At 43.6% G+C, this 144,179-nt stretch overlaps 1 protein-coding gene across 3 annotated transcripts; it reads right to left on the bottom strand.

Annotated features, from left to right (window-relative positions):
• Positions 1–25,160: 25,160 nt before the first annotated feature.
• Fam171a1 (family with sequence similarity 171 member A1) lies at positions 25,161–139,239 on the bottom strand. Of its 3 annotated transcripts, none has more exons than XM_040755475.1 (8): positions 139,201–139,239; positions 76,203–76,430; positions 69,059–69,151; positions 57,080–57,238; positions 52,265–52,441; positions 32,218–32,334; positions 28,987–29,101; positions 25,161–28,082 (listed from the first exon to the last, which is right to left on the bottom strand). In XM_040755475.1, the coding sequence occupies exons 3-8, from the start codon at positions 69,099–69,101 to the stop codon at positions 26,393–26,395; spliced, it is 2,301 nt and encodes a 766-aa protein (XP_040611409.1). In that variant the 5' UTR covers positions 69,102–69,151; positions 76,203–76,430; positions 139,201–139,239; the 3' UTR covers positions 25,161–26,392. The 3 variants fall into 3 exon arrangements, with proteins under 3 accessions (XP_040611409.1, XP_040611408.1, XP_040611410.1); XM_040755474.1 differs by lacking the exon at positions 139,201–139,239 and adding an exon at positions 134,981–135,211; XM_040755476.1 differs by lacking the exons at positions 28,987–29,101; positions 139,201–139,239 and adding an exon at positions 134,981–135,226 and having other exon boundaries at positions 27,932–28,082.
• Between the last annotated feature and the right edge of the window lie 4,940 nt (positions 139,240–144,179).

Below are 144,179 nucleotides of genomic sequence, written 5' to 3'. Positions count from 1 at the left end.
TCTCAGCCTTGACCAGGGCTGAAAAACATAATTGAGTTTTTGCTGAGTATGCGTATCCTTGATGCTCTGTACCACTGACTTTTGAACATTAGCCAAGTAAATATAATTAGTTTCGGAGTTTCTTGTCTCTTCAGTTCTTTCAAGCAAGTCACCCAACAAATGTCTGCACTTGGTCAAAGGGTATACAAGGCTTAAAGTGAGTATGTAGGGGGCTACTCAAGGAGCTGGCACCATTGGTAGAAGCCTGGACAGAAAAAGTAAAAGAGACAACAGAGTGCTATTGCTTGTGACATCAGCCTGTGGACACCATCTGTTGTGGCCCAAGTGTGAAATGTCCCCCACAGGCTCATGTATTTGAACAGTTGGTCCTCAGCTGGTGGCACATTTTGGGGGAGATTGTGGAACATTTTGGACATTTGAACTACCCAGTAATTACAGGGCTGTAAAGTTGGTACTTATGGTTCAAGCTCTGGTATGGCCTGACCTCTCTGCTTTTGATCCTCTGAGATATCAGCAAGCTATTCTGTAAGCTCTTGTCACCACCGAGGACAGGGTATTATCTCTGCCCTCCATTCTATGAGCCAAAATGAATGTTTCTTCCCTTAAGCTGTTTGTTGTCAAATATTTGGTCAGTTACAGCAACATGAAAAGCCACCATCACACCATCTTTTGCTGGGAGAGTCACACCTACCTGGCTGTGCCTTCTGTCTCAGTACAGTGGCCTACAACCTAATAATGTTTAACTGTAAAATATTCCCCCACAAGACTGTGTGTTTAAATGCTTGGTTTCCAGATGGTGGCACTCTTTTGTAAGGTTCTAGAAACTTTCAGAGGGGAAGGCTAGATGGAGGAAGTGAGTTACTGAAGACGTCCTTTTGAAGGCCTAATCTCCTAGGCCTGCCTTCTTTCTGCTTCCTGTCCACCACGTATTCCCACATTCATGATGTTCTGCCTAAGTAATGACACCAAGTGACCATGGACTGATCCTTCTGAAACCCCGAGCAAAATAAATCTTCTCTTTCAAACTGTTCACTGCATTATTGTGGTCACAGCTGTGTGAAAGTAATTAATAGTCTGGGCTCATTTCTCTTAGTGCTTATTATGTTCGTTTCAAGGATCTTGTAACTCCCTCTTGCTGTATGGTTGTTTTGTTTTTAAAGATTTATCTGTTGAGGCACTGCTTAAAGTTTCAAGGTACTAGGGGTAACTGGTGTGTGTGTGTGTGTTTGGAATCATTTAGACATTCTCTAATACATCCAATGTAAATGAGTCTAGTGAAGTGTGATTTAATAGCAACCTTTAGAAAATTAAAAATCTATTGAGTACACTAACAAAACAAAAAAGTATTAATCATGAATGAAAGATGGGGATATGAATCAGTTTGGCAGAGTGCTTTGATAGCATGCAGGAGCCCTCAATTTAATCCCCAGCACTGCACAAACTGGATATGGTGCACATGCTTGCCATTCCAGCACTTGGGAGACAGAGACAGGAGAATCAGGAGTTTAAGCTTATCTTTGGTACATACTGAGTTCTGGGTTAGCCTGAGATACCTAAGACTCTATGTCCATAGCCTTGGTCATCCCAGAAAAGATTTTTATGGAGAGAAAGATACAATAATGCTAAAGACTTTCTTAAACCAGGGCCTGTCTCTCCGTTGCTCTTTTGTTCTTATGGGAGGTGAAGTATGGCCATGCTGGATCTCAAGATGTCATTGGAATGGACAAGATGGTGGTTACAGAGTTCCCACTGATGCCTCAGCCCTAATACACAGCTCTATTCCCAGCCCATGTCCTTCAGAAAACCCAGCTGGCCCTTCTACTCTAAGGCTGTCACAACAGAAATGGCTTGTCTTGTATCATCCTATTCATTTTCACATATGAATATAATCTGTAGAGGGAAGTTTCTGTCCCACCTGGTCCCACAGCCTTTTAGTCCCAAATAAACACAAAGAGGCTTATACTAATTATAAGCTGTTTGGTTGTTGGGTAAGGCTTCTTATTGGCTAGCTCTCTCTTAATTATTAACCCATTTCTATTCATCTGTGTATCTCCACATGGTATTGGCTTACTGGAGAATGCCCAGGCAACCTATCTTCCCAGTAGCTACATGACATCTCTCCCGTGACTCACTCTCTGAGTTCCTTTTCCCAGAATTCTCTTAGTCTGGTAGCCATGCCTATACTTCCTGCCTGGCTACATCCTGCCTGTTCATTGGTTGAAACGGCTTTATTCATCAACCAATAAGAGAAGCATATATTCATAGCATACAGAAGGGCCTCCCCCATCAATAATCTTTATTTATATTAGATGTCAGTACATTTCTATGTATATCTGTTGATCAGTACAATCCACAGAACACCCTTTTTCCCCCTCTTCCTCTTTTTCTTCTGTATTCTTCCTCCTCTTCTTCCTCATCCTTTCTCTTGTTGACACAGGGTCTCTATTTCCCAGGCTTGCTCCAAACTCTTAGGCTTAACTTATTTCTTCTGCCTTTGCTTACCAAGTAGCTAGGACCACAGGGACATGCTACCACAATTTAGCCAGAATGTTTAAAGTTTTCTAACTGAACCCCGAGGATCAGCATGGCCATAGTAATATACCATGTGAAAAGGTCCAGGGTCCAGGTAAACTGTTTAATCTTTCATGCTTCTAACAGGGGAAGACCATCACAGGTGGGACTGAAAACTATGCATTACCCTTGTCGCTGTGGTTGCCAGCGGTGGTGATTAGCGAGGACAGAACCTGCCTTATTCAGTTGTGTTCCTGTGACTTAGTGCTTATCACATAGTTGTACTTTTAAAAAAATGACAGTGAAACAGCAAATGATATGGAAAGAATTAAAGTAGCATGCACTATTATTAGGTGATTTATCCTCTCCCGTTTCAGCCTTCAAAAATCTGGTATGAATAAGAGGACTCATTAGAAAAACTGGAAAGAGAAAAACACATGAATTAACTCTTACTTAACAGAAAAGTATTGCTTAACAAAATTTACCCACCTTCTCCGATAAAGAGGCAAACAGGGAATAGTTAATGCAAATTCAAATTAAAAATAGCAATGGATAATTTATTCATGGATATTTTTCAGCCATGGATTTTCCCAAATAGCTTCAGTGTTGAGTGCTTTAGATAGACGATGCCAGAGATTCCATATGTAGGACAAAAAGCACAGAGGAGGAAAAATAACAGGGAGATCATGCTTCTTCTGATGCATTATCTTTGAAGGTCTCAAAATAGTTCTTTTTAGGGTACTATATCCATTTTGAAAAGACTCAACTTGGGGTAGGCAGAGCTCCATCAGCAGATGTAGGTCACCCAACACCCTTCTAGCCTTTCTTAAAGCCTGTAAATGAGCCTGGCCCAGGTGACCTTGGAGGGGCTTTCAGTTGTGTTCTGTGACAGTATCAACAGTATCAGACCTATGTCTAGACCAGTGGTTCTCAACCTTTCTAATACTGCAACCCCTTAATACAATTCCCCATGTTGTGGTGACTCCCCCACCATAAAATTAGTTTCACAGCTATTTTATAACTGTAATTATGCTACTATGAATTGTAATGTAAATATCTGACATGCAGATGGTTTTAGGTAACCCTTGGGGAAGGGTTGTTTATTTGAACCACAATGGGATTGCGACCTACAGGTTGAGAAAAAATGGTCTAGAAGCAGAGACTGTCTTTCGGAATGATTTTCTTCTGTTCTGATTACAGCTTTAAAAAAATAATTTAACATTTAAAAAATCGTGTGTGTGTGTGTGTGTGTGTGTGTGTGTGTGTGTTTGAAATATGGTTTTACTATGTAGCCTAGGTTGGTCTCAAACTCATGATTTTACTATCTCTGCTTCCAGAATATTATAACTTCAGATGTGTGCTGCCTCACTGGAATTGGGCATACCCCCAAGAGAGGCAACTGAAATTCACTTTTGGAAATCACTAAATGGCTGTTTCAAGAGAACTTGCTTTGCTTAATTCTTACCTTAAGAAATGAGGTGACATGCTATGACTGTTCTGGAAGATGGTGAGCAGACCCAGCCCCTTCATCTCTTTTCTCCCGCTGCATGTCAAGTCCACACTGGCCCTACTTCAGGAGCGTGGCTGTCATTATCCACCCTCCATTCCACACTCATGCTTTGTGGACTCTCTCTCTCTCTCTCTCTCTCTCTCTCTCTCTCTCTCTCTCTCTCTCTCCCTCCTCTCTCTTCCCCTCTCCCTCCTTCCCTCCCTTCCTCCCTCCCTCCCCCCATATATATCTCAAAACAAAATAACAACAAAAAACAAAACCTTAATTGAACACATACCTAAAACCAAGATCATTTTGTCACTGTGTAGGAAAATGGTTTTCAAGTGTTATTTTAAAAATGAAAATATTTTTGAGACATTAATTGCACACAATTCTGATAATATAAAACAATAAAGATTGGCAGCAGTTGGGGGACAGACACAGAAAAACTGAAAGTTCAAAGTCAGCCTGGACTATGCAGAGACATGCTGTCTCTAAAAAAACAGATACGCTGGCAAGTTTCTCTAGTGGGTAAAGCACCCGTGGAATAAGCCTAGTGATGTAAGCTCTATGCTCACAACACACATAGAGGTGGTAAGAGAGAACTGACTCCATGTGTGCTGGGGCAGGTAACCCTCACATGACACATAATATGCAATAGATGAAATAAAATTTAAAATGCACAGTAGGTCCAGAAACATGACTTGATGGGTAAAGGCATCTCCAACTAAGTCTTACAGCCTGAGTTCGATGTAGCCCCAAATGGTGGAAGAAGAGAAACTCCCACAAGTTGCCCCAAGCTTCATAACAAGCATATTTGAGAGGCACATGGGTGCACTCACACCCCCACGCACTCACGCACTCACGCACTCACTCACACTCACACAGACACACACACACACACACACACACACACTCAAAATAAAGAAACAAGATTTAATAGATAAATGAGATCGGGAGAAAGCTGGCTTTCTTGACTTCCCTCCTCAGGGAACTCAGGGGCACTTCAGAATAATTTAAAAATTGATTGCTCTAGGAATGGGAGAGAGAGGAATTATGGGAGATAGAAACATCAAGAGAAACTGCCTGCCTTCCCTTAGGTATTAAAATGAGAGGTAAAGGGAAACAAGCCAACTTAGACCTGCTCCTAAGACAGCTTTGCTCTTAGTGCTTTCATTTTCCCACTCATAATTACAGACCATAGGATCTGGGGCAAGTGCAGAAAGAAAACAAAAGAGAAGACAAAGGACAAGAAAGAGGAATAGGAAGCCAGAGGATGAGTCATGGAGAACAGTCTATTTCCCAGAACTACATCCAAGTGAAAGACGGATGTAGAGGGTATGCCCAGTGTCATAGGGTGCAGAGAACCAATTCTCCTCCAAAACACCAGACATACTGGCATTTTCACCCAGAACCAGAGAGCACCCTAGTGCCTTTAATGTGGACTTTATTGATAACCCATTTCTATTCAACTATGTATTTCCAAGAGGCTGTGGTTTACCTACAATGCTCCAGCATGTTACTCCTTTGGCGGCTACATGGTGTCTCCCTCTGGTGACTGCAACCTGCCTTTCCTCTTCCTCGAATTTTCCTAGTCTGATATCCCTGCCTATACTTCCTACCTGGCTACTGACCAATCAGCATTTATTCATCAGTCAACAGGAGAAACATATATTCACAGCATGCAGAAGGACATCCTCTATCAGTGTTTAATCTGTGTGTGATGTGTGTTTATGGGTATTTATGCATGCGTGTGTGAGGGTGTACAGATGTTCACATATGTGTGCACACAGGTGTTCATGTGTGTGTGTACCTGTGTGTATGTGTGTATAGGGATGTTCATGCATGCATGTGTGTGTATGGTAGCCAGAAGCAGGTGTCAGTTGCAGGTTGTTGACATTTTTGGTCATAGAAAATGACAAATGTTCAGTCCTGTGAACAACCAAATTTTCTGCTTTTTAATTTATTTTGCATTAAGCCTTTTTCTTCTTCCTCTGTGGAACAGCCTTAATGGAGAACATGAAGTGTGAGGGCCAGCTGTGGTCTGTGTCCCTTCCTCTTGTGTCTACAAGTTTTGGCCCCTTTGCCTAGAGACTGATAGTGGTAGTCAGTGCAGTGAGTGGATGGAACTCGAGTTCAGAGCCCAGCACTGAAAAGTCCCTCCTCCCCGATTAGAAGTGAGCTCTGAGCTGTAGGAGCAGTTCCCAGACACTGCCTTTATAAATCTTGCACAATGACATATACCACCATCAAATTCCAGGGAAGCTTTGCCCTTTTCTGATCAATTTAAAGGATTCTTCTTAGATGAAGTCCTCTGTAAAGAAGGGGAAAGTGGGGTTGGGAAGATGACTCAGTGGTTAATTATGCTTGCCATGAAAGGATAGGGACCTGAGTTCAAGTCCCCAGAGTCCACATAAAAAACCAGACCTATTGTGTAGTATTTGTTATCCCATCCCTACTACAGGGAGGTGAGAAGTGGAGACAGGACAATCCCTGAGTCTCACAAGTCAGCTAGTCTGTGGTATCAGTGGAAAGACAATAAAGAGGTCATGTCTCAGGTGAGACAGACACCCAGAGCTCCTCTGACCTCCAATGCTTGCTGCAATACTCATGTCTACATTCACACATGCTAATATGCACACATACAAAACACCCTGTACATGTACACACAAATGAAAAAAGGAGAGAAGGAAAGCAGGTGTACTGGCTGGTTTTGTGTGTCAACTTGACACAAGCTAGAGTCATTAGAGAAGAAGGAGCCTCAGCTGAGGAAATGCCTCCATGAGATCCAGCTTTAAGACATTTTCTCAATTGTGACCAACGGGAGAGGGCCCAGCCTATGGTGGGTGGTGAATTCCCTGGACTGCTGGTCCTGGGTTCTAGAAGAAAGCAGGCTGAACAAGCTCTGGGAAGTAAGCAGCACCCTCCACGGGCTCTGATCAGCTCCTGCCTCCAGGATCCTGCCCTGTTGTGTGGGGGATATATACCTCTAATAGGTAAACGAAGGAGGATCAGAAATTCATACATCAATCTCGGGCACATGTGACGTGAGAAAGGGAAGGGGGGAGAGAGAGCCGATGCTTGTAGTTAAATCTGCACTTGATGGCGCTCCTCATTGTCTTTGCTGCTGCAATGTGACCTCTTCCATGCGGAGGTAGCACTGTCCCACTCTGAAGTGCTCCCCATCACTGCTGTTTTCTTTCACCTCAGGCTCAGTCTCAAAGGTACCTGCTCTGAGTATCATGTGGAATCTTGACAGTGGGCTGTGAGAGAGAAAAGAAAGGACAGACACATGTAGAGGAAAGCTGTGGTTGGGTGGAGGGCACCTGCCACCACCTGCAACCTGAAACCTCTGTGTATTTATTAGTTTACAGCACGTGGGAAGGCTAGCTGGTCTCTGCAGGAGGTCTCTGTGGGCAACTAGTCTGTAAACATCCTGAGGAGGAGGGAGCTGCAGTTGCTTTTTTGTTTGTTTGTTTTTTTCAAGACTGGGTTTCTCGGTGTGACCCTGGCCTTCCTGGAACTCACTCCTTAGACCAGTCTGGCCTAGAATTTACAGAGGTCTGCCTGCTTCTGCCTCCCAAACGCTGGGATTAGATTAAAGGCGAGCACCCCCAAGAGCTGGTTCAGTTGCTATTCTTTGCATGTATCATTTACTCATACTGGGAACTTCTCAGGAAAGTCTTGCCATCCTTGAGCCTCACTCACCTCAGACTGTAACCCCGGTAGCCCAACCAAGGCTGATAGACCTCCTTTGTGTGGGAAGGAGCTAGCCCACTCTTGTATCTCAGCAGCTTTACTTGAGAGATGGTTCCAGCACCTCCCTGAGAGGCAAAAGTTCAAGCAGTGCTAGCTGGTTACAAGCGCCAGTATGAGGCTCCACACCCAGTACCGAGGGGATGGGAATAGAAGTTTACTGACAGAATGTTCTATTCATACCCGTTTTATACAACTCAAAAACTTCATATTGTGACTTACAATACTTGGGCCCCCTGTGGAAAAATCACCCTGCCGTCATCTTGCTCATCAACGTGCTAAGAGTGTGAATAATAACGTATGTTTGATGATGTGACTCTCTCCATCTTGAAACCATCCTGGTGACTGTGTTAAAGGAAGCAGATAAGAGAATAGTGGTATCTGTGAGTAATTTTTCAGGATGTGGTGACTTCATACACTAGAAATTTCTGGAATCCTGAATTCCCCAGGCAGGTCACTGCTCCCAGGTCTCAGGACAGAAGTATAAGGAAAGAAATTAGCTTTTTTTTCCTAATTAGCTCAAAGGTTTTCTCAATGAGGCCAAGAAGAGAAAACAATGTTACTATGCTGTTAAAAACTGAGCAATTCTGCTTTACAAAGTTGATGCTGTCATCACACAGCTTATGTCCCCAAGGATAGGTTTTTTTTTTTTTTCGAGACAGGGTTTCTCTGTATTGTTTTGGAGATTGTCCTGGAACTCACTCTGTAGACCAGGCTGGCCTCGAACTCACAGAGATCCGCTTGCCTCTGCCTCCCGAGTGCTGGGATCAAAGGCGTGCGCCACCAACGCCCGGTCCCAAGGATAGTTTTTATATAAAATTAATTCAGTTAGAATAATTAGCATTCGGATGGAAAACTCAAGATGTTCTGTGAGGATTGGTTCAGCTCTACAACTTTAAGCTAGAGTTTCAGTTATAAGAAATAGTTAAAGAATCCCACTTGAGCATTTGCTGCAGAGTCCTTCTAACCAGGAATATTGATGGCAACCTCACCCTGCCCTTGGTTCCAATTGCCTCCTCCCTATTTTTCTCAGAAAAATCTCTGACTTGGTTTCATGGATGAGATCCAAGGCTCCATTGTCCTTGGAAACAGCCGAGCTTCCAGTCACTAGGTGCCACCACAGCCCTATCTATGTATTTAGATTGTCCTCAGACCATATGGGGTCAGGTCTCTGCAGAGAAGATAACCATCCCTACAACAGAGAGCTGTGGTTGACATTCCCAAGCCAGAGGAGTTGGTTATATGTTTATATCCTGTTCTTTCGGCTCATATTATTCCTGGAGAATAAAGCCTCTTATGAACCTGGCCATGGATAAGGTGTTCGAGGCCACATTTGGCTTTTAATATAGGGGTTGAGGATTTGACCCTAGGTTCTTATGATTCTGTAGCAAGTTCTCTTACACACTGAGCCATATGTTCATCCAAATAAAGTTAGTTTTCTATGAACCCAGGCATGTCTAACCCAAAGCATGAGGCTACATGTTACAGATATAGCTCAATGCAAAATCATCCACTTACTTAGACATTGAGTCTCTCTCTCTCTCTCTCTCTCTCTCTCTCTCTCTCTCTCTGTGTGTGTGTGTGTGGGGGGAGGGAAGGAGAGAGAGATTTCAGGATTCTGGAGTATTAACTTTGAAAATGACTGTGTTGTTCTACAGTGTCAAGAGGCTGGACCTGGCCTGAAACAGGAATAAATCCCTGCTTTTCTTCCAGTGTTTCCCTTTCCTGGCGAAAAGGTGCCAGATGAGAGTCAAGAAGATCAGTCCAGTTGTGGGAGATCATCTTCTTCCCTGATCAATGAGCCTTTGCTCTTTTAGAGACCCTGGAACAGGGGTCTTTGAGTCCTTGATTGCAACTCTCTTCCAAGATTGTTGTGTTCTGGCTGTACACTCTGTTCTGTGTGAGAAACTTAATCCCCTCCCCCATGAGTCCAAGGGAAAAGCCTTTGCAATTGCTTGTAGTTGGGCCTAGAACAATCAGTCACACAGAGGTTTTTAAGCAAGAGCAGGACTTTGGTTCCTGGGCTTTGTTGGTTAGCAGAATGTTTTATTTCTGGGCTGTATAGTTAAGTACTAGTGTTAAATGAACTTGCATGAGCTGTGTATGGGGTGTTATTAGGAAACAACCGGGATATTTTACTGAATAGAAGGAATGAGATAGATAATAAAATTATTGGGATGAGGGCATAGAACCAGGGTCCTGAACACTGCAAGCACCTTCCTTTTGGCTCTTCCTGGAGTACATAGACTCAAACTTCTTTACTGTGATCTACCTGGCTTAGGCAAAATGAAGACTTCCTTGGAAATTTAATGAAAGCAGTGAGACTATTAATTTCATAGTTTCCTATAGTATAGTGCTACCACTAAGATGAACAATCCCCATTCTAGTTTTGGGGAAGTTAGTGTCGGAGAACAACCCTGATTGGCCCCACTTTGACAAGAGTGGCATATTAACTCTGCTTTTTTTAAAACTGGGTATAACCTATAGGAATAATGCCTGAGCAAGGAATAGGAAAATGTCTCTTTAAGCAGAGAAGAAATTTTATTTGGTATTTTAAGAATTTAAGCAGAGAGTGATTATTGAGAGAATTTAATGAGTATTGTTTCATTTGCCAATCATCTTGTTTTATTATTTAAGGACAGGTCAGTAACTTAGTGTTTTAAATTGCTTCATAAATTCATTTGTCAGATAGTAAGTTTTAAAAAATTATTATATATTGCATGTAATATATATTATGTAATAATAACTACTACTATTATCATCATTATTATTATTGAGACAAGGTCTCATGTATCCCAAGACTGGCCTCAAGTCACTTAAACTTGGGATCCTCTTGTCTTCATGTGCCAAGTGCTGGGATTCCAGGCATGAACCACCATGCGCAGTTTATGTGATACTAAGGATCGAATTCAGGCCTTTCTGCATGCTAGGCAAGCAATCTACCAACTGTACTACATCCCCAGCCCTCAGCTAGTATTTCCAATGAGTTCTTGAGTACACTGTCTTATTTGTGTCCCCTCTTTACTTTTCATTTGTACATTTATTCTTGAGGGCCCTCTACTAAGCAACTCTTAGGGTCCAAAATGAATGAAAGAAGTGGTTTCTACACCTGGATTTCCCACTTCAGTGTGCTAAAAATTTGGATGACTAGCCCAGATTATTCTTTAAACAAATATTTCTGGAAGTTTCTGCCTATTTACTAATTTTCCAATCACCAGACTTCCACAGCTGATTCATTTAACTCAACAGAAAGGTTAACTTTAAAACAATGAGAAGATCTGGAGCCCATGCCCCGCACTGGGTATACGGACCTTCAGTCTCCTATTGGTGTTTTCGGTGATACTCATGTTCCTCTGGGCTCAGTCTGGTTCTTCTAAAGTACTCTTGAGCTTTATTTAATATCATAATTTTTGAGAATAAAGCGAGCAAACACTAACCACCTCCACCAGCAGCACCGTGTTATATTACTTCAAGGGACACACTAGACAATAACCACAGTTTAGGTATGTTCTACATGAAAACCAATGCTCATATAATGGTATATTCTAGTAGCTCATCATGATATCCTTGGATTTTTATTTCTTCATGAACTAATTACAACAGTGATTCAGAGGAGCTAGCTGCTCTCTGAGATGAAGATGCAGCATTGTCATGGTCTGTCTAGTATGCACAAGGCTGTGAGTTTTCTCTCTAGTGATGGAAAGAAACCTCAAACTGAGCATGACAAATGAAAGCCCCAAATAAGCTCACAGCATTCTCTAACCCAGAGCCACATATGGGTGTTGCCCTCTCTGAAGTTTCATTTCCAGCTTGCTTTCACTTTTCAGTGAAGACAAAAATTGGCAAATTTCTCCTCAAGAGAGACCTTGTATTTGAATTTCTCTCACTTTGGCCTCCTGGAGGGAAAACATGTTGCTGATTGCTGGCGTACATTGAGCCAATGAGCTTTTCAAAGTCACAATTTCATGTCTGGCACAACCATTCCTCTGCAGTTGTCTGCAAACTCACCCAGGAGGAGTAGATGCCAGGAAATAATCAAGTTGAGGACCGAAATCAATAAGGTAGAAATCAGGGAAACAATACCCAAGCCACACTAAGACACAACTAAGAAAGAGAACTTCAGACCAATATCCCTCATGAACATTGATGCAAAAATATTCAATAAAATACCGGCAAATTGGATCCAAGAACACATCAGAAAACGCATCCACCATGACCAAGTAGGATGCAGGCATGGTTCAACAAATGAAAATCCATCAATGTAATCCACCATATAAACAAGCTGAGAAACAAAAATCATATGATCACCTCACTGGATGCTGAAAAAGCCTTTGACAAAATCCAATGTCCTTCATGATAAAGGTCTTGGAGAGATCCAGGATAACAGGAACTTACCTTAACATAATAAAAGCTGTATACAGCAAACCAACAGGCAACATCAAACTAAATGGACAGAAACTCAATGTGATTCCTCTAAAGTAAGGAACAAGGCAAGGATGTCCACTCTCTCCATACCTCTTCAATATTGTACTTGAAGTTCTAGCTAGAGCAATACGAAAACCAAAGGAGATCAAGGGGATACAAATTAGAAAGGAAGAGGTCAAACTTTCACTATATGCAGATGATATGATTGGTTACATAAGTGACCCAAAAAACTCTACCAGGGAACTTCTACAGCTGATAAATACCTTCAGCAAAGTGTCAGGATACAAGATCAACTCAAGAAAATCAGTAGCCCTACTATATACAAATGATAAAAGGGCTGAGAAAGAAATCAGAGAAACATTGCCCTTTTCAATAGCCACAAACAACATAAAATACCTGGGGGTAATGCTAACCAAACAAGTGAAAGACATGTATCACAAGAACTTTGAGTCTTTAAAGAAAGAAATTAAAGAAGATACCAGAAAATGGAAAGATCTCCCATGCTCTTGGATAGGTAGGATCAATGTAGTAAAAATGGCAATCTTACTGAAAGCAATATACAGATTTAACGCAATCCCCATCAAAATCCCAGCACAATTCTTCACAGACCTTGAAAGAACAATTCTCGACTTTATATGGCAAAACAAAAGACCCAGGATAGCAAAACAACCCTGTTCAACAAAGCAACATCTGGAGGTATCACCATCCCTGACTTCAAGCTTTATTACAGAGTTATAGTCCTGAAAACAGCTTGGTATTGGCACAAAAATAGACAGATAGACCAATGGAATATAATTGAACACCCCAAAATTAACCCATACATGTATGAACACCTGATCTTTGACAAAGAAGCTAAAACTATACAATGGAAAAAGAAAGCATCTTCAACAAATGGTGCTGGCATAACTGGAGGCTGACATGTAGAAGACTGCAGATAGATTTATGTCTATAGCCATGCACAAAACCGAAATCTAAATGGATCAAAGATCTCAACATAAATCCAGCCACACTGAACCTGTTAGAAGAGAAAGTGGGAGGTACTCTTGAATGAATTGGTACAGGAGACCACTTCCTGAACCTAGCACCAGTAGCACAGACAGTGAGATCAACAATTAATAAATGGGACCTCCTGAAACTGAGAAGCTTCTGTAAGGCAAAGGATACAGTCAGCAAGACAAAAAGGCAACCCACAGATTGGGAAAAGATATTCACTAACCCCACATCTGACAGAGGGCTGATCTCCAAAATTTACAAAGAATTCAAGAAGCAAGCCTCCAAAACACCAAAGGATCCAATTAAAAATCGAGGTACAGAACTAAATAGAGAATTCTCAGTAGAGGAGTCTAAAAAGGCTGAGAGACACTTGAGAAAGTGCTCAACATCCCTAGCTATCTGGAAAATGCAAATCAAAACAACTCTGAGATACTATCTTACTCCTGTCAGAATGGCTAAAATCAAAAACTCCAATGACAGTTTATGCTGGAAAGGATGTGGAGAAAGGGGAACACTCCTTCACTGCTGGTGGGAGTGCCGACTTGTACAGTCACTTTGGAAATCAGTATGGAGATTCCTTAGGAAGACCACAAGACCCAACAATTCCACTCTTAGGCATATACCCCAAAGATGCACAAGGATGTCTGTTCCACTATATTCATAGCAACATTATTTGTAATAGCCAGAACCTGGAAGCAACCTAGATGCCCCTCAACTGAAGAGTGGATAGAGAAAATGTGGTATATTTACATATTGCACAATGGAGTACTATTCAGCTGAAAAAAAACAATGGAATCTTGAAATTTGCAGGCAAATGGATGACACTAGAAGAAACCATCCTGAGTGAGGTAACCCAGTCACAAAAAGAGACTCACTCATATATGGATTTTAGACATGAATCAGAGGAGTGCCAACATACAATCCCACTGCCAGAGAGTCTAGGAAACAGAACTTTCATCCAGCAACTGATGGAAGCAGAGGGAGACACCCACAGCTAAACACTGATCTGAACTCCTGGATCCAGGGACAGAAAGGGAGAACTGATGAGCAAAGGAGTTAAGACTGGGCTGGTTTAACCCACAGAAACAGCTGACCTGAACAAGGGGGAGCTCTTGGACCCCAGATTGATGGCTGTGTGGAAAATATGGGACTGACCCAGACCCCCTGAATGTGGGTGTTAGTGAGGAGGCCTAGGTAATCTATGGGGCCTTGGGTAGTATTTATCCCTGGCATACAAATAGTCTTTGAGTGCCCATTCCACAGTGAATTATGCTCTCTCAGCCTGGACTCGTGGGAGGGCCTAGGCCCTGCCCTAGATGAAATGACAGACTCTGGAGATCCACCATAGAGGGCCTCACCCTCCCTGGGTATCAGAGTGGAGATTGAGTGAGGGACTGGGGGCCCTGGTGGGGAGGGATGGGGAGAAGGGAGAGAGAGGGAGCTGGGATTGACATGAGAAACAATCTTGTTTCTAACTGAAATTAAAAAAAAATTTAAAAAAGCTTTCGAGACACTTATTTCTACAATTTGCCTTTTAATATGTTCTGACTGTGGTGGGACATGGGGTTACTGAAACCACAGAGCGCGAATCATCAGAAAGAGGAAGTCTACTGTAAATACCTTAAAAAATGTAAAGGGTTAAATTTAAATTTAAAAATAAATAAATAAATAAATGTACGGGGGCTGGGGAGAGATATGGCTCTTGGTAAGAGAGCCTGCAGCCCTTGGAGAGGACAGAAGTTCATTTTTTTAAAATTTTTATTTTCCAGTTTAAATTTAGATAAGAAACAAGGTTGCTTCACAAGTCAGTTCCAGGTCCCTCTCCCGTTCCCTCCCTTCCTCCCGTGCCCTCCCCCCCCCCGTTATCCCCTCATTTCTCCAGGGAGGGTGAGGCCCTCCATGGGGGTGTGCATAGTGTGTCAGAAGTTCATTTTTGAGAAGGTTCCATGTGGCGCTGAGAACAAAGTATATTCTTTTTTAGGTGGATGAAATGTTCTATAGATGTCTGTTAATCCCAATTGGGTCATGACTTCTATTAGTTCCTTTGCTTCTTTGTTAAGTTTCTGTCTGGTAGTCCTGTCTAGTAGTGAGAGTGGGGTGTTGAAGTCTCCCACTATAAGTGTGTGGGGCTTTATATGTGATTTGAGTTTTAGTAATGTTTCTTTTATGAACATGGATGTCATATTTGCGGCATAGGTGTTCAGAATTGAAACTTCGTCTTGGTGGATTTTTCCTGTGATGAGTATGAAATGACCTCCTTCATCTTTTTTGATTGACTTCATTTTAAAATCTAATTTGTTAGATATTAGGATTGCTACTCCCACTTGTTTCTTGGGTCCATTTGATTGGAAAATCTTTTCCCATCCCTTAACTCCGAGGTAATGTCTGTCTTTGAGGCTGAGGTGTGTTTCTTGTATGGAGCAGAAGGATGGGTTCTGTCTTCGAATCCATTCTGTTAGCCTGTGTCTTTTTATGGGCAAGTTAAGACCATTAATATTGAGGGATAGTAATGTCCATTTGAAAAACCTCAATACACCTCCCCCCCTTTTTGAGACTCAGAAGGTCGCCTCAGTGGAAAATTCACCAAGGTCCCTTCCTTTAGGCAGGGAACAAGGTCTGATTAGAAAGAACATCTGGTCCAGAGTGCTAACCAAGGAAACCAGCAGGCTGTAGAGATAAGTGTAAATCTGACCTTGTGGTTTCTCCAGGGAGGATGAGTTATGCCCGCGCTTCTGACTATCCCCTATTGCTTGCCCAGATCTGCACCTGCAGTAGCTCCACTCCTTACAATACCCCTATTACTTTGCTTGCCAGAAGTATATATATAAAAAGAAAACAGTCCTAAAATGCAGGGCGTTCAGTTAGCCAAGCTGCTGAATCGCCCAGAGACACCTGTGTAAAAAAAATAAACCTCTTGCGGTTTGCATCCTACTGTCTGGTTATTGAGCTCAGGACGTCACTGTGGTATTCAGCCTGAAGCCTGATTACTTCAGGTCTTTCACATTGATTGCTCATTCTTGTTTGTATTGGAATGGTTTTTGTTGGTGCAATTGAATGTGGATTTTCACCCCTTTTTTCTTTTGGCTGTCAGTAAAGTGGGATTATCTATTGCCTGTGTTTTTCTGATTGTAGTTAACTTCCTTGGGTTGGAGTTTTCCTTCCAGAACTTTCTGTAGGGCTCGGCTAGTGGATATGTATTGTTTAAATCTGGTTTTGTCATGGAATATCTTGTTATCTTCATCTATAGTGATTGAAAGCTTTGCTGGGTATAGCAGTCTGGGATGGCATCTGTAGTCTCTTAGTGTTGGTAGAATATTTATCCAGGACCTTCTGGCTTTCAGGGTTTCCTTGGAGAAGTCAGGCATGATCATGAAAGGTTTGCCTTTGTATGTTACTTGGCCTTTTTCCTTTGCCGCTCTTAATATTCTTCCTTTAATCTGTATGTTTTGGGTTTTTACTATTATGTGTCGAGGGGATTTCCTTTTGTGATCAACTCTATTTGGTGTTCTGTAGACTTCTTGTGCTTTCATTGGCATGTCTTTCTTTAGGTTGGGAAAGTTTTCTTCTGTGACTTTGTTGAATATGTTTTCTGCCCTTTTGAGGTGGTTTTCTTCACTTTCTTCTATACCTATTATTCTTAGGCCTTAACACAGTGTCCCAAATTTCCTGGATATATTGTGTTAGGGATCTGTTGGACTTAAGATTTTCTTTGGTTGATGAATCTATTTCCCCTAGTGTATCTTCAACACCTGAGATTCTCTCCTCCATCTCTTGTATTCTGTTGGTTATGCTTGCACCTGTAATACCTGACCATTTGCCCAGATTTTCTATTTCCAGCATTTCTTCAGACTGTGTTTTTTATTGTCTCTGTTTCAGCTTTCAACCCTTGCACTGTTTGAATTGTTTCTTGCCATTTTTGCTTTGTGTCTTCCTCTTTTTCTTGCATTTGTTGGATTTTTTGGTATGTCTTTTCTTCCATTTCTTGCATTTTTTGTTTTGTTTTTTCTTCCATTTCTTTAAGGGTTTTTCTCATATCCTCTTTGAGGGTCTCTATCATTTTCATGAAGTTGTGTTTAAGGTCTTTCTCATCTGCTTCATCTGCAACGGGCTGTTCAGGTTTTGTGGGTGTGGAGCCTCTATTCTCTGGTGGTGTCATATTGATTTTTCTGTTGCTGGGTGTGTTTTTATATTGTCTCCTTCCCATCATTTCTTCCTGTGGGTGCAGAAGGAGTCTCTCTTCCTCTCCTGGTGGGTATGTGACCACAGTTCCTTTCCAGTGGGTGGCTTTCCTCTTGCATGGTAGGAGGCCATCTTGTATCAGGACCTTGGCAATCTCTGGGTAGGCTTGACCCTTGCCTGTTCTGTGGGTGGAGAATGGGATTTGGACCCTGGCAGTCTCTGGGCGGACTGGCTCCTGCTGGGATGGGAGCTGCAGTATCCTGACCTCAGCTAGTTGCATACAGATCATCGGAAGGCGGGCTGTAAACAGGCCCAGGCCTATCTAACACCATGGGTGGAGAAAGGTACTATGGTGCTGCCAGTCTCTGGGCAGGCTGAATCCCGTCGGGATGGGATCGGCCTTGTGCAGTCCCCAGGTCTCTGGTGGTTCTGCTCAGGCTACCGGAAGGCAGGCTGGAGATAGTCCCATGCTTACCTTGCCTGTCCCATGGGTGGAGAATGGGACTTGTAAGCTGGTAGTCTCTGGGAGGGTAAAAGTTTTAGATTATGTTTTATGGAGTTGTACAGTGACATTTTATGCCACCACACTCCTTGTTGCTCAGGGTATGAATCATTCCTTTTGCCCACCATATCTAAACTTTGTATGTTGCCCACTCATTATTGACTTACAAACTGTCTGTTTTTTCAGATTGAATGGATGTAGTTTAGGATAGACTTCCATTTTAGTTTTTATTGTTAGTGATTGCTATTAATCTCCTACTGTGCATAATTTAAATAAAAAATCAAGATTTATCATAGGGATGCATGTCCCATATGGAAGAAAACATTGCATATATAGATTTCAGTGCCATCCATGTTTTTAGGCAGTTGTTGGGAGTCTTGGCATGTATCCCTATGAGTATGGGGGGGTCATGCTTTGCATCTGAGGCATCTGAGGAGGCAGTACCTTCATTGATCCCCTTGCCTAACCTCAAATACCTGGCAAAATACTACTTCCACAACTGAAGCTTGTAGAAAGCTGCAAGATGAGGAAGATATGCTATTGTGGTTTTTTAATACTATTTTTAATGCTACTTACTACTTATACAAGAACATGAAGCATTGGGTATAACAGAGAAGCATCACTATGTCTCTCTGCAGAATGCTGACACAACTACAGGACACAGAATAAGAGGAATAGCATCCAATACTTGTGCATTAGTTTATAGTTTACAAGGTAACTTAATGTTCATTGTTATACCTTAATTTAACCCATTAGTGGTCTGGGGGAGAGCAGATATCTCCTTCCACTTTTTGATGTTTGCCATCGCCTGTCTGATCATCTGAGGAAATATGGCACCCAGATCTTCCGACTCCAAGGCCAGAGTCCTTCCTACCTTCTAGACATGACTGGTCAGCATGGCTCATGAGACTAGTTACTGGGTGTTGACTGCATGTAGAACATATCCAGGCGACACATGTGAAAGAGCAAGAGATGGGCAGGTAGCCAGCAAAGATGGCTGCACACTGGGCCAGGTGTCAGGAGATGGGGCCTGGTGCTCAGGTGCCCACTCGCTGCCTGCATTTCACCTTTTAGTTATTCCCAGATAAGATCATCATCAACCTTTTATGTTCCAAATTGGTATGCTCTTCAGTCCCTGTTTATCGTGTCTGTAGACAAATGATTTTACAAGAATGGTCAGTCACTTTGTAGGCACCAGAATACCAACATCCAATGAGTCATAATGGCTGTGAAGGACAGAAGCCATTTGGCTAGGTATTTTGGTGTGTGTCTATATTCACAGCCTTAAAAATAGTTTCAAGGAGTTTTCTCACCAAAGACACTCAGCTGGGTGTTTCACCATCTGTCAGCAATTGACCTTCTCAATGAGCTTCTCCCATTCCATGGACCATAATAACCTACGTGCCTGTTCCAACAGTTTTCCATGATGTCAAAGCTTGTTATAAAAATCCCCAAAACCTGGGGCTGGGAATATAGCTCAGTCAGTAAAAAGCCTACCGCATCAACACGAGGATCTGAGTTAGGATTCTTTGCACACATGAAAAGTTGTGTGTAGTAGGGAATCCCTGTAACCCCAGTGCTGGGAGACAGAGACAGGGATCTTCCTGATCCCTGGACAGCCAGTCTAGCCAAATCCATGAGCTTCAGGTTCAGTGAGAGACACTGCTTCAATAAAACTAAAATTAAAATAAAACAAAGACAGAAAGAGATCAAGGAAGGCACCCAGCATTGGCCTCTGGTTTCCATGTGCATGTGCAGGTATATATCACACATCCGCATTAGCAAGTCTATGTGCAACACACACACACACACACACACACACACACACACACACACACACACACACGAGAGAGAGAGAGAGAGAGAGAGAGAGAGAGAGAGAGAGAGAGAGAGAGAGAGAGAGAGAGAGAGAGAGAGAGAGGTTTGAGAAATGGTGGATTTTGATCTTTAACCTCACGTATTGCTTTTCTTTGTGTAGTAGTTGAACTAGCCCGGAAGATAAAAAGCTCGATGAGGTGTTGTATCCCAAGAGGACATGTCTTTACAGATGTGGAGGAAGACCCATCTTGAATATGGGTGGCACCATACCTTAGGCTGGGTCTCATTTCTTTGACAGCTTTGCTAGTGTTTCTTTGTGCTAATTTTTACTGATTGGGTCTCTGTCACTCAAGTGATGTTGTCTAAGGTACACTCTTTCATGGTATCCCCCCACATCCTGTGGTAGTACCTGTGTCAAGAGAGGATACCAGGTTTTCTTCAGTGTCCAGTGCTCACTTTGGACCCCAAGTTACTGCTGAATCATGGCGATTTGACTTTACCTACATTTTCCTATTTTAAAGGTTTCTATCTGAAACTTCAAAAGGTTGAAATAAAAAGTTATGTGTGTGCATGTACGTATGCATACATGCACTTGTATAGACTCAGGGGTGTGTGCAGCTGTGTGTGCATGTAGCGACCTGAGGTCAACCTTGGGTGTCATTCCAAGACACTGTTTATCTTGCTTTTGTAAAGTAAGGTCTCATATCCTGGAGCGTGTTGAGTAGGCTAGGACAATTGGTCAGCAAGACTCAGGGATCTGCCTGTCTGTGCCCTCTCTAGAACTAGGATTCCAAGTATGTGCTACCATGTCTGGCTTGTTACATAGGTTCTGGGGATCAGACTCAGGTTGATCAAAACTGTACAGAAAACATGTTACTGACTTAAGTCATCTTCTAGTCACTAAAGTAATAAAAACCTTAATGAAATACATGTTTATGTGGGTAAAGCACTTCAGAGAAAAACACCAGCAGTGGTCATCTCCACGTGGTAGCTTTTGGTCACTGAATTTTTCCTTCTATTTATTCTTTTAATTTTTAAAAGAATGATAAATGTGGTCAACGTATAACCAAAACATGTATCTTTTTGATATTAATGGAAAGATCTTGGAAAAGTGGAATAGTTCATAGTTTAATTCACATTGTTGTATGAACATTGATTTCTTTATTTTTTGTATATAGTAATATGTGTATATACATGTTCATGTGTGTATATTTATGTACATGGTATGCACATCTGTGGAGACCAGAGGTCAACTCTAGGTATATTCTACTCTCATCACTTTTCTTATTTTATGTGTATTAAGTGTTTGCCTTCAGTATGTAAGTGTACCATGTGTATGCTGGTACACAGTAACATACATCTGCAATTATAGCACTCCCTCAGGGGGAGATCGGAGACAGAGATAGGAAAAAATACCCTGGAGCTTGCAGGCTTGGAATACGTACATAGTAGCAGAAACAAGACAGATCCTACTCCAACAATGTAGAAGGTAAAAACTGACTCCTGAAAATTTCCTTTGACCTCCACGCATCTGCACAAACACACATTATGTGTACACATACAAGTTAAGTAAACAAGTAAAAATAAACCAGAAAGCAAGAGGCCATGTGGAGGGGCAGGGATACTTTTGTTATTTATTGCTTTCTGTTCCCAGCAGTGAGTTAAGAGACACTTAAGATTTCATGGACTTTGCAGGTCAGTGGTCAGACACTTACTGAAAATGGATGTTGCAAGCTTATAGTTCAAACATATTAAAATAAACATCTTCAAACTTAAAACTCATTCCCAATTGTTTCCTACAGTCGATTCATACTGTCCACAGAAGTTATAGTCTGTGAAGTTCTACTAACATGAGTTAGTACAAACCAGTGCTCCTGGAGGAATAAGAGCTAGCTCACTGCAAGCCTCCTGGTTACAATTCTGTTAGTGGATCAATCACACAACCTTGTTTTGTGTGTTTCTGTTTAAGGACACCTTATTATCTATTGTCTTCCTTCCTTCCTTCTTTCCTTCCTTCCTTCCTTCCTTCCTTCCTTCCTTCCTTCCTTCCTTCCTTCCTCTTTTCTTTCTTTTTCTTGAGTCAAGCTCCCACTTAGGCCCCATTAAACTTTACTTGTAGCAGATGACCTTGAACTTCTGATCCTCTTGCTTCTACCTCTTGAATGCTGGGATTAACTTGGTGCATCACCACACTCAGTTTATTCAGTGCTGGGGGTTGAGTTTAGGGCCCTATGTATGTTAGGTAAGCACAACCAACTGTACTATACCTCCAGCACTGACTCTATATATCATCAGTATAACTCAGACCTAAGCAAAACCTTTTGCAAAGCACACCACAGCCTTCTCAACAGGACTTCAGCATGCTATTTGTGATAGCGAAACTGCTGTCACAGATACAGACAGTAAAGGTGGCAGTGCCATGGTATGTGGAAGAACGCTTCTTTAGAGTGTGAGAGCTAATGCAAGAAGACAGGGCATTGACTTGTTACTTGGTTGGAAACATGTGGCTTCACAACTCAAGATTTTGTACTCAACATGCCCATGAATGATCTAACGTAGATGGTGAAGCTGGGTGTGGTTATAGTTACCTGTTCACCCAGTACTTAAGAGCATGGATAGGAAGAGGGAAAGTTCTGGACAAGTCTGAGGCCATCGTGGGACCCTATCTAAAAAAAAACAGAAAAATGCAGTGAGGGCTGGCAAGATGACTTGTGGGGTGTATACCACTAAGCCTGAAGACCAAACTTTAATTCTTGGCACCCACATGGTAAAAGAAGACAATCTATTGACCCCTGTAAGTTGTCTTTAGATCTTCATGGGCATACTGTGGTATGCACACCCCACCCAATAAATAAATACATGCAATGAAAAACTTGAAACTGCAGTGACTATTACCTTGGAGTCTGCAGATAAAAATTTGGAAAGGAGGCAGATTTGCAAATCTCTGATCCTTGAACAATGTGGATTAGCTATTTTGCTATTGCCTATGCTTCACTCGGTGTTTAGTGGGCAAATGATGTAACACAGACAGTAAGTATCTATTCCAAACTTGTGGGTACTGAGGTATCTCACTAGTTGCCTGAAATTGGCCACAGTGGGAGTTTTATACCACAGGAACAGAAAGAGACTACCCAAAGTTGATTTCTTTGCTAAGATGAGCGATGGAGAACATGATTTTCTTTCAGAGTAACTTCACAATGCTGTAATGTCTGGGTCCATCATGTGATGGACAGCATTCAGATTCTAAAACTGGTTCAGCAAAGATGTCACTCCATGACTTCGATGAAGAGATGCATTGGCCTTCAATTGCATCTTAATCATGAACTCAAGAAAATAACAATGCTCATGCCAGATTGCCCATGTCAATGACATGAGTTGGCTAAGAGGTTATCCTAATCGCTAAGGGCAGATTAGACAGTCAGAGAATTTATAATAGAGTAGTCTGTATTTTATTATTAAGAACATTTATAACTTAAATTATTTCCTAGAGAGCTATCTGTATAAGCAATACAACTTCTCTCAGTTGAGCAAATTTTATTTATTTTGCCACCAAGCCTCCATTCAGTTAGTTAGGTGTAAAACAAAGAGGAATAATCTTCCCCCAAATTTCAAACCGACCTTATTTATTGTCCCTAATACTTTTGTTTCCAGGCAGGACCTTCATGTCTTTCCCCATTCCCCACCTTACCTGGAAGACATAACTAGGGCTGTTTCCCACCTTCCCACAACCCACCCCAAGAGCCTTGCTCTTTCCCCGGGAGATGAGAACTGACCACTAGGTGGCATGAGCAAGGTACCTTTCGTGGCTCTGGTTGTCTGGAAACTGATGTGAAATACTGTGACATATTTCACAACCATGGCCCGCACCAGGCTAGAGGGAAAGTAAATGAATTGTTTGGAGACTGCAGTCATGGTGCTGTGTTCAGTGTGGCCGTCGTCAGTGCTGGCATTCTGAGATAAAAATGTACTACTGTCTGGACCTCACTGTGGACAACTCTAGCAGGAATTGAAGGTCTCTTTGGCAGAAGCAGTTCCCCTTTGGCAAACCCAGGTGTGCTGTGCCAACTGCTAGCTGCTCAATACTTGCCACGTCTGGATCGCCACTCACTGAAACATGGTCACCAAAGAAGGAAGACTCAGGAGAGCAGGCCTCAGCACCCCGCATCTTCCTGTCAGTTCTCCATAACCAGAGTGAACAGTAGTATGCCCCATGCTTTCCCCTGGTTATGCGTATGTTATATGCTTTTACAGGTTACGTGTATATTACATGCCTCCCCTAGGTTATTTGGATGTTATACACTTTCCACAGTTTACATGTTTTAAGCAAGGCTCTTCAGGAAACTGACACACCACGTATGTAATTGTGTTGGCAGCAACCAGAGCTGCAAAGGTTGGTAGCCGGGGGACTGTGTGGCATTCAGGAAACTGACACACCACGTATGTAATTGTGTTGGCAGCAACCACAGAGCTGCAAAGGTTGGTAGCCGGGGGACTGTGTGGCATTCAGGAAACTGACACACCACGTATGTAATTGTGTTGGCAGCAACCAGAGCTGCAAAGGCTGGTATCCGGGAGACTGTGTGGCATTCTCCCTCCCATTCCCACAGCTTATGTCTGGCTTTGGGTGTTCCTCACAGGTACCTTTTTCTGTCTAGGGATTGGCAAAGGAGTCTTCCCTGGCATCTTAGCAAAGTCAGCGAGGACTCACCTGCCACCTATGGGTGACAGTGTTTACTGCAGGAGCCCTGTCTGCCTCACCTCACTGGTTAAGCGACTGTCTCTCATTCATTTAGCTGTCTGCTGTTTTCTCCTTTTCAAGTAAAATGTTTAAAAAAAATCTGAGGATTAAGACAATGAAAAATCAGCTCCATCAGCTTTATACATATGTGGGATTTACAAATGAAGATTTGGTATGAAAGCTGTCTGACAGTCTTAATTTATTTCTACCAGTTTTTCTCATGTTCTGACATCTCCATTAACAACTCTCTTTGAGATAGGGCTGGCCTTGAACTTCATATGTATCTGAGGATGAACCTGAATGGCTGCCTCTACCTCTCCCACACAGTGTGCTGGTATTATAGGTCTGCACTACCCCACTTGCTTTTATGTGGCACTTGTATGGAACCTAGGACTTCACTTGTGCCAGGCCGCACTTTACCAACCAAGCTCATCCTCAGCCCTCTATTAATAATTCTGATGAACAGCATCATATATCTGTTGGGATGTCTTTGGTTATTCTAACAAAACTTCCTGAAACTGTTGCAAGACAAATTGATCTTCAGCATAAAAAAAGGCGGTTTCCCGTAGTATGCAGATATCTCTCCTTAAATGAAACATTACCAGGGTGTTAGCACTTGTTCTTGGGTGACAAAGGTGGAATTTTTAACCATAGTACAAATTCCTGGGTGTTTATGCACTTATCCGCAACCCCCAAATTGACAATTTCCCAACAGACAATGGCTCGGAATGAATCAGAAAGAATATAGATTTTTTTTCCATCTTCCAAGTTTATTTTGAGTTTTCATTTTGGGACAACCAAGCAGCTCTTAAAGGAGAATGCACAGAAGAGCCATCCTGGCACTTTTGGATAGTACATTAGAGTGTTCTTGAATAGTCACATTCAATCCCCTTGCTCAGCCCATACTCTCATCTTTGGTGAGCAGGATGGGCACACAGGATTCCAGAGTTAATACATAACCCTATATACAAACAGCCAGTGGAACCAGAATGGTGGCTAGTGGCCAAAGGGATGGAATAGGAAAGGGCATCTCTACAGTGTCCTCTAGTCTATCTTAGCTAAACGGAACCCACATTACACGTGATAACTAGAGAGTATACTGCGTTGAAATGAGGATGCTGAGCACGAATGGCACTTGGCAGCATGCAGTTTAAAGAAACAGGGCATCATTTAGTAACTTTATATAAAATCCATCCAGGCAGTTCAATTAAAAGGGTTAAGAAAATCATAAAATGGAGGACTGTCTGTTGTCACTGTAAAAAAGGCACTTGGAGTTAATGGGACCAGAATTCAAGGACTCTTAGCTGATAAAAATTTCAGTACAATTTCATTAAAAGGCTTAGATGATAAGAAACGACACCCAGGAGTTCCTGAAGGGAGACACTGAAACCAACCACAGAGAAGCAGAACAGATTAAAACAAGGAAATAAAGATTTTTTACAACGGAATTGAATCATATTTTAAAGAAAAACGCACCCCTCCCGAAAAAAGAGAGAGAAGCCTAACCAAAGCAAAGTCTAGGCAAAGTAAGGGCAACAACGAAACAGCAATGCATAGCTTTTCTCTGAGATAATGCTGACTCTGGGAGACTACGCGCCGCCCAGTTTCCCAGTACGAGCTTCACATAGCATTATCATGATAAAATGGAGGATTCAAACAATGCAAAAAGAGTTTCATCTGTTTCCAGAATCTGAGGGAGGACTGAGGTGATCCTTGGAGCACAGCAATACCACATGTGGCTTGTCAGCATCCCTACTGGGACAAGTCAGGTCATGGGATGACGTATAGGCTTCCCAGCCACCTCCCTGAAGGGGCAGCATGTGTGAGTCATCCCTAATTTCTTTCTGCCACTGACACAGTCATGTCAATGCATCTATATTCATGGTTTTCATTCTTCAGCTTCTCCACACATAGGTATGCACTTCCATAAGAAAGGATATTTGGCAATTTTATATTCCACATTTAGGGACTCACTGAGGGCTCATTTAATGTTAAAGGCCATCAGGGGTCTCTCCTCTCGTTTTTGCCAGGGGCTTTTCTTGTCTTCTCCTTGGTCGTCGTCATCATCTTCATCTTCATCTTCATCATTGGCAGACCTTCTCTGGTTGGGACTGGCTAATGGCTCCAGGGGAACGTCTGAAGTTCGTTTGGTTGTCTCCTCCTGCAGGCTGGGAAGCTGTCCCCCACTCCTCCGCCCTGACCCTTCCAACAGGCACCGCAGAGCACTGTCCTCGGGAGTGCAGACCGTGGTCCCGCACTCGCTGCTGCTCTGGTCCATGTCATCCAGGTACACGAGTTGTGTGTATGCAGTGCTGTCGTGAGCTCTGGTTTCTTTTTGCTGGTGCTCCTGTACGGGTGGGCGGCTCTGCTGGAGACACAAAGGGTCTCCCCTTCCCTTCCGGGCGGATTTTGGTTCATTCATGTCCACACCAGAGTCCAAACTGGCATCATTGCTCCCATTCCTCCCGGCTCTTTGGAGATCAATGTATGAATGTCTAACATGAGCATTGGACCTTCCATCTAGGGAGACAAACCAAGCCCGAGGGTGTGGCAGTGGCTTCCCACCCCCAAGTTCCATCAGCGCCTTTTCAGTCAGGAGCTGCACCTCGCTGTTCATTTGAGCCAAAGCGGCATCATTGAGGGACGCTGGGATGGACAGAGACTCTGACAAAGATGCATTCTGAGAGCCCCATTCCCGTGCACCTGCGTCCTGCAGGTGCTGCTGAGAGACGGCCTGGGAAGACAAGGGTTGGCCTTGCATCTGAGAGGAGGGGTGTGGGAAGATTCCCACATGGGGGTTGGACAGCTCAGCCTGGAGCCTTCCTATTTCCAGCTGCTGGTCAGCAGGGACTACCAGAGGCTGGCTCACATAGGAATGGTCCCCTGGAAGTTTCATATAATGAGCTGGGATGACCAAGGCAGGCAACACTTTCCTATAAATGCTGTCATTTACTTGGTCCACGGAACTACAGCAGATCAACTGGCCTGGCCTTGGGAAAGAAGTCGGTCTCTCCAGGTGATCAACAGATCGAGACATCATACATTCAGTGGGTCTGCGGTCCAGCAGTTGCTCTTTTTCAGGGGATGAAGGTGCGGGGTACATGTGTTCCTGAATGGTGAGTTTGCTTCCTGCCGATGGCAGGCCTTCTTGATCTTGGTTTTCAAATAAAGGCTGGGAGAGTATAGCATTGTAACTACCCCTGTAGTCATCATTGCCAGGGGGCTCGCAGCCTTCTCTTTCCATAGATTTTCTTGCCTTTAAGGGAAAAATCTCCACCGACTTATGGTAGTCTTTCCCCAGCGTTCCACTTGGTGTCAGATTATCAAAGGATGTTTGGCTTTTATCCTCTTCTTTGTGGGACAGCAGCTCCTCCCGGGAGCTGAATTCCTGTGAGGTACTATAGGAGAGCTTCAGCATGGGTGTGTGCAGGTCCCCCTCCCCACTGGGGGACATCATTTCTAAGTGCACCCCACCCATCAGTTCCTTTGTCCCTGGGGCTTCTGGGCGGCTATGGCTGGAGACAGAAAGAGGCCCAGGATAGTCTGATGCTCTACGAGAGAACAGCAAGTTGATGTGAGACATGGATGTTGACTGATCCCTCTTGGAGCTCTCCAGGGCTGGGGGGAGTTGCAGTTTCCTGTGATGTTGACGGGGTTTCAAGCACTTCCTCCTGTAAGCAAACAGGCGACACAAGGGCAGAAATGAGAGACTCGCAAAGTTTCAGGTAAAATCCCAAGTCAATTTCCACGAGGAAAAACAAAACAATTTACAAGCACCCAGAAGCCTCCTCACTCCACACTTACATTCTTATTTTAACCCAGAGCAGAAAAATCTAGGGATTGAAGGCTCATGATTTTTAAAAGAAGCCATGTTATCTATCCAGTGGGGAACACCTAGGAGTCAACAGTACACATTTGTTCTAATGGAACAGATACTGCATCAAAATAAGAATACTTTTGCTTTGATCTTGAGAGTTTCATCTCTTAGTGAGTGTTGAGGACTGTTATGAATGAATTGTGTAACACCTGTCAAGCTCTTTTCTTTTTCGGTGTGTGTGTGTGTGTGTGTGTGTGTGTGTGTGATATGCACAGTACACACATGTGTGGATGGAGGAGGATACTGAGTGTTCTCTGCCACTGGCCACCTTATTCTAGGATCTCTCAATGAATCTGGAGTGAGGCTGGCAGCCAGCAAGCCTTCCAGTCTTAGTCCCTTGCTGCACTAGAAATGCAGACCAGTGTGAGTGTGACTATACTCATCTTTTTACCTGGGTGTTGGGGATCTGAACTCAGGCCCTTATGCTTACACAGAAAGAGCTCTTATTCACTGAGGCATCTCCCCAACCCCTAAGCTCTTGTAACTCCCTAACATTATCTAAACATAGCCTAAACATTAACATTATTACATGACCCATAGGCTCATTTGCAACTTAGATTACATGTTTGAGTTCTAGGTGATCTTTCCTGAGAAAAACTAACATGGTTTAGGGGGAAGAAGAAAAGAAGAAAAAAAGACCAGTTGCATGAGAAATTCTACATTAAACAAATATATTGCCAAAAATGGTAAAACTTTACCTGCAATAATATAAAAGTAGACACAGCAAAACCAAAAGAATGAAAGCCATTCCTCCTAAAATGGCCAAAAGAAACACCGTGTGATACGTGGTAATGTCCTGTGTCACAACGGGACCTAGAAGGTCAGAAAATCTCATTTTAGAACTTTGAATTCCTTCAAATAAGAATAGGGGTAATAAGTTAGACTGTAATGACTTTTCTTTAAAAACTCTTCCTGCCCGAGGGTCAGAGCAGTGGCCAGTCAGAAACACCCCTTGGAGGATGAGCTTGCGGTACCCTCACTCCTGTCCGTGGTGATCACCAGCACTTCAGTAGCTGGTAGTCCCTGCTGCTGAAGTATGAAATTCTCTTGTTTCAAGGTGTTTCCCCACTTAGTGGAGAAGAGCCTCTCTCAGCAGCATGCTCAGCATTCTAAATATACGATCTTTTAATAAAATAAAATGAATGCAGGATTAACCATCGAGTAGATTCTCACTTAAGAGATGAACCAAGTATCTGGGGATTTTGCAAGGTAGGAAAAAGTGGTAATGATTTTATTCTCACTTTTCCTGGGTAATTACTACTATACAGAACACTTTTTGCCTGAAAAATAACTTTAAATATGTAAGTTTGACTAAAATGGTTTCCTATTTAAAATGGTTATCCACATTACCTTTTTTTGTATTTATTTATTTTAACAACGATAAGCTTGTATGGCCATAGACCTCTCTACCACTTAAAAATAAGACTGCTAGAGATATACAAAACAAACATCTTTTAATTTCCATTGTAGAGAATCCCAAGGGGTGTGTTTAAATTATGCTCTTGATGTTCAAGGGCAATGTGAATCTGTCTCATAACGTTAAGAGTCACATACATCTGGCTTACATGTGAAGTCACAACAAATTGGCAACAAACCCTCTAAATGACAATACTTAGGCACTTTTTTCTTGTCCAGTTTTCTGCAGGGTACAGAAGAAGGGATACTTATAAACAAGCAGCCATTTGCTTTATTAAGAATTTAGTTTTAATGTTCAAGGACAGATGTTTAGAAATATTTTTTAAGGAGACAGATTCTCATTCCCTTCCTTTCTCCCCTGATCCCCATCTCTCTCCTTTTCCAGGGTTTCATGATCAGCCCCGGCTGGCCTTGAACTTTCAGCGAACCTTCTGCCTCTGCCATGTTGGTGCCTGTATGACAGGAGCTTACACAGGCACTCCTGGCTCAAATCTTTCTAAGAGCTAAATGAACCCATAGAAGCTAACCAGGGTTTGGCATCAGTGACAGTTCCTGAGTCCAGAAGAGAATGAAGTCCTCTATCAGACACACCTGCTTAGTGGGGTGAGCGTGATGACCTCACACTGCCTTAACTGTTCACAGGACACTTTCATACAAAGCGATGTTCAAAGACGTTGGATTTGATCCATGGCAAAGGAAAAAAAAGAAGAGAGAGAAGGTGTGTGTGTGTGTGTGTGTGTGTGTGTGTGTGTGTGTGTGTGTGTCGGGGTGCGGGGGGAGACTTTGTGCACATAAAAACATTCTCAAGGAACTAAACTTTGGTTTGTTAAGCACTGAGAATGTAGTTATTTTAGCCTTTGCCAAAAGAAATCTTCATAAAACCCACAGCTAGTCTTCAGCTCCTGCTTAAGTAGAGAATGAAAGAAGAAAACCCTAGTTGTTTTTTCTTGGTTTAGGGCTCAGAGAGGCACAGCATCACTGCATTGTGTTTTATTAAAAGTGATGGTGGTAAGTTACCCACGTACCCATCCTGGGCTTGGGCTGGGGTTGCTTTTCACAGTTGTGAGCCTCTTCTTTCACAGCACGGAAACTCCTGGGGGACTTGTGTTAATCAGCCCTTGCTTTACTCTTTATATAAGTATACATTCATATTAATATTAATCTGCTGCATGGTGGGAAAATTGACAGCCACAGTTGTTTGAAATCCATCTTTAAAAAAAGTTCACTTCAATATCTGGACTTTGTGGCTGTTACTCTGGTACCTAAGGCATTTCTTCTACTTCTCTCTCTTGGTCTACCGTTTGATACTTCAAATTAGGGAATGGGGTGTTTCTGTGCAGGCTCATGCTGGCATGCTGTGAGTACAATTACTTCTGAGGAAAGCACTCAAAAGACTGTATATTTTCTCAGATGGGAATGTGGTATCCACATGAAAGGCTTTCCCACACCTGTTTAGGAACACCTCTATCCTTTTAGTTACTTGGGGAGTCTGAAGTATAAATCCTAGTGGTTCAACATTAATTCGACTGCTAAAATATTTTGAGTTTTTATTTGGGAATGCATTGAAGGTGAATTTGTATGAGGTACCATTTTAATCATAGCTTGTTTTTTTTTTTTTTTTTTTTGGTTTTTCGAGTCAGGGTTTCTCTGTATTGTTTTCGAGGCTGTAGGTCCAGCCTGGCCTGGAACTCACAGAGATCCGCCTGCCTCTGCCTCCCGAGTGCTGGGATTAAAGGCGTGCGCCACCACCGCCCGGCCATAGCTTGTTTTTAACATACCTCAATCCCCTATCTAGAGCTGCATGAGTTTTAATATGCATTAAAAACAACACAAAACAAAAACCAGTTGCACTCTGAGCATAAACATTGCTGAAGAAAGTGGATTTTCCCAAGATGGCAGTCCAAGTGTCATGACTTTTAAAGGCAGTGATGGGAACTATCTCTAGAAAGACTTCTCATGAGAAGCACATTACTCTGGAATACCATTGGGATTATGTAAAACACACACACACACACACACACACACACACACACACACACACGTCCTAAATAGTAGTCAACCTACATATCCTAAGTGAAGATCATTCTTGAACACTGGGCAAATGGCTTGTATTTAAGTTGTTCAGAAATGGAAACTAGACATCTTGCCTCAAGAAGCCCCCAGTAGTGGCTTTTTGCTGAGTGCTTGGCCCTCAGGCTTATACATACACAGGCCACAGCTGTTTCAGGAACCAGGGAGGAGGCTGTAGCCTGTACACTTTCATTTAAGGATTCCCTATGGCAGCTGTCAGAGCAAAATGGAATTGGAGACTGGGCCATTTCCATGTGTTATGCCTGACTTCCATGGGAAAGTTCCAGCCACCATGCCCCACCCCTCAAAATAGCCTTTCTTTACCATTTGATGTTTTAAAAAATATGATGTGAACTGCCCACTGAAGTCATTTTTAATGAATACTGAGCCCAGACCCCCAAAGAAACCCACTTGGATCACCACCACTGTTGGCTTTGTATTACCTGGGATGGAAGGAGACATGGCTGCCACCCAGTACCCCAACTGGGGAGCAATGTATGTCCAGGTGAGCTGGCTGCCTTCCTGGTGCACGAGGCCTAGACCGCTCTTTAGCCACGTTCCTGTAGGATTGGAAAAGAACTTCAGCAGGGCACATGGGACACTCCTATTGCAGGCATAAATGTTTATAAAAGTCACTTTAAATGCCATATTCACAACTTGCTGGATTGCCTAGATCAGTGGTTCTCAACCTGTGGGTCACGGCCCACACAGGAATTGCATACCAGATGTTTACATTACGATTCATAAAAGTAGAAAGAGTATAGTTATGAAGTTGGAACAACATGATTTTACGGCTGGAGGTTACCACAACCTGAGGAAGTGAGTTAAAGGGTCACAGCATTAGGAAGGTTGAGAACCACTGTCCTAGATAGCCACATTATCATCTGAAGATTGTATACAACTTTCCATAAAAAGTCTTTGCAACTCTCCTTCAGGGAAAGGTAAACAGTTTTGGGCTTTATTTGTCTTATCAACTAAATGAGTTTCATCCACTTTATCAAACACCCCTCTTTCCAAACACAGAAAAATCTCAGCAGAAGCTGTTGGAGGTCAGAAATATCACAGAGCAATGATAACAGTGTGCTAGAGGTTGGTAGAGACGGGAAAAGGGGAACCCAGAGCCGTTTATAGTATTTACATTCAAGCAAATAACACATTTCTTATCCTCAGCTAGGGTTACTTTTCAATTATTTAGAAAAGATTTATTTAGTCTCTTATCTGTGTTGGCAGTAGTGCCAGGGGTGCTAGGTAATTACCACCTAGCCACACCCCCAGCCTTAAATTTAAAAATATCAATTCATCAATGTCATATTCTGAGTAAGTTTGGTGTAGGCAACAATTAAAAAAAAAAGCTTCCATTAAGGAAAATCTGCTATGTACCAGCTCACTATAGTACATATGTCATATTCATTATCTGTAATTCTTACAACAACTCCGTACCATATAATTTCCTTTCCTTTTTTGGAGATAGGGAGATTGAGGACTGGTGGATTTTAAACATTTCACAAGGCCTGGGTGCTGTGAGCATGGCACAGAGGGATCTGAGTCTGGTTGATTCCAAGGCTGGGGCTGCGGGGGTTGGTGGTGCACACCTTTAATCTCAGCACTAGGGAGGCAGAGGTAGGCGGATCTCTGAGTTCAAGACCAGCCTGCTCTACCGAGTGTGTTTCAGGACAGGCTCTAAAACAATACAGAGAAACCCTGTCTCGAAAAACCAAGGCTGGGGCTGTTTCTTCTGTGTGTCATGTAACATTCCCATAGACCTTCCCAGAGACTGATGACATTTGCTCCTTCCTACATCTTGCACGACAAGGCTCACCAATGGCAATGAACTAGTTCCCGGTCATTGGACTGTTTCCTAGCCCAAATGGCAGCAGTGCTCATCAGCAGCAGGAACCTTGTACTGAGACCCTTGATGGCCACTATAGGCAGAAGACATGAGGGAGGCAGCCAACTAAGCCCTCACAAAACTGGTGCAACCTTTCCTGAACCAGTACGGGCTGTGGACACAGGGATCCTTCCCAGCCCTCTCTACTGCTACAATCATGGACCACCTGAAACCAGCACGTGTACAGTCCTGGAGTACTGTAGGCCTTACTGAATCAAGTGTGACAAATATCTTACCCTATGCTCCTGATTCCAGGTTCACATGTTGCTAAGGCAAAAGTAGATTTTCATACTAAAGGAAGAAACAAAACAAAGCAACACTTGGGCTGCTTCTAGGCACTATTAGTTGCTATGGCAACACTCAAATGGAGTGGGTGGAAAGGTGCCTGGTGATGTTTCCCACCCCACACCCCCTTTTCCTCTGCACTGCAGCAACACAAGGTAGGAAAGCAGGGGAAGCCAGGCAGGCGTAGCAAGAGCTCTGCATTAGTGACTTTCAAATGCAACAGGCTAGATCATGGCGGCAGATGATTTTTGGTTCAAGTTAGAGAACAATATAAGCCAAAAGGTTTCCAAAAAACACGTGAGACCATAGATGACCAGTTGAGACTCATTTCCTGAATCATGTCAGCTCAGAGATCACTTGGCACCAGAGAAAACCAGCGGTTCTACAGGGCTCCTAGGGAAACAGAAACAGAAGATACTGAACACGGTCAAGAGAAGAGTTGCTATGCTGGGTGTGGGGACACCAGACCTTGAGCAGAGACCCACTTCCCCTTTGGCCTGGGAATAGGCAGCTGTAAGACAATGTTTACTAAAAACATGTTTACTAAAACCAATACAATGCCCGGGGCAATAAGTTCCTGGAAAAGGCCTGCCCACAGAAACTGCCCTGACCTCGACCTTGTCCAAAGACTAACCGCACCTTCAGACCCACCCACATCCACCTCTGGTGTCAGAGCAGAACCAGCCAGGGGAGAGGAGAGAACAGAAGCTTCACTGGAGGGAGCCTTTCTTAGGAAGTTTTCTTGAACCTTTTGGGGCCTGCTTAAAGTTTTCTTTACATTGTTGAACGAGTCTCTGTGTTGTCAATCCCCGACACCCTCTGCACGTTCTCGGACACAGGCTGCGTGGCAGATGCGACACTGGGCAAGAAAGTTTCCCCGGAAGAAGAGAATGGATCATTTTCAGCTGCTTCCATCACCCCCTCATCCTCTCCTCCTGCCATGACTCACATACCTTACCCACTCCCACATAGTGCTCCCCCACCAGCACAGCAGGCAGCATCTTTGGATTAGCCAGGATGCAGCCATGCATTCTTTGGTTTGCAGCTTCCCCAGATTAGATGTCTGAGTCATTGCTCTTCAAATGGGGTGGTTACTAAATAGGATCCAGCAGATAAGAGCTGGAAGCTGAATCCTAACTCCTGTTCATTCATAAACAAACCACCAACTCTGCCTAAGTTGCCTTTTACAATACAAGAAAATTAACTGAAACAGACTTGAAGAATTCTTCCAAGTTCCATATGAGGCAAGCCAAGCGGGTGGATGTATTATCAACACCCCATACCCACATACACTGCCTAGCTCACTGATCCCTGTTCCCACCGTGCTGGTGCCAGTGGAACACAGAAAGGCCACCTGCTAAAGATATCATAAGTGCTTTGGAGGAATGACAAGGGAATAGTGTCACCTGGGGTGGTGGGGCAGGACTTGTCAGTATGGATAACAGATAGGGAGGGAGCCAGGAGAGAGAAGACGACACCTACCAAAGGGAACAGCACACAGAAGCTTGAAACATTGGACCAAGGACTGGGCAGACAGGTTCTGGGTGAATAGGAGGTAGCCGATGGGCTAAGGCTGGGAAGAAGCTTTACATTTGCTTGCATAGACCCTGAAATAAATACCATCAACAACGGGAAGCTATGGGAATCTGTAAATAAAGGCTAACTATGGTCCCACGACCTCTGCCTAGCTAATGACCGACTGCTATTGTATTCTAGCCTCATAGGGTTTTCTTCTGTTCTAAAAGATGCAATTCTGAGTTTGGGGAGAACTCTTACATCTGCATATTCCACATCTCCTCATTCCTAGGAAGAGCTAACTGTATCATAATTTTCCTAAAACACATGTTGTTTTAAGTTTGATCTCCAATAGATTACAACTTCTGAGAATGCTGAAGTGTGTATTTTATACATTTTTGTCTTCTGCTAAGTACCTGCAAATATCTACAAAGTAAGAACTCATTTCACATTGAGTGGAACCTAGAGGCACGATCCAAAAAATAGCATCAGTATCTTTCTGAGAAAGGCTGGGTGTGGTTGACAGGAAAGTTATCCTAGTAGGAGTGTGACTAAAACGGTATGCTCCCCTTCCAAATGAAAGGGAATGGAGCCAGCCAGGGAAGAGTCATTAACTTTGGCATAGTTTTTTATAAAATGCACACAAAAGTGTGACGCTGTTGTGGGATTTAATCATGCTGTTACTAGCAAGAGCATTTTCCAAGATTTCTGTGTTTTTTTTTTTTTTTTGGCGGGGGAGGAAGGCTAAGGAAACACACGAATTAATGAACTGTGTGCTGGAAACATATGTTTCTCATTGCTGAGACCCTGCTGCTGAGGCAGGATGATCAGGATTTCCCACCTGGGCAGCAGCAGGAAGAGGGTTTCACACCTGTTCACTGGTGCACAGAAGTGGTTACTGTGCTTAAGATGGGGCGTAAGACTTGGATTCTTTACAGGTGAAACTAATGGCAGCGCAGACAAAGCTCCTAAAAGGACCCTGTGTCGAAGGACGTTATGAGATAGCCAGGTGCTATGAGCAGGGTGCTTAAGAGGTTACTTTCATGTGCACACATGTGGACACCAGCCCTCAGACAGCGCAAGGCAGGAGCCAGGTTTTCCTGCTTTATGGGTGGAATGAAGATCCAGCTGTCACTTGGTCAGGCCACCTTTTGGGTGGCTCTGGGTACCGCTGAACATTGTCTCTGAAAGGGCTGTCCTGATGAAGATTCTCACCTTTGGGATCCAATCACAGCACAGCCCCCAATGTACAACACTGCCTGACCTCTTTGGGGCCCACTTCATCTGGTCTGTCTTCTATCTCCCGCCCACCTGTTGCTGCTCAGTCTCTTCCCATGGCTTCCTGGGCAGTTGAGACGACTGCTGGTATAGACAGAGATCGTAGATAGGCAGTACCTACGCTTCCTAGTGCATTGCCAGCCCCAGTCAGGGTGGCTTTAATGTGCAAAACCACACAGGCGCAGCTGCACCAACCTGGTTGCCAAGTGGGGACCTCAGGAGTTGTCAGGGTGACATGTGCCTCTGTTCTGACAGGAGCCTGTGGTTGGTACTGCTTGTGAGTGAAGGTCATGTGATCCCTCTGCCAGCATCAAGGAAAGAAATGTTTAAAGACTGGAATTTCCAGCTAATCAATTTTCAAATGGTTTCTCTGTATTGTTTTGGAGGCTGTCGGTTCAGCCCGGCCTCGAACTCACAGAGATCTGCCTGCCTCTGCCTCCCGAGTGCTGGGATTAAAGGCGTGTGCCACCACCGCCCGGCTTCTTTTGAACACTTTCTAATGGAATCTTGAGTAAAAGTGAACACACACAACAGGCAAAGGTAAGCTGTTCACAGGAATGGAAGAAAAGTCTCCCTCCCATGGGGCCATTCTTCTGTACCTGCCAACATTTGAAAAGAAGGTTTGACAAAAACACCAAAAAGTCTATGTAATTTTGATCCAGACACATATTTTTTCTTGATGACTTGAGCTAACGGTCATGGCCAGTGCCCTTAGGAACACAGAATTGAGGATTCTGGAGGTGACTGCTCTTATGGTAAATAGTTCTTCTACTGCCCACATGTTCACTGTCTCTTTCCTATATGCTATGTTCTTGTTATCAAGTTCTGCTCCTATACCACTGCCATGCCTAATTTGCCATGTTTGGCACTCTGTTACCATCCACGTATCAAATGGTGTCTAGAATAGTGTACTCAGGCAGTGTAAGGATAGGAGGTCGATCCAATTATCAAACAGTGGTACTCTGAATCCAAAATTTGGTGAACTTTTTCTGTATGATTTATCCTTAAGATATTTTCAAGAATGGGTGATGTGTTGGAAGAGTTCCTTCACCTTTTGGAAGTGACTTTGTTATGCACTTATCTGGCAAGGTTCACTGTGTGCGAAGCACTATGGGCTCTTCACATGGGAGCTGCATTTAACTGTAATGATTATTACATATAGTAACCATCACATAGGACACCTGTGCTTATCTGTAAGATGGGATGGGGTCCCTAGCAACCACCGGTGTGTCACTTTCCTGCTTGGTTACCATGCAACAACAAAATAAACTTTTATGTACAACTTACAAGGAAAAGTGAGTTCAAACATTGAACAAGAGCCTCCCCAAAGGCGAAAGGACTCTAAAATATGAAAAAGGTTAACTCAAAATGCTAAATTTATCATAGTAGCAGCACTCACCATTTCTACAGTTGCAATATTGAAATAGAAAAGGCAGGCTTTGAATAGGTCAGCTACCTTTTCTGCAATGATTTTTCCTATGAAACAAGGTTAAGAGCAAACATTCTCAGCCAGGCGTTGGTGGCGCACACCTTTAATCCCAGCACTCGGGAGGCAGAGGCAGGCAGATCTCTGTAAGTTTGAGGCCAGCCTGGTCTACAGAGTGAGTTCCAGGACAGCCTCCAAAACAATAAATACAGAGAAACCCTATCTCGAAAAACAAAAACAAAAACAAACAAACAAACAAAAAAAAGAGCAAACGTTCTCTGTTAATTACATAGCAAAATATTTCTTTTTTCTTTCTTTCTGAGACAGGGTTTCTCTGTGTAGCTCTGGAGGTTCTGGAACTCACTGTGTAGACCAGGCTGGCCTCTAACTCACAGAGATCCATCTGCCTCTGCCTCCAAGTGCTGGACTTTAAGGCGTGCACCACCACTGCCTAGCAGCAAATTATTTATCTTTTTTTTTTAATAAATCAGAAGAGCAGAAGTTGTATGTGGCTGTTTGGATCCCCTCCAGCTTTGAACAAGCAGATTTCAGGACTGGTCTCAACGAGAAGAAAATGAAGCACAACTGACAGTAGCCAAGGACCTTATGTTTGAAGCAGGAAATGAGAGACAGACTGAATACAAGACAGAAACAAGCCTGCAGTCACTCAGGACACAATTTTAATATTTTATGGTAGTTTTTGAGGAAGAGACCAACTTTTTAACGTTTTTAGTTTTGTATGTGTGCATATGTGCATGTGTTTGGCCGTGTGTGCCACGGCGCATGTGTGGGGTTAGCAGATAATGTCTGGGAGTCAGATCTTGTCTTTCACCTTGTTGAAGCAGGTTCTCTCATTTCTGCTGCTGTGCTTCCTACACCAGGTTCGCTGGTCTCGGGAGCTTCTGGCAGATTCTCCTGGCTGCGCCCCCACCTTGTCTTAGAAATTCTAGGATCACAGATGTGTACCCCCATATCTAGCTTTTTATGTGGGTTTTGGAGGTTGAACCCAAGTCATCAGATTTGCAGGGCAAGTGTTTTAACCTGGCTTAGCCAAATCCCGGGCCTCTGAGACTTTTAAAGCTAAATTAAAATATTTATTTTATTTAGTTACTTAGTTTATTTTTGTGCTGGAGATCCAGCCAAGGCTGGTCAGGGGTTTGGATTACATGTATGTGCCACTGTGTCTGGCTAATCTTAAACATTAATTGAATCTAAGCAACTGCTTGTTTTCCCCTTTAAGGGTTTAATGATTTAAGAAATAAGTTTTGGGAAAGGAACCATAACGGGCAACTTCAAGGATTTTAAAAGGCTTAAAGAACTAGTCAGAAGTACCCAATACATGGTCTTGCTGACAAAAGACAGTAAGAATCTTCCATTTACAACAGGTACACAAAGACTTCAAGAATGTGGACCATTAAAGTATGAAATTAATTAGCCCTACTAGAGAAATTTTGTTTTTTATCCACTAATTTCAGTTCCCACCTAGCAGTTAGCAAATCCCACCACTACAGCCACAAAGGTGTGAATGGGATTAGGAGATAGGATTGCAGTCCTCAGCATTAGAAACATGGCTCTGAATGAAGGACCATGTATACTGTGGTTCAGTAGGTCTGGAGGAAAGGCCAACAGGGCTGTTTCAACAAGCTCCTGGGCGATGTCAGGCCACTCACCCGTGGACTGCATTTCCAGTTGCAAAGCATTCAGATATGTAGGCCTTGATAGGGTTGGAGGACTTTCTAAAAAAAACTGCCGATGCTATTTCCTACAATGTGTCCACTGCTCAAAGCGCCTTTGGAGGTGTTTTTTTTTATGAGCTGTTCAGGAAGTAATTCAGCCCTTGGCAGACGGTACCAGGGGTTGATAGGGTCAAATGAGTGTAGAAAGCATGTTGTTGCATGATGGCTGCTGTGTGTAAGGTCAAAATGGCTCAAAATCAAGACCCTGGGTTCCACCACTGCATCTTATCCTGCTCTGCCCCACAAAACATTCCCAGAGAAGGCTCCCAGGTGTCCTTAGGGTATCAGCTCAACCGTCTCCCCTCCATAGACTCTGACCACACCCTGCTTAACTGTCTTGTGGTCCTGACTTTATTCAAACCCATGGCTCTACTACCTCACTTAAGAATAAAAGCCTTGTCAGAGGAGCATTTCCTGAGCTATTTTTGCTTCGTTGCTTTAGGTTTGATCCCAAGCACCCACATGGTGGCTCACTACCATCTTTTACTCCAGTCACAGGGGATCTGATACGCTCTTCTGGCCTTCATGGGCACTGTGTGGTGGACAGACATACATTTAGGCAAAACACCCACACTATAAGGAAAAACTTAAAAAAAAAGCTAGACAAATAAATGAATTTCTCAAATACATTCTTATCACATGTTTTTATTTATATGTATATGTATGTGTCTGTGAGTATATAAACTGTGTGTGAGGGTGTCCATGGAGGCCAGAAGGAGTCATATTTCCTGGAGGTGGACTTATAGTGGTTGTGAATCACCTGAGTTGGTACTGGAAACCAAACTTAGGTCATCTGGGAGAGCAGCAGGTACTCATAACCACTGAACCCTCTCTCTAGTTTTTACATTTATTTTGTGTGTGCATGAATATGCCATGGCACTCCCGTGGAGGTCAAAGGGCAACTTGTTGGAGTCAGTCCTTTCACCTTGTGGGCCTGGGGATTAAGCTCCAGCCACCACTCACCATGTGGGTCCGGGGATTAAGCTCCAGCCATCCAGTTGGTGGCGGGTGCATTTCCCCACTGAACCACCTCACCAGCTCTTGTTCAGTTTGTAAAACCGGAAATCCGGGTTTAGAATTCCGTGGCAAGTCTGCTTTTGTTTTTGTTTTTTAAAAAAATATTGGCAGAGAATTCGAAGACAACAAACAGAGATTCCCAAAGTGACAGATGGGCTGAACAAAGCAGGAGCGGGAGAGGCTTTTGCTTTGCGCCTCCAGGTAACTTCATACCCAGTGAAGGGTCCTCGCATGCGCAGAGATCCATATGCCAGGAAAGGAAGGTTGAGTCTGCACCCCCTCTTCTCCACACCCACGACTGGACACTGTGTGCACTGAGCACTCCCTGGACTAAGCTCCAGCTGATAGGGAAGATGGTATCCCTACCTCAGGTTTGGTCTGAAAATGATGAAAGACACTGGCTTATAGAAATACCTGCCTTATTAGTGGATATACCCAGCTAAAAATGGCTACATTAAATTTTGGTTGGGGCCGGTTGTGGTGGTGCATGCTGGTAGGATTTGCTGAAGGACACAGAGGCAGGAGGATCATAAGTTCGAGGCCCTGGGCTACACATTTTAGTGGGGGCGGTTGTGGCTCACACATTTAATGCCAGCACTCGGGAGGCAGAGGCAGGTGGCTCTTTGTGAATTCCAGACCAGCTTGGTTTACAAGAGTGTGTCCCAGGACAGCCTCCAAAGCAACAGAGAAACCCTGTCTTCAAAAAAATTAATTTTTTTTGGTTGGGCCCAAGTTTTTTCAGTTGTGGCCTTACATTTTCTTTCTCATCAACTATGTCCAACTTCATAGTGCGTATCTGAAATGTGTGGGCTGTGGTGGGTGATCACATCTGTGTGGCGCTTGTGGGAGCCAGCAGGGGTACTTCTGCCAGAACTTCCAATGCAACGCCGTCTGGATGTGCCCATCTCGTTCTGTGTGCTTGTGTGCCTATGCATGTGCACACACGTGACGTTAGAGGGGTCCAAGGGAGAGGCTGAAAGAACACAACCATTCATGGCAGAGTGTTAGCTTCTTTACCACTCGAGATCTTACACCATGTAAGGTAGGCCTCAAACATCTCATTTTGGAGCAACCTGCTCAAAGGCAGGTCAACCCCCAACATCTGCAGAAATTTCAGACTCAATGAATGCACCAAACCACTCTAAAAAGAAATAAACTGCTCTCCTGGATTCTTCCCTCCCACTAAATCTCTTGAATGAGGTTTGGGTGAGACCTTCTGTCAGAGCAGCGATGACCCAGAGCAGAGGAGCAGGGCTGTAACACTTTTCTCCCAGGAAAATCTTACCCAGAGAAGTTGTTACACTCTGCTTGCTCTCCAGGTGTGACAACTTTGCCGTCTCCTGCTGGAGCAGAGCTGATACACTGGGAGAGCCTCTCCCTGAAGCAGGGCTGTAAGCTGCTATGCTTACTGTAATCTGGGGTATTCCTTAGCTCCTGATTACCAGAATACCTTTCCATCTGAGCTGTAACACTCAGTATTCTTTGGCTCCTGATTGCCAGAATACCTTTCCATCTGAGCTGTAACACTCAGTATTCTTTGGCTCCTGAGTGCCATAATCCATCCCTGTCCATCCCATCTGAGCCGTTGAAAGCTTACAGGGAGGAGAAAGAGAAGGGAAAAATGAGGGAGAGAAGGAAGAAGAGGAAGAGAAGATGGTGGAGGCAAGACGACGGGGATGATGGGGAGGAGGAAGATGAAGGAGGAGGGAGACAGGGACAGCTATGAAGGCTTTCCCTTAGTTCCTGGCCCTGCTGTAATATCTCTCCATTCATATTTCTATGATGGAGACTTTGCTACTATATTCCTTTCACAGGCTAAGTAACTGGCTATAGCTCATACACCAAGAGGAGTGGGTGTTCAAGTTCAGTTTGTTGTGACTGCTGTTCTGTGGCTCCCTGTTTTCTCTGTAATGCTAGAAACTGTATATGACCTGTGTAAACCTACTAAAGATACCTTCACTTTGTAATTACTCTCTCAAGTGAAAGGAGGTGGGTGTTATGTTAAAAATATCTGAAGGCACCAGGCAGTAGTGGCCCACTCCTTTAATCCCAGCACTTAGAAGGCAGAGGCAGGGGGAATCTCAGTGGGTTTGAGGCCAGCCTGGTTTACAAATTGAGTTCCAGGACAGCCAGGAGTATCACACAGAGAAATCCTGTCTTGAAAAAAAAAGTGGGGGGGGGGCGAATTGAGATGGCTCAGTGGTTAAACACACCCTGGCTGTACTTGTGGAAGACCCAGGTTCAGTTCCCAGCATCCACACTGGGTGGTTTACAACCACCCAAAACTCCAATTGCAAGGGTTTGACACACTCTTTCAGCCTTCACCAACACCTGCGTGCGCGCACATTCATACACACATACAGATAAATATCTGTTCAGCTGGTTGTGTAGCTCAGTTGGTAGATTGCCTGTTTTGTATTCACAAAGCCCTGGTTCGATCCTCAATACAAATTGGATGTGGTAATATACACCTGAAACTCCAGCATTCAGGAGGTGGAGGTGGTATAATCAGAAGTTCAAGACTATCCTCAGCTATACATCAAGTTTGAGGTCAGCCTGGGATACACGAGTCTCTGCTTCCAACACCGATTCTAAAATAACTTACAGTATATTAATGTCCTAGTTATTTTTTACTTAGGCTTATAGTAGAATAAACATCAACTTTCTACTTAAAACACAGGCCAAACAGTAGCACACTAAAAGGCCTAGATGATTCCTGGCAGTGGAAAAAGTCAGTAGTAGGATATGCAGTTGCCACACATACCCCCACCAACACCATCAGTGGTAACTAATGGTTAACTGTCAGAGAATGTAGGATTTCTCGGAGAAGGACTGGCTTGTAAACTCTCCAACCACAAAAACAGGCAATACTCATTTGTCAGGCTTGCAAAAAATGGTTTTGGTTAAATCCAAGCATAGTAAATTCTAGTTCTACACAAAGTGATACTTCAAGAAAACCAACACACTAAGAATAGAGTTATAAAACAAAAGTGCCCCAAACAACAGCTACCCAAGAGCTAATTTTCTGAAAATTATCTTTCCAAGGAGGCCACCAACACAAAAGCCTTAACAATGCTTAGAAATGGTTGGATAGTACAAGACTGTTTTTTGAGTTGCTAGGCAACACTGGAAAACAATTGTCCCTCTTCTTAGATCAGCCCACAGGGCAGCACAAGTATTAGTAAGTCTAACTCTCATCCTTAGGGGCAGAACTTTGCAATAGGATGCTAAAGAATCTATAGCAATGAAACCCCTCCCCCTTATCTTAGTCTCAAAAGGCAAAGCAGATTGGACAGTCTGTGCTCCTGCCCCCAGGATCTTTGTCAAAACAAGGTTTTCACTGGGCTCTCAGCATTTCTCCAGTGCCACCCCAGCTCCACCAGACAAATTATCCTCTTCCCTCCTATAAATCTCATCAAAACCCAATTCCTCCTCAGCCTGGTTTTCATATCTAGAAAATAGGGGCCTTTCTCTAGCATGCACAAAGCCCTTCGGTTCAGTTCCCCAGCACTCCATAAACCAGGTACACACCTAAAAACCCAACACTTCGAGGCAGAGGCAGGAAGGTCACAAGTTCAACGTCATCCTTGCTATACACTGAGGATGCTTCTTTGTACTCTTCCCGGGGAAATGGTCTATTTGTCATTCTTAGGGATATACTGACATTACTCTTAGGTAAGCCAACCCCTTCCTTTGTTTAATACCCTTAATAGTCATATTTGTTCTTTCAGGATAAAAGGTACTGCATATAGTTCTAAAGTTAAACCCACATAAAAATATGTTCTTAAATTGTTAGACAAATAAACATCTCCATTTCTAACTTTTACCCATACAGCTTAGCACAGGGCATCCCTATAAGTCAGTCAAACCACAACATATCACTTTGAGATCCTCCATCTAGACAAACAGTTTAATACTGACATGATTTTAAATATCTGTATCTCTTATCTATTTCTCCATGTTAGTGTTTGGGGGTAGGCCTTGAAAACACATTTAAGCAAGTCCTTGCTGGTCTCTAACTTATTCTTGGTGACCTAGATAATCCTTTGATCATCAAGCTTGGGTCAGAGAGGCATAGAAAAATGATCTGGGTTTCACTTTTTAAAGAATAGTTTTAGGTTTGCATCAAATTTGAGAGAATGGTGCAGACATTTCTAACTCCCCTCTGCCCCCAGCCCCCCACCTGATCTCTCAAACAACACCCCTACAATATGCTTGTTACATCAATGGATCTACATTGACAAATAAATGAAATGGATTTGCATTTTAAATAAACTCCACCTCCAGGGACAGCTGGCCATGACTTACCTAAAAGACTATTGAGCCCAGCATATCCTCAGCAGCCATGTCCCAGTGGACGCAGAGACAGACGTACTGCACAGGCCAATTATGACAGTATTCCTGAGCACCTGCTATGGATGTGTCATGTGTGATAAGAGGCCGGTTCAGTAGCCGCCATTTCTATAGCAACCCACACACACTCTGCCTGCTGGGTTTGGGAAGGCAGTTAAAACTGGATTCACAACATAGCTTCACTTTCAGTGTAGGCTTGCCTTTCTGTTATCTCACTGGAGTAAGAGGACACAAATCGAGTGGCCCTTAAACAGCAGAAATGCAAATCCAAAATCTAAACCGTTATTGATGTTTTGATTACTCAGGATCAGTCACTTTCAATTCAAACCACTGACCTAGTTTGCTTATTCATAGATGCCCATTCCCTAGGGCAACAAGTCATACGACCCCATACTTCAGAAAGCCATCTGCTGCCCTAGTTATACACCAAGGAAAGAATGAATGACCATAAAAGGGAGGGGATGCAAGTGGCCCTTACTGTCCAGAAAGCCCCAGCTAATACACATTTGCCATGACCGACTTTCTCCCCCAGGCGTGGAAAGGAAAACTGTTTATATCAGAGGCCAAACTGATGCTTGAACAACTAACAAAGTGTGGACACTGCTCACTTCACCAGATATCACATGGGCTGGAGGACATGATGAGAAGATCTGAAGTTAGAGCGTCCTGTTAATTCCTCAAAAGATAAGATCTCAAAGGAGTCTCCTTTGCTGTGTAAAGCAAGTGACGTGACAGCATAACACACAGAGGATGTATACACAAATGTTTCAAGTAGGCCATGCATGTTGCAAGTGACACTCCAACACAACACACAGAGAATGTACATGCAAATGTTTCAATGTGGACCATGCATGTTGTACTTCTTCAAACAAGTCCTTCCAGGGTATATGTGGTGATAAGCCAACTGATAGTGCTGTAACATGGTCAATAAAACCCAATTCATGCATTCTGATAAAGAAGTGTTACTCTATTAGGTCAGCCTCTGATGAAAGAGGTTGAAATATAAAAATGTATTTCTATACTGGAAAATTCTTTGCTTGCTCCAAAATAAAAAAGTAAAGACAGGCAACTGGGGGTTGGAGAGATGGCTCAGTGGTTAAGAGCACCGGCTACTTTTCCAGAGGACCCAGATTTGGTTCCTCACACACACGTGGGTTGCTTACACCAGCCTAGCTCCAAGGGACAGATGCTGTCTTCTAGTCTCTAAAGGCTCCTCTACCCTCATCCTCGCACCCCCACACCATTTAGAAATAATAAAATGAATCTTTAAAAATCTTTTAAAAGGCAACTATGACCAAATGGTCACATTAAAATTGACCCCTCTAGTAGTGTGATCAAGAGAACTTCTCTCTTAAGAGCACATTTTCATTCAGATACAAGATCTGAGTCAGAGTTAAACACAGAGTCACTCGATCAGTATTAAAACTGTGGTTTTTATCTTTCACATAGGTGAAAGCCCTAGAAGTCCCACCCACCCTACAGTGAATGCCTGCCACTCTGAATACCAGCTGTCACTCCTGGAAATGCAGGAGTCTGCTTAGGTAACAGGAAACAAGGCAGCAGCTGAGCCAGCCCCAGCCACCTTCCGCAGAGAGAAAATACTCCTGCATGGCAATAGTGAATTGAGAGAGCTTCCTCAGCTAAGGTGTTTAGATGAGGAGTCACAGGGTGTTCAGTAAAAGGCTTGGGTAACAAATCCTTTTGGTTTGTGGGGGCATGAATTGGTGTTACAGTGACAATACTCACTGGGTGTCACAGGATGAAAACACAGACAATTCACCAGCAAATGGACATGGTCATGTTCCAATAAAACTTGGTGTGTGTCTATGCATTTTATATGATTTTCACATGGTCTATGACCTCTCTTTGATGTTTACTTATCTATTTCAATTGAGTACAACTGAGAGATAAAAGCTATATATAGTTAAGGTGCATGACTTAATGTTTTGATGTGTGTATCAAAATAAACAATCCGCCATCACCCCACAGATGCCATTTTTTTGATGACAACACAACATTGATTCTCAGCAAAATTTAAGAACATATCATTGTCTACAATACTGACATTGCTGTAGAGTTTACTTCTAGAACTTTCTCAGAGTACATGAGGGAGCTTAGTGCTCGTTGGCCTTATCTTCTCATTCTCCCCTTCTCCACTTTCTGATTCTTCCTTCAGTCTTTTAAAAATATAAAAATCATGCTTAGCTTCCAGGGGGCCCTGATTCAAGTAAAAACTTCTTAATGGGTCCAAAACTTGCTATTTCTGCCTATTTAACAATTTGGAGTTGGCAATTATTTCAATTCACCTCCAAAGTAAATAATTTGAAGAATTAAAAGATTTCAAGTGATTATTACAGTCAAAAATAATAACTAATAGTAAATTATGGGATGAGTCTGAAACAGCCTGCTGCATTTTCTTTCCCCTGCACTGATGAGACAGGCTCTGGAACTTTTTATTTAGCTGAAACATTTTAATAAGAAAATGTTATCATTGATTAAATATGACATTGAAGCAGCTTATGAAATATGTAGGCTTCAGTCAAGTTGAGGAAGTTGAAAAACATATGGTTTCTTTGAAATATCCAATTTTAAAGTTTTCTGGAAATACATTTTAATTAATTTTATTATTTCTGAGTGATGATACCGATGTTGGCTTCGCTCTGTGCACAGGCAATCTGTAACTAATAGGAACTTGACAGTCAGGTCTTCTGTGGTAGATGCTAAGCTAAAAAGACCATTTAATGGAAACAGATCAAGCATACAATGAAGAGGGCCAACGTAAAAAGGATCTACGACATGGGGATTACCTCAGGTTACCACAATGTGCCTTTGTTGTTGTTGTTGTTTTTTTTTTTTTTTACTGATTTCTATATTGTATTAGTTTCCACAAATATAAAGAGTTTAATATTTTGCAGATTTATTGTCATATCTCTGAAGGTCAGAAACCAAAACCATGTCCTCTGAGCTGAAGCGAAGGTTTGTGCAGGGTGAGTTTGAAGGAAAACTTCCTGGTCTTGTCTTTTGATCTTCCATTGTGTACCTGTACTCCTTGGATTATGGCTCTTTTCTCCATTTTTAAAGCATGTTTCACCAACTTCTGCTCTCTGGTCATACTACAGACTCCTCTAACTCTGACCCTGTCTTGTCTCTCTTGTGGAGCCTCTTGTGATTACCAAGGGTCCATCTGGATAATCTAGGTTCACCTCTGCACCTAAAGATTATTAATCACATCTTCAACATCCCTTTATCACATAATATGGCATTCATAGGGCTCCAGAATCAGGACCTGGTGTATTTTAGTAGACAATTTATAGCTTATGACATAAAAGATCCTTTAAATAGAATTTCATTGTGAACTCTGCTCAGAATACACTGATGAGAGTGAGCATGCTTCGTCAACATGCTCATATTGTCATGGTGCATGTGATAGGCAACGAATTCTAGAGAAAACCCCACCACATTAGGAACATAGATTTGAATATCCTAGCCTATTCACCCAGATTCAAATATATTCATCTGAAAGATAAGGAGGCAGGCAGGAAGGAAATAATAATATCAAGGACATAAGCTCCAGGACTGGAGTGGGGGTAGAATCCAATGTAAACGCTCTCCTTGCAACTATTCTCTTAATATCACCCAAGTGCACACACACATACACACGTCTCCATCATCTTGTTTTCAAATGTTACATCCTATTCTTGTGACTTTTAAAAAGATTGTACTTTTACTTTCAATTGTGTGTGTATATATGAAGTGCTTGTGAAGGTTAAAAGAGGACATTGAATCCTCTGAAGCTTTAGTTACAGGTGGTTTGAGCTGCCCTATTGGGTGCTAGGAACTCAACTGGGGTTCTCTGCAGAGAGATCACCTCTCATCCCTTATTCTGATTTTTTTTAAAATGCTGCAAGTACCCTTATCTGATCAATAAGGCCTTGAAGCAGGAACTATTCTTAATCCCACAAAGACAGACAGAACACTGCAGGAGCAGGCAAAGGCTACGCAAATGCACAGCCACTTCTGCATACACTGCTAGTATCACTGAGGAAACATGTGCAGAGGGGATTCAGTGATACCTAGGGAGAGGGATTTTAGTTAGTGTTAATATCTCTTAGATGGACAACTTAGAAGGGGGAAAGATGTATTTTGGTCCATAGTTCATGAAGTTTTAGCTCATGGTCAGTTGGCTCTGTTGCTTCTGGGTTTGGGTAGCATGGTTTATCATGGTAAGTTACACATGGCAGAAAAAGCTGCTTACTTCACAGTGGCTGGAAATTCAGAATAGAAGAGGCCAGCCTCCTTCAAGGTCATGCCCCATAGGCCCTATCGCTTAAAGGTGTGAGACCCCTCCAATAGCACCATCTACTGAGAACCAAGCTTTTTAGCACAAGACATGGGGAGAACATATATTTGCAATATGAACCACAGCAGCTTTGAAGCATCTGCTTGTAAAATGGCAAGGCCTGGGGGAGCATTCAGTAAGTCTGGTGAAGGGTCAGTATGTCTGGACAGTGACTGGGAAAGGAGGAAGAGGCAGGCAGGGCCTGGCTCCAAAGAGACCTGTGTGCCATGCTATGGTCCATGTTCTTTACAAGCTGTTCTGAGAAAACACCGCACAGGAGAGCAGTCTTTGGCTAATCAGCAGCACTACAGCAGGCCAGTGGTAGGAGGGGAAATGGGAGGCAGCAAGATAATACAAGGAATTGATAAGATGGTTTCCCAGCCTAGCCATGGGAAACCCAGAAAAGGACAAGAAGGTGAGTCTGAGAAATGCTGCTTTTTTTCTGTTGTTTGTGCAGCTCAGATTACTCTCAAACTCACAGGATACTAGGCAGTGGTGGTGCAAGCCTTTAGTTCCAGAACTAGGGAGTCAGAGGTATATAGATCTCTGTGAGTTTGAGGTCAGCATGGTCTATAAAGCAAGTTCCACCACAGCCAGAGCTGCTACACAGAGAAGCCCTGTCTCAAAAAAACAGACAAACCAAATCAAATCAAAACAACAACAAAACCCTCACCGGAACCCTTTTGGTACTGATGCTGGGATCTTAGCATGTACTAGTATATCTGGCAAGAATGCCTGATTTGATGGACCACAGCTATAAGATAAAATAATTCTTTCCCACCCAAGTTACTTTTGTAATGGTGTTTTACAGCATTAGAAACCCTAAGAAATGCAGTATATATTAATACAGTGTTATGATCCACCTAACTGTCCACTTTAATATAGACATTAAAATTGAAGCAATCTTTAAAAGTTACAATGGAGTCTATTAATTATTTGGGAAGTTACAAAACAAAAACTCCATGAAAGCCCAATATTTATTTTCAAGTGTAATTGCTAAAAATTATGTTTTGACTGATTCAAGGAGTTAAGTATTTAAAAAATTATTTGATATAAAAAAGTCTCATTAGCTAGGTGGTAGTGGCACATGCCTTTAATCCCAGCACTTGGGAGGTAGAGGCAGGAGGATCTGGGAGTTTGAGGTTGTCCTGGTCTACAGAGAGAGTTCTAGGACAGCCAAGGCTACACAGAGAAACCTTGTCTCCAAAAACCAAACCAAACCAAACCAACCAAAACTTTCATTAATCTTCATGCATGGTTTAACAATGTTATATTGACAGTTAAAAGCTGGTTACAAGCTTGACTTTCACAGCACACTCTGAAAAGTAATCAAGGCTGTGCACAAACATTCAAACACTTAGCTACCAAGGTATTTACCACAGACTTAGAATAGTCCATTTCCCCCCTAATTGTAAGCGATTGACGAACTGAATCATGTTACAGTAACAGAGGGGAAATCTGCATCACCCGACTGACACTGCAGGCTCATGCTGCCGAGGGAAGGTACTGACACTCCTGGAATGGCTGCAAAAGCGGAAGACAGAACAATTCTGATAGTACTTCCACTAACCTGCCGGGTGACTACTCCTAGGCTGGACAGCTTCTATTTGAAGTACCTGAGAAACTTTCGTCTCACTTTCTCTTATGTACTGGCTCAGAGGAAAGCAAGCTGCCATGTTGTAAGCAGAGGACCACTTTGCAAAGATCTCTGGCCAACAGCTGCCAGGGACTGGAGTCAACCTGTGACTACGGCAGAGTCCTGAGCATGCTTGTTAGCCCCAGTAGAACCTTGCCGAAGCTGAACAGAGCTCTAGCTTACAGGCCCACTCCAGCTTTGCTTCATCATCTGTGCTTGGGTTCCTGCACATCAGAAACTGTGAGACAGGAGATCCTCATTGCTACCTTAAACTGCTAAATCTGAGGGTAACTTCTTATGCAGCAATTGATAACACACATATATGTGTACAGACAAATGACTGAGAGAATTCAAAATAGATTAGCATCTTTCTCTAGGGTGTAGGATCATGGGGACTATTCCTTGTTTCAAATAATGTCGGCAAATATTTTTCCTTTATTCAGGAGGCAAAAAAAAAAAAAAGATCGTATAAGTAGGAGGAAAACAATGCCGCCATTAACCATGTGACTTACTAGAGGCGCATACAGATGAGGTAATAAAAGAGCGGCTTACCACACCGCTAACCACACCCACTTTAGGCATGACTAAAGACATATACGGACGGACATAAAGATATACGGATGTAGGCGGTGAACTACATCACTAGCCAGGCCCACTTTTGGGCATGGCTAGGGTGGGGGGAAGGTATAAAAGATTGAACAACGGAAGTCTCGGTCTCTTTTTCCAGCATTCGGCTTCCAGTTCGGCGGTGGAAAACTACTCGGCTCATCTGGGTTACTTGTTTGGTCTCTTGTGAGTAATTTCTACAATAAATACTTATTTTTACATTCAGTAAGTGTGCCGTTTATCGTTGCAGCATCACTAAGAGAGATCATAGAACCTTCAGAAAAGCAAAGGATGAAGATTAGGAAAGCCAATGTTAGCTCTCATGACCTATAAAGATCCCCCTTTAAATTAAAACAAACAAACAAAAAACAGAAAAGAAAAATACCAAATTCCAGAGGGACTCTTGCTTACCCAGCTTCTGGTCAAACCGCCATGCTGCAACATAAGCATTGTGCCTCAGACTGCTCTGCGTGGCCAAGGGCACAGTGACATAGATGGGGCCATCCACCATCACGGGTGTCCCATTACTGCTGAGCAAGTGCACACTGACGGCTGTGATGGGGGTCAAGTCGTACCGGGTACTGTTTCCTGGAAGGAAGAAGCATGTCCATCACCCATGGAGGACCTGGGGCTGCAGAAACCCTTTGAGAAAAAGTTGCTGCTGCCACATACTGAGTAGACCCTCCACTGTTCAGGGGCTCTGTTACTATCAGCCCCGCAACCTCATGAGGAAGTTCAAGCCTGCGTTTTACAAAGAAACAGGTTTGGATGGCAGTAGCTGTCTGGAGGGTATTTACCAGTTAATGGCAGAGCTGAGGTCTCATTCAAGTCTGCCAGTTATAACAAACTGTGCTTGCGTGGTCCACCTCTTTTGTTTTGCTTTCCTTTTTTTCCCTCCCTTTCTCCCCCTCCTTCCTTTCCTTTTTCCTCCTCCTCCCTCCCTCCCTCCCTTCATCCCCCCTTCCTTCCTTCCTTCCTTCTTAAGGGCAAGGTCTCACCCTGTGGCCTGGAACTCATGATCACCATGTGTCAGCCTCTCAAGGATTCAGAGTACAGCCATGGAGGGAAAGACTTTTCTCTAATACAACATAAAGACTCTGGGGAAGCTACAGTAAGAAGGTTCACAAAATAAGCTGTGTGCATATCTCACAAGACATAAATCTATAGCATATAAAGCCAGTGACAAGTCAGTACCATAAAACACACATTTTAGAGCCCATGTTTTAAGCAGAAAATTTTTTATTAAGGATTGCTTCAAAATATTAATAACTGCTTCCACCAGAAGTACAGGACTGAAACTTAGACATGAAATATGCCTGTGTTGTTTTAGTAGTCATTGTTATTTTGGTTTGTTTAAAAGGAATTTGATATCCCAGCTATTCTCCATTAGAGACCTTTTATCCAAGCTGGTGCTTTAATGACTGTCTACAGATAAGTTAAGAGAATGCATATGGGAGTGATATTCATTTACTTCAGCAATCCATTTCAGATTTTTCTTTACTGAAATACAATACCACATGAAATACACTCTGTCATAATTTTACATCTTTGACTTAGTAGGATCAATTTCTTAGTGATAAAAATGTTAAGGTATTTTATTATGCAGGATAGTTCTTTTTTTTTTTTTTCGAGACAGGTTTCTTTGTAGCTTTGAAGCCTGTCCTGGAACTCATTCCATAGACCAGGCAGGCCTTGAACTCACAGAGATCTGCCTGCCTCTGTCTCCTGAGTGCTGTGATTAAAGGCATGTGCCATCACTGCCCAGCCTCACAATTTCTTATATAATACTATTTATGGTTTATTTACTACGGCTATTTCTATTTATACTACGCCTTACTATTAAGCAGAAAGACAGATTAAAAGTACGTTTACATAAAGTATACATAAGTATATACTTCCTAAGTACTAAGCTACCTATCTAAGCTCATGTCAATCTCCACAAATCTAGTGAGCTTTACAGTTTCAACAAAAAGTTAATGGCGGCCGGGCGTTGGTGGCGCACGCCTTTAATCCCAGCACTCGGGAGGCAGAGGCAGGCGGATCTCTGTGAGTTCGAGGCCAGGCTGGACCGACAACCTCCAAAACAATACAGAGAAACCCTGTCTCGTAAAAAAAAAACCAAAAAAAAAAAAAGTTAATGGCTAAGTCCTCCTTGGAGTAATTTGTAAACAACAATGACCACTATACACCCATCTGTTTCTTCATGATGGCAAAGCCTGATAGAAGATTTCCCCAAAAGATTTAAGTTGTAATCACAGAGTCAAGGTCAGGAATCTTTTAGTTAAGAAGCCATTTCATTTTGGGATAAGAAAACCAAAGGTCAGAATTCATGCACTGTGGACTGAGACACACACATACCCACAGCTTAAAGGTGACAGGAGAGCAAAGCCAGGCCTGCCCTGGACTGCTTGCTCTGCTTTCTGGAGGCTCTTCCCTCTCTCAGTGCTCCACGAAATGCCTGTTTCTACTCTACACCACCCCATGTCCCTCTACCCCCACCCACTTCCTTTACTGTGGAAGGACTCAGACTTAGGAGCCAAAATTTATTTCTCTTCCACATCTCATTATGAGAGTCCAATTGCACACAAGACACTGAGTTCTGTCTGTAACTAGGCTTTACTACCTGCTCTGCCTCGAGGCTACCTGGACCTCTGTGTTCAGGCAGAGACAGGTGTAAGGCCACCCAGGCAAGGGAGGGGCAAGAACCACTGGACAGTGTCCATTTAGGCTTCTCATCAGTTGGTTATTTATAAGATGGGTTTTACCCAGCCCTTAGGATTCTCTTTGTCCTCACATTTTAGTGCCAGGCTGAAGTCTGAAGTTCTCTGAAATTCAAAAGTTAGGTGCCACAATACTTCTGGTGAAGTCTATGCCAATATTAAAAAAATCCAAAACTGTTCCTAAATTCAAAACAGTTCAGCGTTCAGATGTTTTGGATAAATGATGAGATCATCTTGCACCAACTTTTTCAGGGCAGCAAAAAATGCTATACCTTAGCCATTTTACCCTCTGTCTCCTTGGAGTGGTTAGTGGTTAGTGGAGGGCATTTCACTGACACCCATGGGACTCTAGATGGCAGAGTATCTTTGGCCTGTGTAGGACAAGAAAGTGACTATAGGGCAAAAGAGAGCCTGATCACAAACTAACCCAAGACCTGAAGCAACTGTGCTTCAGTCCCATGACTCCCAGTATACATATGGATACACTATGGGCTGGCTCACTTTCCTACTGATTCTGATAGTTTCTTAGGCAACTGAACAATTATGTCAGTGGAAAAGCAGTTTACTGTCACCTTCCAATCTTTCTCTTCCCTCTGAAATAGACTGATTTTAAAAATAAAATATGCTTCTAAAAAAATCAACAGTCCCTGGGCAGTAGGAATGTACACCTTTAATCCCAGCACTTGGATGGCAGGGGAAGGAGGATCTCTGTGAGTTCGAGGCCAGCCTGATCTACAAAGCTACAGAGAAACCCTATCTCGGAAAAACAAAACAACAACAAAATCAACAGTCCCATGCTTTTGTGTTCTTCATTCCCAGGTCTCCTCAGGTTTCATCACTTATTCAAGTGTTCCTGGAAGAGGAACAGGGAGCATGAATGCATTCTGAGTGAGGCCGCTTCTCTTCACTGTGTTTCTGACTATGCCTCTTTTCATCAGGGAAACTTAATGGAGCCCATGAGGACCCCAAAGTAGAAGTCTCCAGGCTCCTGAATCCATGTTTCCCCCAAGAAAGGTTACTACAGATGATTGCTACACATCTATTTGATGGCAAATGACTGGCATTCTAATAATATCACCAGTCCTCAATAATTAAAGGAAGAAACATTTGTCAAAATAAGAACCACAGATAGAGGAAAAGCAATACGTCACCAAGTACCTTTCCTCCAACTTGAAATAACTCATAAGCTACAGAAATGGATGAGATGCTTAAGGTTTACAAGTCTGTTCAGAATCACGCGTTCATGCAAAATCTTGGAAAATTATGAAAGTTTTAATCAAAGCATTCCTGGGAAGTGCAATATACCTAGCAGTACTTAACACTAATGTCTGTCTTCAATTTCATACCATGTCTAAAACATAAAGGGTGATGGAAAGGCAAGGGATGGAGGGGGACAGAGAGAGAGAGAGGGGGTGAGGGAGAGGGAGAGGGAGAGAGAGAGAGGGAGAGAGAGAGAGAGAGAGGGAGGGAGGGAGAAGGGAGAGAGAGACAGAGACACAGAGAGATTGATTGATTTAGACTTCTGGATCCTCTGCTGCAGGAGGAGGAGGAGGCTTGAGGGTCATGCTGTCCCCCAAGAGGATGAAGTCACAGCTTTGGTCTTTCTCTGATAAGGAATTATCATCTTTCTTCTGGCTGGTGGCTTTTGGTTTCTCTGATCTTGAAAGTTCTGTGTCTTGTCAAAGCAGTGACCATGACAGAGCTGGCTTGGTGACCAGCCAGAAGATTCCAAATCAGCTTCAAAGCCTGGCTCCTCTCTGGCAGTTTATGGAGAGTCTCCCTTAGGTACCTTCCCAACTCCACTTTGTTTATTTTTGGTTTTTCAAGACAGGGTTTCTCTGTTTGGAGCCTGTTCTGGACCTTGCTCTGTAGACCAGACTGGCCTCGAAGGAAAGGAGGGTGAGCATCCAAAAGCAGAGAGGAAGATGTGGGTGAATGCTGATGGCCACAGCCAGAACTGGTAAACAATGTCCACACCTCAGTGATCCATCTATAGTGGAGCATGGAATGTAACTTGCTCATCTCTAGATGTCACTGGAACCCACACTTCCCCTCCTAGTTGGGGCACATGGTGGATGAGAGGGTGGGGCTGAGTGTCTCTTGGGGACAACTGGGTGAGACACTGTGGCACCAACAATACATTCTGGAGGAAAGTGGGCTAGGCAGAGATCAGATGGGCAGAATCCCTCTACCTCTGATCTCATACTTAAAGAAAATTATAATTTCAATTGAGCTGACATATTTAGTCTAACAAAGGAAAGCCAGAGAAGGCACTTCAGGCCCCTGGCAACTACTGAAGGGCTCAAGAAAGCCAATTTACAAAGATGCCATTCTGTAGTGGTTCAGACTGAATGCCTCCTTCGGCTGGTAAAAGGTAACCATATCAACCTGGAACCTTCGAGACCAAGGATCTGCTCCCTCTCTCTTAATGTGAGCACCTCTTCCGTATCCAAAACTCTCAGGGAAAGAATAAGGCCCGCCCGGAAAGAGAATAGACTCAAATTACCTGTCCCATTTCCATCCAATCCTCGCAAATAAGGAAAGCTGTCTACCTCTGACGGGGAACTGGCAGCGGTGAGGAAGGCGGTGAGGTCACTGTAGCTGGTGTTCTCCGGCAACCTCAAGGCCCTTCTCTGGAAATGAACGCGGGGCTGTGGCCGGGCACCTGTAGGGATCAACTTCTGAGTTACCTCCCCCAAGGAGATGTTTCCATCCCAGAAAATGCCAAGCCACAAAAGGCTTTTCTACCGCTCCCACATTCCTCCCCCACCCCTGTTCCTTCCCACATGGCGTGCCATCCCTCATTCATCCAGGACACAGGGATGTGACAACATGCTATTATGGGGTGAGAGATAATAGCCCATTGTCACATTTGTTTTCACACAGGATGTTATTTAGGTTTTGAACAAAAAAGCTTTTCCCAAGTTCTATTTGCGACCAGTCTTTTCCACTGTGCAGCATTTGGCTATGGATAGGGTAACGTTTTGGGAGAGTCTGAGTAAATGAAGCAAGGAAACAGCAATTAATCTCTTTACACAAGCAATGCAAGAGATAAGCTTGGATATGGCTGCAAAACCTTCCTCTAACTTCCTGGAAAAATCTGGTTTAATGCTACCAACCAAACTGAGGCTGGACAAGGGACTGCAATATTCGGTCTTGGAAGGTAATAAAAACAAGAGCTTCCCCTTGCCCCTTGCCCCTTCCCGCATACACACGAGATGTGGGGAAGCTGCCGTGTGACATGGGCTCTGTTCCTCGGGAGTGCTTCCTACTTGACACAGATGATGTTTCAGATTTGGAAATGATGCAAAGTGTTACTCCTTCCCCCAACCCCATCCCTTTGTGTGGGTACTGGAGTGACCCAGTCAGCTGCCTTGTGGTATTATTTGCAGTTTACCTTTCTCCAGATGTCATCATGATCCCTATTTTTACCTATTATTGTGGTGACAGTCACCAGACATTAAGGGGAGAAGTATTTTTGCACAAACTTGGCAAAGATGTTCTTAACATTATGTAGCCCTCGCTTGAGTTGACTTCATTCTGCTGTGCTCAGCTGAAGGCTTCCTCTATCCCTCCCCACAAAGCATAGAGGTCCTGGAATACCAGTGACTCATCCAGAGGTGAGGTCTGTAAAGTCATTCCAGGGTTCCCCTTGAACTTCTAGGATGGGAAGTGTGGTAGCATTACTAGAAATGTTCTGTGATAAGGGAGTTTCAGAGTTCAGAGAATTGCAAAACTAAGACCGTCTTCCTACAATAAGGCCATGGAAGTCCAAAGGACTTACACAGCCATTATCTGGGGGCAGGCTCGCTGGGCTACACTTCCTAAAGTGAAAGAACATTCCATGCTTCTTCTACCTGCTCAAAGCCACTGACCATCTGTCATCCCCAAAGGCTAGTAAAACACAGGTTCAGGCCCAAAGCCAAGGGAGCCAGGGCCCAAAGTCACTGCTCCCTCTCTTTGGTCACCTCTTACACACATCTGTCAGGCTAATGCCAGGCTAACCATGCCCTGTCTTCACTTCTAAAAGCAAGTGCCAGCCTTCATGGATCCCTTTACAACATCATCTAGTTCAGTCTTCTGAAGCCTGCTGTCTCCTTGGTCTGCACTGAATCCCGGCCCCACAGGGACTCTACTGGTGCCGTAGGCCCTACTGGGAGCTGTCTGCTCTCACCCTTCACACACTTGGCTGCATAGGCTGCCTCCCTCTTTTGTTCTCCATTTCCGTCGAGCTCTCTGAGGTGAAAAGTCATCTTCCTTTTCATCTCCTCATCTTGACTACACAGGATTATGTTTTTCAATAATGGCTGATGCAGCTGTTGATATTGTTCAGTTAATGTGTCACCATGCAGGCACCTAGGTTCCACAATCAGAAAAAGCAAAGAACCCAGCTCATATGAAAGAAAGCATGGCATATCCAAACCCGATAGGGCCAAGAGGGGGCTGGACGTCACGAGAGTAAAGGGAGAAGGTGGAATCCAGGTCAGATATCCAAGAACAGAGTGGGATATCTGTATCCCTCCAGGTTCCTGCATAACTTTGGTGAGATGGGAAAGTTGACAGAGAGGAATGGAAAATTGCTCAGACAGGAAGAGGAAGGCTGCTTAAAGGCAGGTGGAGATTCACACTGGACCCAGGACATACATCCAACAAGGACTTGGACGTGCAGCAGGACCCATAGAGCCACAAGCCAGAGTTCAGGGGCTTTGGTGCCTCACTAAAATTTGTTCTCTCATCCCTTTCTGTCTCTGAGAGGGGTATGTGTACTGCATGCATTTGATGGCAGATTCTCTTTGCATCTCTCCCTCTGCCCTGCCTCTCCATGCTACCACTCGCCTATCCTTTATTTGTATGGGATGTCACCAGACAATCAGGGCCATTTGTAGTTGCTGGAAGGTAGGCACACATAGGATTGTAAGAACAGGAAGTGGCTGAACTGACACCTTCTGCGACTGGCAAGATACAGATGCCATCTGCTGAGGGACCCACACACCCTCAAGTCCAGGCAAAGTATGATGGACAAGTCCAGGCAAAACCTGTGATTGGTGAGATGGCCCAGAAGGTATCTGAGGAATCTAAGGGTATATATAGGCTATACTAGGCCACAGTGTAAACAAGGCCTAAGTGGGCATGTGTGGGGCTGGCGGAAGGCACTGTGTTCTTCAGCCTGTCTTTCTTTAGAGTTGCTAAATCTTCATGTGATTGTCTGGGAGCAGGAAGGGAGTGGACCAGCCTGCCTGTCATCTCTGGTTCTCAGTTCATCAGCAGCTGCCTGGAATTCCCTCTCTTCTCCTCAGACTTAAGGCCCCATCCTCCTTTTCAAATGCTTACATCTGATTTATCAGACAGCAGATGCCTACTTTCTCTTTCTGAACATCTAAATCTATTTTTCCCTCTTCTTTTCATCCAAGGTCATACCAAGCCCCCATCCTAAATTCTGCTTTCTTGTCTATGCCATGATGAACCTTTATCAACTGTTCCTGCCTTTGTCAACAATCTCTTTGTCCACTGGTGCGTTTTCCTTCAGCAATAAGCATGCTCATGCCTTCCCTATCTAGAAAAGAAAGTCATAATCAAACATGGCTTTCACTCTATTCTCTCCATATATGAATGCCTGTCTTCTTCCATTCAGCCTTCAGTGACATGGCTTTCACCCACAACACATGATGGCAAGGTCCACTGTGTAATCTGTAAACCTCATGATCGCTTCTCAGCCTTCATCCCCCTGACCTCTTCACAATGGGCCACAGTGTTCATCAGCCTCGCCCACAGTCTCCTATTGGCATTCATACTTGGCCTCTGATTCTCTCCAGACTTTGCAATTCTTATTTGCAAGTTCTCATGCAAATCCTTTCTTTCTCCCCCTGGCTTTACATGAAACAGCTTTCAAAGGGCTGCTATCCATCACCTCAGCTGTTCCTTTCCCTCCTCTTAGTGATTTCCCCTTTACAGCCACAGTCCTTCCCAGTCCTGGGATCTTCCTAAGTCCTACATTTGCATTTGCATTTGTCTTCTAGATAGCTCAACTTGGATGCCTTTCTGGCTCTCCAGGACCAGCATCTACTGCCTCTCATTTAATGAACCTATGTTCTCTCCAGTGTCCAGTTTTGATACAAGCCAATATCACTTTCCCTTCCTAACATCTTACAGAGTCACTCACGTGCCAAGACTGGGTACTCTTCCTTTGTTAACATTTCCCCTCTTCTTCCATACCACAAGACCTATGCATCACCCTTTGTCTCAACAGTCTCCCAAGTGGCCCTCTGCTTAGTTTTAACCTCCTTTTCCATTTCACCTATGGACACATTGGCTGTTAGGAGATGCCATTCTGAGTATGTGCTTTTCCTGCTCAGAAGGCATCAGACTTCACCACTTAGCAAATGCATGATGGTGAAATATTAAAATAAGTAGATAATGATACACTCAAAGTACTGCATCATCTCTTATAATGGAGAGGCACAATTCAGTGCTTTAGAACTTATAAACAACAACCAGGTTGGGAAGAAGGAATTTCACCCTGCCCTTCTGGGTGAAGAAATTAAATCCCAAAGAGGTCAAGCAACTTGGTCAATGTCAGTGTGCTTGGAAAATGTAGAAAACTTACATTCTGCATTCCTTCCTATCTCAAAATAGATGCTCTATTTCTGACCAACCCACCTCCATCATCTGGCTAAACAGGACCATGGGGCCGACTGTTTCTATGCATATGGTCATGCTTGTCCCTTGTCTCTGTTTTTGTACTTAAGGTATCATTCAAATGCATCTCAAAGTCCATCTCTTCTGCATAACTTCTCGAGCTCATCTCAAGCTCTATGGTCTCTTTGTATTTCTCCTGTGGTCTTGGGTCTCACTGTGCCTTGTATTACATTTATGTGAATGTCTGTACTTCTTAATCAGAAGCACAATGAGAAAAAGAGCATTCAATGTATATCTGCACCTCAGTAATACCTATGGAACTGAATGTGGTGATTCATACCCAACAACTTGCTATATATCAAAAATTCTGTGACTTAACTGAAACTAGATTAGGACCATTAGCACCTTGGGTCCAGTAATTCTTTTTTGGGAGTTGTCCTGTACATATTAACATACTGAATAACATCCCTGATTTCTACCCATCAAATGCCAGTTGCAGTCCCCAAGATGTGACAATCCCAATGGTCCCAGACACTGATAACTATACCAGGATATGTGAAATTAACACAGTGGAGAACCTATGAATCCTCATAACTTAAGCAACTAATATGAAGAATCTCATGTATAGTGTACACATAATATATAAACAAGAAAAGGACAAAACCAAAGAGCCAAGGAGGTAGAGAGTGAAATGGCTTGATTATCATAATGCCATACAACCCAGAATAAGAGGGAGATGACAGAAATACAAGATCAACTTTAAAAAAGGAGTGACCGACTGACCAGGAAGGAAGTTTCCTAGGTGGCCCCTGTCTGGAGGGCTGTGAAGGGGCAGATGGGACCAGACAGCAGACAGGAAAAGGCAGAGATGTAAGAGATAACACGGGAAGGTGGAGGAAGTATGTGTGAGCTATGCAGGCTCTTGTCTTGGGGACAGAGGAAGCTTGTGAAGGGCATGGTGCCTCCAGCTCAAAGCCTTGGAGTTCAGCTGGTCAGCCCATGAAGAGTGTCCAGGGGTGGCAAAAGCTTAAGGGTGAGCCTGCTATTAAAAGGCTCAAGTGAGAAAGACAAATAAAGGCAGTGACAGCAGGGATCAACTCAGAAAGTGGGGGCTTGAGTCGAAAGCCACTTTCGGAATAGGAAGTAGGCAGGGAAGTAAGACTGCATGGCAGAGCTGAGAAGTGAACAGCGTGGCAGGCAGAGATGACAACTGCCTGACAAAGGGCAGGAAGGAAGAAACGGGTGGGGTTGTGCAGCCTGGGAGAAGTCAGGCAGGACAATGGCTGGTGAGGGTGGATGTGAGGACCCCAGGTCTAAAACTGACCAAGTGTATTTTAAAGAACAGCATGAGGCCAAGTTTCAGGGAGATTCACGGCATGTATGTGGCAAGAGGTGATTTTTTCCAAAGTTTGGGAAGGAAAGTAAACAAGGTTGTCACTTGAAGGGGAAAGGGGCACAGAAAGGGTTTCTCTTTGAAGGGCAACACCTTGAGTAACAGTGAGAGGTAAGAAAGGCGGCAGAGAATGCTGATGGAGGATTCTGCACTCATACGGGGGAAGGTTGGAGACGGGGCAACGGATCACTGGGAGTGTGAAGGCACTCATGGCAGGGCAGAGAAGCAGTGGGAAGGATAACAAGAAGAAAAATGAAGATGTCATTCCCTGAGACCTTTATTTTTCCCTCTGAAACAAGAAACAAGGAGACTGCTAAAAGTAGTATGTATGTGGGGTTGGAGAGGCTTCCAGAAGGTGCTCTGTGGAACATAAAGGGACTGTCCAGGGAGCATGAAACTTCTAGGGGCCATGGGAGCTGCAGGACAGATCTCCAGTTGCGTCTCTGCTGTTTCTTAGTATCTTTAAAAATGTATGTGTTTGTGAATGCGATCATAAGTATGCATATGCCACATTGTGCATGAAAAGATCAGAGGACAACCTTGGGTGTCAGTGTGTGCATAGGAGGTCAGAGGACAACCTTGGGTGTCAGTGTGTGCATAGGAGGTCTGGGGACAACCTTGGGTGTCAGTGTGTGCATAGGAGGCCAGAGGACAACCTTGGGTGTCAGTGTGTGCATAGGAGGTCTGGGGACAACCTTGGGTGTCAGTGTGTGCATAGGAGGCCAGAGGACAACCTTGGGTGTCAGTGTGTGCATAGGAGGTCTGGGGACAACCTTGGGTGTCAGTGTGTGCATAGGAGGCCAGAGGACAACCTTGGGTGTCAGTGTGTGCATAGGAGGTCTGGGGACAACCTTGGGTGTCAGTGTGTGCATAGGAGGCCAGAGGACAACCTTGGGTGTCAGTGTGTGCATAGGAGGTCAGAGGACAACCTTGGGTGTCAGTGTGTGCATAGGAGAAGACCAGAGGACAACCTTGGGTGTCAGTGTGTGCATAGGAGAAGACCAGAGGATAATCTTAGGTGTTAGTTCTCACCTTCAACCTTATCTATGTGAGATGGGGTCTCGTCATTTGCTGCTACCAATGTCAGGATGCCTGCCCCACAAGCTTCTGGAGAGCCTCCAGTCCATCTCCCGTATCCCCAGCAGTAGTGCTGGGACTACAGACATGTATATTACTGTGCCAATCTCTTACATGAGCTCTGGAGATCCGAACTCAAGCCATCAGGTGTGTGTGGCAAGTGATTTACCCACTGAGCTAATTCCCAGTCCCTTCATCTCTCAGCATCTTGGGATTTGCTTCTGGGTTCTCCCCTAAACCTATCCCCAAAAGATTTCAACTAACTAGTTCTTCAGCGACACCTAAAACTCTCTGAGAAAACAATCTACAAACGTTCTCTCTTTTCATTTTTTTAAATCAGTCTTGATGACAAGTCTGAAAGAAATTTGTCAACATTTTACAAGTAACATATTTTCAGGCACAGCCTGTTCTCAGGGAAATCCCCCTAGCTGGCCAGTCAGTCACTCAGTGGCCCACCCCATTCCTCTCACTGTTGTAAGACTTCTTCACACAGCCACAGCAACACTAATAGTTTGATCACTTGCCTCACTTTTAAAATGCAAGGGCTGCTGTCTGCTCATGACAACCTTACTAGGAGCATGTATTTAATGTTTGCCGGCATGCCCTTTACTCTGCTGAGATTTACTTTATCGGTATATAGGGCTAGAATTTGCATACATGCCATCTAGTCTATGTACATAGAAGACAAGGGGGTGACGTTTTTTTATTTTTATAGAAAAGCTCTCATTAATGCATCTTATTTGGATGTAATTATGTTAACCCTTCAACTGAAGTTTCATGCACGTGTCAGGAACAATGGCCTCTTTCTCTCTTTATGCCTGATATCCATCTCTTCCAGCAGCCTTTATTCTCTCCGAGTTTTTCCTTTAATGCCACCTAAAACAACGCAGCATCATGTGACCTTGAACATAGCTGGTGATGTGAAGGTTCCTAAGTGAGCCATCATCAAGCTTGGGGATCATTTCCAGGATGGGCTGGCACATCATTCCATCCAAGCAACATGCTTATAGACAACCAGCTTATATTGCTGTATTTCTGAGCAAGCAAGATTTTAGACCCATGGAAAAAGGGCTAAAAATCTTTAGATGTCTTTCATAAATTCAGTATCATCTGATTTTGCACAATGGAATGGATATAGCAAATGATGGCAAAGATTCCTATTTATTCAACTACATATGGCTTTCCTTCTAGTAAGAAAACAATCTTTGAGTCAAATAAAATGACCCATTATTATTACTGCCCTGCCTCCACTCTATTGAGATAAGAAGCAGTATAATTAAACCATTCAAGCTCATGAAGTAGGATAAGTTTTAAAATTACCAAATATCTGTCATGTCAGGAAGCTGGTATGGGCAGAAGACTACAGAAAGGAAGAAATTGCTCTTAGGTGGCTTTTGACTAGCTGCAGGATTCAGGGGTGTACATCTGCTGATTGATTAATTATAACAAAGCTAACTGAATGCATTGCAGTTCTCCCTCCCCACTCGTGTGTGTGTGTGTGTGTGTGTGTGTGTGTGTGTGTGTGTGTGTGTGTATTTGTATGTTAACCATACCCCCAGCCCCAACTTGAACAAAGAAAAGAAATCAACCATGGGGAAATGGTCTACATTGGAAGCACAAAGAACAGAACCTCGTGGACTGTGCCCTCTTAAACTGTGAGCCAAACAAATCCTTCCTCCTTTAAGTTGTTTCTGTCAAGTGTTTGTCACAGCAAAAAAGAAAAGTAACTAAGTCAGAACAGTATCAAACATGGTGGAAAAGGAGATGCCATTTGAAAGACTCATGACTCCCAGTTAGAGGGCTGTTCACAAGGATGGCAGAGGAAGTAAGGGAGCGAGGGACTTACTGCCATTAGAGCATGGGAGCCAGAGGACACTGAAGGTTTAGGGGCTGGTGCTACCCAGGCTCAGCAGCTTTAGGGTGAGTAGGTAGAAGTATGTGGAATTCATTTGTATGCTAATACTTGTTATTGCCATGACTCTTCATTCTAACCTGCTACCAAATCGCTTCCTCTGCTTCTGCTGCCTTCCTTGAACTAGTTCACAGGTTGCTTGTCCACAGCCCTGATCTGGCCTACATTTCATGACCATTCATTTGCAATTCTTACCTCTCTTGGGCGCTTAGGTCAATCCCAGGGAAAGGAAGATAGACCAGAGTTGTTAACCTCTGTTACTCATGGCTTAGTAACCTTATGCTGGGTGCCCATTCCAGACCTAACGGCCATGGCCAGGAGGGATGAGGTCATACTATTCCAGGCCCTTTCCAGATGGGTGGGATGTCAAGGCTGGAGGTGTGACTTGTATCTGCAATGGAGATCCAGGAAGGCCTGGAGAATATGGTTTTTAGGCTGGCTTTGCTGTCCAAGGAGAGTTTAAAGACAGGGCAGACGGTGGGATGGGATGGTCTAGATGAGAAGGAAGAGAACAAACTGAGTTGGGCTATTAACACAGCCCACGCAGATGAACACTCAGTAGGGAGTCTGGGGCTGGATCACAGTGACCTGTGAGATGGCTTAGTGAGGATGAGTGAGACGGCATCCTGGAAGAGAAAGGACGAGAGCTTGGCCTCACTAAGACTAAATCAACAGTTCAGTGTTTGACATACGGGAAAAAGAGACAGTCAAGGCATGAAGTATAGCTTCATGAGTGACATCAACTCCACCCCTAGTGCAATGGCTGTAGACCAGCACGCTGGCAGGAAGCACCTGCAGAGATCCACCGGGGTCCTGTGAGGCAGATGGGCAACATGTGGGCAGCAGAAAAGGCGAGTGAGTGCAGACACAGGGGTTGTGACTGTGAAATGACTCAGGCTGTAGTGTAAAGCCAGGCTGCTGGTAACTGCTTTTGGACTCATGGAGGCCTACGAAGGGGAGATGAAGGTCACACAGAATGGTGCAAAGGGAGAAGGTGACCACTTACAGACAGTGCATGACAGGGACTCTGGGATCCTTCAAGAGTCTCTTCAGAGCCACAAGAGAGAGCCAGCTGTCAAGGCTGGTGGGTGACAGTCAGGAATACAAGAGGCAGTCACAAGGAGCCTGAGCAACCATGATAGAGGGAAGTGAAGAGAAGATCACACATTTTCTCCTTTCACATCAATCATGGGAAACACAGGTTCAAAAACTATGACAAGTGGCCGTGAAGAAGACAAGGCTGGCAATGACCGTGTGGCTAAAAGCTCTGTGTGAAGGAAAAATGGGCGCAAGGAGCCTGCTTCTCTGGGAAACTCACATGCTCCAATGTCTACCCCCAAGCCCAGTTTCTAACCAGCCACCATCTCTGGGTGACTGCGGCAGTCACCAGAAGCTCAGGGACAAGGAAACCATGAAGCCCTCAGTATAAAGAGTTGGAGCTTATTTACGTACAACTAGAAACCAAAGCTGGCTGACTTAACTGCTTCAATTTTAATTTCATGAGGACCAGACCTGAGGTTCAGCAAGAACAGGAATATGTCGTTAGTAAAAAACCTTTTGCAGTGCTACAACTACAGTGCATGTCCAGGCCATTTATTGAGACACAAGTTCTGGCAAGTTATACTCACCCATGAGCTCAATCTGTATATGCCGAGTCGGAGACGCTCAGTAAACATCCAAGGTGAGATGCCAAATAATCAGCTACTTCTCAGCCTCCACACAGGAGGCTAAACTCCCCTGGAAACAGGGGCTGGAAGCAATAAATATCTAAAAGACCCTGAAACCCAGGGCCAAATGTAGGCTGGTCTAGAAGAGGGAAAAGGGGGACATGTGGGTCCGAGGAAGGCAGTCAAGACAGAAAGTCAAGGCATGGAGTCAAGGAAATGAGGGAAGGCATTTTTAAAGCAGGCGACCAACCCGCTGCATCTGCTGACCATGGCGATATCAAGAGGATGAAGAAGTAATTGATGTCTTTGGGGTTGGGCTGTAAGTGGCTCTGACTACAGCAAAGCTAATGAAATATGGACTGTAAGTATAAGGCCATGAACCTGGGCCATCGAGTGCTTAGGGAATACTCAGGTCTAGCACTGTTGTCTCTTATGAAAAAAAAAAAAAAGGAAAAGAAGAACCTTACTGTTCAGTCACACTAAAATCCACACCTCTGTTTCTGTTTTCTCTCCCAAGCCTAGATCATAAATGCTTCTAGACACTTCCATTTCTTTTCAAATCCACCCTCTAAAATCAGTAGCTGTATGTTAAACTCTTTGTATCTCCCTGCATCTCCCCACTAATGAATAAGCATACTTCATTTTCTAATGCTACATAGATCTGTGTGATAGAGATGATGGGTGCTGTGGTAGCATCATTAAAGAATAAAGTACACTGGTCTTTGCATATATGCAAGGCACCCCTTGAGGATACCAAAAATCCTGAGATGCCCCAGTCTCACACACACACACAAAAATGGCACAGTGTTTTTTTTGCATAGTTCAAAGATATAAGCTACATAGCCTTAAAACCAGACCCAGTACATTGGAAGTGGTATGTAAACAGTTGTTTTACTGTTCTGCGAGGGACTAATGGCAATAAAGGTCTACATATGTTCGGTTTAATACATTTTAAATAATGGACTTATCTTTTATTTATGTCTGTGTGGGTGTATGCACCTGTGTGCATACAAGGGCAGAAGAGGGTGGGGTTAGAGTAAGAGTTACAGGCAGCTGTGAGCTGCCTGATGTGGATACTGGGAACTGCACACTGGTCCTCTGTACAAATGCTCTTAACTGCTGGACCACATTTCCAGCTCACACATTCTTTTTTATATGAACTGGCAACACTGAACCTTAGGATAATGAGGGCCAAATATAAGCATCACAACAAATAAATCTTAGAGAACACTCAGCAGAGCCAGGAAATATGGTGATCCTCTCACCTATGATGGAATAAAACGATAGCCCAGAGAAATATCTTGTGAGGCTTATTCCCAACTTGAATCCCATTACTGACGGGAAGAGGGCAAGTGCCCAGAACCTTCCATGTTAGCATATCTTAGAGCCAACTGTTTTTTGGGGTAGGGTGAGGGTTCACACTAAAACACTGAAAAATAGGAGGCAAGCAAGAAAAACCTATACCCACACACTTACTGTCTTTGTGAGTGACTGTCTAGTCAACATAGACTGGGAGAATGACCCAAAGATGAGAAATCTTTCCTTAGGACAGAGAGATGATGGGGAGCAGAACAGGGAGGCATCTTCCTTTCTCACATAAACTTACAGAATGGTTCTAGAGGAAGTAATTTTGCAGTCAACTTACAATATGATTGGAAATGAAGACTCATCACAGAGACAACAAACACTGACTGCATTGCAGCTGTGGATAAATTCACTGTTGCCACCATCCAGTAAGAAGAAGGCTGCTCACAAAATGTTAGTGTTTGGCCCAAGAGTTCTTTTAAATATGAAACGTACCTTGGAATCCTGATACTATTTGGACAACATCTTCATAGACCATTAGAGTAGCAGAGCGTTCAGGAAGCAGGCCAAGACTCAGTGAGGAAAATACTGTAAGAACAAAGCAGATGTAAGGGTACTCTGATAGTTCAATTCAAAATCTCACTCTAACTTTCTGGGTACTCTGCATTCTTCCTGCTTTCTTATTTAGAATAAATCAACAATACTGATTTTTTTCCCAAAAGATGAGTGAAACACCTTCAGAACGTCAGTATTGGAATCCTCATGCAATAAATACTGTCTTTCCATGGTCAAACTGAAAAAAAAATGTGAGATTATTTTTTTGGGGGGGAAGTGACATGTACAAATGTGTGAATGAATGTGTAGAGGCCAGAGGTCAACTTTCAGTGTTGTTCCCTAGGGCTGTCTACCTTGTTTATTGGGACAGGGTGTCTTCCTGGGACTTGATTAGACTAGACTGGTTGGCTTGCAAGCCCCAGGGATCTGCCTGTCTTGACGTTCTCAATGCTGGGATTACAAGTGTACACCACCATTCCTGAGTTTTTTACATGAGTGCCTGGGAACAAATTCAGGTGTTGTTGGCATGACTGAATTATCTCCTCATTTCCTTTGTAAGAAAATTTTTGTGAAGTAAGATCTCCTGACACTGGAGTATGTTAAAAGTTATTATGTATACAATATATGGGTATACATACATACATATGTAATGTTAGGCATTAGCATTAAGAGAGATTCTAAAATACATGCTTGGGCTCACATACTCCATATGTTCAAAGATTAGTCCCCCCAACTTGGGGAAGTAATAACATGACACAAATTATACTACTTTAAGATTATTACCCAAATATCTGGACTCTTAGATTCACAAAGTCCACAAGTTTCTGGGCAGATGTGTGTTGTGATTTGGCTGTGAAATGTGCTTGAACACTATGTCCCAGATGGTGGCGCTGTTTTGAAAGGTTGTGGAACTATCAGGAGGTAGAGCCTTGCGACAGGGAGTGTGTCACTAGGGACAGGCATTGAGCATTTCCGGTCTGCCTTTGGCTCTCTGACTGCAGACACAATGTGATTAGGCGTCTTGTCTCACACTACTACTGCTATGCCTCTCTGTCACAACAGACTGCATTTCTTCTTAAGCCTGAGTCATGATAAAGCCTTCCTTTATTTTAGGTATTTTTGTCACATGCAATTTGAACTTGAGAGGAAAAAAAACTGCAAATAATTCCACCAAAAACTAACATTTCCAGACTCTTACTGACAGGTCAGATGTAGCTCTAAGTTTACTGATTTGGATAATTTCACTAAGCATTAAAACGGCTCTAAGAAGTAGGTATTATTCAGGTGCCTGCTCTTCAGGTAAGGAAATAGGTTTACAGGTGAGGAAGTAACTTCCCAGATACCCCCAGCTGATAGAGGCAGGGACTAGGATCTCAGATTTCTGCATGGGTATGGGGAGTTAACAAAGTGAGTACACGTACAACCTGCTTAACTGAGTGAGCAGCCACTGTCACAGCAAGCTCTTTACTGACTGGGCTTTCTCTCCAGCCATTTTCCATTATCTATTTATTTATGTTTGAGGCGGCATCTCACTATGTAACTGAGGTTTACTTGGAATAACCAGTGAAGCTCACTCACTGGGATTATGGGTATTCACTATGACATCAGGAAGCAACAGGACTTTTCTATGAAAATATCAAGACTTAGAAAGATCAAGGAAATGTTAAGAATCCTAATGATTTGGCAGTGCTGGCTGTCTCTAAGCCCCCTCCCCCAAGCTGCTGGTGTGTCCTCTAGCCTCCCCTCCACTCAGTCAATGCACTTAGCTGTGGCTATGCTACATCATGAGCAGAACATATAAACGTGGGTTGTGGGCTGTGCATCATTATTACTCAATATAAGGGGACCGTGACTTATAGGAAACAGATAGAGACCAAGCAGAAGGCGGCAAGTGCCAGGGCAGGTACAAGAATGCACTTTAGTGCTATGGAAAATGCCTTGACAGTTCCTCAGATATTCAACACAAAACGGCCATGCAATTCCCCTGCCAGGGGCAGACTCAAAAGCACTGAGGCATGTTCATGCAAAAACCTGTGTATGTGTGTTCACACTGCCGCTATCCACAACAGCAAAAGTGGAATTAACCCCCAAATCAAGGTCTGTCAACTTGGCACGCACATACAAATGAATCAGTAGAAAGGCTACAGGAAGGACGGACTTTACCTTGTTGAGCGACAGCACCGGACCAAAGCAACGTAAGGAAGGGTTTCTTTGAGTTCACAGTTGGAGGGGACAGTCCACTAAGGCAGGGAAGCTGTGGTGGCGGGAGCTTAAAGAGCAGGCCACCTAGTCAGGTAGCACAGAGCCTGGAGTGTTCCTGCTCAGGCTGCTTTCTCCCTTTAATTTAGTCCAGGACCCAAGCCCACAGAATGGTTCCAACCAGAGTTGAGGTAGCTCTTCACAAGTCATTTAATCTAGAAAAATCTCACAGGCATAGCCAGAGGTTCTTTTTCTAGGCAATTCTAGTCCCACCAAGTTGACAATAAAATTAGTTATCACAGCCTTGAAAACATGCCGAGAGGATGACAGGCATAAAAAAGCCACATACTGTCTGATTCTATTTATATGCAATCTTTAGAACAGGCAAATCCAGAGACAGAAAGCAATTGGGAAGTTGCTAGGAGCTGGAATGGATGGGAAATAGAAGTCAGAACTAATGGATACAGTTAATAGAGGGTGATGGAATGTGCTGGAAATAGATAATGGGGACATGATAGCTACACAAAACCATCAAGTTGCACTTTTAGAGTTTCATGCTCTACCAACTGAGCTAACCAGGTATTCTCAAAAGTGCATTTAAATGACGGTTTTTGGTGTTATGTGCATGTGCATGTGTGTATGTAGGCACACGGTGCATGTGCGTTTATATGCACATGGAGGTCAGAGGCCAATATCAGTGTTTTCCTTTATTGCTTCCCACCTTAGTTTTTGAGACTTGGTCTCTCACTGAACCTGGAGCTCACCGATTTGGCAAGACCAGCTGGACAACATGCTCAGAGATTCTCCCGCCTCTGCCCCGGCACTAGGACTACAGTGCACAGCACTACTCCTTGTGTTTTACTTGGGTGCTGGAGATCAGGAGTCCGTCCTTTGCTTCACAGCAAGGACGTTACTGTGAACCGTCTCCATGGTCTCTCTACGGTGTGTTTTATGGCACCTGAAATTTACTGCTACTTGGGAGGTTGAGGCAAGAGAATTGAGAATTCAAGGTCTTTCTAGATGACACAGTGAATTCAAGACCAAATTGTATAACTCAGTAAGGCTCAAAAAAGAAAAAAATAGCAAAAGGGCTTGGACACGGCTCAGTGACAGAGCACCTGCCTAGCATTCTTGAAGCCCTGGGATCCATACTCAGCACTGCAAAACCAAAGCAAACCCAAAACAAAACAAAACAAAACAAAACAAAACAAAAGTAAACCACAATTACTGGGACATCAAAGTTGGGAGAAAAGTTCAGACAAAGTTGAGGGAGGGTACACAAGAAACAGCCACAGCAAAGGGACAGCTGAGCTCCCAGCAGCCTCTCCGCCGTGACGATAATGGATTAAACCTCTGAAACTATAAGCAAGCTCCAGCTAAATGTTTTTTTCTTATAAGAGTTGCCTTGGTCATCGTATCTCTTCAGAGCAATGAAACAATGGCTAAGACACTAGAGGACTGTGACAATGTGCTTTGAAAACTTGTCTCACATGGGACATCTGGCCTTTCCATCACCAGGGAAACTGTCCCAACAAACTGCTTCTCAAATTTTACTTTTCAGAGGGAAACAAGTGATGTATTATAAGGGTTCAGCTATGAGCAGCAGGCGCTTGAGGGAGCAGTAAGTAGCACTGGGCTATGGACCCCAATCAATAGAGTGCTTCAGGGATGGAAGGTGGCAGAGGGCCCCACAGTTCCCAGCATGCGGTATTTTTATTCACTCTGGAGAGGGTGTTGACTGAAGACTCTTCACACTAAGGGTTCCCCACCCCCAGTGCTGAGGATGGAACCCAGGGTCTCTCACACTCTAGGAAAATACTGTCACTGTCTTTTTTTTTTTTTCTTTTGGTAAGTAGAGATTGGAACATTTCAGTTCTGCTTCAGGGAGCAGGGAGACTTCCTGGAGTGAAATCAGCCCACCTGGGGTTTTCAAGACAGGACACTGGCTTTTTTCCATGAATGTGGTAAAACGTAGCATCCAGGATGACATACAGAGAGGGTGCCAGTGCCAGCCAGACACCTTCAGGGGACAACTACCCAGGCTGGTCAACTGATGAGATACAAAAAGGGAGAGGTCACCAAGGGAGGAGGCTCTGTGTGTCATTTTTAATTCCTGGAAGCCACTGAAGGATTTTAGGCAGAGTCTAATGAAATTGGGCACATGCATTTAATGTTTAAAATTCTTTAATTATTTCACACATGCATAGGATGTAATTTGGTCATTTTCAGGCCCCATTACCCTTCCCATCCCCCACTGCTGCTGCCCAACCAGTCCCTCTCCTTCCTTCACACCATTTGTTATGTTGCGTGAGCTGCTGACTCTCATCAGGGTTGCCTGTGAGGGCTTGGGTAGGGGGTTCTTTAGAGGAACACGCTCAACTTATCAATGGCTACATCACAGTAGAAAATGACACTCTCCCCCCCAATAATGATTAACTATTAAGGGATTCTCAGGGCCATGTGAGCTTCTCTCCTATTCATGATGGGAAGGCTCTGTCTCTCGGTAGGTAACCACAGTGGGCACATGCATTTAAAGACACGGTGCTTGCAACGTGGTGGGTGTGTTCGAAGAGGCTGATTAACCAGGTCCAAGAGCAGTGCAACAGTCCTGGACCACCAGCTTCTTTGCCAGAGCAATGGGAAGAAGTACGATGCAGAATGATGTTTAGTAAACAGAATGAATACTATACGGACAAATGTGTGTATCCCTGTTTGACCCGTTTGCTGAGTTCCCTCACTCTAGTCTATATCCCCTTCCATGAAAGAGAAAAACCTTGCCCATCTTTTAGGAGCTATTGTTGAGGAGGAGAAGAGAAACCCATGCCCAGCTCTCATAACAATGCTCATGTAAACTAACGCACTGCACATGTAGTAAAGAAAGCATCCCCGTTCCAGTGTCTCATTCTACTTCAGAGCTCCCAGCTCTTCTGCCTTTTTTGCTCAATTGTTTGGAATACCAGAAGTGTTAGACTCAACTTCTAAAAATACACACTGAGACGACAGTTTACTCTGCTTTTCACCAGAGTCTACATTCTGGTCACACTTCTTTAGGTGCTAGCGCGGAGTGCCTTTATTATATTGAAAAGGTCAGCAAATGGCTAAAGGCATGGGGAAGGTCTTTTGCAGTGATCAGGCCAATTAATTCCATTTTAGAAACTAGAAACACAGGCTCCGAAAGTCCTGCTGGGCCCATGAGGGTGGGGCTAGTTGGTGGAAGGCAGGCCTGGGTTCCAGGTGTTTTCATGCTGTACCTAAAACTCTTTCAATTAAACTGTATTGTTCCCATTACTGAACTCATTCAAGAAAATAGACATCATGGAAACAATGTCCTTTCTTCAAATCATATTAATAGAGTCAAAATGAAAGCCATTAGATGACTGATTCTCATCATTCACAGGTTCCATAGTCACAAATGGACATGCTTGCTAAAACGTCTCTTTTGCTCCCCACCCCCAATCAACGCTTCTGTGTGTACGTGCCTGTGTGCTCAGTGCCCACTGACAGAGTCACTTGGTACTCATTCTCAGCAGAGGCTGCACAGGGTAACACTCTATCTTCTTGGATTAGCTCTCCCTTGGCAAATGCCTTTTCTTTATCTATTTGTGCCAAGCCTTTCACATTTTGCGCTTTCTGTTGGTAATTTCACTGTTTCAAGTAGCACCCATGCACAACGCGAGGGTCCTGAATATGAGAAGGCTATACAGAATCTTATGGAGAAAATGGGATAGATAAATGCTGTCCAGACATAGGTAATAGTGTCATGGGCTTGAGTACAATGTTAACAAGTCAACAATGTTTATTCAGCAGCGTATTTAAACAAACACACATAATATAGAAGTGTATAATGACCAGATGATAAAAATGTGACTAGAGCTCCCTGGGAAGCTAGCCTTATCTTTTTCTCTTGTAATAGGGATTCAGGGTTTGCCAGTTCTGGGATTGGAGCCTCTATAGACTGTAACTTTAGCAAATAATATACACAGACCTACCTTGTAGAAACTGCTTTTCTGGTGCAAGCAGGTACTCTCTGCACGCCCCCTACCCCAGGGATACTTCCAATGATACAATGGGGAGATCAAACATTTCCTTTAGATGTTACCTAGTGAAAGGGCTTTGCATGTTTTTATGCCTGGGCTCTATCCTGTGATGATATTATTTATTGTCAACTTGACAGAATCTAAGAATCACCAGAGACCAGCGTCTGGGAAGTCTGGGAGGGTTATCCTGATTAGGTGAACTGAAGTGAGAAGACCCACGCTGAATGTGGGCAGGAACAGTCTAAGGGCTGTGGGCTTAGGCCACATATATTGGAGAAAGCTAGCCAAGAACAAGCATTTCACTCCCTGCCTCCGGACTATGGCTGCAGTGTGACCAGTTGCCTCCTGCCCTTGCTGCTCTGCTTATCCCAACACGATGGACTTTCTCCCAAACCGTATGTCAAAATAAATGCTCCCTCCCTTACTTTGCTCTGACCCGGTATTTTGTTGTAGCAATGAGGAAAGCTACTGGCACATGTATGGGTCCCACTGTCCTTAACTCTCTGGTGAGCTCAGGACTGTTTATGACTTCTACAAAGTAGAGAGGACGTCACACACTAACGTACAGAGCTCATACTACTGCTTATCAAACAGACACAAAGCATGGATAGCATTGGAAAAATGGACAGAACACTGAGATTTTGTGACCTCTGTGTGTGTGTATAATGGGGCCCCAGAGAGCTTCACATACCTAACCCACCATCCCTCCATAATGGTACCCGAATAGGTGACTGGAAGAGTTGGCATACAGACTTCTTGACTCCTACCACAAAGGTGCTTCTGTGTCTGACCCCATCCTTGATCACTCTGACCAGGAGGTCTGTCTTAGAGAAAGATGAACAACTTACCCGGTAATCTGATGGGCTTCCACGGTGCAGAGTTTGGCACATAGGCGTGTTTCGCGGCGGTGACAATCAACTGATTACCCAGCTTATATTGGAACTTGATGAAAGCGACCCCATCTGCCCCAGATGTGCCAGAGGCGACAGACACCTGGTTGGCGAAGATCTCAATGAGGGCATCTGCAATGGGCTGGTGGGTGCTGGCGTCACTAATGTGCACTTTCAAGGTCACCTCTGGAAACAGAAAAAGCACATTAACCCTGACAGGAGGCCAAGGGGGGATATGCCAAGAACATATAGGACTGCATTCTTTCACAAGTAATTCTGACCAAGGTCATGTTCTTCTTAATTATAAAACTTAAACAAAACAAAACTTAATTTTTAACTATAAAATTAATAAGATCTTTTTCCTTATAAAATATTCTCTTTACTTTAAAACCCACGTTCCACACACTGCTTTATTGTTACTCTTTCTTGCTCGTGCCAACAGACAACTGAGAGGAAGCTCTATCCTTTATCACACTAGGAAACATATTTGTTTATTCTTGCACTGTTGGGCACTAGCTCCTCTTGGGCTCAGGCTGCTACAGAAGGACACAGTGGGCTGGACTGATTGATGGTGGGCTGCGAGACTTGTAGGCAGGCTCAGCAAAAGTCTCAGCAAAGGTAAGCACAAGCAGCATAAGCATGCTGGGATTATTGCTCCGTCATCACAAAGACTGAACGGCAGTCAGAAACGTCCAAAGAGCTGGGGAGATGCTCCATAGGAAAGTGCTTACTGTGCGAGCATGACAACTTGAATTTGGTTCCCCAGCATGGACATTAAAATCCAGGCATAGCAACGAGTGCTGGTAATATCAGTGGTATGGAGGTGGAGACAGGAGGATTCCTAGGCTTGCTGGCCAGCCAGGCTAGTCACATGGGTGAACTCTAGGCTCAGTGAGCTGCTGTCACAAAAGATAAGGTGGACAATGATGAAGGAGGACACCAGACTTCTACCACTAGGCCCCTATAAAGGCACACATACACACACACACACACACACACACACACACACACACACACACACACACATACACACACTTTTTCAAAAGGGAGGACCCAAAGGATGGAAGAATAAAGAGACCAAGAGTATACATGTACAAGGAGGGATGAAGTCCAGTCAGTAATGCTAGTAAGACAAAGGTTGAAAGCACATGGCTCAAACTGCTGAAAAATTAAAACAATGAATGACTTCCCTTTACTCAGGCAAGAGATATTCACTGAGCTTGGACTCTTCCCCTAGGGCTGGAACTGTCACACCGTGGGTGGTAAAGAAGACACAGGAAAACAAAGCAAATGCTATGACTGTAAGGAGCCAGTGAAGGTTCAGAAACAAGACAAGGAGACATGTCCAGGAGAAACCACAGTGGGTTCCGCAAGATGAAAAAGGTGTGAGACATCCAAGGATGCTGGGCAAGCATGGGTCAGATTTCTCTGGGAGTGTCATATAAGGGCCATGGGAGGTGTTGGGCAGTGTAGGAAATCGAAGTTAGTTATAGAAACCTCTACATCTAGGTGAAGAATGGGCTGAAGCATGAGGACAGTCTACGATGAGCACCTGGCTCAGGCACTCTGTAGCAGCCTAGAAAGGGGACGGTGATGGCCAGGCTCCAGCCTCATGGTGGACATCAATTTCAGAAACAGACAGAGGTCAAGTCAGAAGATACCACTACTCCAGCAAACCCTCTTTGTAGGAAGGGAGTGGACATAAGCTCACCTGCTTGATGTATTAATTTTTAAGCGGTCTTCAACCTGAAAGACTTATGGTCGCTTGGAATGTAGAGTGAGGGAGGGACTAGCAAAAACATCCAAGTGACCAGACCATCCTAGACACAGAACACGTGCAACAAGGCTCTGTGGGTAGTCCACCCGTGAGGCTGTCAGGGTATGGAGGAACCAGAGAGGGAGCATGAAGGTGGAGGATCAGGTTGACCCAACCGTTACTGCTCAGTGGGACACACTGTGGTAGTCTACTGCAACTAGCACCTGAGGATTGAATCTCAGCTCCACTAGGGACTAACCATGTGGCACTGGGTAAGTCATTATGCTCTTCAGGTCTCATTCTCTCTTATGCAAGCTAGGGAGGCAGGCCAGCAATGCACAGCCTAGCCTACAGGAGCAAGCAGCAGAACATGAGGCTTGAGAGAAGAAGGCCAGTGATAACTACTGCCCTTCCATCCTGCCAATCATTGTCCTTGTATGCACTTAGTCACCGGAATGGAATGAGCTCAGAGAAGGGAGGCGGAGGCATAAAAGTTTCAAAGGAAGAAGTGAGACATCCTTTTGAGAATGTTGATATTTTGTACCTGAAGGTTTGGGGTTGGGGTGCAGATTAGGGGTAGAATGCATGGCTTCCTTGCATTGGGTCTTGGGTTCAGTCGCTAGTGTCCAGTAAAATAACAATAATGACCACTTCTGCACTGAACCACAGAGAAGAACTTCTACCTTGGTAACTCAACTATTTGTTGTATGAAATTGATACAACCTTTTAAAAGTCATATATTCCAACTAATCATTGTCTTCTTGCTCACTTCCCCATGTGCTAATTTAACAGATTTCTTGGGCAGATGATCATAGAGCACAGCTAAATTACCTCGAATTTAAAGCCAGGGGTAAGTGGCAGAATGCTGTTCCAGCATGTACAAACACCTTGGGCTTGATTCCTAGCATCCCAAAGAGTCCCGATTTACAAACAAAGCATGTCAAATAATATACCAAGTAATATGACAAATTATAACACAAATCAACTGAGTTTTCAGTAATATTCACACTGCAAAATTCGTCTAGAAGTAGGCATGTGGGAAGGGCTTTGCCAGACTTATGTAATTTTATGGTAATGTAACATTTACTAACAATTGAGATTGCAAGCTTCTACTCTCCCTTGGGGGTATGATGAGATGCAGTTTTTGTGAATAAACAGAGGGTATTCTCTCCCATCAGCCTCTTAGATCCTACTACTTCAGTGTCTTCTAATATGGCTTCTTTGTTTGTGTTCTATGATCTTTGGGAAGAGATCACTCAGCACTGACTTAGTGCAATAGGATGGAGGAAATGCCAATAGGAGAGGGTAACTGCAGACCACTGAAGTGTTACCTTTGGGGAGAGTTTTCTTTCTTTTTGTGCACTCCAGGCCTAGCATGTGTCACCCTACATGTTAGTGGGGCTGTTGCAGTTTTTGTAGAGTAACACCCTGCATGAGACCATCCAGTCAGCAAAAGTCCTAATGCTAATGACCACTGGACAGGAATCTCCTGTGAGGTTCTATTATCCACATTACTCCCTCTTTGAGTCTGGAAGAAAGACCCTATAAATGGCCTGGATGAGGGGTATTATAAAATGTTGTCTCCTGGCTATGACACAACTGTTGCAGGCATAAGGAATAAAACAAGCAAAAGCAAGACATCATAATGGGAGGAGGATTATTGGGAAGGAAACAGCAGGAATCGGGGAGGGACAGAGGGTAGTGGGGGTGGGCATCATCACAGGACACTGTCATTATGCAAGAAACTATCAAGTGAAAATGAAAACTACATAAATAAATATCTAATTACTTTTAAGATGCTGTATCCTATTTCTTTGCTGGCCAGTGAGAGCTTCAGAAACCTTGTAAGCTGGGACGCCTGATTTCTAGCCCAAAATTGGGACACTGTTCTGTTTACTCCTTATTTTGCGTGTCTATTGCTAGGTTCTGCCAAGGTTGGTTCCAAAACTCATGTCTCCCAGATAGTCTGCTTTGTGCATCTCTGTCAACACTGCCCTATTTCAAGCCCTCACCATTCATCACACAGAGCGAGGCACACATAGCCTGTTAACAAAAACTGAATACTTTGCCTGTGTTCCAATAAAGCTTTATTTATAAGCACTGAGATGTAAATTCTAGATAATGCTCACTTACAAAAAGTGCTATTCTTTTCTTTTTCTTCAGACATTTAAAAATGTAAAAGTTACTCAGGAGACAGAGGCAGGTGAATCTCTGTGATCTCAAGGTCTGGTTTATATAATGAGTTCCAGGCCAGGCAGGGACCTTTTGCTCAGGTAACTACCTACAGTGAATTATTTGTTGTCAGGAATTTAGTCATTGCCTCTAACTCAGTCTCAGATTTTGATCAGCCAGTGGAAAAGTCAGGGTGGAGGAGACAGTGGATGTTGAGGAATCCTTCCTCTGCCATGATTCAGAGAGTCTCTGCTCTTGGCAAACATGAGCAGTTTACCTCTGTGGGCACTGACTAGTCCACATCTGCTTTGTGGGCATAAAACTAAACATTATCTTTTAAAAGTCCAGTATTATCTTTTAGACATTTCCTTTCTAACTGCCACAAATTTAGAACTAAGTGCAACAAGGCTGTTTCAAATTGTTGGCTTGCGAGGAGGCAGCTCTAAGCAGTAAGTTAAAGTAGACATAATTGCACGGACAAGAGGACTGAATTATAGCATACAATCCCCAGGTATGCATGAGGCTCACCCTATCGGTATTTAACAAAATTGCCCGAGGACATAAAAAGGCAGAACGCTAGTGCTTTCTTCTTCATCTTCAAATAACATATATTTTATGCAAATGACAGAATACATTTGTTTTATAGTATATCATCCAGACATCAAACTAAACACCTTCTATTGCTCCCTTAAAAGCATTCACTAGTGTGGAACCTTCCAGGACACTTGAGGTTTTCACTGGGAATAAAGGTGGGAGAACACGCTCACTTGCTGTTTGAACAGCCTACACTCCTCCGTTCTCAACATCTGGTCTAACAGATTCTGGATTTGTGTAGGGAAGAGATTCTGTAGACCTGACTGTTGGGTGGTGGTGATTTCTGTGGAGCTGTCAGTCTCCTCTTAGTGCTTTTGGCTCCCCTTTCTGTTTCTTCAAATTGGCTTTATTGAGGGGGGGGTAACTTTTCCTTTCCTTGAATATTTTTGACCTGAGTTTCCATAGATGTCCATCCTAGCAAGGAACCTGGCATTTCTCTGACTTAGCCTTAAGAGCCTGGTGGAAAGAAAGCTACTTCAACCTTGCCGACCCAGCCTGGGCTCTGATGTCATGTTTGCCTGGAGCTCTGGGAACTGGCCAGTAGTAGACAGAGCAGCTGAAAAGAAAGTCACAACGCTTAGCAGCCAGCACTATAGTTAGTAGCTATATTTAACCCCAATCTAGCAGACTCACAATGGGCTTCACATCTCTTAACTAAAACAGAAAAAGATCACTTGGTCACTTAAAAACGTTTTCCAAATGAGAGTTTATTTTTAAAATGCTACAGACCTTTGCTCCGATTTTATCTAAGACATGTATGCTCCTGTTACTTGAGTGTCACCAGAGCAGTGTGGGATCTCAATCTCCACATTATGAGATAGCAAGCAAAAGCAGGCTGGAGGGTGCCTACCACGCACGGCAGCTTTCTGTCGGTCTGACTTACTTCTTCCACAAACACGAAAGACTTACTTGACTTAACGATCTGATAAAATCTGGATGTACCTTGTCACTTGCATTCCCATAATTTATTTGATCCATTTTCATATGGCGTACATGCACCATATATTACCTATTTTTATCTTTTAAACTGACTAAAATTTTCAAGTCTGAGAGAGCCCACTAAAACAGATATATTTTTAAAAGTCCTATACATTTTACACTTCACAATGTATTACAAGATAGTTTATTAATCAGGTGTGGTGGTGCACATCTGTAACAATAACATTGTGAGGTCAAATTTGGGCTAAATAGCAATTCCCTGTCTCAAAAAGAGATTAGTGTCACAAATAAATGGAATCAGAATATTAATATATAATACAGCCCAATAAACATCTGCTATAACTTGCATGCTCTTGGATTCCTTTCCCAGCCTCACTAAAGCACTTGGCAATCCCTGTGTCCATTTGATTCTAAGAGAAACACTCAGCTGGAGGAGATGCAGACCTCTGGGCTGGCCTCCCAAAGAGAACGGACAATGTGGATACACTTCAGTGCGCAGCCCTAGAGCTCCCCTGGCCCCCAAAGAGTCCTCTCTGGCCGTTCTTCATGTAGACACCTCTTGCTGTTGATGCTACAAAGAGCCTCCCTGAGCCTCTCTGCTGATCTGAGGTCATACTGTCTGATAGAGAATTCCTACCTCTGCTGGGTTTATTTTTAAAAAGCATTCCTCAGCGCCAACTAGGGTATTGCAATCTTGATACAAGTATTTGACTTCCCCTCTCCTCTCTTGAAAAGCATGGAGGAGATAAGTTTGCGACAGCAGCCCTTGGGAACTCAGAACGTCATTCTGTGCCTTTGGATGGTCTACCACCACAGGCAACCGACTCAAACAGCTGCAGCACAGGAAGAGATAGTGATGTGGCAGACACAACAGCTTCAGCTTGGGAAAGTTAGAGAAGAGGTCCATGCAGGCAGCCAGCGAGTGCTGTGGCCTTCCTTAGAGCATTTTATTCCCATCACAGTCGTGACGGGCTCTGCACACGATGTTCTTTCCTACCTCAGCCTCCCTATCTCTCAGTGCCTCTGATGCCTCACTTCTGGCTGGGCCCAGGAGATCAATCAGTGAATCCCTCGACCTCCTCTCCCATTCGTCTATAAGATGTACAAGGCACACGCTGATGCTCGCCCATGGATAGCAATTTCTACCCACTTGTCAGAATGTTGAAATGCAGGATACCAAACACTCATAAAAATATGTCAATTAAAGAAATCACACGCACACACGACTTTCCATTTTTTCAAGTGTCAGCACACCTTTCATTTTAAACACACTATAATAGAAACAGATAATATCAATGACCATCCTGTAACTTTTGGCTAGGGACTGTTAAGCCTACCCAATCGATGCTAAGGTAAACAGCAGCAATCCACAGTCTGCTATGGTACATGATAATGGGCGTTTTTGGGGCTGTTTCAACATGAACACTGCCATGAGAACAGATTCAGAGTAGCTGAATCCTTGCAGCTAACCAAGGGGTTACTGAGCTAAACATCTCAGGATTATTTCAAAACTCCTGTTGGACTTGCATAATTTATACAGATAACCACATGCTCGTGGGGAAAATTAAAGATGTAATGTTCCTATGATCTCACCTAAGCAAGGAATCTCGCTAGTTGCACATCAGACAGCAAGCTACACTGACATGACCCCAGCCTTCCATATGCAGTATCGGGAACCATTTTAAAGCACCACGCAAAACTAGAATTAGCACAATCCTTTGAAGAAAATAAAGGAGATAATGTGGCTATTGCAAAGGGGAACTGAAACAGTTATTGAATATTAAAAATAATGGTAAATATGGTTAAAAGTAATAAAAAAAAGCCATGGCCCCAGCTTTACAGAACTTGTCCATAAAGGTGGATGAATATTTACATTCTACTAATATCCTCATTCTTGCCAGATATGGTAAGATACACAATGGTGATTACATAGCAATGCAAACACAGGAGATGTGTTTACTGAGTTTCACACAGCACCCCATATGACTGAACAGGAGAAAGATGATGACACAACATGGTGGCAACCAGGGCACCCACAGTGCTATAAGGAAACAGCAACAATAAACCACCGTAAAACACTTCTGTTTCACTGGTGTTTTAAAATGTCCATGGATTCTTTTCGTGCAGAACTGGGAATGGCTAGGTTAATGAGCAATGGTAAAAGATGTCTGTGAAACCAGTGTGCATACCTTAGCCAAGCTTCAGACATCTGTTAGAAGATGCTAGTGCAATGGTTACCAAGGCAACCTGGGTAGGGGAAAAATTCTTCGTGCATGTTTCTGGATCTACCTATATCGTCTTCTTTGGGGAAGGCAGTCTGGGAATAGAGTAAGAGCAAAACTGCACGGCATTTGTTTTGAACAAAGCCTTGAGACTGGAAGAGAATGATAATGGTGATCTTAGCAAGCCATATCTCCCTATGGGAGGAGACTACTTAGAAAGTGCTAAGTGGGAGGCAATTGCAAGGAAACTGACTCGTTAATTACTTTAAGAATTTAAAAAAATGGGAAAGAAAGGGCCAGCTGAAGAGGCTGCTGGAAGGCTGTGAATGGCTCAAGTGTGTGAGACTCCCTGGCACTTGAAATACCATGAAAGCCAGATAAAGACCTCTGTAAAAACTCAAGTTTAATCAATGTGATGATTAAGTTACACATGTGTGCTTACTTTTCAAAGAAATGAAGATACTGAACAAGCTACAGTGAGCGGTTTCATCATGAAGCATGATTCAGATGGAGTTGACATATTTCAGGGTACTTTAGAGACTATTTAGGAACATTATTTGGTGAGAGTGTCCATTTTGTGGCAGAGCAGAATGAGATTGGATTCTAGGCTCCTAACGTAGTCAGACATTTGGTCTTGCACAAGTTGACAGCCTTTGCAATCCACCCGCTAGCTGCCTTGAAGAGATTGTAGGATTTGCTGGAGGACTGATGGGTAACAATATTTGCATCAGATCTGTGAGTAGGATATTCCTGATCTTGCCTACATGGCAACCATTCCACTAATTTTACCTGATCAAACCATCATTATTACCACAACCACCATCACTATCACCATCATCTATACCACCATTAACACTGTTACCACCACTATTACCACTATTCCCCTCCCTCATGCCTACACCCCCATTATCATCATTACCCACAACCACTAGAACCAACACCATTAGCACTAACACACTATTACCACATCCACCATCAGTTTCTTTCTTTATTCCTGTCTCTCTCTCTCTCTCTCTCTCTCTCTCTCTCTCTCTCTCTCTCTCTCTCTCTCTCTCTCTCTCTCTCTCCCTCCCTCCCTCCCTCCCTCCCTCCCTCTCTCTCTCTCTCTCTCTGGTTTTTCGAGACAGGGTTTCTCTGGTGTTGTTTTGGAGGCTGTCCTGGAACTCGCTCTGTAGACCAGGCTGGCCTCAAACTCACAGAGATCCACCTGTCTCTGCCTCCCAAGTGCTAGAATTAAAGGCGTGCGCCACCAACGCCTGGCCCACCATCAGATTCTTAACCAAAGAAAACTGAAAGAGGGGAAAGTATATGCTTCTCAGGGCACAGAGGTTTGGATTCAGCCAACCTGCATTTAGTGTCAGCTTCACCACTTACAATGTTTCAAAGTCGCATTTTCTTCTGTGTAAGAAACAGGCAATGTCTCTGCCCATAGTTCTTCAGCTACCATGAGGTACCAGTGCAAGGCACTTCTCATGGAGTGAGACTCATAGTGAAGACTGAATCAGCACTAGGTAGTTTTATAAGGAGCTAATCTTTGCCAGTATCAGAAAGACTGTAAGAGATTTCCAGATAGGTTCAACTGAGGAGTTGGCTGTACCTTTCTGAGTACACAGAATTCTTACTTCTCTCTCATACACAACTGTGACAATACTGTGTGCCTTTTCCATTTCTGCACAGCTCACAGGCAAGGCACTGAATGCCCTCTGTGCTGAGCTGTCTTTTACTTCTGCATTTTTCAGGGCTGAGGGGGTGAGCCCAGAGCCTTTTTACACATTAGCAAGCACTTTACCACTGAGGAATAATGTTGGGTCATAGGCTGTCTTTTAAGGGTGTTTGTCCAGTGAACAACCAGGCAAGACAGAGTTAGTGTCTTCTGTTACCACAAAGGGCAGATTTACTTACTACCCACTGTCCTACAAAGCACCCACTGTGTGCACAGCAATCATCTTGGCTTCTCTCGGTTGTTGTGGAAAGTAGGGCTCAGGGAACTGGTGAGCGGATGTTGAGACTGAGGCTACTGTTTGCACCATGATCAATAAATGGACTGTCATCTCTTTGCCAGCATCTGTAGAACCATGCCAGAAGCAGGTATTAGCTTCCAGGAAGGCTAGACTCTTAGGCTCTAGGCAGTTCTCACAGTTACTCAGGAACACAAAGCATCCCATCAATTATGAAGTGTGCCAGGAAAGAGGCTGAGGGTTTAGAAGGGGCATGAGCGTCAGAAAAACACAGATGAGAAGGCTCCAGATTCCATGCAGTGCCCCTTCACTAATGGATTGTCAGATTCTTAATCCTGGTTGGTAATGGCCAAGCTTGTTTGTTAATTACTCCCACTGCTCAAGCCACACATGCTCCCTCCCACAAGCCAGTTCTGTTTCCCTAGTTAAACATGTTGTTCTGGAATGTTCCACAGAGGTCCAGCCTTTCCCACAGGATGCCAGGAAGTAGTAGAGTCACAGGATTGTCCCCTCTAAGCCTTGGTGAGTGCTTCATTTTTAAAACACTGATCCTTTTTAGTTCCTGTTGAAACATAAGCCCTGGAGGCCATATTTAGGTCACTGAAGAGCAGAATTCAAATGATATGCTAAGTAGGTTGCTATTCATTTAGCATTCAAAAATATATTCTTTTGTTTAGTTAAACACCCCTCTTGCTTTGCACATCTGTTTAAACCAACTCTTCTAAAATGAGGGCAGCACTGTAAACTATGCTCACGCCTACAAGCTACACAGCCTCACAACGGTCCCATTAACACCAATATTTATGAAATCCAACATTCAGTTTTCTGAGAAACTTAAACCTTTTCACAACACAACTGAAATACCCTGCTGTAACAGAAAAAAATATATTACAAACAGTGAAGTACTGTTTCTGATTATTTTTCCCATAGTAAACACTAATGTATAATATTTTCCACACAGTTTAAATTCATAGATTGGTGCCAAGTGGATTAACCTTTCACCTTTTAACCTTTACACTCATGTCCTGGCAGCAATGTCAATAAGCATTTCTTAGTCCCTGAACAATTAGAGACCCACACACCCCTTCACTGCCACCCCAGTGACTAGCTCTTTTTCTAAGACGAGACTGCTATAATTGTGTTAGACTCGGAAATATGGCTGTTTTTAGTTCTTCTCCACAAAGGCATTATTAAATGTTGTCCATCACAGACACGGATTAGACATTTAAGTTGCTTGGTTCTGGCCAGGAATTCTGAAGGTAAGAAAGCTACAGGACCAATGGTTATGTCCCTGAGAGAAGCCATTAGCGAAAAGTGTTAGGAATACAGACGCGGATGGAGACGCCCATATGTGAAAGAGATTAAAGCAAAGGTTTGGGATCTGGCTGCTACAAGCAGGAGCCATAGTGAGACAGCTATCCAGTGTCTGGGTTTAGGGTCTGTTCCTAGGATAGACAGTGTACTTCCCACTGGAACACGGGCCTAAATAACTTGGGAACTGTGAGGAAGCTATGGGAAGTGTCTGGGTTTTATCTTTACGGGGAGGAAGCAGGGGGCTCCCATTCGCTATCGTCTTTAACTTGTGTTGTTTGATAGGTGAGAGCTTGAAATTCTCAGCCAAGGTTCCACAGATAGCTTATAATTGACATGGTATCACAAGATAAATAGATAATCGGATGTGGCTTTGTATCTGCTGTTTTGATCTTGGAGCTTAGTTAGAGGGGATCATAGTTCTCCAGAATAGTTAATTCCTAGAGATAATAAATTAATCATCCTTGTGCATGACTTTTATAAGCAACTGGCCAATCCAGAATCCACATTCCTAATCACCTCCTACAATGCTTTTACATTCCAAGCCACTATGACTTGGCCCTTAAGCCAGGGCCAGAAACCAGAGAAATGAAGACAACTTCTAAACTCTAGAACTGACTTAAAATATTCAAACTAACCAATCCTAAATTGTTGCCCTAACCGATCATTACCCTCCCTTAACACACACATTCTATCTCTCTCCCTCTTTCTCACATTCACACACCCCCACACACTAACACCGCACACTCACACTCTTACACACACACACACACACACACACACACACACACACACATTCACAGCTCTTCCTGTATTTTCCGCTGTTATTCGTGGACTGCACCTTACTGCTGGTGCTTCCTTAGTGGTTCAGTAGATCCCTCCCTTTTGGAGACCATAACAGAGTATTCACTGTCAATTCTCTTTCAGTTACCCAGCTTCTTTCTACCCAAATAATAATAAAACCTGTGCTTAAAAACAGATGACTCAAGCTTTTCGTACCTGAGGACACATGGTGAACAGAGTTTTGGTAGAGAGCTAGTTATGTTCACACTTGCTATGAGGACGAATTTTCTAGAGTTAATAAATTGTATATCATAGAAAATGCTCAAGCACCTAAAGGAGAGCATTTCTGGTGAGGGACATACAGTATGGGGTCAGCCTCAGATATGATGAACTCATTTCCAAGTCACCCTCAAACTATGGGCATTCATAGAACAACACAGTGGACCAGGTCAACCACTGAAAGACTTTTAACAGAGGGTCATGGAAGAAATTAGGCAGGGGAGGGGAGCAGTTTATCTTACAGCTCTATACAAGACAGACACCAACAGAAGGCAGCTGCGGACAAAGGGATGAAGAGAGAAAGGTTGCCAGTGCCAGAGTCTGGGAGACCAGCTTCTATACTGACTGGTGTGTGTGTAAGATGTGGGAGCAGAAAGAAGAGGAACTTGATTTCTCCCACTTCTCAGCACAAGAGGAGGGGTCCAAGCAAGGGAATGAGGAAAAGAGCTCTTTAATTATCACCAGGGAAGGCCTCACAGCATGGAAATGAACTTCCAAAGGAGTATCACAAACTGGGAAAAATCCTCATACATATAGTAAACTATAGATCAGGATGGTTTTTGGTGTGTAACTTGGCTGTACATCTCTTACTAAGAATAGTCCCTACCGTGGAAGTACACAGAAGAACTTGATTGAGAAGATTTTCAGATCTGGATTTTATTTGCTTGTTTATGTGTTTGTTTGTTTTGTGTTGGGAACTGAATCCAGGGACTTGCTCATACTACGCAAGAGTTACCACTAACTCCATCCCCTGCCCAAGTTAAGGATTTCAGTGCAGATGTTTCACCAAGACTATGATGGGGATAGTATTTTTGGTTCTTCCTTAAAAAAATCACTTTTAAAATATTAAGAGTTATCCAGTGGGAAAAACGTTAAACTCGTCCTGTCATCGATATAAACCAGCTTAGCATAATTTCCTCAGGACGAGAAGTGCCTTTCAGGTTGACTGACCAGAGCATCAGACTCAGGGTGGAGACTCCCAAGGAGGATGAAGAAAATTAAATGATGGCAGCACACGAAAGCGCATCTTAAAGAATTTGGGGGCTGAGATGGCTCAGTGGGCAAGTGCTTGTCACACAAGTGTGAGGGCGTGAGTTCAAATTCCCACTCAAAAGCTGGTGCGGTAGCACACATCTGTAACCCCTGCATTCCTAGGAGGAGCTAGAGCTGGAGACAGAAGCATCCCTGAACCCTCTAGGTCCAACCAGCCTGGCATACGCAGCCAGCAACCAAGAGACCCTGCCTCCGACAGGGTAGAAGTGGGAACAAGCAACCAAGGTTGTGCTCTGACCTACACAGGCATGCCTTGGCACAAGCACATGTGTGCACACATCTATATCCACACGTTAGATCACATCGTATATATGAACAAATAACAGGGAACTAGGTAGAACTTTATTTAATCTCACATGCACAAGGACCTGGGTTCATTTCCTTACATCATTAAAAGTGAAACCAAGCTTAAGAAAATGATAACTGCACGCAGAGAACCGGCGGTTACTTCTGGATTTCTCTCTTCTATTCCATTAGGTCATATCCTCCCTTCCCATAGGAGCCAATTCAGTACACATCCATCATTGCTAACACCCCTGCCAGATCAAGCTTCGGAGAGCCAGACTTCATCTCACACCACAAGCCCTTTCAAGAACACAGTAACTGAACTGAGTCTTGGGGCTCTCCCCAGGGCTCTGGGTGGTTACAGAACACTGACAAAATGCTCTCCATTGGGTGATCTCATCTCTTCCTTCCATGAACTATTGCAGAGTGTAAAGGTGATACCTCCTGTCTACCCTTAAGAGAGCAGAGACTTAGACTGTTTTTTTTTTTTTTAAGAAATTGTGAACCAGAACCAATCCGACCACTCTCGCACCACGCGGTTGGAGGCCATACACACAGCCATATATGTATGGATCCATAGGCTCCTAACAAGTCAAACTAGCCGGCCACACACAGGATTAAATAGTGAGGATCTCATCCTACTATGGAAGAAACTCGAGGAAGACTGTATTTACCACCACAAAGATAAGATTATTCTTCCAATACTGTGATGTTTATGTCTGTGCAACCAGCAAACCAAGGAGTAGTACTTGTTCAGTAGCACACACATGTGGGGACATTAAGACTTCCGTTCTTTTTAAAAATTACTTGACTGTGTGTATCGAGGGCGTGGGCATGACTGGGGAAGTCTGAAGACACCCTTCAGGAGTCAGTTCTCACCTCCACTCTGTCTGGGGTGGGTCTCCTGATGATACTTCTGTCACTGTACTTCACACTCTAGGAGAAGTGGTCAGGACTGCCCCCCACCCCAGGTATCAGTGTACTGGGATTTCAGTCACCGGTCACCGTATCTGGCGTTTCATGTGGGTCCTGGAGGCTGAACTTGGAAGGTCAGGGAGTTCTCTTTCTACCATAAGGCTTCTGGGGATCAAGCTCAGGTCACTGTGCTCATCGGCAAGCACCTTTACCTCAAGCCACTTCACTGGGCTGGTTTTTAATAATTAGTGAATACTTCGCATTTCTGTCATTCTCACTCTGTCCTTATCCATGCATTAATCTTTAAAAACCAGTGAGAGTCACATACAAAATCCACACAGAATACATCACCTTCTACTTCCCCTCTCACACACCATGTAGGCCTCACTAAGGATGTATACAGACTATAACGCCAAAAAGAAATGCCACTACCTCATCATGAAAATTAATAAATGTGAGGGAAAGAAGTTCTCCAGAGGGAGCTTTGTAAATAGACAAATATCTGCTAGCATTTAGGGTTTTGTTTTGTTTTTGGAGACTGTTTCTCTGTAGCTTTGGAGTCTATCCTGGAACTCACTCTGTAGTCCAGGCTGGCCTTGAACTCACAGAGATCCACCTGCCTCTGCCTCCGGAGTGCTGGGATTAAAGGTGTGTGCCACCAATGCCCAGCCAACATTTAGTTTTTAAAAGCAGGATGTGTTTAAAGGCACAGAACTGCTCAGACACTTATCTGGACAGTCTATTTTAATCAGCATTTCTATAAATAACTGCTAGTTTTCAATGCTAAATAAAATAAATACAACTCTTATGTGAATAGCTATTCCTATGTGAAAACCTGGTTCTATTTTATAATTTGAATATTTAGTTAGTTAATATTCAGTTTCCCGCATATTTCACATTTCTTATTTTTTAAGGGTGAGCAAAAATTAATGGCCATACATAACTTAAACCTGAACAAAATACAAAACAGAAACCAAGTTTATCTTACTTTTTAATATACATAGCTGAGATAAACAATGGACATTTGCTCACAACTGACTATTTAAAAGACACCTCCAGCAAACCATAATTATTATAGTCTTGACTAAGATTTCACCAAGTGTTATTTTTTTCTTCTTTCCAGACGTGTGGATGATAGTGTGTATGAATGTTTTGCAAGTATGTAGACATATGTGTATGGTTCTGTATGTGAACAAGTGTAGGGGGGGCTTAGGTTGACTTCAGGAATCATGTTTGATTACCTTCCTCTTTATTCGCCGATGCAGGGTCTTTCGATTAAACCCAGACGTCGCAGATATGGCTAGTCTTGCTAGCCAGCTTGTTCTACGGATGCCCTGAGTCTGCCTTGTGAGGTAGAGCTACAGTGGACTGTCCTGCCCACCTGGCACCTCACATTTCATGTGAGTTCTGGGGACCTGAACTCTAGTCCCCATGTTTGTGTGGCAAGTACTTAATTTCCCAGCCATCTCCATAGTTCAGTTTCTCTGAGTTTAAAACGAGATACTCAGTGGTTTGTTATTCTGAAAGAAAGTAAAAATGGGGTGGCAGAGAATCTACTGACATTTAACTTCCATGGGCTTGCTTTATGCCTTATTTTCTGCACGTGGAAACAAATAGTAAAAACACAGGGGAAGTGCTGTAAGTAGCTGAATGAAGAGACTTCAGTGACCATGAAATTATTTCTAACCGGGGCTGGAGAGCTGGTTCAGAGGTCACGAGCGAGCGCCAGCTGCTCTTGCCAAGACCCACATTCAATTCCTAGCATCACATGGTGGTTTACAATTATTTGTAACCCCATTCACCAGATGCCCTCTTTTGGTCTCATTAGGCAGTGCACACACATGGTACAGACATACATGCAGGTGAAAACATTCATATACATAAAAACATAATTTTTACTTAACCGGGTGAATATCTGACAAGGAAAAAGGACACAAAGATAACTTTAATTGTTAAGCCTTCATCTTTAATATATCTATCTCTACATCTATATCTATGACTATATCTATATCTGTCTGTATGCCTACCTACCTATCTAGAGCAGCTGACACTAAAATAGAACTGGGTTTAGTTAGCTAATGATGCCAAATAGTTAATGTTGCTCTCTGACTTTGAAAGATCAGATATGTAAAAGAATGGCCAGTTTCCAGTTTCTGTTGAGATGCCTGCATGGGGGTCGGGTGGATTGAGGGAAAGCAGTTGCTGAGAAAGGCATTTGGTGGGTAAGATGGAAAAGAAAATTGATTAAAAGAATAGCAACAGCACACAAGCCTCGGCTATTACAGCCTTCTAACAGTGATCACACAGGTTCTCTTATTTGCCCTTGATAGTAATCTCATGACACAGGCAGACCAAGCCTTATTCTTGGTTTACAGGCAAGGTAAAGATGACCTAAGAAGGCTAAGAATGTTTTTAAAAGGGCCAGGCTGAGCAGCAAACTGGCTTGATCTTGTGATGCACTTTAGATCTCCAGTGGTGAGCGAGGGCCCTGAGTGGCCTAGCCAGGGCCAGCTCTGCTGAGCAGCGGCAGCCAGTCAAGTCTTCTCTAACTCCTCCTGGCTTGTTTCTACATCCAAAGCTCTTCCCAGTTGGTTGGTGTTCAAAGCAGTCTTTATTGCATGACTATCCATGGGATGTAAGTTTCAGAGGTCCCCCTTACCCACTCCACTCCCTGTCCATGGAAGCAACTCAGGTAGTGCAGGTTCTGGGGAGGGGCAGAGTCCAGGCCAGCAGGGCAGAGGGCACCAAAGGACTCCAAGATGAGTCTGTTCTGTGCTTTTAATATTTACAGCCTAAAAGGACCTACCCAGAGGCTGCTCTCTGGTCCCCCAAACAATATGTGCAATTTCTGCCTTCTCTTTTAAAATATGGGCTACTGGCTCAGTACTCAGAATTTCTGTTCAGAGAGACTGAGCAGGCTTCTGCATTTTTACAAGCACAAGATGGAAAACATCCAATGCTTTCTGCCAGCATAACTATATTCCCAACCCATCGCTGCAAACTTTCCATTTGCATTTAATATTTCAATGGATTGTAGTGGAGGGAGAAGATAGGGGAAAATATTAAACTCATATTCCCTTATAATAATTTCTAACTCTCTTGCTGGAAAGGTAGGAAATAGTCTTGAAAGTCTCCAGTCTGCATGAAAGCCAGCTTTGCCAGCCCTATGTAAGGCTTTTGTTTCCTCCTTTAAATAAATGGATCTCCTCCCTGTCATAAAACAGCAAAGAGGGCTCAGGTCCATCTCTGTGCTGCCTCTTAGGTTAGCTTCACTTCAATCTAGGTGCTAATTTCTTCCTTCCCTACTGCATTACAGTAATCTGCCCTACGATAATTGTAGGGGGTTGGAGGGCCAGTGCCAGCTCTCAGGACTCCAAGTAAGGAGGTTCCACATCCTTCCCTAGAGAGCACCTAGGGCTCAGAAAAGAAAAGAAACTTACACAGTCAGCTCTCCTCGGCCCTACCCCATCCATGGGATGCCTCTTCCCACCATCTCTCCCCCTGTGTAGCAGGTACAATTTTTTTTTATATTTTATTTTTAAATTTAAATTTAAATTAGAAACAAGGTTGCTTCACATGTCAATTCCAGGTCCCTCTCCCTTTCCCTCCCCTCCTCCCATGAGCCCCCACCAACCCCCTGATATCCACTCGTTTCCCCAGGGAGGGTGAGGCCCTTCATGGGGTGTCCATAGTCTGTCATTTCATCCAGGGCAGGGCCTAGACCCTCCCCCAAGAGTCCAGGGTGAGAGTGCATCTCTCATTGTTGGATGGGAGTCCAAAGTCCATTTGTATACCCGGGATAAATACTGATCTACTACCCAAGGCTCAATAGATTACCTAGGCCTCCTCACTGACACCCACATTCAGGGGGTCTTGATCAGTCCCATGCTGGATTCCCAGGCATCAGTCTGGGATTCAAGAGCTAACCCTTGTCAGGTCAGCTGTTTCTGGGGGTTAAACCAGCCCAGTCTTAATCCCTTTGGTCATCAGTCCTCCCTCTGTCACTGGAATTCTTGAGTTCAGCTCAGCGCTTAGCCGTGGGAGTCTGCCTCTGCTTCCATCAGCCACTGAATGAAGGTTCTGTTTCCCAGACTCTCTGGCCATGGGGTTGTAGGCTAGGACTCCCCAGATCTATGTCTAAAATAGCAGGTACAATTTTGTAACTGCTCAGTCTAAGGAAAGTGGTGCTTAGGGTTTGGCATAGTTGCTTGCTGCACAAACATGAAAAGCTGAGTTACTTTCTCACATCTGCACCAAGAAGCCAGACAAAGTGGCACACGCACAGGTGAGGTGGAAACAGGTGGATCCTTGGGGCTTATGGCCAAGAATCAGTGAGTTCCAGGTCAATTAAGAAACCCTGTCTTGGTTCTCTTTCTACCGTTTCTCTGAGGAGGCAGGCAGGTCTCTGACTGTCTTTTCTCTCTGTCTCTCTCTTCTCTCTTACTTTCCTTCCCCTACTCCCTTCCTTTCCTCCAAGAATTCTCTCCTCCACACACACACAAAAAGAAACCCTGTCTCAAAAAATAAAGTGGATACTGCTTGAGAAAGACATCAGACACTGTCTTTTGGCCTCCATATGAGTACACCTACACATCCAGGTACCCACGCATACACGAACATGTATACCCCACATCCCAATCCACACTGGCACCTTGTTTTTAAATTCCAAAGTCTGCTGCTATGTGGGGTTTATTTCCAGTGTGGGTCTGTCTGTCTGTCTGTCTGTCTGCCATCCATCCATCCATCCATCCATCCATCCATCCATCCATCCATCATCTATCTATGTCTCTGTGCCCTTCCTTTAAGATAAGTTTAAGATTTTACCTTTAAGATGAAATTGAAATTTGGCCATTAATGGCTGCCGAAGGAGGGGGAATCATATTCTTCAGTAGTGTAGCCGGTGTGAGGTTGTCTGTGCTCCAGTATGTAACTTCTACCCTTGCTCACGTGAACAACCCCAACTAAACTCAGTGGTTAATGAAAGATACAACTAAAGCTAAGTAAATGTGAAGCTTACTCTGTGGGGGACAGAAGGACCTGACTTAGGGCTCTACCTTTTTGGGGAATCTGTCCTGCCACACCTTGGGTTAATCTACTCAGATTATTGTTCACAGAAGCACCCCTCAACACGCTGGGCGATGGTGATGATGATTTGGCATCAAAATGTAAACTACACAGATTGAGTTTGGCATTCTTTTGGTTTTTACTTTGATTCAACCCTTCTGGATCTCCAAGCTGACACCTGATTTCCAGCCTGGCCTGAGCTCGGCATCTCTCTGCATGCTGGGAATGGAGCCCAGGTCCAGAAAACAGCTCCAGGAATCCCAGGGTCCATCAATGCTTGCATACAGCCATTTCCTCCTCCATGGGTACCCACTTAGCCTTCCCACTCTGGCCAGAAGAGGTGTTTCTTCCATGCCAGCTGACAGAAGGAAACCTCTCTCTCTCTCTCTCTCTCTCTCTCTCTCTCTCTCTCTCTCTCTCCCTCCCTCCCTCCCTCCTTCTCTCTCTCTCTCTCTCTCTGTCTCTCTCTGTCTCTCTCTCTCCTGCTCTCTCCCACTCTACCTTCCTCTATCCCCATTCTCTCTCTGCCCTAGGAGCCAGCAGTTGGAGGAAGGGGTTTGGAGACCTTCTGATCACCTTTGGGGGTAGAATTCCAGCACTGGTGACCTAAATGCCTCTAGTGTCTGCTAGTTATGAGAAGCTATTCCATGACTGGACAGCTCTGGATAGTGGAAAAGTCTTTCTTTTCTTGCCCAATTTCCCTCTGTAATCAGTATTCTTCCCCCGTCTCCCTCCCTTCGTCTTCCCCATCCTAACTCTGATTGTTGGAGTCCAAGATTAACATTCACCTTCCCTCCTGATTCCACAGCCTGACAAGCACTGCTGAACATACATGAGCCACAGCTGGCTCTAACCCATTTCTTCAACCTTCTCATGATAAAGGAATAGACCGCTGCAAGCATGCAGGAGACACAGGCACTTGTAGATTTTAACTTTCCTGATTTTACATTTCCAAGTATTTTTTTTATAACAAAACACAACTTGTCTCAATGGGAGATTAAAAGTACTTATGTAAACATTGCCAAGGTGAAGATAAACACAGGTCTCCATGGCAGACAAACCCAATCACTATTCACACAGCCACTCTTAGTTTTGAAAGAATAGAGCACAAAGCATGTTCATGGAAACCACATCATAATTTGCAGGAGGTGCGATCAGACTGAAGCAAGCTTCTGTGTTCCTTAACAAGAGTGACTGGTTTCCTGGAAAAACAGAATTCATCAGGGTCTACACTTTGTACAGTCAGGGACTTCTCTGGCACTAGTTCAGGCCACAGATTTCAATGTGATGTGTGGAATCTGGCCTCATGTCCTGATGTTTTCTGAAGGCTTCTGCACATCCTGGTAGATATTTCCTGTGAACAAACTCAGAGAAGACATTTTTTACTGCTCCCAACTGATGCTAGGTAGGGGAACACACCATGAGTTTGGCCATGTGCTTTCCGATAGGGCAGTTCACCATCATATGGTTCGGATAGGGTTTCCAATAGGAGTTCACAGGCAATGAAACAAACAACAAAAATCCCAGGCCTGAATGTATGACATTGTCATTACCATCAACCTTGACACTACCAGATAAAGAGAGGGGGAAAAAGAAACTTGGAATGCTTTATAATTCATTTAGTTGGTCATTTTACTAAACTTTGGGCAATGATAGAAATGTCCCTTCTGGTGGTTAAAACAGTCACAACTGATCAAAGTACAGAAAAAAAAATGTCAGGAATGCTCATCCCTAAATAGCTCATCTATACTACACTATCACTGCAAGGCTCAGGGAGCCCTATAAAAGAGGCGGTGGAAACAGCCAGAGATGGGAAGGCTCCTATGAAACAGTGTCTTCTAGTTATGACAGGGCTACTGTACTCATGAACTAAGAACATCTACAGCTGCCTGTACAAGAGGCCTCACCTCTAGAAAAAGGTGATTTTGGCAGTTGATGGCTAATGGGAATGGGAGAGCAAGTTTTCCTCAGCAGTGTGACCTCTGGTAGGTTATCCATGTTCCAGTGGATGGCCCTAAACCGATGTGCATATGAACAGCACATATTGGATTTAGTAGGTTATAATATATATGTGTGTATGTGAATACATACATATACATACATACATACATACATACATACATACATGGATGAATTGTTCTTTCTGTGCTGTCCAATATAGCAGCCACCAATCTGTGGCTGATGAATACTGGATATGTGGCTAAGGAACTCAACTGTTTATTTAATATTAATTTATTTCACTTTTAATTTCCATGAACACACAGTTAGTGGCTTCCATATGGAACAGTGCAGCATTTGTAGATGCTTTGAACCCAGAGTTCATTTTTGTGTTTGTAGCTGTCTGCAATTCTTTACATGACAGGATGGTTATATTACAGGCACGTTTCGCTTGTGTGTTTATTTTGTGTTTTTGAGACAGGGTCTTGCTATGCAGTTAGTCTAGACCTTGATATGTAGCCCAGGATGACCTCAAATTTCTGTCTTTGCTACCCCAGGGCTGGGATTATAGTTAGGTATTGTCACCATGCCATGGATACATTTTAACTTGAATTCAGCATCTAAGTGTTTCTTCTCATCATTTAACTTCATGTTAAAGACAACCTAGTTAGGTGACAAACAACTCATTTGGTAGACTGCTTGCTGTACAAGCATGAAGAACTGATTTTGATTCTTAGCAACCAAGATAAAGTCAACAGCGGGAAGGAAGGAGACAGAGAAAAGTAGATCCTTGAAGCTTGCTGTCCAACAAGTCTAGTCAAACCAGTGAGCTCCAGGCTCACTGACAGACCTTGTCTCAAAAAATTAGGTGAAAAGGGACCGAGGAAGACAGCTGGTGGTACCCTCTAGCCTCTAGCTCCCTCATCCCTGCTACATGTACACAGATGTCCACATAAACCTCCAATACCACACACGCATGCATATACGAATGCACAATATCCCTAGTGTGGATCTGTATGCTCCAGTTTTCCTTATTATATATAATGTTTCAGTGTGCATCTGAGCAAGTACATGAAGGTTTATCTGACTTGAGTGGCAGGTGGTTCTTAGTCTAATGAAAGACTAGATTCTCTGTTCAGATCTTAAGGCTACCACTGGAATGTCATTCCTTGAGGCTTCTTTTAGTCTTACTGTTATGGAGCACCTGGCTTCCATTAGCATGAGCCCTCTAAATGCTGACTCAGCGATTGAGGCAGGACACCACCTCCACCCAGTGATGTTTTCTCCCAACTTCCATAAGAAGCAAGACCCAGGCAGAATCACAGAGAAAGATGTTTCCGGTGTAGGAGGCTATTTATGAGATATGATTTTTTTACTCCACTGATCAAAAATCAAACTCTTGAAGTTACACTATGTTGACATAACTGTGGCAAAATGTCAACTTGACTGTCACACTTAGTGGGAATATAAATTAGAATAAGCCTTTTGGAGGGCAACCGAGGAAAGCCTACTATCAAATTCAGAAATACAAATATTCTTCGACAAAAGATTTAGGAATTTATTTTACATATAGGCCTGCCCACCCAGGGCCCTGAAGGGAACCAGAGTGATGGAGGGACTAAATATCAAATTGCCATTTAAGCTGGTAACTGCTCTTGCTCAGTAGATGCTTTGTCTAGTACTTGTCCAAACCAATGCGGAGGACATTGGGGTAAAATTACAAGGTGATGACAGTCGTAAAGGGGAAAAGCACAGGTCTTTGCCTGTTGAGGGAAAAGGAAGCTTGAGAGGGAGCCAGACAAATAAAGAGTGCACAGAAAGGCATGACGGGGTGGGGGCGTTGGGAAGGGAGGCAAGGTTGCAGTCTACAAACAATCCCTTCATATAATGGTGTCAGTAAAAAGAGAACACTTATAAGCCATTTTTCTTTGATAAAATACTTCTCTATCAGTATTCATTTGATTACAGAAGAATTGAGAACAACAGGTAAAGAATACTTACATCTGTAATGCAAAATATAAAAATGAAATCAGCCACTATTAACCACATTTTAAGCATGAACAAAAATACTATTCTTCTAGATTTTCTAAATAGTTAATCCAGTACAGTATGGGAAATAGAGTGAACGGTATCACTGGAACCATGAAAGAATCTAATTAATTCAGACAGCTTTATTTTTGTCTAATAGAATCAAGACTAGGTAGAATATTTGAGGATTAATAGAGTTGTGACAGGAGCAGATTTTGTTCACCTTGGCATTCAGTGGCACAGTTACATATGTTTACTTTATATATGGCCATTTTGTGTCTGAGTTAAGAAGGTTTCCTTGTAAAAGAATTTTATGTTCAAGTCTGTTACTTGGGAAAGTTAACAAAGATAACAACTGTTCTTTGAAACATTTCAAGTACAACTATTTAAAGCTTTCAGGGTGGGGGCTTGAAAGATGGCTCCATAGATAACAGCCCTTGCTGTTCTCCTAGAGGACCTGGGTTTGACTCTGAGCACCCATATAGTAGCTCACAACATTCTATACATCCAGTCCTAGGGGATTTGATGTCCTCTTCTGGCAATGGCAGGCAATGTACCCACATGGTACATGGATTTACACATAGGCAAAACAACCATAAGTATAAAACTCTACAATAAAAAAATGTAAAAGCTTTCAATAGGAAGTGAGGTCATTCAGGCTTGGGAAGAGCGTTCAGTTGGTAAATTGCTTGCCTTGCAAACATAATGACTTGAGTTTTATCTCCAGGATCCATGCAAATAAGTTGTGCATCCCGTCAAAATTGGAAGTATTTCATATCATTACAAATTCATAAAACTGCATCAGTCTAACCCATCTATAATATGAAATGCACAAGACAGAAATTCACCCTGGAGTTCTTTCCAACCTCTTCGTTATGCATGGGCTACGTACAGCATGGTTTCCTGTCTTGCACATTTGCTGTGTAGTTGGGAAACAAATAGGAGATACTGTTGCTGACTTTGAGCCAAAAGAGCTATATGTAATTATGTGACACAGTGCAAAATTCTGCAGGAAATAAAATTCTAATGGTTATAATTCCTTGCATATGAGACTAACTGTGTCATGTTGTGCTCTGTGGTAACCTCGGGCCTGATACAGGCATGGGTCATTACAGCTTTTAAAACCTTTGCAGAGATTAGAAGGTTGCAGAAAAACACCACTGGGGGTTAAAAACAGCTTTCCGAAATTGTTCTAATGCACAAATAATGCTTTGCTTTCTTTGACAGCTGTTCAATAACTGAATACAGCTGGAGGCAGAGTCAGCCGCCAAGGGACTTCCATTTGGTTCACTACCAGGTTTTCTTTTCCAGAATGCTCTCCAACATTCAAACTAGTCTTATTTATCTCAAACACATTTTAAAAGATGGTTTTATTTTAATTCACTGCCATCACACTCCATCCATGTTAGATTCAATAGTCTGTGGAGTTAAAGGAAATAGCTTGAACTCTTAAACTAGCTGGATACAGGTAGAGTTATGGCTGATTGTGGCCAAGTTACCTGCATCAAGATATTACACTCATTCAAGCACACCAGTTCCCCATTGGTACTATTGAGTACTCTTCTCCAAGCCATTTGATAGTAACTATTAATGTTTCAAATAGTAAGCATGAAAAATGGCTGTACACAGAAAGGAAGATGGCTACCACATGACCTCTCAGAGGGTAAACTCACATCAATGTCTGTCTTCAGCCTTGGAAGAGAGGTTGGCCCCAGGACAGACTTAACTCTACCAATCAGCTGCCAGAGACTGGGGGATTAAAGCAAAATATCAAAGTCTTCATTTGCAAGTGAAAATTATATCCCTTCTAAGACCACAATAGTGTTATCAGATGACCACAATGTTTGCTGCCTTAGGAAACAGGTCTATCCAAGAAGCCAGTTCATAATGTGAAATACACTTGTATGCCACGCCAAACTGAACCAGAAAAAGGACAGCTAATTGCAGAATTTAAAAGCATTTGAATGGTGTCAGAATAAAATAGCTCAGTGTATACATATTCAAAACCAGAATACTTTTGTCAGAGGGACCTTGGTGTCTGTTAACCTCTGTGTTATGATTATACTTACATTAAGTGACAGTTGGAAGAAAAGATCATTATGTTAGGATTCCAGTGTTATGCAAGTGCATAATCTACTTTCAGCATTTAAACACACACACACACACACACACACACACACACACACACACACACACACACACACACACACACACACACGAGTATAGTTTAAAAGAGCCATCTACTTGCTGGGAAAAGCTTCCCCTTTTGGTGCTACTAAGAATACATATGGAAAAAGTCCACATAGGGCACAGGCCACTTCAAAATGAAGCATCAAAACGGAAAGGATGGTGGCTAGTCAATTTTGAAGCGTTCTATCATGAGGTTTTTGTTGTTGTTATACTTCCTGAAATTCACAACCAGTCTAATGAATGGCTAGGAGAGAAATGTAAGTTGTAATTTCACTCCAAATGAGGGATGGAGATGAACACACACCATGCTTGACTGTGAATAGCAGGGGATAGAGCATCGAGGCATCTTCCTGACTCCTGCCCACCTGAGACCCACTTCTTCCTCCAGTTTTTCTCTAGAAAGATGAGGCTAACTCTGCAGAAGGGAAGTCCACTCTACAGGTGTGACCAGGAGACCATCCTTGGGCTAGGCAGGCCCTATGAACCACAATCAGCGCTCATAACGAGGTTTATCTTATCTTTTGATAACATAACAAAACACGAAAACCCCAAACATTAGCCATATTCTTTTTGTGATTGATCATATTTAATAAGCATTAGAAGAGCATTTCTGGTGGCATTAATTCCTCCCATCCTCTGGTCTCCTACCTTTAGGGGCTGCCATGTCTACCCAACTTGCTTTCAGTGGTGGGTAGCTTTACTACCATCACACACATCTACCTGAGACATATCTAGATAAAATTCATTTAACCAGAGGTGATTATTAAAAAGCCTTAGATGGGATGTTAAAGGGGGAAAAGATAAGAGTCCATTGAAAACAAGAAGAGAAAGAACCCACCAAGCCAGCCCATTATATCTTTGCTACCACGATAGGAGCCACAATTGAGTAAAAACATCTGTTAACAATTCCTGCATCCAACACATACATCTGCAGACTCGGAACAAAATGGAAAAAAATCAATCTAACTGAAAAGGCTCAAGAGAAACTAGAGGTACTTCACATGGCAAATGACACGAATAAATAAACTGATCAAAACAACATGAGGGGTTGGGAGATGTCTGTCAGTAACACCTTGCCAAACAAGCAGGAAGAGTTGAGTTAGATTGCCAGAATCCATATAAAAGTTCTAGGAGTGATGGCATGTGCTTTTAATCCCACTGCTAGGGAGACAGGGACAGGCAGAATCCTGAACTTGATGGTCAGCTGACCCAAAGAAGAAAGTAGACACTGCGGGTTGTCCTGTGGCCTCTACATGCCCATGTAGCCGTACATACACAAATACACACAATATGATAAGCATCCTGTCTACCTCCTCTTTTTAGCTGGTGGGGTTCTAGTCTGTACACAGAAAGCACTGCCCACAGTTTCCACCTGATCTTTCAAAAGACTACAGAGAAGTCTAAAACGTAGGGTAGAACAGTACATTCTGGTGTAGGAGCCTTCTGGTCTTTTATGACCACCTTCCTCCCAGTCTTACTGTGCAGAGTGGGATACACAAACCGTGCTCAACCTTCATTGAGTTTTTTCAAAACTCTGATTTATTCCCCATGAGATTTAGTCTGCTTGTTGCACTTGCTTGGTCTATGAAATGTTTAATTAAAACATCTAATTACTAACAAGTTCAACTGGTGACAGCAATTTATGAACAAAACTGATTCTCCAAACAAGGGCTTCCCCTCCTAAAGGCAGTGTGGCTTGTGGATTGGGTGTGTGTGTTGGTGGTGGTGGGGTTCCTTCTTGCTATATATTCTGTTGCCATGGGTACTGATCCCAGTCCCAGGTAGTTTCTGGTGGATCTATCAAGCTGGAAGTGCTTATTACACCTGAAACTGCCATGGAGTTAACCGAGAAGACCATCTGCTTTATAAAGTAAAGCACCAATGGCTTCTAAGGGATATTTTGGGGGAGGGCTAGGACTTCTGTCTTCCAGTTTCCCTACAGGTAACTGGTCTTGTTTTATTATCAGGATGACATGATGAGCAAGGACTAAAGACATTCGTACTAATTTCTCTAATCTGAACATCTGCCAGCTCTTTCCCCTTGACTGTCATGGATAAGATTTCCTTCCTTTTCACCTTTATTTCCATTTGTTTATTGCACGGCTCCTCCCCCAAAGCCATGGTGTATGCAAGTGGGATTAAAAAGAGAAAACCTTATTAAAGGATCAGGATTTTGACAACACAGTAAAATTATCCCATCTCTGATAGAGCCAGGCTTTCGCCTGTCCATTCTGAGGGAAAGTGTTCAGTAAGCAAATTCAGCTCATAGACCATGCTGCTGAATCTGCTGAGGAAAGGGGCTTATCTTAAATGCATCATACAATGGGCCTTTTTAAGTTAATAAGAAGCTCAACTCAAAACTGGTTTATACAGTAAAAGCGGTATTTGTTTATGAGACTTAAAAGCCAAAGGCACTGCACTGGAATGGGACGGAAGGCTTACTTTGGCTGTACACCTCTTCCATGGCATCCCCACCCCCACGCTCTGAACAATCAGTTCCCACGACCTTCATCTCACTGCCCGGTGACTCTGCCTGGACCTCGGCTGTTCTCTCCCAGCCTTTCTTTTCTGTCCATGGGTCGCCATGCCAGGACCCTTCAAGGCCTGCCTCCTTCCAGGCCATTCTTTGAACCCCAGCACTGTAACCCCCCAAGCATGCTTAGCCTAGGTCAGGGTGTTTCATGATGCTGGAACTCAAAACCTCACAGAACTTGTTCTGGGAGGGGCGGCAGGATTCAGCTCTGATACTGGATCAGTCCTGGAGTGCATACACAATTTCTTTATTTAATCTCATCTTCACCCACAACAATGCCCGGGTTCTATGTCCAATCAGACCAGGAAGTGAATGGTGGGGTGATGTTGAATGTGAAGGCTGTAGAAAGAACTACTTTGCTCTCACAGGAGCAAAGCTGTCTATACAGGGAAGAGAAATTGTGTTGAGGGTCCCACTATTTTCTCTTCTTCTTCATTTCCTATTTATTATTTAGTACGTGTTTGTTTGTGTGTGAAAATGTGTGAGCCAACATGCATGACATGTGAGGGGACAGAAGATAACCCTGGTTGTCAGTCTTTATTTTTGACCTGTTTTGAGACAGTCTCATTGCTGTTGTATAGGTCAAGCTAGCTGGCCTGTGACTTCTGGGGAGTCTCTTGTCTCTTCCCCACATCTCTCCATAGGTTTTATGTGGGTTCTGGGGTCTGAATTCCAGTCCATATACTTATGCTGTAAGTGTTTTATCCACTGAGACATCTCTCCACACTACCATTCCTTTCCTTTTTTTTTTTTGTTCATCTTTTTTTTTCTTTTTCTGAATTAGAAACAGAATCTTGTTATGTAACACAGGTGTGGTTTTCAACTTGCTATGTACCTGGATGGCTTTGAACTCATGATCCTCCTAACTCTGTCTCCTGAGTGTCCGGATTACTGGCATGCACTTCGATGCTCAGCTCCCACACTCATTTTGAAACAATGACCCATTTGGAATCCTGCTACTGAGTCACATTTCTGACTTTAGCTTAATACAGATGAAACATATCTATGCCGAGTCTCACTGTAAACATCTCGAGGATGCTCAGGGTTAAGACATTGATGATGAAGTGCTCGGCAAAAGAATCCTTTCCACTGCAGCTAATTACCCTCTAATTCATCTGCTGAGAAAGTTTGGATTCTTCTGTTTTGTTCTATTAATAACTTGCAAACGTCACCCGAGGATAGACTTCCATTCCCCCCTGCCTTCTCCATAGCTCACTCCCACCTTTTTCCCCCCATAGTTAGTTTGTTGAAGCAGGATCAGTAGGTAATTAAAAACAAGTCTCAAGTGGCTGCCTTCTGGGGACAAAGGCACACAATGTACTTTCACCACTAAAATGTGGTAACAGCTGAATACCAATGATCATCCATCTTTTTCTCCCCTGAAGTATTGATTTAAAGAAACTACAGTTCAGGGTTGGGGCTCAGTTGGTAAAATGTTAGGCAAGTATAAGAATATGAGTTCAGATCCCCCAACACCTATGTAAAGAGCCAGGATGGTGGCATATGCCTGCAACCCTAATGCTGAGGAGATGGAGACAGGAGCATCCCTGGACCTCACTGGCCAGTCATTCTAGCCAAACCAGTGAGCTACAGGTTCAACGAGAGTCCCTGACTCACAAGACCAGGTGGGGCATGGTAAAGGGAGATACTTGATAGCTACCTCTGTCCTCAACATGCATGAGCACATTCTGTACATATATGCACATACACACACGAGTTATAGAACAAACTTTAACTTTTAAGTCAGACATTCCATTTAAAGTGCCACGGTTACTGGGAAGTCGCATGGTATAGTGATTCACAGCTCTGAAGTTAGCTTTACATAGCTTTAAACCCATCCTTGCCCGTTCTTAGCTGTGTTTACCTGAGACAAGCTGCCTGACCCCACCGTAAGCTATGAGCTAAAACCAGAACCTGGCCTATGCTAAGTGCTCACAAGGTGCTAGTGCCGGTTATTATTCCCATGCAACTATGAGCGCTGACCTTGTTCGCTTTATCTTAACAAGGGAACTAGCTCACAACAGCTCAGGTAGAGGTAACTGCACAGTCATTGCTTAGATCCACCAGGTATGTTGGCAGCCTTTATGAAATATCTTATAACAAATAGTAAGAGCCAGATGTGGAGGTGAATGTCCGTAATCACAGCACTCAGGAGGCTGAGGCAGGAACATTGTGAGTATGAAGCTAGTTTGAAGCCTGTAATACATAGTTCAAGACAGTCTTGACTACATAGCATGATCCTACCTCAAAAATAAATGAATGTGTTAACAGATAGAGGGTAGATTCTTAGTTTTTCTCAGGAAGTGACCAATTATAAACAAGAGTAGGCAGGTGCCTTGGAGTTTAACAGCCGAGGTATCATAACACAGATGTCTATGTAACTGTGCTGTCTCACGAAACAGAATTGCCCTAAGTGCAGGTTTGTCAAGCATAATAGTGTAGGCAGCTGGCTGTTCTCACGAGGTGGATGTTACTCTCCTTTCATGGACTTCCTTGATTTCCTCACCTACGCTTGTCTCTACCTCTTATCTAGCTCCAGGCATTTGGCAAGCTGGTTTGCAAAAAGCTCAGGCTTTGGCAAGCATCTTCATTTCACATTTTAATGCTAGCAAAAACAGGTATCCTCAGGGTACCAGGAGAGTTGGCCACCCTTCATTCCCATCTCTCACTATCAGGGTTGGGATCAGCAGCCACACGTCCATCATCAGGCATCTTCGACAGATACAGCAGCCTAGGAAACATTCAAAACACCCCGTAAAGAGCTACATTAGAAACCTCTGGCTCATCAGGCTACAAACAAGAGGCAACCGCAAAGCTCCCACTGCGAGTCAAGGACAGCACAGTGAGCCGCTGAGGCGCCAACATTCCAACAGAGACACGGGTGAGAGGAAGCCTTCAGTACTGCGGCAGGTCCAGGGAAAAGCAAAAGGCCCAGAGCCACAATGCCAGGGGTGGGGAGACAGAGTAATGCCCCTTTAAGAGATACTCATTTATAAGTTCAAAGTGGGTGTGCTAACTTGAATGAGCTAGGGTTTATCCCTATCTGTCACTCATAATGGACAGCTAGAGACAGCATGGAGTGATTCAGTCATGACTGTCCCCGGTTTCCATTTAGGGTTCTACCTGACTCCAGAGGTGACATCTAATAAGAAAAATGAACCAGTTAATGGCTTGAGGATACCTTTTCAGAGGATGCCAGAAACAAGTATGCACATGGCCTGACAACCTACTGAACGCATGTTAAGATCACAAGGAGAATCATTTTAGAACAGACAGAATGCCACTTGAGAGCAAAGAAGACACAGAGAAGAAATCAGGGCCCTTGGTGACATTTCCAAGCTTCACTTGAAGCCAACACTAAGTCTTGGTTTCTTTATTCTCACAAACCAACACTAGGTTTATTATTTAATTAGGTTTTAGTCAAGTTTTTTTGTTAACTTAAAAGCCTTTGGATTTTTCAGTCTCATAAACTAACAAACACTACTTTTATTATTTAAGTTAGTTTTTAGTCACGTTTCTTATTAACTCAAAAAAAAAAGCCTGTTGTAGCTTTCCATCATGATTGGGGGAGGGGCTCATAAGGACCCAAGCTTCCCTGGGGAGCTCTGGGCAGTTAATGGTTGCTGGAGGGGGTGTCATAATCCTCAGTGGTGTAGCCATGATAAGTCATCCTTGCTCAATTACCCCCATGCCCAGGCAGGCAGCCCTAATTAAATACAGTGCCATAAAAAGACATGAAAGTGGAACAATGAGGGGAAATAAGATCAAAGTACATCACACACACACACACACACACACACACACACACACACACACACTGAGACTGTGCAAGAATAAATGCATTTAAAATAATTTTAAAATTCTGTTGTAGGATATACTTAGGTTAAACACTTCGTACACTGCTTTGGATGATACTGCAATAGACCAAAACATCATTTTCTATGTACTGAATCTGCTTGCTAAACATTTTCCCCTAGAATGGTTGATAGGATGGGAAGCTGGGATCTATTATAGATACAGTCATTTTACTATACTGGCAAATCCCTATCTTTCCTTATGTTTTTTCTCTTTTTACCTCATTAGCCTACATCATGGCATTGGAGTAGGGAACCATGCATTTGCAAATGGAAGTAAAGGAGAAAAAACAAAAACCTTCTCCATGATAACCAAAGGGACAGAACTGGCAGGCGCTTGGATCCCAGAGACTAGTCACCATTAGGAAGATCCCCCTAAGATAATTAAACCAGACCAATACCACTAGCCAAAAGTTTCTCAACTCATTTGTTATATCATGGACATAAATGTCACACAGTGTCCTTTTTAACCCACTCTGCTATTGCTTGAAAAGCATTTGTGCATGCCTGAAGGTCCTGAAGAGTATTTCCATATGTGTGTTATCACTGGAACCTAATATTCCTGTAGAGTGGGACACGTTACAAGATAATTGTAAAAAAAGAAAGTGGGGCGTATTAGACACCTTTTTGTCCTAGCTAGATTGTTTTATGTTTTTGACAACTTGACTCAAGCTAGAGTTATCTGAGAAGAGGGGACCACAATTGAGAAAATGCCTCCATAAGATTGGCCTACAGGCAATTTTGGGGGGAGTTTTCTTGATTAATGATTGATGTGGGAGAGCTCAGCCTACTGTGGGTGGTACCATCTCTGGGCAGGTGGCCCTGGAGTGTATATAAAAGCATGATGAGCAAGCCATGGGGAGTGTAGTGGTTTGAATGCAAATGACCCCCATAGATTCATAGGGAGTGGCATTATTTGGGTATGATCTTGTTGGAGGAAGTTTGTAGCACAAGGCAAGCTTTATTTAGAGTACAAACATGATATCACTACGGAAGTGTGTCACAGTGGGTGGGCTTTGAGGTATCAAAAGCTCAAGCTTGGCCCAGTGCCACTTCCTGCTGACTGTCCATCCAGATGTAGAACTCTCAGCTACCTCTCCAGTACCATGTCTGCCTGCAGACCACCATGATGATAAATGGATGAATCTTCTGAACTGCAAACAAGTCCCAGATAAATGTTTTCCCCTATAAGAGTTGCCATGGTCATGGTGTCTCTTCACAGCAATAGAAATCCTAACTATTCAGAGAGCAAGCCTGTGAGCAGCGTTCCTCTGTGTCCTGTGATGTGGTTCCTGTCTCCACATTCCTGCCCTAAGTTCCTGACTTCCCTTCATGATGGTCTGTAATCTTTGAGGTGAATTGAACATTTTCTTCTCCAAGTCACTTTTGGTCATGTTGTTTATCGAAGTACTAGAAACCCTGAACTAAGACTTTAAGATGTGACAAAACATCTTACAGATACAGCATAAAAAGTTTTATTTTGCTTATGAGTTTCAAGAGTGTATCAGTCCATCAAGGTAGGGAAGGTTGGCTCTGTCTGTAGTGAGTATACAGTGAGTTCTAAGTCAGCCTTGACTACATAAAAAGTAAGACTTTGCCTCAAAAAATAGAGGAATAAAGCAGCACCATCCCCCTTTAGTCCTCACAGGGCTTCTTGACCATCATGGTCACTGCTCCTTGCCTTTTATGGTATTCACCTCAATCTCAAAGTTTCAGGAACAGCCTTCTGACTAGAAGCGTGAGAGCAGGCTTGGAATTCTGCTTCCTATCTATCCAGAGCCCTTCTCCGGGAGTTTCTCCTCCAAGACTACAGTTCTTGACTTCCCAGCATGTCCCCAATCCATACAAATAAGCTCACCTAGATGTCCCATCTACATTATGATGGTTTGGACAAGTCTATGGTTTCTCTGTACATCCCTCTGTGTGTAGTTCAACTACAAGAATTTTCTTCTGCCTCTGCTCTCCACAAACCCTGGACTTTTAAACATGGCTCTGTGATGATGGTTTGAGTTTTCCTGTTTCTCACGTGAAGGTTAATCCATTACATTATTAACCTCACTCTTGTTTATAATCTACTAGAATAGTTAACTAGAATAACCCAACACCACCATTCATTTACAGAACTCTGAAGAAATATTTAAAGTCAAACAAAATTGAAAATATCTGACCTTGATGATGGTGTTCCTCACACTGAATTCACAGGACACTGATGGCTGATGGAGCTGATGAAAAGGGTGCACAGATATTCCTGGGGCAAAAAGGGGTCATTTTCTTGATGGCAGCTTCTCTCAAAATGTCCACTAGGATGCGGTGAGCTGTGGAACCCCAGGCCCAACAGCTCCTCCTCAGGTTCATGGCTGTTTCTACCATATTCCTCAGAGTTTCTACAACAGTACCCTGCCCCTCTGTTCCTCTCTGTGTGGGGCATATATGGGTGGGCACACAGAGCCACAATATTGTATGTCCTACTCTATCACCCTCTACCCTCATTCTTCACTGAAACTTGAGCTGGAATGTGGCCCCCAAGCCCCAGTGAGCCTCCTGTTCCCTTTATCCCGCACACCCAGTGCTGGGGTTACAGGCATACACATGGCTATTTTTGGTTTCTTATGTGGATGCTAGGGATTTGAACTCAGGTCTTTATGGCCGCACAGCAAGTGTTCTTACTCTTTGAGCCACCTCCTCATCCTCTCCTTATTTTTTAATTAATTGTTGTAACAGGTAGGTTCTTGCTCCTGTAGTAGACCCCCAGGTCTTAACATGACTGATGCCATGACAGGAGTACCATTTAGACCTTGGGACACAGAATGTAGGCTGCAACACCTGCTGAAATGGAAACAAAGACCTAGTCCATCAAAGTCAATAGTTCTGGGAAAGTCCCTAAACTACTTGCTTTCTGGCTTTTGTAGTCTTGCTTCTGGCTACCAGTTCCTGCAAAGTAAGTTGTGTCAACCAAGGATGTAGCTTTTGTGCTTAAAAGCTCATCCTGAGAACAGATCATGACTGCACTGGGGTCACAAACACCTATTACACTTGTCTTGCTAACAGGGCTGTTTAGGTTTTGCTCTCTGGATTCTTTTTTTTTTCTTGTTGTGGTGAAAGTTTTGTTTGTGTTTGGGGGGGTAGCAGGCATTGAACCCTGAAGCTCACCCATACTAGGCACACACTTTATTGCCAAGTTCTAACCCCAGGCAACACGACAGTTCTGCATGTTTTTGGGGAATGGCTGAGTACACTTTATGCCTGCGAGGTCATATGAGTTCAGAACCCTGCTGCTCAGGAAGATGCCTTCTCAAAACTCCTGCCATGCTGCAGCAGGAATTTTGCACAAACTTGACTTGCGCTAAGTGTAAAAATAGGTCTAGCTTCCTACACTGTGATGAGAAATCAATATGTATGCTCGACGACGTTATCTCACTTTAATACTGTTCTTGTTTATCATTTAGGAAAAAGAGTATGAAGTTGGCTAATAATAACATATTTATACTAAAAAATGGCACTTGTAAAATCAATTTTGTAAGCTTGTGCAAAACAAAAGTTTTCCATCAAAAAAAATTACCACACTCAAAGTACTTTTAATGTTTTTGCCAATGTAGTGAACCAATGAATTTGTTGGGCTTACTTACTGAGCCACCTGAGGGTACCCTAGAGAAGCATGAGTGACCCCCAACAACTGCATCATTGAGAAGTCTCATCTAGCCCATCAGGGATGGCGTTCCCATGGAAACAGTATGATGGAGGCCCTCAACAGAATTAAATTTTTAATTAAAATATTTTATTAATTGTGTGGATGTGTGCACGTGTGCACATATGCTTGTACAAGTGCCAGAGGAGGCTGCTCAGACCCTCTGGATCTGGGGTTACAGGAGGCTGTGAACAGGCTGACGTGGGTGCTGGGATCTGAACCCCAGTCTTCATGATTGCGTAGCAAGTGTTCTTAACTGCTGAGCCAGCTCTCCAACCCCCTCAACAGCTTTTTAAATAGAGGAAAAACAACACATAGGCCAATGACATTATTAAAATTTAAATAGCAATTAGACACTTTACAAGAGATGTGCTCTTTTATGTAATCACACTGAGAGCTGAAAACTAAAACACGAAGTTGTTTGTTTTGTAGCCTGATGCTGACGAGGGATTTCAGCCTTTCAAAGCTTTGTGCTAGACTCCAGAACACATTCTTTGTGTGAGATTAACTTGTCAACAAAATCAAACTGTAGTTCCACATGCTTTATCTCTGCTTGCAGGTGAACTTTATCTTCGTTTCCATGCACACGGAACACGTGTGTGGATATAGACATACTATGTCCTCCAATGCAGATTCAAAGCGAAGTGGAAGCCGAAAGGACGAAACCTGTAGTAGAGACCTTGCCTGGCAGGCATGGTGCCCTGGGTTCTGTTCTTTTTTTTTTTTTTTTTTTTTTTTTGGTTTTACGAGACAGGGTTTCTCTGTATTGTTTTGGAAGCTGTTGGTCCACTGGGTTCTGTTCTTATCAGTGCTTTAAAACAAAATGAGAAAGGAACAAGGTCTTAAGATTGGGGTTGTTTTTATTTATCTTCTATTAAGACTTGAATTCCTGACTTGGCTAAGTCTTCATTATGTACCGTGATTAGTGATGGGACAGAATCCTATTGATCTTTGCGATTGCCCTCAGATTCTAACCAACAATAAGCAGATGACATCAAAGGTGCTTATGAATGACAGCTGTGAAATCTGATTTGCACCCTAGCCAACAATATTGTAGTCAGGGGCCAGTGAGATGGCTCTGAGAGATGGCTTAGCAAGTAAAAGCACTTGCTGCCAAGCACACCAGCCTGTATAATTGGTGGGATTTTCTATTCCACTGTTAGTAGCTCTAAAATTAAGATATTTTCTATAATTCATGTGGGCATAGGACAAGGGAGTGTCAGTTCAGGCATGTTTCATATAAAGATAATATTGTTCATGTCCTCCAATTACTTTAATCTTTATACAAGTATGGTTTCAGTTGAAAGGTCAATAAAACCCTAAAGTGGTAATATACTCCCAGGTCAACATATTTCCTCATAGGATTAACATTTTTCCATATCAATTGCACTATGTACACAGTAACCTAACCATAGGGTAACCTGGAAGCAATGTTGCTTAGACAGGTTTTGGGGCCAGCAAGACGGCAGAGTAGGTAAATGCTTTTGCCAGGCAAGCTTGATGACCTGAGTTCCAGCATCAAACCCATGTTAGAAGGAAAGAACTCACAGATGCCCTCTGAGCTTTACACGCACAGCTGTAGCACATGGGTACTGACACACCCATATCATGTAAGCATGCACACATACAATCATGTCCTCTGAGCTTTACATGCACAACTGTGGCATATGGGTACTGACACTCATACCCATGTCATATAAGTGTGCACACATACAATGATAAAATACATTTTAAATAGATACAGATTATTTGGGCAGGAGTCTTGTTTGGAGACAGAGTTTCATACTGTAGCACAGGCTAGCCTCAAACTTGTGGCACTCCTCCTGCTCCAGCTTTTCAAGTGCTGGTTTCCCAGGTATGAGTCAGGTTCTTCAACTGAAAAGTTATATGCTGGGGCTGAATTTTCTAAACACAGTGGATATAGACTCAATCATATCTACTGGGGCTGGGGAGATGACTTGTTATACAGTCCTGAGGAAGAGACTAGAGTTCAGTTTTCAGCATTAATGTGGGTTGGCTCACAACTGTCTGACTCCAGCTCCAGGGAATCTGATATCTCTGGCCTCTATGGTCCCTGCACTCATGGGGGTGGGGGCACATACCCATACACAGACATGTATGCACATGCACATAATGTAAAACAGAAACATTTAAAACGATTTTTAAAGCTGTGTACTAAAATACAGTAGGTGAGCCTTGGCATTGGTTGTGTTAAGTATATTACATTCAGGCCAATCAAAGTCTGCACTTCCCTGCTTTTCTCGATAATAGAAGCCCAGTTCTGTCCAGGTGTCAGCTTGGGTGAACAGTCTCCAGGCCCAGCTCACCCAGGTGAGGAAGGGTGTATTCCGAGTCCACTGGGAACTTCTGGAAAGATTTTGCTTTCAGAGGAGAGGCAGCAGAGTCCTTCTCCAGCTCCTTCCCTTTTTCATGGGCACATGGCTCTGTGACACTCTAGACAAGGAAATAGCATGCTGAGATTTGGACGGTACACTGGACAGCTGAGCCTGGACAGCCATGATAACCTTCCCATCCACAGAACTAGGTGACTCGGGAGCGCCTTGAGCAGTTGCTTTGTATTGCTTTCCAGGGTTACTATAAAGTCTACTCCCACCCGAGCCTGGCTAAGGTTTCTTTCCCCAATGCCTATGAGTGTGTTCATTGTTGGCACTGCTTTCTTCACTCTAACAAGTGGGTGCTTGATGAATTACCGCTGAATGCAGCCAGATACATTTACACACCAGAAACCCTCCATTTCTGCAATAGGCAAGAAGCACAGTGAATGAGGGAGCCTTCTTCCGCTGCTCTCTCAAGGCTAAGTGGTTTACTAAAAGTGTGGCTGAGACTTAACGCTGGCAAAGAATAGCAACCCATGTCAAACACTGAGCTGTCCCTTTGAAACATTACCATGACTGCAAATGGAGAACTAAAACTTGTCAACCCTAGCAACTGGCTTCTGCCAGTAGTAAGTGGTGACAAGAAGCATTGCATAAGACATTGGGCTCTTATGCAATTTGACAAATAATTTAAATGTTTGTGAAATATCTGAGACATAGTTAGACTAAAAAAGTGTTCAGGCTAGGATTTAGCTCATTGATAGAGCGGATATCTAGCAGGTGCAAGGCCCTTGGTTCCTCTGTACAAACTTTAATTCACTGCTTTTCTGAAAATGTAAACTGAGTTATGTTCCATAGCTTATCTGGCAAACCAACTGATAATCAACCCTGAAATAAATTGTCTTGCTTTGAGGCATTACATTTTAGGAGATTTGGTTACTTTCTTTGTCTAAGGACAAAGGGATGGCAATATTACAAGATGAAAGTCTTTGCAGATCCTGGGTCTGTTGCCTAACGAAATTCTTTCATATTCATGGGCACGGGCCCCCTAGACTAGAGAATCCTCCTCTCAAAGGGACTTCTCAAAGGACAAGGTGCTGAGGCCCTGAACAGAGGACACAGCAGAAAAGAAACTTTCGCTGTTGGCCACAGCTGAGTACATCCTGCAAACAAAGGAAGCATTCAGTGTCCACCTTGCAATACACCAAATGCTTAAACAAACTCCATGCAGAAAACAGAATGGGTGGAGATGAAATCTGATCAGTCCAATCTTGTAATTATGACCTTCTCTTTCCTCTTTCCTTCTGGCTCATAGGAGAGGTGATGAAAAGACACAGAAAAGGGGGAGGAAACTAGCACAATCAGATCTGCGCTTGGCAAACGTCACTGATAACTAGAAGAGCAAGGGGTGGCTCTGGTCTAGGGAGAGACGGATGCATCGTGTGGAAGGGCAAACAACCACAATGCGGTGGGAGGGGGAGTGACCTTTGACCCTCAGCACAAAGAACACTGAGCATTCAGCAAATTGTTTGATGGACAGCAGAGGGAGCACATGGGCCTGGGGCAGGAGGACGGAGATGGCTTCCCAAGGGGATGACTCCTGATAATGTAAGAGCGGCCATGGCTCAGTGAAACCACAGCACACTGGGAAGGAGGGAAGAACACTGTAACTGGCCTGTGTGCTTGAGTCACACATACACCCAAGACAACAGCCCAGGCAGGTGGCCGGGAGTAAGATCTGCACCAGGTACAGAAATATCTGGTCCAGAACTGAAGCCCAAGCAGAGAAAGGATGTTTTGAGAGGCCAGAGATGGATGTCTCTGGTCCATTTTCCTCTAAAAGGGAAACTGAGGAAAGGAAGAGCAGAAAAGAGACGAAGAAAAACTGGAGCCCAGGCAAGAGGAGGGAAGCCAGGTTAGTATGGCAGGAAGAGGACAGCAGACCAAAACCTCCGGATTAGACAAAAAGGGTGTGCCTGGCTAGGTTGGGGGCAAGCAACACAGAAATAAGACATATACTTGGGCTGGGTCATAGGAGAGGTGGAGAGCAGACAGCCGTTTTCCTGGCTACAGAATGAAAGGAATTAGTAAGTTGAGTACTATCCATCACAGGTTCGTGGGGTAGGAGAAGCTTCAAGAGATGATGCCACTGGCAGAGATAGTACCACAAATGAGTGGAAGGAAGGTCTACACTAGGAATGATCACTCTGGGTACCTTCTGCAACTTCCAGTCCCCCTGGAGAACGGATCTGACATGGGCCATCTATGTCTGCAGCCCCTGCTAGGGTTGTGTGAGTCATTCCCAAGCCCCCAGGGTGTGGAGGTAGGTGGTTCATGCAGTGAAAGACTAGGAGACCCAGGTGCACTTAATTCACTTAGAAACACACACTGAAACAAAAGCTTCTAGAAAAGGAGAGTCAGACGCATTGAGATCATTGGTTTAAGGGCTCCTCTAAAGTCCAGGGTAGGGGCCGGGAGGGTAGCCAAGAATCCCCAGAGACAAAAGTTACTAAAAGGTCACTGGGTGGCAGTGCCTGAACTGCTTAGTACACAGGGACAAATAGGCAGCACACAGCCAGGGAAGCTGGCCATGAGATCTAGCCCTTCCCTATTACAAAAAAGTGGGGGTGGGTAGAGAGATGGCTCAGCGGTTAAGAGAGCACTTGTTCTTGCAAAGGACCTGGGTTCAGGTCCCAGCACCCTCATGGCTACTTGAAGCTGTCCTTCACTCCAGTACCAGGATATACATGACACAAACATACATGTAACAAAATACTTGCACACATAAACATTAAAGAATCCAATCAAACAACAGAAAACATAATCTCAGGGCTGGAGGGAGGACTCAGAGATTAAGAGAGCCTGTTGCCAGGTTCAGTTCCCAGAAGCCACCTGGTGGTTCACAACCATCCACGCCTCCAGTTCCAGGAGATCCGACCCCTCTTCTGACCTTTTCACCAGGCATGCATGCATGTGCTGCGCACGCACGCACGCACGCACGCACACACACACACACACACACACACACCACACACATATATATTTATCAGCAAAACACTCAGGTACATAAAAAAAGTGAATAAGACACCAGGTGATGGGTAGCGCACACCTTAATCCCAGCACTTATTCATAAGGTCTGCAGGTGATGGGCATGCACATGACATGCACGTAAACAATGGGAGCTGGAAGAACAAGCCCAGGTATCTGTATGTTTACCCCCTAGCCAAAGGCAATATGGGAGACTGGTTACCCCCTAGCCAAAGGCAATATGGGAGACTGGTTACCCCCTAGCCAAAGGCAGTATGGGAGACTGGTTACCCCCTAGCCAAAGGCAATATGGGAGACTGGTTACCCCCTAGCCAAAGGCAATATGGGAGACTGGCAAGGAGGGACAGAAGTTACCCTGCAGTACTTTTAATATATTACATTTGGGTTTAGAACATCTCTTGCATTTTAAATATAGTGCTCTTTTACTTTTCTTTACTCATTAGCATTATTTCTTTACTTTTAGTTTTTTTGAGACAAGATCTTGATAGCCCAGTCTAGCTTCTAACATTTTCCCCTCACACAGATGTTTCAGCTGTGATAAAAGCCTGAACCATCATGTCCAACTCATGAACCTTGATTCTTACTTTATTCAAAAACTTTGTTGTAGTGTGTGTGTGGTGTGTGTATATGTACACATTTGTGTGTGTGCATGTGTGTATGTAGGTGCATTGGATAGGTATGTGTGTTTAGGTGGTGCATTGGGTAGGTGTGTGTGTACGCGTGCACACATGCGTGTGGAAGTCAGAGAACGGTACAGGGTGCCTTCCTCAGTCATTCTCCTCACTTTTTTTTTGAGACATGATCTTTCACTGGACCTCACACTCACCTTCAGTGAGGCTGGTTGGACAGAGGGCTCCAGGGATCTTTCTGCCTCTGCTGCCCTCAGCACTGGAGTCACAGACACGTGCTGTTGAGTGTGATAAGTTTTACTTTTTAAAAGTGGTTTGGCAGCATGCTGTCACCTGAAGTTCTGTCCTCTCTCTTTACATAATAGTGTAGGAGAAGAGAGATACAGTTTTAAGGTCAAAGTTAGTTACATTTTTCCTTTCTGATGACAGCTGCTAACTGACTTGTTAGCAAACCTGGGTTTTCAGCTCACACCAACAAGTTGCTTGGAGGATTATCAAGAAAAATGAAATGTAATTAGACTCTCCACACAGTCAAACACCTGTAGGCAGGTGTTTTACAACAGGTCTAAGCACACATTTCCCATCTGGAATGGCAATCCTGTTAACTGAATAGCTACCCTTGCGCGCTAAATGTAAACTTAGAGGGTGGCAATCGTGTTACTTTGCACTGCCTGACAAACAGGAGAAGGGGCTCCATGAATAGCAGTAAAGGCAAGAATAATGACGAGCACTTAGTCACAGGCTCTCCCTGCAATCCTCTGCTTCCCATTTGACTCCTCCAAGTCAAGAGAATGGAAGGGACCCCCAGTTCACTCCCGACTGCCCAGAGGCCACTCCCTACACTGAGCTGTCCCCTCCTGGCAGCATCCACGAGGACCCCTGAAGGAGACCTTTCTCTGGAGCAGAATCTCTCCTTCACCACCACTCAGACACTAAATCCCAGCTTCTTTACCATGAGTATCTGGAGACTTGGGAAGGTAAACGTTGCATATTGATAACCCTTATATAAACCGGGTCCAAGCAGCTTCAGTCAACCATTTTATAGTTTCCAGGGTCTTCTTAAGCCTGCTTGAAAGAGGCTGAACTTTCTGTGCCCTCCTGTTGGCTGTGATGTGGACACGAAAAGACAAGAACAAGAATGAGGAAAGAAAGAGATCAGTCACCAGTCACTGAGACAACTAATTACATTTTAAGCAAATGACGTGACATGAGCAGAGGCCAGGGCTGGGGGAAGTTACGCTGGAAGAGCAGGATGCTTTGATGTTAGAATATCTGGTTGAAGATTAATCAACCAACAAGCACAACTTGACAAAGAGGATTTATAGTGACTTGGAAGAGGAAGACCAAGTAGGCATGGCAACGAGGTCACCGGCTTAGGTGCCACCCACTAACCACTGACAAGGAAGCCCAGCAACTGGCTACTTTTGCAAACAAGAAAATGAAAACAGAGTATTCTCTCTCTCCCTTTTTCTGCAGTGCATGTTTCTGTGTAAGTGTCATTATGCACATGCCACAGTCGTGTGTGAGGAGGGCAGACGACAATCTTGAGGGGCAGTCCTTGCCTCCTACCCTGTTTAATACCCAGTCTATTGCTGCTTGCTGCTGTGTATCCTAACTAGCTGGTTTGAAAGTTTCTAGATGCCTCTGCCCAGGTTTCCTGACTCACTGTAGGAGTGCTGGCATTACAGATGATGTGTGCACTATTGGGTTAGGGGTGCTGGTATTACAGATGTGCACACTATTGCATCGGGGGTGCTGGCATTACAGATGTGTGCACTGATGCATCAGGCTTTTCGTGTAGGTTCTGGGAATCTGAATTCAGATCTTCACGCCTCTGTTGTAAGCACTTTCCCATTGAGCTACCTTCTAGGCATCCCCTCCCCCAAAGTTATTGTTGTTTTGGGTAATACTTTATAATGTATAAATATAGCCATCCTGGCTGCGGAGGATGTCAGGATGCCAGCATCTTCTTGCTCCATCCAGATACACTTCACACAAACGATAAAGTGGGCCATGGGAAGGGTATCTGTTTCTCCTGTCTTATGCTATCCTCTGGTCCCCTCCATTCCCCACTCACTCTGCTCCTTACCTGCATGCCAAGCTGGCATGTTCTTACCAACAGGGATGGGCTCCCACTTGAATTCTGTGTAATTTTTATTTTTGCTTCCCCCATGAGAGCTTCAGTTCCTAGAAAGCAGGGACTAGGTGTTAATTCTCCATGTCTCCAATGCTGGGATATGCCAAGCGACTGCTCACACTTCCTGATGAGCCTCTGAGCTGTGCTTGGAAGCAGCAGTAAGTACTGCTGGGGAACTATGTGGCTCAGAACAGAGTTCTTTGCAAGAACTGCCACCCATGTAGAATGTGGGTGCTTAAGCCATGGAGGCAGCATGTGGGAGACAGGACAAAGAGGACATGTGTAGGACTGCCACCTCCAACCAATGTACCACAAGACTTCAAGTCAAATCTTTCTCATTATGAAAAGGAATGACATCCTTCCGAATGCTTTAGAATGGTGAGGACCAGAACAGAGTATGATGTGGAGATCCAGCAAGGACCACACACATTTATAACACTGATGTAGATACATTTTGTTGGCCAAAGTACATCAAGTATTTTGACATATTTTTGAGTCAGATATTCACTTTGTAGCCCAGGCTAACCTCAAGCTTGTGACCTTTCTTCTTCTGCCTCCTGAGCCCTGAGATTACAGGTTTACACTGCCTCATCTGGTTCAGAGGTGTGTACCACCTCATCTGGCTCACAGCAGAGACTTTTTGGTGGAGGGAAAGATGGTTGAACAGACAAATCTAGAAGACTCATCAGCCCACAAAGTGATGAGCAGAAAAGTTACAAGTGCCTGACTCAGAGTCTTGCTAACCCCTTCTTTTGTGGACTTGAAGGAGTCTGAGTTTAGAAATGAGATCTGATAGGGAAAAGTCCCACTCAAGAACATTTTTTCTAATGTGTGCCCATGAATTAAACCCCTGCTTCAAAAATCTAGCAAGCCCTCTCCTGCTTACTTAGCATACATGAAGTACCGATGTAGAATGCCTACCTTTAAGAGTTAATGCACAATCTACTCCATTTCATTTCCACTAATCTGTTAACACTGTTAACAGCATAGGTAGTTGTTTTATTTTTTAATTTAAAAAGGCAAACAGAGTCCAGATGGTGAAGAAAACTATGAGAGCTGTGGGAGAAGCATAAAATAAAAGCCTTTCATTAATTTTCAGTCCAACTAAAACCCCAAGTTCCATGCTGTAAGTTAGTTCTACAGAAGATACAAATGTACATTAAAAGCCCCTCAAAAGCTGGGCATGGTGACACTTGGAATCCTAGCACCAGGAAGCCCGAGGCAGGACGATCAGGACCCTGATGGGGAGGAAAGGCCCTAGACAACTTTGCTTCACCAAGAGATAGATAAGTAAGGAGATCACTCTTCATTTCATCTCATTTACGTTCTTTAAGTCTACAGCAAAAGAAAACAAATGTGTTTGTCAAACCACACTGGAGTCTGAATTTTGTGTCAAGCCACTTAAGAAGAACAGTCTTCATTTTGTTGTTGCCACGCTGGATCCTCTTGACAAAATGTGGACTGAGGGGCTCCCCACACAGGCCCTGGGAGCAAAGCTGCTTTCTAAAAGGACGCTGTGTGTTCTGGCAGATAGGCTGCTAACTTGACCAGACTGCAGACACAGCGTCCTCCACCCTTACCAGTCGCATGCACTGACTTTTCCATCCCTTAACCATATGCCTTACCACATATGTGCAAACATGGAGAGCAGATGGTAGATAACCAAGAGCAGAGCTAGACCAGCAGGGCAAGAAGTGGGAAATCTGATCAAAGGCAGCATCCAAACCCTTCACCTCCAAACTCTCACTGAACGGGGAGACTTATAAAACCATGGGACATGCAGCACAAGTAACATCCTTCATGCCACCCAGAAAGAGTCGGAACTGTCATTTTATATTAGAAGATTTAGAATAACAGATTCACATTTTCTAATGTTGCTTTGTTTCTTCCATATCAGAAAAGAATGACCCAGGCTTCTGTGTAAGAGGACAGGATAACAGCTGCCTTTGGGTGACCTGGTGAAAGAGTCAGAATAAGAAAAACAAAACAAAACCAAACAGCCTCTTCCAGAGATAAAGAGAGGAGGAGCTGAAAGCAAGCTGATGTTGTTATTCTTATGTCTGATAAAGTACACTCAAGGCTAAAATCAATCAGAAGAGATTATAAAAGAAATAAACTATATAACAAGAAATGGAGACATTCATTTAGAGGGTTTAATGACTATAAATATATATACCAAATATTGGGGGTCTGAATGTTATCAAACAAATACTAATGGACATCAGAGGTCAGACAGGGTCTGACACAATAATAGTGGGTGATTTCAATACCCAACTCTCACCTCCAGACAGGTCAGCAAAGATAAAAATTAATGAAGAAATCTCAGAGTTGAACTACACCACAGATCAAATGGGCTTAGCAATTAAATATAGAATAATTCATCAAACAGACACAGGAAGTCTTCTCAGGAGCCCATGGAACGTTCCTTAAAACAGAATTAATCAAGTCTAACTGGATACAAAAAGAATCAAAACAATTTCATGTATTTTATCAGACCAGACTATAATAAAACTAAAAACCAACAGGAACTACACAAAGACATATACACCGAAGGATATACTCTTTCCTCCGTAGGTCTCCCCAGCCTTCTTACCCAATCAACTTAGTGTCCTTTTTGTTCAAGCCTTCATTACTGACTTGCATTGTCCAAAGAGTCATGGATGTGTTGTCTTCTACTGGAGGGTGGTCCACTTACCAGGAGCCACACAGAGAAACCTGTCTCTCCTTCTCCTGACAGCTACACAAATAACGATGAAAGTGGGGGGGGTTATTATAGATTCCATTAAAATCCAGGCAATCACTGTGGACTATTTGGGAAAGTTATATTCCAAAAAATATTGGAAAATATAGAAGAAACAGACAAATCCCTAGACATAGAGTCAACCAAAGTTGAATCAAGAGGGCAGAAGTGAGTTCAACTCATTCATACCATCAATGAGATTTTGAAGTATTGCTATGAAGTCAGTCCTTCAACAAAGAAAAAGAAAGTGAAGTGGACGGATTCCCCATCAAATTCTAACAAGCCTTTAAATAAGTGCTGGCACCAATACTCTTTAAACTGATGCATAAAACAGAAATGGAGGGAACTACTTACCCCACTGTGTGAAGCCTGACACCAAAACCAGATAAGGACACAAAACCAAAAACTATAACTGCTTCCCTGGGAAACACAGATGCAAAAATTCTCAATAAAATTCCTGAAAACTGAATTCAGGAATGCACTTAGAAGTTCATACACCATGACCAAGTTAGTTTCAAACCAGAGATGCAAAATTAGTTGAGCACTCATACAAATCAATAAATAACACTGCACATCAATTTAATGACAGAATTCACCACAGTCTTTGCAGAAAGACTTTGTCAAAGTTTAACATTTCTTCATTATAAAAGTCCTGAAGACACTAGGAGTAGAAGGAATATATTTAAATATAATAAAGACTATATATGATAAACATATAGCAAATATACCTTTAGTTAACTTACATACAAAAATACTGAGTATACATAGTTTCTCCAAAATCTAAAAATGAGATGATGGTATTCACTCTGTTCACTCTTACCCAAAATAGTGATCAAGGTCGCAGGGCAAGAAGAGAAGGAAGAAAAATATAGACAAGAAAAAAAAGTAAAATTATCCTTTTTGGGGAAAAAGGATTCAATGCTTAAGACTCCAATGACTCTATCAGAAAGCTCTCAGAATTGATAAATACTGTAGTTAAGCAGTATGATACAAAAATTGACAAAAATCAATAATTTTCCATTTCCCAATAATGAATATGCCAAGAAAGTAGTTAGGAGGGAAAATTCTACTTACAATAGCATAAAAGTACCTATGAATCCTGGTTATGGATTGGCAAAATTAATATTGTGAAATGGCTGTATTTCTAAAAAAATGATCTACATATTTAATGTAAGCTATTTCAGAATTCCAATGATATTCTTCACAGAAACAAGGTTTAAAAAAATCCCAAAATTCATATGGAAGCACAAAGGATAAGCAGGAAGGATAATGCTAGAGGCCCAACATCTGATCGCAAATAAAATTGGAGAGCTATGGTGACCAAACAGTGTGCCAGCAGCACAGAAGCAGGCATGTAGGTCCATGGAACAGAGGACCCAGAGACATACTACATTGATGACTTTTGACAAAGATGTCAAAAACTTATAATGGGAAAATACCCTCTTTAACAAATGGTCCTGATTAAACTAATTTCCACACATTAAATAATGAAGCTATAACAGATCCACACATAGGTCACCCTGGACAAAAACTAATTAAACATTGATCAAAGATCTGAGTATCAGCAAGACCCAAAACTTTGAAATGACTGAAAGATAACACAAGGAAAACACTATGAAGATATGGGCATAGGCCAGGACTTCCTGAAGAAGACTCTACTGGCATAGGGTTAATCCTAAAAACAGACAACTGTGACTGTGGAATTTTAAGAAACTTCCACACAGCAAAGGAAACAAGCACCAAAGTGAAGATACACTGTAGAGAATGGGAAAAACCAAAAACAACTATCAACTACAAACCAGACAGGTTATTAGTATCTAAGATATAAAAAAGCACGAGATTAAACAACAAAAAGCAAACTATCTGATCAATAAATAGCTTATGGAGTGAACAGACAGTTCTCCAAAGGGAGAAATGGCTATAAAATGTTCAACATCCTTACTCATCAGAAAACATAAGTTGATGCTGTTCTGAGACTCCATTTCACCTCATTCAGAATGGCTATCATCAAGGAAACAAATCACAATAAATGCTGGTGAGAATGTGGGGAAATGGGAACCCACATAGACTTCTGGTTTGAATGCAAACTTGTGCAGTCACTGTGAAAATCATATGCAGGCTTCCCAGAAAACTAAAAATAGATCTACCATATGACCCAGCTATACCATTCTTGGCTATCTACCCAAAGGACTCTAAGTCTACACACCCCCGAAATCCTTGTGCAGTGTTTATTGCTGCACAATATTGAGAAAAATGGAACCAACCTAGATCTCCATCAACAGAAGAATGATAAAGCAAGCATGGTACAGATACATGATGGAATTTTATTCTGCCATAAAGAAAAGTAAAATCATGACACCTGCACAACAAAGAAAATCATTTCATTAACTGAAGCAAGCCAGACTAAGAAAGATGTTACCTGAGTTCTCTCATATATGGACTTAGATTGAAAAGTATATGTGTATATGTGTGTATATGTACATATATATACATATATATTTTTATTATGTGCGTGTGTGTAGTCACGAAACTAGAAAGTGATCAAGAGAGGGAGGAAGAGATATTAGCAAGGGAAAAAGAGGGCAGTGGAATGAAGTATAAAGGGAGGCTATTTAGGTAGTGGAAGGGACCGGGCAAAAGGACAGTGTTGGAGGGGGGTGAGTTAGAACCAAGCACATGTATAATGATGTCAGATCGATTACCAACTCCCAGGACAGGGCCTCCTGTCTCTTTAAATCCCTGATATGTGTACGACTACAGGGGGGAAAGGAGTGGAAGAGCATGCCTCATGAGCACTGAAGCAAGAAAATGGGCTATGCTTAGAAAAAGAAACACCCCCTCTTTTTATAAATGCTGTTTAAATAACAAATAACAGAGGATTGTTTATACCACCAATCCTACCTGTCTATGCAAAGTCCAAAGAAGCCAGACAAAAGGGCATTGAGGAATAGCCCCACTGGAAGGACAGTGTATATAGTTCTGTGTGCAGGACTTGCTTCTCCATGTAATTTCTACAAGTAGGACGCTCACAGACAGAAAAGCTAGGAAAGGCCCCAAGAAATTAGAAGAAGAGCTTCAGAGAGAGGGAGCTGATCCCGGCAAGCACTTATTCCTTAACCCAAATATGGTTGCCTACAGGAGTTCTTCTTACCTGGCCAGGTGCGCTTACCACAAAGGCCAAGCATACACATGGTGACTCAGAATTAATGTGATCAACTCTGGGCATTGTCTTTGCAAAAGCCAGGACGGTGACAATGAGGTGTGTGCATGCTGAGCAAATTGACTGATGATTCTGAGGGTCCCCGGCCCAGACCTTCACCGTCAGGGTGGTGCATGTGTGATCATAAAACCCCTGCAGTAAGCCATCCACATCACACTGTGCTGGGGTGCCCCTCTGCCCTCCCAAGTGGCAGGAGGGCTATGCAGTCCAACGGGGGAGGGGAAGTCAGGTTCTGAGGCAATGCACCTGGCAGCAGAGCAGCCAACAGTCTCAGGGAGAGGCCCAGAGAAACCCTAGCCTATGCACAAGTTAGTTCTCCTCAAGCATTCACTTCCTTCCTCCCTCTGGGGAACGCCATGAAGGATGTCAGGCTTGCTCTGGTCCCCTCAACTTTGGGTCAGGTGTTGCCACTGGACTCATACTGGAACATACTAGCAGACAATGAGGCCAAACACGAGGGGAATAAACAAGGAAACAGCCACACTCTGCTTGTCCTTATAAAGTGGGTACCCAGTTCTGTTCAAAGCCACTAGGATGCTTTAAAGAACCAACTCATTGCACTAATGACTCAAAAACAGGTTCATGAAGACCCCAAATAATTTCTAGAAATTGCTTAGGCATGAAGAGAGACCTTGGTTCTTTTTGAGTTTGCAACTGGCACCTCTAGGTGGCATATGCCTTAAGGAAGAAAATGGCACTGAAACAGCCCCATGTCACCTCTGACCCACTCTCCCTCCTAGATGAGGTCACACACAGGTGTATGCACACAAGCTCATGTACACCTACACCCACACAACAGCTTACCTGACAGGTATATGATAGGGTGATTCTACATGATCAGACAAGGCAGTCACCTAGATAATTTGAGAGCATCACAGAACTAATTAAAACTCAAAGAAAAAAATAAACTTTTACATTCCAATGTCATCGAAAATAAATGTGAATACATTACCTAAACTTAAATTTTAGTTTCTAAAACTGTTTCAACACATCAAAAACTCAGGCAATTTATATTTGGAAAATGAAATATATACACTACATATATTTTCATCAAATACATATATAAGAAATAAACATATGCCGGGCGTTGGTGGCACACGCCTTTAATCCCAGAACTCGGGAGGCAGAGGCAGGCGGATCTCTGTGAGTTCGAGACCAGCCTGGACTACCAAGCGAGTTCCAGGACAGCCTCCAAAGCCACAGAGAAACCCTGCCTCGAAAAACCAAAAGAAAAAAAAAAGAAATAAACATATTTTTATTTTGGTTTTGGGGACCAAAGTCAGGTCCTTGGCAACTACTTTATCAGCTGAGCCATCCTCCCAGTGACTTCCAAGTATAGTCTCAAAGGAAATGAAAACTATGAGCACAAAAGAACTGTGTAAAATGTTCATCAAAACCACATTTACAGACAAAGCTAGAAATGACTTGAGTACTATTTTAGTTAGGATTTCTATCCCTGCAATTAAGCATCATGACCAAAAGCAAGTTTTTTTTGGGGGGGGAGAAGGGTTTATTCAGCTTACAAGTTGTAATCCATTACTGAAGGAAATCAGGACAGGATGACAAACAGGGCAGGACCCTGAAGGTAGGAGCTGATGCAGAGGCCAAGGAGGGGTGCTGCTTACTGGCTTGCTGCCATCCCATGGCTTGCTCAGCCTGCTTTCTTATAGAACCCAGGACCATCAACTCAGAGACAGCACCACCTGCCATGAGATGGACTCTCCTCCATCAATCACTAATTAAGGAAATGCCTTACAGCTGGATCTTATGGAGGCATTTTCTCAGTGAGGGTCCCTCCATTCAGATAACTGTAGCTTGTACCAAGTTGACACAAAACTATGTCAGAGAAGTACCCATCAGTAGAAGAATGGATGAACAATCTATAATAGTTATAGAATGGAAAAGTAGCAGTAAAGAAATGACTATGTTTCTATTATCTATAAAATGTGCAGACTTCAAAAATTTACTTATAGTTACAAGAAGACAACAACTACAAAATAATCTATGATAGGAAAAATATCAGAACCATGGTTGTTCTTGAACACCAGGGACAAGGACTCCCTGGAGTGATGATAATATTTTATACCTTGAAAGGGACTTGAGGTACACAGGTGTTTGCAAATGTTAGCCAAATCATATATTTCCTTATACATAAATTCACCTAAGAGAAAAATAAATAATAAACACTCAGCACTAATGATATACACGCTGATGTACTTGAGAAAAAGACTACTGATACAAAAAAACATGTTTAAAAATGCATCTTAAAAACTAAGAGTAATGGACGGAGAGAACAGTATGTCATGAAATACACAAAGCAAATGCAGTAAGGTATCAACTATAGAAACTAGTGTATTTGAGTGCTCACTACACAATTCTTCCTTTTCTTAATAAAGCATTTTCATGAAGCAGGTTGGAAAACCATTTTTCAGTCACATAAACCATCATTTTTATAAAAATATCTTTGGGGTCACTGTACAAGCAAATGGGAAGTAGAAAGAAAGATTGTTTTAGAAATAAAAAGGTCGTCTCTGCAAGTATAGCTAAACCCTGATAACAGCCGTATTTCACACACGCAGAATAAAGTTTTCTCTTCATTCTGCGGAGACAAAGGCATCTATCTCACCAAGCTCTAAGGATCCAACCTCAACGCTTTACACAGGACCACATCCTTTCCCGCCCCCTCCACAGTTGGGTTCAAACACATTTCTCTTATTATGAAAACAGTTTGCGAAACACTAATGGGCTTTGAAACCAAGCCAGAAGATTCTCCCAACTCACAATCCCACCCTGCTATATAGACCTCCCTCGAGGGCCCCTGAGAGTTATTTATATGAGTTTCTTATCTCTTCTCCACATCTGGATGCAAGCTTTGCTCTGAGTAGCTCTTCAGCCAATGTCTGTTGAAGGTCACTTTCCACAGGTCAAAGAGGGGCCACACAGGCAACACTGTTGTCTGTCTTCATAAACAGTATCTGTACTATTAAGAACCTCTTATTTACACTGGAAACATAATATGATGATCGACATTGCACAAAATTAAATCTGATTCCCCCCAGCTACACAGCAACATAGTCTTGGGGTGAAGGTGGTGCAGCCTTCTATGACACAGTGGATACTCTGAATTACGGTGTGATTTGGGGAAAGTGGTTTGCTGCCTCTGTGTCACACATTCTTTTTCCATAAAATGAGAACGATGTATATTCTTAATTAAAGGAAATGATACATCAAGGGGCTGGGGAGATGGCTTGGTTGGCCAAGTTCTTTCTATGTTACACGAGGCTCTGAGTTCAATCCCCAGAGCCCATATAAAACGCTTGGGTGTAGGTTGACACTTGTAACCCAAGAGCTGGGGAGGCAGAGACAGGTGAATGCTTGGGGCCTCACACGATAACCCAGGAGATGACATCACATGGTAGCAAGCACTTAACCCAAGTTAGCCTATCACTATGAATGCTTTCCCTATGGGAATACCTGTATCTAGCACACTGGTAAAATTCTAAGTGTGATGGAATTACCATAAATATTTACAATTGGAGGAATTTAATAAATCACAGCTTTTTTAAAAGCCTCACTCTATGTTCTCAGGTCAAAAATTAAACCTTCAATTTTAAATGTAGCACTTCTACACACAGCTTCTGGTATTACATAAGCTGCCTTATGTTATTCTCATATGTGCCTATGCCAAGTTCTAAAGTAACTTGCCCCAAAACCTTGCTGAGAAGTGTAGAGAACACATGTGCTTAACAGTTGTAGTGTGAACCTAAAATGACCCCCCAGGCTCATGTTTTGAATGCTTGCTACTTAGTTGGTCATGTTGACCTGACAGGCTGTGGAGCCCTTGGGAGGTGGGGCCTGACTGACAGAAGTAGGTCACAAGGCGTCTTTGAGGGTTATAGGCCAGGCCTTGTTTCCAGTCTAACTACCCCTCTTTCTGGTCTACCATGATGCCAACAGCATGTCACACCCCCACTGCCACAGACTGAGTGGCTCTGCCATGCCTACCCCAACATAATGATTTTAATCTCTGAGAAATCATGAATTGACATAAACCACTCTTTGCTTAAGTTGATTATGACAGGCATTTTAGTCACAGCGGAACAATGGTAACTAACATGGCAGTTTTCTTCTTTGAAATACCTAGTATCAAGATAGTCAGCCTCTGCCCCCTGAGGCAGCTATGACCCAACCTATACCACAGAAGCACCACCCTACATCCCCACCCTTATCTCTGGACTCCACAAACCTGCCATGGCAAAGCTCGGGAGGCAGTGCGTGCTGTCATACAAGCGTGAGGACCTGGTGTCTGGATCCCCAGAAGCTATGTAAAAAGAGAGATGTGGTAGCATGTGTCAGCAACTCCGAAACTGGAGGGGGGCATATTTCAGGGGCTCGCTGGCCAGCCGTCTAGCTGACACAGTGGGTTCCAGGTTCAGTGAGACCCCCTGCCTCAAAAAAGGAGGTGGCAAGCCACTGAAGAAGACACCTGATGTCGGCCTCTGACCTCCAGACATGCGCACACACACAAACACATACATGCATACACTACACACACAGGTACTTTTTTGTGGAAAAGGGACTGCAGAGGTAACAGGAGTAAGTAACAAAGGTAAGAGATCTCAGTTCACACATGAGTCTGTGGGTCCAACCTAATCACACGAGCCCTCTGAGGCCTTGTCTGTATCTAAATTTTATAAGTTCACCGTCTAAAATTTATGAATAAGAAAGTATAATCAATGATCTAACAAAGTCCTCATCTAAACTACTCGTAAAATGATAATGGCCAGTAAATAACAAAATAGCAAATGTTACAACTAAGAAAGTATCATGACATAATGCCCACAAGGTTTGATTTCTTCCATGAGAGAAATTTTCATTATTAGGAAACGCCTCTTGTCGGACTCTTTATCATTGACAGTATAGTGGTGCAAACACAACCCTACTCCACATGGCCAAAGCCCTTATCCACTGAGACTGGGTGACTCTTTCTGGTTTTGAAACCTGAAGCCTTACTGATGTGAGTCACCTGAGGGACACAGGACAGCTTTAACTAGTGTTCAGTGCCTTTCGTTCAGCTATGCTAGGAGGACATTTAAATAAAATAGTTTTCCCATCACAAACTCAGTAATTTTTTTTTTCTATTCAAATCCTAAACCGAGAAAACAAGTCTAAGCAAATGAGGGTGCTTATCTGATTTAAAAAATAGGTGTGTCCTTCCTCCTTGAACTCAGTCACCTTCCTTTCCCGTGGGGAAGAGAGCTGAATGCAGGACAGACAGACGGGGACGGGCTTTAACAAAGTCACTTGCAAAGCATCTGTCTCCCAGCCCTTCTTCTTCTGTTCTAGTTTGGACTTTTCACAATTCCAAACCAGCTTGTAGTTTTCACACAGGAGGCTGTTCTTTTATATTTTATGAAGAATAAAGAAATTTAAAATATTTGATGACTATATTAGACGTACATTTGACAATCTTACCCTCCCAACTAGATTACCCAATATAAGACAGCGTTATCTAACTGGCTCCAGGGTCATTATCTGCGGCTTCAAACTGAGACTGGAAATCACTATAGCACCGATGCTGCCTAATCTAGGCTTCAGTGGCTCAAATATCCAGTGTCCAAAAGGCCTCCTGCCCAGCTCAGCAATTCTGGGAGCATGGAGTGTGGTGTTGTGTGCCCGTGTTGTACTTAATACAGCGCCCCTTATGGGGAGACCGACATGCCGAGAAGGGAACATGGCAGACTGCCAGGAGCTAGCCTTTCTGCCACATGAGTATTTCACCTTACTTCAAAGATTCTTGGCTAATTACATAAAAAGGAGGTCAGTGATATCTTCTAGTTCATTTATTTTTCCAACTAGATTATAAGATGTAGAAAGGTGAGGGGAAAAAATATCCTCCTTTTGAAACCCAGTGGGCTTTGGTAAGTGCAACTGGTCCATGTTCCCGAATGTGAGCCCATGGGCTGTATTTAGAAACTACAGTCTTAGGTTAAGGAAGGAGTGTTGTGTGTCGGCTGCTCTTCCTGATAGCCATTGTCTCTCCACCCCCATCCATTGCTTCCTGGTCTTTCACCCGAACACAGAATTCTGAACTGCAGTTCAAGTTAGGTAAAGACTAGGCCTCTGGGCAAGAGAAGGGGCCAAACATTCACTCAAACGTTCCAGCAGATGGTAGAAGGAGAAATTAACACATCGCTACAAAATACCTTTCTGTCAGATAGCAAAATAAAGTCATAGGACAAGAGTCTAAGCATTAAGTCCTTCACCTAATGCTGATCCTTCTTTTGGCATGTGGTGTTGGGCTTCAAAATGACATTTCGGTAGAATGCATTTGCACAGCTCATCCTTGGAGAAGACTCTTCTTCGCCCTCAGTATGGTTTTGTAAGAGGCCCAGAGCTGTTAATCAACTCTTTTAAATAATGCCTTGGGTACAGTTCCCACGAAATGATACTGTATACTGAGGTACAATGCAGATGAAACATCTAAAAGCATCCAGCCATAGTTTAGAGAGAGTTTACAGTCACAGCCAGTCACATGGCCACTAACTGTTGCACTGTATAAGTCTCTCTGCAGACTCAACGCAGCTCCAGCAAGGAAAACGAACCCTTAAATTTTATCATGAATATTTAAAGAGCAGAGAAATAGCAAGAAACACTGCAGAAGCCCGTCTCCCCAGATATTATAACGAAGCTTCACGTATTAAAGGAGGTATCGTTGAGTCCCGGGAACTAGCTGTAATCCTAGAATGGATGGTTTCTGTATGTTTGAGGTTTCAGTAGTTTTCCTGAAGTAATAGCCAAGCCCTGTTCCTATACAATGTTTGTTCAAGCTATGAATCAAGCTCATTTCTGTAATAAAAGCAAAGCTCTTAGCAAATTTGGTTTCAGATTCTGGAAGTATACAAACTTCCTAAAATACAGGCAGATAAAAAGACCTTAGGCTACATTGTGGCATATACTTCAGTGTTTTCAACTTTTCCCCCATCCAGCACTGCCTCTATGTGCAACTGAGAAACTCATGCATGGTGATCTAGTGCTTGTCTTGCTTGTATACTGCTGTAGGAGAGCAGAGAATATATGAATCGATAAACTATGTTAGGGGAATGACAGACATCAAGAAGCTTTGAAAAACTGGGCAAGTTAAAGGTACCCTCCAATGACAAGAGAAATTGTCCACTTCCTTAAAGACCCAACAGCTCAAAATCCAGGTGCCAGCTGGTGGGAAAAGGACTTCTGATACCTAAAAACACCACTCTTACTGTAAATAGATCAAGAAAGAAACCCAAAGGGAACAGAATCCATCTTCCATTGAAACCCTAGGGCATAAATAGTCTCACAGGCTGGTCAGTTCTCTCTTGCTCCATGGAAAACTCCATTTCCAGGGGTTCAGCAATAAGACCTTAATAAAAACATGGTCTTAGACCTGAAATCAGTAGGGTTGGTTACCCCCACCCCCATGATTTTTTTTCTATTGAAGCCATGCCTTTCCTATTTTATAAATGTGTGAATTATTCCCATGTATTGCTCTTTCAATTACATAAAATAAAATAACCTGCCCTCAGAAAATAATGGCCTCATTGAAGCACAAATATCATTCATTAAAATAGCTGATTCAAAAAGCAGTTGGGTATAAATGAAAGAGGCTAACATTCAATACTGATGACCTAATGTCGTAAGTACTCACCCCTACTGAGACTTATGGGTCTTTTTGGTATCTTGTCAATGCCTTCCTTCCATAACATACATTACTAAATTCACACCCAACTCCTAATGGTCATATTTGCAACTATGGGTGCAGCAATGCATTTAAAAGATTCCAACCAGCGATTCAGGAAGCACTGCACATGGAAACCTTCAGTATCATTAACCAAACTCAGATCGTCAACAGAAACCAACAGGGTATCGCGTGGACGAGTCAAGGTTTCCCTAGTCCCAAGTTCCAAAGGGAAGAAGGCTGAGGCAGGACCCTGTAACAGGATACTGAGATGGAGTGCTCCTTCATTCAGCCTGTAGGGCTAACTTAGCAGGGCACACACCTTTCTGCCAGGAATCAGGAAATTTGGCAAGGGTCTGAGTGTTGGCAGAAGCTCACTCACAGAAGCGCAATGAAGGCCCCTCCCTAACCAAATTAACCCCAGGCAAGAGATGCCCTGGATAGATTCACAGATGCTCATCTGCCGGCCTTAGTTGCTCCTCAGGAAAAGGCCAGCAACAGGGAAATACTAGACGTTGTCCCCCACAAAATCATGTCAAGGAAGCTCCAGGGTTGTCCTCAAATAAATCCTGATTATTATTTTTTTTAACGTGTGGCCATTCTTGGTGGCGACCACCTTAGTTGTGCGGCTGGAAAGCAGATTTGCAAGAGGCCAAAGATTAGACAAAAGGCAGGAGCTGGAGACAGACAGACATGGAAATGGTTTTAAGTGATTAGGGCTTCCCAGTTCCAGTTCTCTCTCTTCTCACGATGATTCCTGTGGCTCCCTAACAAATCCCTAAAGGTCTGGAAACCACGTAGGATAAGGGTGTGGGGGGAGAAGACCCCGAAACTTTCCTAAACTGTGGCAGCAGACCTCGGGTCGCCAGGGCGCAGGGGGCACCCCGGGGCGGCGGCCGCCCCCTCCCTGCTACAACAAAAGGACCGGGCGCAACCTTCGTGCTGGGACTCCAGGATCGGAGCTCCGGGGACCCCAGAGAGGGAAGCAGAGGGGACAGCGAGCCCCACGCTGCCCTCTCCCGTGGCGGGGGCTATGGAGCCGCGTGTCCGAGTCATGCATAAAGGAAAGCACCTCGGATGTAAGCAGAAGAGTCGCCAGCGGCTGCCACCTAGGCGGCAGCCCGAGCAGCTGGTGCCACCCAGATCCCCAGGGAGCATCTGCGCCGCGGGCCCAGCGTGTTCCCGGGGCGGCGCCGCCCCCCGGCTATCGCGACGTGGGGGCTGCAGGACCGCGGTGCAGGTCGAGCTGCTGGGCCTCCGCCAAAATGCGGCCCGGGTCCAGCCGCCACCGCTGCCGCGCCAGGCCCGGGCGCGACACAAAAGCGGCCCCCGGCCCCGCCGCCGCCCACCGACCTTGGGCTCCCGCGCCGGGTTCCCGCAGCGTCTTGGTGACCGCCTTCCAAACGTGGCAACCGAGCAGGCAGAGCAGCAGCGCGGTGGACCTGCTCATTTCCGCGCCGCGGGCGCCGCGGGCCGCTCGGGCTCGCCACTCTCGGTCACGGGCGGCCGGGCGCCGCGCCTCCCTCCATGGCGCTGTGGCTCCGCGCGCCCGGCCAGACGCCCGATTGGCCGGGGCCCCGCAGCCGGCCGCTCCCTCCTCCGCGCTCCGCGCCGGGCTTCCCCCGACCGCCGCGGCCGCTCTGCCGGCGCCTTAACCCCTTCCTGCCCCGCCCCGCGCCCGAGGGAGCGCATGGGCCCCGGGCCCGTGGTGCCACCTGGCGGCCGCTGCGCTGCGGGTGTCCCGCTCGTCCCCTGACCCCCTCTCTGCGAGCCCCGGGGCTCCCATTTGCCGGCAGCGGTTCCTGCTGGCCAGAGACTTTCGACGTCATGCTCGATTACCTGAGGGTCCACAGGAAGCATTCGAGACTGGGGTGTGACCTCTCATCCTGCAGCTGTCCAAGTCACTATTCTGACTTCCCTCAGGGTACATTTGACAGCCAGGCATTCTTGCAGGTAGGGTAATAATACCTAAACCCAACTGCAGAAGGCCCAACGCCACAGGTTAAGTCCTGTTTGTGTAGCTTAGGAGGGAAAGGTGAGGAAGTTTTCATTAATAGCGGCCTGGGTGATTCTTTTCTCCCCATCCTCACCTTTGTTTATGAAAGAAAAAAAAATCAACGGGGAAGACTATTCGGGAGTATTGCAATAGGGACTGTTATAATGGGATTTTGTAGTAGGGGACATATTATTTTGTTCAACTTGGGACTCAGCACAAACAATTGTTTACAACCAAGAAGCAGTGTGTGTGTGTGTGTGTGTGTGTGTGTGTGCGTGCGTGCGTGCGTGTGCGTGTGTGCGTGTGTGCGTGTGCGTGTGTGTGCGTGTGCCTGCGTGCGTGCGTGTGCGCGCGTGTGTGCGTGTGTGTGCGTGCGTGTGTGTGTGTGTGTGTGTGTGTGTGTGTGTGTGTGTGTCTGTGTGTGTAGCATTAGGATTAGGGATCTAGTTGAAGTCACCCAGGAGGACTTTTATTGAAGGCAGGTCAGTGTGCTCAGACTTCACTGTGGGGTTGTGAAGCATGCCCATATATCTGGAGTGGTTGGATATTTAGGATAAGACAGGGGGTTGCTAAAGTTAAATTTTACACGAAGGGAACAGGTGAAGCCAGGACACCAGAGGCCTAATCAGAGAATCTTTGTCACACATCACAATTGATTTGGCATGATGTCCTGTGTTTGTGATCCCAGCACTCAGGAGACTGAGGCAGAAGGCTCTCACTCTCAAGGTTATTGAGTTACACAGTGGGACCTAGTCTCAGAACAACAAAGGCAGAGATCATTCTATTTACAGATGAGAAAACAAGCTAAATAAGGCTGAGGAACCTTTTCTGAAGCACATGGCACGACAGTGGCTGTGATGGCTACTTTGAACAGCCAACTTGACAATCCAGAGTGGGTCTAGGAAGGAAGGCAGTGTGTGTGTGTGTGTGTGTGTGTGTGTGTGTGTGTGTGTGTGTGTGTAGATTGGGTTGGCCTATGAGAATGTCTGTGGGAGACAATCTTGATTGTGTAAAGTGATATAGAAAGATCTGCCCACTGTGAGTGGCACCATTCCCTAGGCAGCAGAATTCGGGAGAGTAAGAGCAGAGAAAATGAGCTGAGCACTAACAGGCATGCACCCATTTCTCTCTGTTCCTGATAATGGGTGTGATGTGTTTCTGTTTCTTCAAGTTTCTGCCACTGTGGCATCTCTGCTATGAACTGCAACCTGGAACTGTGAGCTAAAATAGCCCTTTCCCCACCTAAGATGCTTTTGTCATGGCATTTATCACAGCAACTGGGGGGGGGGTGTACAACAAAACCCCACAAAAATCAGCAGCGAAAGAACATTCTAATAAAATCAGTTTTCTTCCAAAGTTAAAGCTCTTTGCCCAAATCTCCAGACCGTCCTGTGTCAAAGAATGCCACCTTCGGTACCACAACTTCCCTTTCTACCTACAGTCTCGCCTGATTGTTTCCCCCACAAAACCCTCATGCTCACCCATCCCCTCTAATGCATCACCGCCAGCACTGCAGTGACCCTCACAGTCCCCTTGCTGGGGACCTGAGCTCTGTGGAAATCTACTTAAGAATCACCGTGTGCTGAGAAAGGCTTCCAGAAGGCCAGAAGGAGGTTCATCACCGCAATTGTATTAAGTGGCGGCAGGCACGTAATACACCAGAAAGACAATGAAAGATGGCGTTTGCCCAGTTGACTTTTCATAAACAAATTCTAGTGATACACAATAAAAACTAGGGGATGGCAATGTCCATATGGGTTTGGTAGTTACCTTCATGACCCAAGTTACGCTATACATAAATTGTATACGTGTACAGGTAACTGGCAATCAGGAAGACAGAAAGAAACCCAGCTATTAGGGACAGTCTGGCTGTCTCCTTTTCCCTCTAGCATTATAGCCACTGCTATTCCAGGTCCAACTCCTAGCTAGGAGACAGAAATGAAAAGCATGCTGCCCCTTCAACTCCCGCTTGGGCTCCAGCCCACAGGAACAGAGCTCAGAGCAGCTCGATGGCTGAGTGTGCTGGGTGTGGGGTGGCTGCTGCTAACGGGAGTGATTAAAACGAAACCTCTCCAGAGTTGAAACTCGTCCATTAGAACACTCTTAGAGAGTCAAAGAGATGGCTCAGTGGGTAATCTTGCTTGCTGTGTGAGTGTGAGGACCTGGGTCTGGATTTCCAGAACACATTAAAAGCTGGACTCAGCAACACTCCCAGGTGCTCCTCAGGCAGGACAGGAAGGAGAGGTGGGAGAATTTCCAGAAGCTCATGAGCTAACTAGCCTACTGTTCACAGTAAGAAAACCCAAGAGACCGTGCAAGGTGGAAGGCTCAGGCCCATACCTAAGACTGTCCCCTGACTGCCACATGCACCCTGGAAACCTTGCCCCTGCATGCATGTGTGCACATGCCCCCGCCCCGTGTATACACACATACACACCACACACACACACACACCCCTGATAAGTTCTGAATTTGGGATGTTTTCGTGTGTACATGCAAACATGTGTGGTGGGTACATGTACACATCATCTTTAGATTTCTTCAGGACTTGGGCCACCTTGTTTTTTGAGACAGGGTCTACTCACTTTTATCTGGAAGTTACTTGTTTGAGTCAACAACCCTCAGAGACCCCTGTGCCTGCCTCCCTCAGTGCAAGCCTCCACACAGCTTTGTTATGAGTTCCGGGTACTGACTTCAGGCCCTGTTCTTGCAAGGCAAGCGCTTTAACCAACTGCTGAAGCCGTTTCCCCAGCCCAGGGGATACTTACTATATCCACTCCCTGAACTCCAGTATTTCCTCATAATGACTTCTTTGATTGATATTGTTTCTATTTTGTAAGTGAGAACACAAAGAAGATTTACTGTTATTAAATCATTTACCACAAATATAATACAGGTCGCAAACTGCCTATAGCATGTCACCCCCAAGAACAAATTGAAAGCAAAATGCCTCATGACCGCCAGCAGTGTCCAAATGTTTTAACAACTCAGGTCCAGAGAGGTCTGAGTCTAGTTTCCAGTGTGGTGTCAGTGTCCATTTCTGGGCTGTGATGGTGCACTTCTGATGTAGAAGATACTGCAGTTGGCAGAACTGTGGAAGGAGTTCTAGAACATTTAAAGGAGCAAGAAGTACAAGATGCCAAGGACAGATGTTTAGATGTGATGGTTGTTGTTAATATTACTATTACTGTTACTGTGTGTGTAACAAAGCTGTCATGGAGTGTCGCCTTTAAAGTCTATGTACCTTCATAGCCACACTGAGTTTCTAATCACAGAGAAACAGTTTGGGGACCACCACCCCATGCTATTTTGCAAATGCCACTGAGAAACAGGAAGAGGTTAAATGAGTTGCAGACTGTGTGCCGCAAGCCAGTCCCCAAGCCAAGAAGAAAGCCAGCCCAGAGAAGCGTTCTCTCATCTCATGGATATTTTCCAGTTCCTTGGGTGGGAGGCTAAAAAGACACAAATTCTGCACCATTACACAAGTGAATAAATTTGCAAATCATGCATCCAGCGTTATGTAAGAATGAAATAGTCACACTAATCCTTTACCGGAATAAAAAGAAGTTGGTTTTACCTTTTTCTCATGTTCCGATCATCAGACACCCACTCAGCAACTGCAGGCTGGGGCGGGGGGGTACTTAAGAGGGCGTGTTTGCAGAACAATGGAAGTCGGGAGTGTTCTTCCCTTCTAGAACTTTTCCTGTTGCTCTTATTAAAATTGCTCATTGTTTGAGTAGAAATGACTTATGACTGTATTACTTGAAGTCGCTCGAGTGTGCAGTATTTTATTTCAGTTTTTGAGGCTTGTGCCAAAAGAAAGCAAGCTACATGCAGAACTTTTTCCTGTCCAAAATTTCCAGAGACCTTGACTGTAGAACTGTGCGTCAAGGTTTCTTAGCACAAGATTGTTTGTTCTAGCGAGGTCTTTCCTGGGGTTGGCCCCCCTGTGGTGGGATTTTAATTGTCTGTGTCCACTTTGAGAGCCATTATACTGTCCCCATTTCCTCTCCTAGTCCCTTCCTGAGGTCCCTCACCCCCCAAATCAGAACCTCTAGCAAACAGCTAACTTATTAAGAGCATCGTGCAGGTCAGGAAGTGTGGCTTGGAGGGGTACTGTTTGCTGGCATTTTTAATAGTTTAGATTAAATGAACCTACAGTTAGGAATTGTAAGGACTTAGTTAGCATTTTAGTCTAAACTACTTTACTAACCACTTTTTAAAAAAGTAATGGGGAAGGCTTTGTATATAGTTCAGTTGGTATAAGGCTTGTCTAACATGCTGGGGTTTCATCCCTAGCTTCGCATAAAACTATATGTGGGGGTGTATGCTTTTAGTCCCAGTATTTGGAAGCCTGGAGGATCAAAAATTTGAGGTCATTCTTGGCTACATGGTGAATATGAGGTCGGTCTTGGCTGCATGTCTCAAAATAAATGATTAAATAAATGAAAAGTAAGGGGATCACTGATGGGGGACTTCTGTATTTAGGCGAACACTTATTTGGGTCTCTTATGTGGGGCTCAGAGCTGTTTGTAAAGCCTGTGCTTTTCCTACAGTCTTTCTTTCTTATCCAAGCTATAACTTTCTTTCCTCCACGTAGCTCCCCAGACAGCAGAGGTGTTTCATCCAACAGAGTTCTGTGAATGAATGAATGGTGGCAGTTTTGTGGGAGAGGCAGCTGATGTGAATCTCTGCTCCTACTCCTGCAGGTCCCTGGCTAGTACTCTCCCTCCTGTGACCCACAGTGACTAAGGAGTCTGGGACACTTTGCAGGCCTTGATCAATAGATTTTTACCGTTTGGAAAAATGTTCAAGGCTAGTGCCAATGGGAAACCAATTTGCTCAGCAGTTCTTTTCAGGTCAGTGCTAGTTTTTGAATGCCAAGGAGAGGTTCCCAGTTCTGCTTTTCTCTGACTCTGACTTGCTGTCTCCAACAAGGCGAGCTTAAGGGAAGAGGGACAGTGAGTGTTGTCATTCTAAATGTGAGGTATCTGTGACACTGGATCTGGATTAGGAGACAGAAGTAGGGAATAGGATGTTGATTGTAAAGATAATTTATACATCATGTATATAATGTAATTTTATATCACACACACACACACACACACACACACACACACACAACCCTGAAGAGGGTAGAGAGATAATTTAATCATTAAAGCTTTTGCTATTCAAGCAGGAGAGCCTGTCTTCAATCCCTGAAACCTACATAAAAAGCTTAGTGAGATGTATATGCTTATAATCCTAGTATTGGGAAGGTAGAGGCAAGTGAATCCACAGAGCTTATTGGGCACATAGTCTAGCCTATGTGGTGAGTTCCAGGCCAGTGGGAAATTCTGTCTTATAAAACAAGGTGGATGGTGCCCAAGGAATGCCAGCCCACAGACATACCTGTACAAGTACTTGCACACACATGTGTACCTGCACACACATGAAGACATATTACCTTCTTTAGGATCCTTGTGATTGCCTTGTCTTCTATATCATCTTCTAAATACCTATTTCTTGGAGTTGATCTCTAAAATAATAACAATAATATCTATTATTAACAGTGTGCATGTTTATGTGGATGTATGCATGTGTACATTCATGTGTGTGGAGATCAATATCAGGCATCTTCCTCAGTCATTCTCTCCTCTACTTTTTCTTTCTTTTTTTTTTTTGAGACAGGGTTTTTCTTTTTTCTTCTTTTTTCCCTCAATGTATGTTTTTATTTAAATTAGAAACATGAATGCTTCACATGGCAATCCCAGCTCCCTCTCCCACCCCTCCTCCCCTGTCCCTTCACCAGACCCCCCAGCCCCCACCCAACCCCCATATCATTCCCCAGGGAGGGTGAGGCCCTCCTTGGGGGGGATCTCCAGAGTCTGTCATTTCATCCAGGGCAGGACCTAGGCCCTTCCCCATGTGTCCAGGCTGAGAGAGCATCCCTCTTTTTGGAATGGACTCCCAAAGTTCATTCATATGCCATGGTAAACACTGATCTACTACCCCAGGCCCCAGAGATTTCTGTGGCCTCCTCACTGACACCACTTTCATTGGAGTCTGGATCAGTCTCCTGTTGGCCTCTCAACCCATCAGTCTGGGGTTCAAGAGCTCCCCCTTGTCCAGTCAGCTGTCTTTGTGGGTTTCACCAGCATGGTCTTGGCCCCTTTGCTCATCACTCCTCCATCTCTGTCACTTGGTTCCAGGAGTTCAGTTCAGTGTTTAGCTGGGGGTATCTAGAAGGGTTTTTCAGTGAACCTGTAGCTTGTTGATTCAGCGCGACCATCTAGCTGGCGCATGAGCTCCAGGGATTTTCCTGTCTTTGTACTCCAGTGCCAGGGTTAAAACTACTGTGCCTGGCTTTCATGTGGATGCCTGAGATCTGAACTTGTCTTTACCAGCTGAATCATCTCCCTAACCCTTGATAGTTCTTATTTATTCAGATCTTGTAGTCTGTGCTCATTGCCTTCTTTAATACATTAACTCCCTGGGAGCAGGGATTTTATACAGTGTACCATCATCCTTTTAGTACCAAGAAAAAAATGTTTGGCTCAGAGGAGATTGTTGGTAACTATCAGTCCCTGGTAATGTAGCTAAGTGGGTGAACACTTGGCTAGCATGCTGGAGGACCTAGGTTCAGTCTCCAGTACTTCAATAAAATAAATCAAACAAAACCCCGTGAGTAGCAGTGGAAAAAATCCCATCTTACAGTAAAGGAAACATTTCCCTCTCATTATTCTAAATATGCTATAGTTTTGCTACCCTCAACAAAAGAATAAATTGGCAATTATTTATGAAGTTCTGACCATGAATCCAAAGTTTAGTTGGGTAAAGTCAAGACTGTACCCCCAATTTTGAGCTCATTTCACTTTCTAGAACTTCCATGTCACTGCTATTTTTTCCTACAGATTTATTTTTTACTGTGTGTGTGTGTGAATGTGAGTGTTTGTGTATCTGTGCATGGTGGTCAGGTCCTCTTCAAGGTCAACAAGCACTCTTAACCACTGTGCAATGTCCCCAGACCCCGTCGGGAACTGCTACTCTTCAGAGGTCTCACCTCAGTCAGGCAGCTGCAACTTCCCCAGTCTTGCACTAGACCCGACATCCAGTTCTGAACTGTAGCTAGAGATAAAGATGGACATGCTAGCTTTTACCCTTGGACTGACTCGAAGTCACCTAACCTGAGGGGAGAATGTGCAGATTCTTTAGCAAGATCCATGTTCATTATCAATTGCAGAATTGATGGCAGCACCGGCAAATGCCACGCTGTGCTGTACCCTAGACACACTTGCATCTGCTTCAGAGGGCAGAGTAGGATTCAGTCAGACAGTAAGATTCAATTCCAAACCTTAAGAAAAAAAAGACAAAAAAACCTTTGGAGAGAGACAAGTTTTTCCAACTGGAATTAGTGAGAGAGAGGCTAAAGCCAGCAGCTGTTGGCAGCCATTCTGCTTCCATGAGGTAAGAACTTAAGCCTGGACCACAAAGAGAAGGAAACAGAACTAAGAGATGGAAAGAGGGAGAGCAGCCCTTGAATTCAATCAGTATCCGAAGCTACCTCTTTCTGGGGTTTCTCCACATGTCAATATAATCATTTCTTTTCCTTTAAATCATTTTGAATTACACTTTCTATAGTCAAAAGGCTCCAGCCAAATTAGAGATCAGAAATAGTGGGCTGACATAGTTCAGTGGTCCTGGATGCTGCTTGTTGGATGGAACGGCACTGGATTAGTTCCTCAAGTCCTTAACTCTGGTTGCTTTCACAGTGAGAACCATATCCCAGAAGACCAGACTCCTTCTGTGAGGCACGTTAAACACATGACAGGGCTGGGAAAGCAAGTTCATTGGGCAAAGTATCTACCATACAAGCATGTAAACCTGAGTTTGGATCCCCAACCTCCATGCTTTTAAAAAGCTGGTGTTGTGACATATTGCACATGTACCTCACTGAGGCGTGGGGACACACAGATTCTGAGGCCTTGCTGGCAAGTTTGAGATTCAGTGAGAGACATATCTAAAAAAATAGAATGGAGAAGTGATTGAAGAAAAGACTCTGATGTCAATCTTTGGCCTTCACCAGCATTCTCCTGTGTGAGTTCACCCACAATCACGTCCCTTCTCACCACAAAATCAACATCCCAACGTCTGGATATCTCTGGCCAATTTCCTATTTCACACCAAATGAAGGCCCTTAAAAACATGACAGATTTTGATGTATTAGAGTGAACATTTTTATTATGGACTGAAATCTGACCCATCCACCATAGGTTTTTTGGTTTGTCTACATAATTGTTTTTGTGTACAAGAATTCACAAACTACCACCACTTGGTGAGTTGCCTTCTGGGTAAAATATGGGAGTCCTGGTGTGTGTGTGTGAGAGAGAGAGAGAGAGAGAGAGAGAGAGAGAGAGAGAGAGAGAGAGAGAGAGAGAGGGAGAAAGAGAGAGAGAGGGAGAGAGAGAGAATCAAATACACCAGATATTCTAAAACCAACCATAGTTGGAGACATTTTCAAAGATGGATATCATACTGGCCAGTAAACATAGAACTCACCATAGAGAAGTTAATTAA

This window comes from Mesocricetus auratus, unplaced genomic scaffold, assembly GCF_017639785.1.
Source record: "Mesocricetus auratus isolate SY011 unplaced genomic scaffold, BCM_Maur_2.0 Super-Scaffold_100013, whole genome shotgun sequence".
Taxonomy (NCBI): domain Eukaryota; kingdom Metazoa; phylum Chordata; class Mammalia; order Rodentia; family Cricetidae; genus Mesocricetus; species Mesocricetus auratus.
Note: the sequence above shows the minus strand (reverse complement) of the source record. Positions and strands in the feature narration are given on the sequence as shown.

Bases quoted from the DNA above. Each gene is read 5' to 3' on its own strand.
- Fam171a1 (XM_040755474.1), bottom strand. From the start codon at position 135,077: ATGAGCAGGTCCACCGCGCTGCTGCTCTGCCTGCTCGGTTGCCACGTT. The intron at 76,431-134,980 runs GTCGGTGGGCGG...TTCTGTTTCCAG, and splicing joins ACCCGGCGCGGGAGCCCAAG to AGGTGACCTTGAAAGTGCAC. The intron at 28,083-28,986 runs GTAAAGTTTTAC...GTTTGCTTACAG, and splicing joins CTACTTTTATATTATTGCAG to GAGGAAGTGCTTGAAACCCC.